The sequence below is a fragment of the Xyrauchen texanus genome, chromosome 30 (assembly GCF_025860055.1).
Source record: "Xyrauchen texanus isolate HMW12.3.18 chromosome 30, RBS_HiC_50CHRs, whole genome shotgun sequence".
NCBI lineage: Eukaryota > Metazoa > Chordata > Actinopteri > Cypriniformes > Catostomidae > Xyrauchen > Xyrauchen texanus.
The window spans coordinates 26,981,020-27,102,915 of record NC_068305.1 but is presented as its reverse complement, the minus strand read 5'-3'; the positions used below and the strand labels follow the sequence as shown (position 1 = coordinate 27,102,915).

The 121,896-nt window shown below is 41.8% G+C and overlaps 1 protein-coding gene across 3 annotated transcripts; it reads right to left on the bottom strand.

Annotated features, from left to right (window-relative positions):
• Window positions 1-221: 221 nt before the first annotated feature.
• On the bottom strand, window positions 222-101,199 carry LOC127624258 (myelin transcription factor 1-like protein). 3 transcript variants are annotated; one of them, XM_052098994.1, is made up of 23 exons: window positions 101,008-101,199; window positions 66,144-66,263; window positions 63,249-63,303; window positions 62,946-62,976; window positions 59,462-59,524; window positions 34,992-35,428; window positions 31,967-32,980; window positions 29,503-29,634; window positions 27,637-27,727; window positions 25,513-25,620; window positions 24,683-24,903; window positions 22,506-22,786; window positions 14,678-14,902; window positions 13,305-13,423; window positions 12,354-12,422; window positions 12,198-12,260; window positions 11,977-12,060; window positions 10,997-11,218; window positions 6,679-6,770; window positions 6,404-6,507; window positions 6,184-6,327; window positions 3,876-3,938; window positions 222-3,074 (listed from the first exon to the last, which is right to left on the bottom strand). In XM_052098994.1, the coding sequence occupies exons 3-23, from the start codon at window positions 63,301-63,303 to the stop codon at window positions 2,934-2,936; spliced, it is 3,759 nt and encodes a 1,252-aa protein (XP_051954954.1). In that variant the 5' UTR covers window positions 66,144-66,263; window positions 101,008-101,199; the 3' UTR covers window positions 222-2,933. The 3 variants fall into 3 exon arrangements, with proteins under 3 accessions (XP_051954954.1, XP_051954956.1, XP_051954957.1); XM_052098996.1 differs by having other exon boundaries at window positions 63,258-63,303; XM_052098997.1 differs by lacking the exon at window positions 3,876-3,938.
• Window positions 101,200-121,896: the final 20,697 nt, after the last annotated feature.

Below are 121,896 nucleotides of genomic sequence, written 5' to 3'. Positions count from 1 at the left end.
ATTCACATCATGTCAGTATAAATCCAGGCCGAAATGGCCAAGTCAGCCTATGCAACAAAATGAATAAATAAAAATGATATATATATAAAAAACAAGAGTAAGTGCACCTTTCATATGCACTAGACAGCTTTCTTGAAGTCAGCGTAAAACTGTGCAATGTTTATTCCCCTAATCTGAACAATACACAAATGTTCATGAATAAATGGCACATGTGATGCGGCAACACAGGTTTTTATTGAGGAAGAGATGTCAACACCAGCATGATTAAAAATTTTACAAAGTTCACAATTTAAAAATGAATATCACTGCAACTTGTGGTCTTAAACACTTAGAGCAAAAAAAAAAAAAAAAGAAACAAAAAAGTAGCATGCCAACGGAAATCATGCCATGTTGTTGAAAAACAAAATAGGAGAGAAAAAGATAGCTAAACAGCTTGATAGAGGAAGAGAGCAAGAGACAATAAGAAAGCTATGTTTCTTTATTTTTTATAGAAAAATCCTGGTTTAAAATGGTTAATTAAAATCCATTTGAAATGGAAACTTGTAACCTGATGATTTAACAATTATTAATAAGAAAAGTATTCTGCATTCAAGCATGTGACACCATAGATAGTTTTCTATTTAAATAGTCACAGATAACCTTTTGAAGTAGATAGTACAATATGTGCCAACTGAAAATGAGTTGCGGAATTGTGCTTAAAACCCCTTTTCCTGTCAAATCAATGATGATAATGGATGAGAGGATATTGTATTTTGCTGTCAGTGTATTAAAAGAATTGCTATCTTTGAAAGAAGCTGCATACACAATGCTTTGGGAGAGAGAAAGGATATTACTGAACTGAAGAGTGACTAGCACCATTTGCATGAGATCTCTGAAAACACAATGCTAGCCTTAATATTAGAAAAGAAAACATAAATTAGAAACAAACCCCCATGTAGAGCCAGCATCAACCAGAGTCAGCTCTCTCTCTCTCTCTCACACACACACACACTCACACAAATCACTGAAGTTTTGAACTTTAAAATCCACCACTAAAAATCAGCCCTGTGTGACTTTGCTTGATGCCCTCGCTCAAAAGAGCTTTAACTATATGGAGATGAATGTGGGGTTACCAGACTATGACTGTACATGTCCTTCAAATATTATGGAGTAAAATGAACTGGTCGTGTCAGTACACGACCTCCTAAGAGATGGAAATTGCCTACATATTTCTCTAATCTAGACCCGTACCATGTTGCGTTAATATGGTGTGTCCTCGAATAATTCTCAAAAAAAGATTCAGTAATATGGTACTTCAATTTCTGTGATTCTTAGAGCTTAAAGTGCTGCTGATATCTCATAAACGTGAAAAAAAGCAATGAAAGTTGATCGCAGATTACCACATATGGCAAGCCGACCTCTTTAAATACGGTATACAACTGATTGGAATTCACTGTTGTTGCTATTATTGTAATATGATGAGTTTGCTTTGTTGACATAGTTGTGTTTGTTGTGCACTCGTGACCAGATGAATCTCTACATGATTGTTTTGGACAAAATCTACAAGACGTGCTGCTTTACCATGATAGAATGATGTATGGATGGTGACATTAACCCTGTATATCCAGCAGACTGATAAACTAACATTCACACACAGATTTACTTTCTTCAAAAAACTTCCCACATTTCAAATGTCTGGGCACCTCCTTGGTCTCCTGCAACAAATAAAAACACCAAAACATGGAAACAAAGGTGTCCCTGTGCAAAATCGAACATGAGGAATGTGAACTCATAATGCATTCATACTTTTAGAGTTGATCACCCATGTTTAAACCCTAAAATATGACTGTATTAAAAGATTTATATAAAACGTAATACTTTACATTTAGTAAAAAGATTAATCAGCTTTCTACTATGGTAAGAATAAGAAATTGCATATACCCAAACTTTTGCATCCCATTTCTAAACAAATGATTGATTAGTTTTCATATATTGCTGATATTCTATCATACTACCACTAACATTTTACAATAATTTAATTCATGTTGGATTGTCTCCTTTAAATTTTCTGTAGTTATGAGCCACAACCAGCTGGGCATTACATTTAGAGAATGGACTTGTAAAATATTTGAAAAATTATGAAATATTTATCTCTCAGTCTTGGGATTTACACCAGTGAGTTTCCGTGTCATGATGTTTGCATTCACAATTTTTTTTCTGTTTTCTAATCTATTCCGGATTAAAAGGGGCAAAACAAATTTTTTAACAAAAAGAAGGGAGAAACCAACCAAAAAACCAAGTAAAAATGAACAGAAACAATATGCATACTGCATTAGAGTGCCCACACTGACCACTATATATATGATTTTGAAACCAAAAGACAACGTTTCTCAATATTGTTACAAAACGTAGCCAAAATCTTTAACCACAAAAATGTACCACTGTACATCCACTGAACTACCTCCACAGCACATAATTCCCATTAGTTCCATATAGAAAAGCTTAGTTCTAAGCTGATTGCCCTTACATTCCCTCAGTGTAACCCCTCTACACCTTTTTTAGATTTAAAATAATGGATGGTGTTTGTTTACAATTAATAAATACATATACACTAAAATGTGCATACATTAGCAGCTATAAACAGTACATCACATTATGTCAGGTCATATGAAAAATGTACAAAACATGAATGTTCCTCAAAACATTTGCCATTGGTAATCGTCATCGTAAAGCAAGGCAACAAATAAGTTATGTAATTTTTTTCAAAAGCATAACAGAATAATAAATAATGCCAAATAAATACAATAAATTACAGCAGCAAAAGAATCATACAAGTTATCCATACTTTTACATCATGGGTTTCTTTTGTTTCTTATCAATTATGTTTTCGCTTTTCAGCACTGATCACATGACACCATTACTTGGCCAATAGCTGAGCTCTAGTTTCTGGCAAGCTACACTTGGATGCCTTGAACTGCTTGCTTTATGTTCTCCAAGAGGGCCTTATTCTCTGGACTCTGGTACTGGTCTTGGTGAGTATACATATCTGTCAAAGTGCTCACATAAGTGTCGAAGTTTTGCTCATTCATCGGCTCCTGTGGAATAGATTGGAATCATTGGTGGTCAAAAATAAAATAAAAGTATAACTAATCAAGTATATATGCAAAGTGAACATCAATTTGAACAGACAAATAAGACTTAAGACAGAAAGGAAAGGGTAAAGAGGATATTTTTAGGGAAGAACAAACCCACAAAGCATACTTTATAGTTTGCCAGCTAAATTTTCTGAAAGTTAATCTAGGGTTAGGTTGAAAGCATACTTCTGAAACTGCAGGGCAAATTCCACAGTTTGTAAAGAATTTTACTTGACCAATCATATTAAAATAGTCACTATGTGTTCAGTAAATCAAACAAAAGACTACACTATTTATTTCTAATAATATACAGTATATCAGATGGATAACAAAAAAAGTAATGCACATACATAATGTATGCATGCATTGGTGTGAGTTTCATGCTCATGAGTATGTAAGTATTACTGGCATTCACGAGTGATATAGAACAGATTTTCATGAATAGCAGACAGATATTGATGCACACGCTCAACGAGCATCACTGTGTCTGGTAAATAATATGTTTTACGATAATAACATGAGATTACTACCAAAATAAATATGGCTCATATTGCAACCCCAGCTTTCTTAATGCTATTCCCCGAAGTGGACTATGTCAATGTGTGACTGGTACACTTTGGAAATTAATTTACTGATTATATGTATGGACTTTTGTGATGCACACACATCATACTGTGTGTTACAAAAAGGGGGGAGGACTAGGGGAGGAAAATGATAGTGAGGAGAAGGATAAAGTTAGACTATGGAAAATGAATCTCTTACTCTGTAGGGCATCTGTAAACAGCAGTAATTTTTAACAGGGGCCTCTTTCAGTGGCATCGGTTTCTATAGAAGGGAGAGGTGTAGAGAAAAGACTATTAGCCTGGCAAAATGCCAGAAGTCAATGGTCTCAATGATAGGCCTCTACACACATTACAAAATCGAACATACAGTGGCCCCAAAAAGTATTTGGACACTTTAGTCACAGTTAAAAATGCACAAATGTCTTTGCATTTAAATAATAGTTCACCCAAAACTGAAATTCTCTCATCATTTACTCACCCTCATGCCAACCCAGATGTGTCTGACTTTCTTTTTTCTGCAGAACACAAACAAATATTTTTTTGAAGAATATCTCAGATCTGTAGGTCCATACAATGCAAGTGATTGGAGACCAAAACTTTGAAACTCCAAAAGCACATAAAGGCAGCATAAAAGAACTCCATATGACTCTAGTGGTTTAATCAATGTCTTCTTAAGTGATCCAATTGGTTTTGGGTGAGAACAGACCATAATGTTAGCATTGCCTTTAAATTATTTAACTTTGGTCAAACGTTTTGGGTAGCCTTCCACAAGCTTCTCACAAGAAGTTGTGGGAATTTTGGCCCATTCCTCCTTACAGAACTGGTGTAACTGAGTCAGATTTGTAGGTCTCCATGTTTGCTCACACTTTTTCAGCTCTGACCACAAATTTTCTAATTTTCTATTGTATTAAAACATTATTTGTATCATACACAAAGTAGATGTCCTAAACTACTTGCAAAAACTATAGTTTGCTAATATTAAATCTGTGGAGTGGTTAAAACATTTGTTTAAATGACTTCAACTGACTAACTGTATGTAAACTTCTGAATTCAACTGTACATTTTGGTCTGTTCTCACCCAATACCAATTGTATCACTATGGATTAAAACACTGGAGTCTTATGGATTACTTTTATGTTGCCTATATATCCTTTATGGATCTTCAAAGTATTGGTCACCATTCACTTGCATTGTGCGGACCAACCGAGCTGAGATATTCTTATTTAAATCTTTGTTTGAGTTCTGCAGAAGAAAGAAAGTCATACACATCTGGGATGGCATGAGTGTGACTAAATGATAAGATCATTTTAATTTCTGGGTGAACAATTTTATATAAATAGCAAAATATTAAAACACAATCACACTTGTATTCATGCAAAACAATAAAAAGAAAAATAGATAGGCTAGTTCTAAATTAAGAGAAAAGTATTTGGACAATTTCTGGTTGTCAAACTCAAGAGGAACATGTGACAAACAACACCTGTGTTTTCTCTGAAAGGATGTGAAGTGTGAATTGAGGGGAACCGACTTCATAAATCTACTTAAAATGACTTTGGGACAAGTTAGTTAAAAGTGCAAAAACATCTCAGAAATAGCATTATTTATTTGCACTTGATGCTTGGTTTAATATTTTGTTATCTGATGCAATGCCATTCATACATTTTAAGTGTGACTTAAGTCTCAAAGTGTCCAAATACTTTTTGGGGCCACTGTAGCAGACTTTACAACGTTAAGAAGTACACCAAGTTTGAGCAAGTTTGGATTGAACACTCTATAGTGAACGATAAAGCATTGAAAGGACACATGAATAGGCAACAGTCATCTGATGTTAGTGCAGTTTAAGGCCCCTCTTGTGAGCACTCTAATAGCATCCTTCAGAGGTGGGGGTGAAGAACTCAGGAGCCATATTCAACAAGACATGTTTCAGTTGTTTACTAACATGGCTGCCACAATTGAACAGGGCTTATCCAATCATCCCCTGTGTCATTGTGTATGAAGACACTGTGATTAGATAATGTTTGAGCATTGATCCACAGCAGCCATGTTTTTACTCAACTGAAGAGCAGTCGCAGGAGTGGAGGTTGTTTTTCTAGAATGGTCAGTAAAAGGGGAGTGACCTCAGTACAGAAGCATATGGAACTGCGAGGAACTCAACAACAGACATAAAGAAGCAGATGGGAGAAACAATAGAAGAATTTCATCCCTACTGATAGTATGTGATATGCAGACTCGGTCTAAAGCTGTGCAAACGGCCCATATAAAAGTCTACATGCTCTAAACAGTATTACTTGTAGGTAAACATTAAGTCTAGGTGAATTCTTCAACTTTAGAAGCTCTTTAAAATGCATTAAAATTTCTGTGCCTGCATAAAGTTATTCCGGAAAAACTTTGTCGAACATTCGATTCCTGACTTTTTTAAACAAAGAACATTCCCATGCTCACTGATCTTTTCTTACCCCAGGTGAGGCAGGTACTAACCAAGTGCAAGCTCCAAAACTGGCACTTACCATGTGAGGGAGCTGTATGTTGGCCAGACTGTTGATGAGAGACTGGCTGAGGTTGGCGAGTTCATGCAGCAGTGAGTCATTCTGCTGCTCTATGGCCTTGTTTTCCTCCTCAATGGATTTCAGGTTGGTCTCCATGGTGGTGATCTGGCAGGAGAGAGAGAATGGCACGTCTATGATTGAACACATGGCCAAATGCCAGTGTGATAAGAACTGTTCTTACTTGAGTCCTCAATTTTATCATATCTGACTCCACTTGACTGTTTGATTCATTTAGGTCTTTGATTTCCTCATCCAGTTGTTTAATCTCCTCATCATTTTCTATGCCTGGGAGGGAAAAAAAACAGTGAAATCGGCTTTGAAAAATACTGAAAAAAACTTTTATGCCATTTATAAATTTTTTATAGACAATTAAATTTCTATGTTCACCAATGATGTTGCATAAATTACTATCATTTAATAACTTATTAAAGAAAAATAATTTGGGAAAATGTATACCTTTGCTTGCTCGCTGCTTGATTGTGAGCATTTCAACTCCTGACATTCTAGCCTTTTTCATAGCAGATGTGGCACGGGGACAGCCAGACAGACTACAGGTGTACAAATATAAAAAACAAATCATAATGCTTGATTCTCCCATTGAAAAAGACTGCTATAAAGACACAAAAAGGGGAGTGACTATTGCGGACACTATTGTGGAATGTTTCACTTTTTGTTTTTGTTTTGGCAAACAAAGCAATTTTAATGAGGTTTGTTCTACTTTGTATACAATATCACATATTAGCTTGTAAACCTGCTTGGATACACCATTTAACGATAGTGCCTGTTGTTTTCAAAAATACTAGGTATAGTTCCCCCCAAAACGAAAAATCTGTCATCATTAACACTCTACCCTCATGTAGTTTCAAACCCTTATTACTTTCTTTCATCCACGGAACGTTAAGGAGATGTAAGGCAGAACGTTAGCCTCAGTCACTATTCACTTTCATTGCTTTTTCTTGTATACAATGAAAGTGAATGGTGACTGAGGCTAACATTCTGCCTAACATATCCTTATGCGTTCCACAGAAGAAAGTGGTTTGGAACAGTAAACGATGTGATGAGAGAATTGTTACAAATTGTTAAAATCATGTTACATAATGGCCTTGATGAGAAATGCTCACACATTTAATAATACCTCCGTTGGGAGTCACCTAATCCCATGCGAGGATCGGACGTGTGAACGGCGAGCTCTGTGCACTTTGCTAGTTTTGATACCTTTTAATGACATAAACCGGTGAGATTCGATACACTCTGTTCCATAACTGTTCAAGGAGGACATTATGTCAAAGAATTCAAAATCCTCGTGCTCTGGAGAAATTAAAAGACACTTACGTGCTCAGGCTGACACCCCTGAGCAGCAGGCCGCGTGCCTGGAACCCTAATTGGTTGGAGATTTCCGGGAAATTCTGCGAGAGATGCTGAACATGACGGTAATGGACAGAATATGGTGGAATTCCGGGACGGGCTCTTTCCGTGTCTGCTCAACATAAAAGGCCATAAGCTGGAAATTGAGCTAGCTCACAGGGACATGCCCTGATCAATTCTGGCCAAATTTCTGAGATCATCCGATAAAAATCTTGTTCTGCGTGAGCTGCGTAAGTTGTCACGGGGGAACACGTAGGCGAACATGCACTGTTTGAGTTTGGAGGGATGGACGGCAGTTGACGCTGTCATGCGCGGGGTCAATGCGCACGTTTTTTTTTTTCCTGTTTGTTTGGTTCTGGGGAATGTTTGGGGTTGTGACAGGGTGGAGGGCGGGGCCGGGTCGTGATTATACACACCTGGTCACTTATCAGGCTAATTAAGCCTCAGAGAGGGATAAAGGCTGACTGCGGATGGTGGTGCGAGAGAGAGAGAGAGAGATTGTTTATGGGCAGCTGACAGTTATGTGTGTGTTTGTATCTTTTGTTTAAGTTTTTCATTAAAATATTATTTATATTGTCAAGCCGGTTCTCGCCGCCTCCTTCCAATTGTAATCCCTTTACAGGGGTTTACTGTTGCAATAATGTTGGAATGTTGTCTTTATAATCCTGTTTTTGACACACAATGCATTTTTTATACATGTCAAAATGCCAAATGTTAGTATAAGTGGATTGTCTCTCTCCACATGGAATGTGAATGGGTTGGAGCACCTCATAAAAAGAAGGAAGGTTATTTACCTTAAGCATAAGAAATATGATACAGTGTTTCATCAAGAAACACACCTCTACCCGCAGGAAGATTTTTTAAAGATATGGAGTGGGCATTTTGTTTTGTTTTTGTATTGTTTTTATAGTGCTGGCTCAAGTAAGTGCAGGCGAGTCATTACACTGATAAGTAAACCTCTACAATTCAAATGTCTCGAACAGAGTAAATATAAATAAGGTCAGTATTAGATATATAGAGTATAATAAATATAGATTCAGTATTGTTTTAGCTGAAATTCAGGGACAAAGTCTTATTTTGGCGAATGTTAATGCACCTAAAGCTGATGATAAGTTTTTTTTTTATAGATCTTGAAGGGATGTTACAAGACACTGCCACCCCTCATGATATAATATTGGAAGGAGATTTTTAATCTTTTGATGGATTCAGTCCTTGATCATAGTGAAGCAAAAGTGTGTAAGCCCCCTTGAGCAACAGTGACACTTCACAGGATGTGTAAAAATCTTGGTCTTACAGATATTTGAAGACTTTTGAACCCATCTGGTGGGGACTATACATTTGTTTCTTCAGTCCATAAGATTTACTCTAGAATAACTTTTAATAATTTTTTTTATTTTATATCTAAGTCCTCATTTAATCTGTTGTTGATTGCTCAATTGGAAACCATTTATTCTCAGATCACTCCCTGGTGTTTTTAGAGGTGTTGCCACATACAGAGGAAAATAAATCATGTAGTTGGCACTTTAATGTATCCCTTTTGCAAAATCCTGAATTACAACAAATGCTAAAGGCTGAAATCAATGTCTATATGGAGACCAACTTGTCTTCAGTATCCTCTGTGGGCATGGCTTGGGAGGAACTTAAGGCAGTTCTCAGGGGCCGGATCATACAGTATGCCTCATTCACCAAAAAATCCAAAGCACAAGAACTTGTGGAATTGGAAGGGAATATTAAAAGTGCAGAGGCGGTGCTGAAGCGCCGAAGCGAAGTGCTGAAGTGCCGAATGTCATCTAATGGCCTCTAATGGAGAATTGACCCCATTTAAATACAGATATAATACTATTTTGTCACAGAAGGTGGAGTTTTGCCTATTCAGGGCAAGACAGTCAAACTTTGAGTCGGGGGACAAAGCAGGGAAGCTTTTTGCTAGACATATAAAACAGAGGTATTCTTTTTCTACCATTCCCTCAGTGTGATCTGCAGGTGGTGAAATATTTACCTCTGCCATTGATATTAATAAGGCTTTTAAAGAATTATATAGTTCCATGTCTTCATCTACTGTTGCAGATATTAGAAACTTTGTGGAACCATTAGAAATTCCTAAACTGAAAGAGATTATTATTTAAAGAGAAAAATTATCTTGATTCTGAGATAACCTTGGAGGAGCTTGGCAAGGTAATTAAGGCCTTGCCTACAGGCAAGGCTCTGGGGCCAGACGGCTTTGCCGCTGAATTTTTTAGATCTTATTCTACAGAACTGCCTCCACTTTTGCTCCACATTAAAGAATGGAAAGCTTCTGCCAACCATGACACAAGCCTAGATCCGTCTGATTCTTAAAAAGGACAAAGATCCAAATGAGTGTATAAGTTACCATTCAATTTCCCTGATCAAGCTACATGTTCAAATATTTTCAAACATTTTGGCTAATCAATTTGAGTAAAACTATGACATCTCTTAAATGTATCTAGATCAGGTGATGTTTATTCAGGGCTGTAACTCTTCTTATAATATTAGGCATTTCATTATTGTCATGTGGGCAGTAGCAGACGATCAAACTCCAGTCGCTGCCATCTCACTTGATGCCAAAAAGGCATTTGATATGGTAGAATGGGATTATCTTTTTAAGATTTTGGAAATGTACAGATTCGGGAATACTTTATTGGGTGGATTAAGTTACTTTAACGAATGTTTTTTTTTTTTTAAACGTTTAAATGTTACTTACGTTTTGACCACAGGGATATTTGTTGAGGGTCAGGGGAGGGGGTAAAGGGAATAATGGGGGTTATAGTTGATTCTATGAATATACAGTACTGTGCAAAAGGCACATGAGATGTTTCACAAAAACATTTATCTGAAGATAGTTATGTATATCTTTATCTTTAGTGTTTTATTAGGAAATATACATTTTAATCTCCCAAAAATTACTTTTGTAAATAGAATAGATTAGAATAGATGAACAGGGAGCCCTACAACAGATTGCATGTACCCCACAGACCCCCTACTGACAATGAGTCAGTCTGGGATTAAATGAAGAGATAGAAGCAATTGAGACACCCTAAACAGATAGAAGAACTGTGGCAAAATCTCCAATGAGCTTGGAACATCCTATTTGACAACAACCAAGAAAAACGGTGTCCAGGAGTACCTAGGATAATTGGTGGTGTTTTGAAGGTGGTCGCATCAAATATTGATTTAGCTTTTTTTTATGTTTACTGGGCTTTGCATGACATTAATTGATAAATGAAAACTGTTTATGACATTATTTTTAAAGATATTCTTACTATGCAAAATTTTTCACCAATGCCTAAATCTTTTCCACAGTACTGTATGCTTTGCTTTTCTGTTTCTTAATGTTTCAAATGTGTGAATCAATGAAAAGTGTTAATCAAAAGTGAAAAAAAAAACATACCTCCGGTGGGTTAGAAAGCTACCACTGACGTGGCCTGAGCCATCACAGCCTGGGGTGGGGCAGGTCATGCCGTCTGTTTTACCAGCCTTCCAGGAGAAGGGCGCTCCATTCACATAACCATCCTTCTGACGCTTGGCAGCCAGCGGGCAGCCGGATGCACTGCGGTGGGATGCATATTTCCCTGTCACATGACCCTGGCCATCACAGCCTGGCACAGGACACCTGAAGACATTGAGCACAGCGGGAATGAGATCTCACACCTAAGCCTGCGTGAGCAGCCATGCACATTCACACACAGGGGTGAATTCACTAAACAGTTGTGCCACTTTTGCGTCTAGCATTTCAGCGCAAAGCCCTGCTTCATTTTCACTAACCACCCGCAATCTGGATTTAGCAGGCGCAATCAGCGCTGAAATATAAGCAGGCGGTAAAATGTATTTTATTTAAGAGATATTTGTGTAAATTTTCTTTCGATCATCTTAGCAATAATTAACAAAAGAATGATCAAATGACGATGAAAATATTTAATAACCTGGCATATACTGTATGCAGATGCAAGTGCAGTCAAGCGTACTTTTGGCATGTTAAAGAGAAGATTCAGATGTCTTCATCACAGTATTCAGTGATGCTGTTTAGTATTGCCAAAGTGTGTTGTTTAACAGTGGTCTGCTTCATCCTCCACAAGATCGGAATTGCGCATGCAAATTGCGTTTAGCACAGATTTTGTGGCAGAGTTTTTTGCTGTTGCCTAATCTTCACACTTGCTTTAGTGAATCGGGTGCTTAACAAGCACAGACTGCACGTGCAAATGACTAGTGCTTTTATAACTTGGTCAACTGGTTGTGGAAGTAAGAAAGGCATACAGGTTTGGAACAACATTAGAGTGAGTAAATGTTGACGGAATTTTCATTTTTGGGCGAGCAGGCTGAATGGTGTTGTTGCCTTTGAAAATGTATTCAAGGAATTAAAGGAAAATGCACCTGATTGGCTCCTGTTCATCCTTGTCCTCCTTACTGTGCATCATTTTAATGCCACTCTTCTTTGCCCGAGGACAACCTGACAGACTTCAGAGCAAGAAACACATTTACCAAAAAATGCCAAGGCTTCAAAGCACTTATTTCTACATTACTTTGAATCCAATGGTGGTTAAAATGGTATGCAAATATTAAGATTTTTAATATGTCAGTATATTGGTCTTAACCTTCTGTGTGAGGCATAGTTGCCTGTTATATGCCCAGAGCCATCACAGCCAGGAGTGGGACACCTGAAAGTAGGAAAAAACATGGAAAAAGATCAGTGTAACCTCATTTCGATGGTCAACTGAGGTGTGTGTAAACACAAGAGTGTGAGTGCTTACTTCAGATCCTGGGAGTTAGGTGTCATCATACCACGCATGCCTTTGTCAGCCAGTTGGCAGCTTGATAACCTTAAGAGAGCATTTAAGTGTAATAAGGCATGGTATACTAGTATCATGTTGTTATTAAAGGCACATTTGTATTTTACTTTAAAGTTACACTAAGTAATTTTTCCCCTCATTAAAAAGTTTTACTGATAAACAAGTGCATGGTATTTTTGAAAAATATGTTTAAAATCCTGTACACTCACATTTCAGTACCCAAGCAGTTTTATTTCACAGGTTGAGATCACATGACCAGCCAAATGCTACTCACTTTACCTTACACTAGCCCTTTAATCAGACACTTTAACTCACAGAATAAACAATCCATGGCTAACTGTCATCATTAAATAGCAAATCTCTACATTGGCGCACTTTTACATTTATGTGATGCTGCGTCCACGCCACTAGGTGTCAGTATAAGTCTAAGACGATTGCAAATTCGGCACGCGCAACATAAATATAAATAAATAAATTAATTAATTAATTAATTACTGAGTGCACTTTTAACATTTAACTTCAAGCCATTTTAACTCCTAAACTGTAATGAAATAAAATGAATGTTAAACGTTAAAATTAACAGGAGAGTACACAGAAGAAATCTTCTAAAGTTAAATCTACTTTTGGATCTGATAATATCTCGATTACAACAGAAGCTCATGTTAGGGTGTGTACAATATAAAATGTTCTATGACATGCATTGCAATAACCAGTCTCTGTAATACATCATGCATATATAATGCAAAATTGTCATTTTTAAACGCCAAGAAATACTCCTTGTTTACATTTACATTTTACATTTACATTTATGCATTTGGCAGACGCTTTTATCCAAAGTGACTTACAGTGAACTTATTACAGGGACAATCATATATATCCTTCTTCTATGTATGTGCTTATGCATGTGCTTACGTGAGGAGCTCCTTCTTGCTCTCCTTGCAAGGTGCAAATTTGTGTTTGGGGCTGGGGAGGGTCACATCTCCAGAATACTGCTGTTCTTCCAATAGATCATGAAAGGGGTCCAGGTCATCCTGGGTGTGACGACAGTGAGAGAAAATATAGAGATTTCAATATATATTATGATGCAGATGAATATTACAATGGTTTGCTGTAATAGTTTAATATTCAGTGCACTTCACACCAGCTTATATATTAAAACACTGGGTACAAAATTTGCATTTATAAATTTTCCCAGCAATGTAGTTGAAACATCAGTTATTCCATTTTGAAATATTAATAACAACTATATACATCTTGGCGTAAATTAATTACAGACGAAAAATCTTTTTTGAAATGATTATCTCCAATATAGTAAAGCCATGCAATACCAGCAAAGTAATCTAGATGGCCTTTCAGTACTTCAAATGGAACAGTCCACCTCCCTCAAATCTCTACTAAAGGGGTAAAATCCAGGTTCCCCAACCTTTTACTCTTGAAGGAGTACACAGGGGTGTAGCAACCCATATAACTTTAAGACCTCCACTCACTTTGAGAAACTACTAAATTTGTCCTCTCTCCTTTTAGGATGATAAATATTATATTAAAAAAGAGGTTTACTTTTGAGTAACAAAAATTTAAATTTTAAAAACAGCTTTAAACCAAGCAGAAGCCAACAGTCAGCTAACTGTTTGCTTCACAGTGGGAATAAATGTCCAATTGAATGGTAATCCCACTGTGGCTAGCACTCACATACCAATGTCCACCAGATCTATAAGAGCAAATGTAACAGAACATAATTAATATTCATTACTCAAGAAATCCCTGGCAAAGTTTGAGCGCTGAACCTCTGACAAAAGGTAAACTAAAGAGAGAACTCTCAGGATAAAAGATTGGCACAAAAGAAGAAATATATATATATATTTTAAGTAATCTTTGAAAAATATGCACTTTTGTAATCGTTATCGCAAAAATGTTTTGTGCCTAATTATGAAAACCTCATGAAAAATATGTTCGAGAAACTGGCGTTTCTGTAAAGTTTCGTTTTTTCAAATGGTATCGTGTATCTGTGGCAACTAGGCATTTTATTGTGTATTTAGAGAGGCTGATGTGATTTATAATCCCCTCTTTTTACCATTCTTATGCCCCTGGGTTTATATTGTTTTTAACAATAGACCATCGTAATTGGTACTCAGAAACTCATAGATACAGTTGTGTACTTTTCCAATGCGACAAAGACAATGTGCCAAAAAAGGTGGTAACAGCCATCTAAATTCACTTTAAATCAAGTGACACAACTGCTGCAGTCAGTCTCCAAGCAGACGCAGAAGGTTTTGGTAGGGCGGTACCTCCTTGTGTTCCTCGTCCAGGCGTTTGATCTTGGTGTAGTCCACCGGCAAGTCCCAGCACTCTGCCGTGCTCATCTGGTAGCAGTGGCTGTTGAGCAGGGCCTGCCGATGGGGGGACATGGGCTGCAGGGGGGTCAGCACTGTGCCTCCACTACCCTCCCCCAACCCTCCAGCCCGACTCAGATCCAGGGTTCCATTCTCATCCCCATCTCTATCATCAGGGCTCTGCCATAGGAAAGAGCAGAGGGAGAAGGATAAGGATTAATATGAGAATAAAGAATGAGGGAATAATCAAGAGGTTAAAGGATAAAAAAAGAAACTGAGATGCACATAATAAATTAAGACAAGCTCAGTGAAAAGATAAAACAAAGTGGGCGAAAAAAGCAAGACAAATGTAGATTACATGTAATTCATTCAAAACTGTAAACGATTCATAAACAACCGTTCAACCTGATTAAAATGAACTCTGTTACCCAGTAGGTTAATGTGAATCTATTTAAATTAAACTGACAATATTCCACAATATTTCCATCTCTATTCATGTGGCACATACAGTTTTGATTTATGTAGAGCATTCCAAATCAGCCACTTATGAGGTTCCATCTCTGTTGGGATACTCTCTATGTCAGTAAGCAGTGAAACAGCTCACTAGACTTTGGATCAAACTGAGAGAGAGAGAGGGGGTGGGGGGTTGGGTTGTGGTACTGTTAGGTATACCTTGTCTTGTCTCACTGTTGCCCTTTGTTTGTCTTTTTTGTCACTTTTGTAGTTCCTTAGTTTGCACTTTTGTCACCCTTGTAGCTCCATAGTTCCCTTGTTAACTTTCGTGTTCTCTGTTCATTGTGTTCACCTGCCCTCATTAGTTTGCCATTGGTTTCTGTTTATTGCCCTGTTATCTTGTTTGAGTTCTGTTTGTTCATTGGCCCCCGTTTTCCCATGTCCGTGTATTTTAACCCGGTTGTTTTCACTCCCCTCTGTCAATCGTTGAATGTTGTTAAGCCTGGTATGTGTTCCCTGCCCGAGTTCTCAGTTTTGTTTCATCGTGTTTAAGTTTCCTGTTTTCCCATTGTGGGTTTTTCCTTTGTGTTTATTTGTTTGTTTGTTTAATAAAGTTAAGCTGCATTTAGATCCACTCTCCTCGTCTGCCTTCGCTGCCACCATTCATAACAGAACGATTGACCAACACACATGGATCTAGCAGCCCAGTCAGCGAATTACTGGCTCCTTTGCCTCAAGCAGGGGGACCACCCTTTGGAGGACCACGTCCGGGATTTTCTGGAGCTGGCACACATCTCTGACTTCCCCAACCACGCCCTGGTGGTATTCTTCCGGGGTAACTTGAACGAGTCTCTGAGGGAGCGGTTGCCCCGGCGAGTCGTTGCGGGACGCTCCTCGGTTTTGTGGAAGAGACCCTGCGGGTCAGCGGATCGCCGCTCGCTGTGGGCGTTCTGAAGGATGACGCTGCTCTCACGAAGATACTCCCCCTGTCCGCCACGATTCGTCTCTCCACGCCCGTCCTGACCTACATGCTGCCAACCTCGTCCGCTTCAGAGCCGGTGTGCCCCACATCCGCGATCCTCGAGCCAGCGTGCTCAACTTCGTCTGCCCGGAGGAGGAAGAGAAGACGGGCTTCCGCCTCCAGGCCCACGCCTGCCCCGGTCTGCGAGCCAGAGCCCTCGTCAGCCACGGTCAGCGAGCCTGAGCCCTCATCAGCCACGGTCAGCGAGCCTGAGCCCTCGTCAGCCACGGTCAACGAGCCTGAGCCCTCGTCAGCCCTGGTCAACCAGCCAGAGCCATTAGCCCCCGGTGTCAGTGAGCCAGCGCCTGTCACTCAGCCGTCAGTGAGCCAGCGCCTGTCGCCTCAGCCGTCAGTGAGCCAGCGCCTGTAGCCTCAGCCGTCAGTGAGCCAGCGCCTGTAGCCTCGACCGTCCCTGAGCCAGCACCAGTGGTCTCGACCGTCCCAGTGCTAGTAGCCATGACCGCCCAAGAGCCAGTGCCCGTAGCCATGACTGTCCAAGGGCCAGCGCCTGTAGCCTCGACCGTCCCTGAGCAAGCACCAGTGGTCTTGACCGTCCCAGTGCCAGTAGCCATGACCGTCCAAGAGCCAGTGCCAGTAGCCATGACCGCCCAAGAGCCAGTGCCTATAGCCATGACTGCCCAAGAGCCAGCGCCAGTGGTCGTGCCCGTCCAAGAGCCAGCGCCAGTGGTCGTGCCTGTCCAAGAGCCAGCGCCAGTGGTTGTGCCTGTCCAAGAGCCAACACCTCTCGAGTCTTCCAGGGCTCCTCCTCCCAAGCCTTCCAGAGCTCCGCCTTCCGAGCCTTCCAGAGCTCTGCCTTCCGAGCCTCCCCCTCAAGCCTCTCGAGCCTCCCAGGGCTCCGCCTCTCGAGCCTCCCAGGGCTCCGCCTCTCGAGCCTCTCGAGCCTCCCAGGGCTCCACCTCTCGAGCCTCCCAGGGCTCTGCCTCTCGAGCCTCCCAGGGCTCTGCCTCTCGAGCCTCCCAGGGCTCCGCCTCTCGAGCCTCCCAGGGCTCCGCCCCTCAAGTCTCGAGCCTCCCAGGGCTCTGCCCCTCAAGCCTCTCGAGCCTTCCAGGGCTCCGCCCCTGAAGTCTCTCGAGCCCTCTAGGGCTCCGCCCCTCAAGTCTCTCGACCCTCCCGGGGCTCCGCCTCGCAAGCCTCTCGAGCCTTCCTGGGCTTCGCCTCCCGAGCCTCCTACGGCTCCTCTCCCTGAGCCTCCTTTGGCTCCGCCTCCGGAGCCTCCTACGGTCCCACCTCCAGAGCCTCCTACGTCTCTACCTCCCGAGCCTCCTAGGGCTCTTCTCCCCGAGCCTCCTACGGCTCCGCTTCCAGAGCCTCCTACGGCTCCACCTCCCGAACCTCCTACGGCTCCACCTCCCAGAGACTCCAGAACCTTATACGGCTCCGCCTCCCGAGCCTCCTACGGCTCTGCCCCCCGAGACTCCCGAACCTTCCTCGGCTCCCCCTCCTGAGCCTTCCTCAGTTCCGTCTCATGAGCCTCCCTCGGCTCCACCTCCAGAGCCTTCCGGGCCTCCGCCTCTAGAGCCTCCTTCGGCGCCACCTCCATCGGCTCCGCCGCCAGAGCCTTCCAGGTCTCCGCCTCTAGAGCCTCCTACGGTGCTACCTCCCTGGGCTCCGTCTCCCGAGCCTCCTATGGCTCTTCTCCCCAAGCCTCCTACGGCTCCGCCTCCAGAGCCTCCCGAGCCTCCCTCGGCTCTGCCTCCTGAGACTTCCTCGGCTCCCCCTCCTGCGCCTTCCTCCGTTCTATCTCCTGAGCCTCCTTCGGCTCCACCTCCAGAGCCTTGCAGGCCTCTGCCACTAGAGCCTCCTACGGCGCCACCTCCATCGGCTCCGCCGCCAGAGCCTTCCAGGTCTCCGCCTCTAGAGCCTCCTGCGGCGCCACCTCCCTCGGCTCCGTCACCAGAGCCTTCCAGGTCTCCGCCTCTAGAGCCTTCTACGGCGCTACCTCCCATGGCTCCGCCTCTTGAGCCTCCCTCAGCTCTGCCTCTTGAGCCTCCAGAGCCTCCTTCAGCTCCGCCTCCTGGGCTTCCCGCAGCTCCGCCTCCTGAGCCTCCAGGGCTTCCCTCAGCTCCGCCTCCTATGGCTTCTCCGCCCCCCACGGCTCCAAGGCCTCCCCCGGCTACGCCTTCTATGGCTCCGCCCCCCGGACCGGTCCCTATCCTGCGGCCACCTCCCAGGTCCCCCAAGCCAATCCACTTCCCGTGGTCAACTTCCTGGCCCCCAGGACCGGCCCCTGTCCTTCGACTGCCTCCCAGGCCCCCAAACCTGTCCTTGCCCTGTGGCCAGCTCCCAGGCCTCCTGAACCGGTCCCTGTCCTGTGGCCACCTCCCAGGCCCCCTGACCCAGTCCCCTCTGTACCCCCCCTTGGACTGCCGGTCTGCCTTTGTGCCCCCTTGGACTTCCTGGCCCCCAGGACTGGTCCCTGTCCTTCGACTGCCTCCCAGGCCCCCCAAACCAGTCTTCGCCCAGTGGCCTTCTCCCAGACCTCCTGAACCGGCCCCTTTCCCTTGTCTGCCCCTCATTGCTCCCTGGACTGCCTGTCTGCCCCTCGTTGCCCCCCTTGGTCTGTCTGCCCACCACAATCCCCCCCCCCAGTCAATGGACATTTGTTCTTCTTGTTTTATGTGATGTTACTTTTGAGCGTCTGCAATCCGCTCCTTAAGGGGGGGGGCTCTGTTAGGTATACCTTGTCTTGTCTCACTGTTGCCCTTTGTTTGTCTTTTTTGTCACTTTTGTAGTTCCTTAGTTTGCACTTTTGTCACCCTTGTAGCTCCATAGTTCCCTTGTTAACTTTCGTGTTCTCTGTTCATTGTGTTCACCTGCCCTCGTTAGTTTGCCATTGGTTTCTGTTTATTGCCCTGTTATCTTGTTTGAGTTCTGTTTGTTCATTGGCCCCCGTTTTCCCATGTCCGTGTATTTTAACCCGGTTGTTTTCACTCCCCTCTGTCAATCGTTGAATGTTGTTAAGCCTGGTAGGTGTTCCCTGCCCAAGTTCTCAGTTTTGTTTCATCGTGTTTAAGTTTCCTGTTTTCCCATTGTGGGTTTTTCCTTTGTGTTTATTTGTTTGTGGGTTTTTCCTTTGTGTTTATTTGTTTGTTTGTTTAATAAAGTTAAGCTGCATTTAGATCCACTCCCCTCGTCTGCCTTCGCTGCCACCATTCATAACAGGTACATTGGAGCATATGGGAAATGATGGGAGAAGGATGGAGTGATAAAAGATAGAAATTAGAAAAGATAGAGGGAGTATCTTCTGTGCACTGCCCTACCTCTCCATGCACAGCTGCTTATTAGTGAAGATCCATACAGTTCCTAACCTTTGTCCCTCATTCTCTCTCTCTCTCTCACTCTCTCTCTCTCTCTCTCTCTCTCTCTCTCTCTCTCTCTCTCTCTCTCTCTCTCTATTTTTGCTCCCACTCCCAGCCTGCAGCCTCGCTGTCCTTAAAGAGAGGTCACTGTCTTTCCCATGTACCCAGAGGGATGTGGGGAGAAAAGACCAGGCCTGGTCCACAGCTGAAATCAACATTAATTCTGCCCATCTCAGTGAAAGAGAAAGTAGGGCACCACTACCACAGTGCAGGGTTATTATAGTTTTGAATTTTAGGTTTTAGGTTTTTAAAAAAAAAAAAAAAAAAAATCAATTTCAATTTAGTTCAGTCTGGAAGATTTCTGTCAAATGAATACTTTTACTTATAGGCAATTTGAAGCAATCTGTTGGTGTTGGCAGTATGGTTCTTTTCTGGACAAACTCCAAGCCCATGCGTGGACAGAGCAGGGAGAGCAAATAAAGAAAATCAAACCCCCCAGGGGTAACAGAACAGATCCAGCAGAACAATATTACAACATGGTACAATTTTTGCACATTTCCAGACATTGTACAATTGGTCATTTGCATAATATAGATTAAATGGACACTTTATAAAATGTCAAATATTTAACAAGTTCGTTAATTAAGAACATGAGTACATTAAAGATATGTAAAGTTAAAATTGTTTACAAGATAGGGTGACCACCTCCAGTCAGACAAAATGTGGGACAAGTAGCATGGTAAAGTGGGACAATGTGGGACAGACGTAATAACTTTAAACTTAAGATATATTGTCTATCTAATTTACCCAGAAACATTTTTTAAACCCACTTTAAACTAAAAGATTAAGACACTACCTGACCCAAAATATCACCCAAAGTTTCTACAGCTTAAGGCATAGGCCTATAAAAGACAAAACACTAATTTCCATCCATCTCTCTTTATTGGGACTATCAAATTAATCAACTGTTTCAAAAGGACCAGGCATTACGGAACTAAAAAAAATGCTCTCAGTGAATAAAATTCACCTTAAAATACAAGACAAAAAATATTAGGCCTAGCCTATTTAAGTTCAACAAAATATAAGGCCTAGTCAATACAGTGCAAAATATTTAGGGCTTGCCTATATAAAGTGTGTGCGTTCCACCCGCAAGCATAGGTGATGTCAGTTCTTGAATACATTTTTCCACTGAGACCGGAGCGAGGACATCTGTTACAATAGATGTTGCTTTGGTGCGGCCACACAACATTTTCTTCGCTATTTCAGAATCTGGAAAAATTACTGGGGCTAACTTATTGCTGCAGTCAGTAGAGCGATATGAATGTGTGTGATGTACGGCATGATAAATGCTCGTCACTTCTGCTGCCGAAACTTTGTCAGCCTGTGGGTCATTTGGTTTGTTGAAAAACGATTGCACTGATTTGCATGTTTCTTGATGATGTGCTTTTTTCTGTGGTACTCACTTGCACCATGTCGCTTCACATCGTACTCTCCACCATGTCCCACAGAAAAACTGCTTTTGCATAAAATACAAAAAGCTCTCTCTGCTTCACCATCTACGGGTCTTAACCAAGAGTATCTTGTGGTCCATTCGCTATTAAAAGTGCATCTTCTCTTTTTCGTGGCCGCAGCACTGGCCATGGCTGCTTAACCGACCGAACAGCGCGCCCTCCAATTTGAGATTGTTGACAATGTTGAGGAGGCGTTCGTGCACCAGTCAACAGTTTTATTGACACACGACGATAGCCTATCGACTGCCGCATTTATTGCTCTCCTCTGCAGTATTGGACATAAGTTAACAGTACGCCTATGGACGCACCCGTGTATTTAGGCAGGGTCCAATGAAAAAGCGGGACAGATGCTCAATTTGCGTGAGGCGGGACAAAGGGTAAAATTGCTGTACAGTACAACGTAAAGCGGGACAGGTGGTCACCCTATTACAAGATAGAACTAAAAGCAAAGAGCTGTCAGACAACAGGTGAAGCTGGGGATGGAGGAGGGTGTAAAGTGCAATTTGCATCCATGCAATAGACATGAAGCTTTGGAAAATTTGAAACTCTTTATCACTGATTATTTTTTCAGACTAATCTATCATGCCAAAACTACTGAAGAAATAACTGCATTAGGAATACTTGGCAGAATCAGTTGTAAGATTGTTAGTTTTAGTTCAGATAAAAAAAAATTTCAGTGTTTGCTAGCCTCAGTATAGTTAATTTTTATTTTAGTTTTAGTATTTTAGGGCTTCAAAAATGAATGCGTTAACTCATTTAATGTAACATGTTTAACACAGTTATACTTCTCATTGTCATCTTGTGTTATTGCTATCTAGTGGCATATTCATTTTTAATTGTCCGGTTGTAAAGGTTTATGTGATAATATGCTATGTATTAAAAAATAGATTTTATTTGTGGTCATTTTTATTGTAGTTAGAGTCCTGAAAATGTATTTATTTTTTAGCTGCATTCAACTAAAATGTTTTAATTTAGCTTTCGTTTTAGTTTTCATAACTAATAACACAGGGACAGCTTTCCTGCAGCTAGCAGCTTCCTATGGAATACTCCAATACTGTGTAGTCGTTATCAGTCGTTATATATTATCTCTGAAATCGATGTGTTATAAATGCAGTCAGGGCTTGCTCAGACCTTTAGGCTCATATGATGACCCTGAATCTAGCAGAGAACACATGCAGGAGCTCTCAGAGCCACCACTGTCATTCATTGTGTAGAATATGTGATATCACACCCAGTGCAAATGAGCTCAGTGTTAGGTTAACTGCATATAGAAAATGAAAAGAAGACCAGAGGTTTGCCTTGCATGACTCTAAAATGGCATGCCCTCTGTTTGTCACACTACCTTTAGAATCACAAAGCACAGCTGTACTGGGAAAGGTAAGGGCAGAGAAACTGATGAATATTGAAAGTGGTAGAAAGAAAGAGATAATATTAGCTTAAACAAGTAAGGAATTGGCAGAAATGTAGTTGACCCTCACCTGTTCCAGGAGCTCGGGCCCTTTCCCGGTCAGGCTCTGGGGCATCTCTCTGCAGCGTGTTGACAGGTTGAGGATGGCGGTGGCGGCCATGTGGGCGGCTTCCATGTCGTGCGTATAGTCGAAGCTGCTCTTGCTGCAGGTGCTGCTGGCACTGCTTCCTCCCCCCCCACTGCCGCCTCCTCCCACTCCTCCTCCTCCACAGCTGAGACTGCTGCTGCTGCTGGGAGCGTAGCTGCTCGTAGTGCTGCTGGCTGGGCTTGAGGTCTTACAGTAGCGCTTGGCTGCAGAAACAGACGTATATGCCATGGTCACATATGCATAGGCTGCATGCACTAACTAATGTGGTCACAATGGCTGACAGATTTAAAAAAAAGAGCAAAAATCCAGAGACAGACAAACAGAAAGATAGACAGAAAGACACCTACAAATCTGCCTTATTAGATGATATGATGTTCCATGATGAATGCTGTGAGGAATTGAGTGAGAGTAAGGAGAGAGAGAGTGGAGGAGAGCAGAAGAGGGGGGAGAAAATGGTGTGACAGCATATCTAGGATTCACGCTGAGGGCTACACATTGTTAACAGAAAATCTAAGACCTGTACTAAAAGCATTTATACAGAAATATTTTTTTTATAGCACAAAAAGGAAAATCCACTTTCACAGAAAAACCCTGTATTCAGACCAAATATCTGAAGTTAAAAAATCTGTTTATGTTTTTATACCCCTACATTGGATGGAGATGAATCCAAGTGATTTAACAGCTGCTAAAATAAAGTATATATATCTCACTTATTCCTGATTTATACCATTCTCCTATTTGATCTTATATTACATCTCATTTTACATTGAGACAAATAGCAATGCTGTCATTACAACTAAACTGACTGTAACTAAATGATGTTGCCAACTGAGTCTAAATGAAGTGCAGTTAATTCCTAACATTAATTAAATGTTTTTCTCATTCATTATTTTCATAGCTTAATTTTCTTAATTTCTTCATTGTCTCATTTATCAAAACTAAATTTCTTTGATAAACCATACAGCAAGGAACATCACTTGCAAAAATGCTCATTAATTTCAGAGATATGGTATGTGTTCTGATTTCAATAACATTGTCTATATTATCACTGCAGGGCATGCTGCAATGCTCCTTATGGGCAATCAAGACTGTCCTGATGTAATAACCATGAGTTATAATGAAAATGAGTTATTTTCAGCAGCGCTAATGAAACCATACCAAAATATCCCACCGAATTCTGTTGACAGGAAATCTCTACAATTTCTGGCATGGGCGTGAAATCAACTGCTACCATTTGGAACAAAATCATTCCAGTTAATTTAATTCCTTCACAAATGTAAGTGCACTCATTTATCAAGACCAAGAACAGAGTTGAGATCTACAATGCTGCACGTTGCCCAAAAGAAAAAGAAAAAATCTTCAAATATGAAGCTCGCACCAAATAAGAGACACACAAGGACATCTTTCACCCCAGTGTTATGCAATATTTAGCCTCCCATGAAATCCTGTTCCCCTAGGAGTTTTTCATGCCTGATCAGAAATCCAACAATATCACTTAATGATTTATGTAGTTTTAATGATGAAAATACATCAGTTATTGCTGTGTAAACTACTGTATATGACATACAACAAATGGTCAAATCAAACACCTAATGCATACACATTATTCTTTTTTAAAGTGATGACAGTGTCTTATTAAAAATAAGCATAATTGTCAGTCAGATTTTATGCTTTTTTTATGCTTTATGCATTTCAGAGATCTGCATTTGATTGTCAGAAACAATCATCCAACCATCATTAATTTAAAGGAGCTGCATGCAAATTACGTGTAACTTCATTGGGTCTGTGTACCTAGGTTATTAATAATTTCAGAACCCAATAAGTAGAGTAGCCTTTCCAATAAAGAAGGACTGAACTCTACGACTGGCTGTGAAAAAAAAAATCAAAATAACGCTTTTAATAAAAGATGGCCTTCAATTCAAAACAGAAAATAATTTCTTTTTTAATGGATTTTTTTTTAATAGACTGTGAGGATGTATGGTAGAACAAAACTAATTCTAATCTCATTTCCATTTGATCTACTAGAGAAAAAACAGTTTATCAACTCTGACGGTTGCCAACTTCTATAGCAGAGGAACAAATAATAAAGACAAGCTTACCATCAAATCCCTTGGGTGAGGTGTCTCGCCCATGGTTCTTGGGCATGAGGGACCTCTTGCCGTAGGCATGAGGCTGGTTCTCATAACTGTTGCCATAGTCAAAGCTGGTCTTGGAATACTTCTCCAGCTCCTTGGCCAGGTTGGATCGCGGAGTACTGGTGGGGACGTTATTTTTGTACCCATACTGTGGAATCTCCAACTGTTTCACAAAGCACATAGGCCTGGAATGCAAAATAAATAAATCAAATAATAATTACAAAACATTTTAAATAAATACAAATTGACAAATCAAATGAACCAACACTGGGTATCACTAGACTCAACATACTGTTAATTTGACTAAATACATAATTGCTTGCTTAAAACAATAGAAATGCCAATAAAGGGTGGTAAGGAAGAAACCAATCCTTTTTGAGCTACTTCAGAACAACTTGTTTTGTGAAAAGTGCTATACAGAGAAATTGTGTAATTTTTTCAGCGTTAAAATATTTTCAACTGCCCCAGCTACAATTATAGGCAAGCCATGCATTTGCTGATTCCCAAGAAAAGCATAAAAGCGATGGCTCTGTGGCACTATCAAAACATTGCTCTGTTTGTTTAAGCATCCCAACCATCCCGGTATTGGCTCAACTAATGCTGTTTGAGTTTGGGACAGGACAACCTGTTTTTTGACTGATGGCAGATGGGGTGAGTGTTTATGACACTCATTATTTTTACAATTCCATTCAGTGATGCTAGAGGTGCAGAAATGATACTCTTCTTCATTGAATTGAATTCATATAGTGTTCCAACACTAAATGTTGAAAAAAAGGTCAAGGGTGAAGCAATACCTCAAGACACGATCTGATGCCTGGTTGGACTTGGAGCTTTCACAGGAGTGATGTTTCTCCTGAACCTTTGCCATCTTATCTGCTGCAGCTATAGGACATCCCGAGAGACTGTAACAGCAGCAAAGCAATTTATGTAGTGTTAACATTACGTTTAATGCCACATGCAATGGTACGCATGCTCAAACACTGACGCATTACCTCGCAGAAAGCATAACTTGAAGAACAAAGAAAGATATGAGGGAATTCATAATAACAGCATATGGAGAAAAGTCTGTCAGAGAGCTTTTTATGACATTCTCTCAATACTGACTTCCAAAGTGTTTGTAAAATCCTAGTATACGAATGTGCCGTACATGGGGATATTTATGTATGAATTATGCATTCCATGCGGCCTAGTTCTATGGTATGAAGGCAAAGCTTTGCAGATATCTGCTGGGCATTTCTGGCTGGCTGGCTTCAGAAAGCTCCTCACAGTGAGATACCGCAGTCATTTCAGTGAGAAACACAAGAACAAACTGAGCTTCAGAGCATCCAGCTATGCTTCCTTGCTCTCCTCTTATTCCTCCTTTCTCTCTCTATCTCTTGCTGTCATTCTCCCTTTATTCCTTTCATTACTCTATCTCACTTTATGTTTGTTTATTCTTTCTTTTCCCTACATTCTGCCTAATTTCTTTCTCTCTGTGTTATCTATTGAATGGTTTGCCTTGGATCACCCTTCTGTTGTTATCGTATGTTCTTATAATTAATGAAAACTTAAAACAAAAACTAAATAAAAACAAATTGTTAACTGAAATTATAATACAACATTATTGGGAAAAACTGAAACTAAAATGCATTTTCATTACTCCAAAATGAACTCAAATGAGCTAAAAATGACTATGAATTAATTTTAGTTTTAGTTTTTGATGCATAGTATATTATAACATTTCAGATCTTTACAAACTGCCTTCATTAAACATGAAAATGCCATTAGATAATAACAAAACTAGACATCCCTGAGAAATTAAACTTCTTAAAGTGATTAAATGATGAACACATTAACCTTTGCCCAAAAATACTGAAACTAACATAAAAACTATATAAGAACAAAAATGAAACTACAATGAAAAAAATAAATAAAAACAAAACAAAGTCATAGAAGGAAACTAAATTGAAAAAAAAAAAAACAGAAATGAAAACGAAATAATTCAAAACTATAACAACCCTGCGTATAATTTGCAATTTTTTTATTGTCTTCAGGTAATGTACAAAATATTCAGTCATACTCAGAAAAAAATACAATAAAAAAATACAAAATCACATACGAACACACACAGAAAAAATACATTCTCAATGAAAACATCGTCATTTTAGAAGCACATGAAATGTACAAGCACGGGCACTTGTTCTTTTAGTGGAATGGGATGCGTGGTGAGAGAAGGACTGCTGTCGCTATGCTGTGTTGCCATGACAACCACAAGATGAGGAATGTGTAGATATACCATATATATATATATATATATATATATATATATATATATATATATACACTGTACAAGTGTGTTACATTGTCCTATTATACATTTTGTTTTCCTCAGCTCAACCCATCAAACAATGTGTATAAGTGTGTGTGCTCATCCCTTAGGAGCTGTTCCATATAACATGGCCTGCAGCAACTTCGGGTGGAGCCTGCATCTGTCTGAATGCACACCATATGCACATAGAGGTCACATCTTAACTGCATAACTGTGAATGTATATATATATATTTATATTCTAAAATGCATTGTCTTCCAAATTATGCTTTATTTTTAGTGTTTTTTATTCACCTAAGAAATTTTTTAATCTGAGATACAGGTATTAAAGAGCACAAAGCAGCTTGCTCCAGAGAATCGAGTGGAATTTCTGGACTGAATGCCAAAGTGGCAATGTGCAAGCAAAATATTTGAGCCTGGAGCTATGTTTCAAAGACCCAGCCAAACAACGTAACAAACAAATCAGTCCCTCTTGTCCTTCCTTAAGGCAAGGTTCCATCTAAATCCATGTATTCTTCATATTCCCTGTATAAAGTGTGTACAATGACTTGAACATCAGACACCACAGTGCCTCCAGTGGCCTTCTTTCCACAACCCTGCCAACCACTCACCTGCGGTGGGAGTTCCTGTTGCTATTTACATGGCCACGTCCCGAGCAGCCAGGTGTAGGGCACTTTAGAACATTCTCATACATTGCAAGAACTTGGACAAACAGAGAGGAGAGGACGAAAGAAGGTTAGAAGGATCCAGAGTGAGTATGAAAGCCTTGTGTTCCATTAAGCAGAATGGGCTAAGTGACAACAGCATGCACATGCTTCTTAAGAAACGTTCCAACTGAAATCAGTTAATCATAAAGTTAATCACGGCCAGACCATATGGTGAAAGAAGAATCTAGGCATGCAATGTGTTAATGGCATGCACGTTAAGTCTAGCCATTAGGTTGCCTATGACACATCCTGCAGAGCTATGTCTTGGGGCCTGCATTAAACTGACTCATCAGAACCTGTGACATGCTCCTCATCCAGTTAGAGCTGTGGCTGGATGTAGGGATGAAAAAGCTGCTTTAGGTCTGAGAGATCAGTGTAGCCACATGGGCTGTGTGCAAAAGCTGCACAAATGTAATGTTTGTATCACATCCTCCCCACTAAGATTTAAAGGAATACTCCAGGTTCAATACAAGTTAAGCTCAATCGACAGCATTTGTGACATAGTATTGATTACCACAAAAGTTTATTTGGACTTGCCCCTCCTTTTCTTTAAAAAAAAAAACAGTGAGGCAATGGAAGCCAATTTTTACATGTTAAAATACTCACTTTTTCAAAAGTATAGCCACAAGACATAAACAATGTGCATGTAAACATGATTTTAGTGTGAAAAAGTCAAATACTAACCTTTTCTGTGCAAAGTTACAGCTCAAATAATACATGTTTTAACAGAATAAGTAATGTGTGTTTATAAAATTCTAAGCTTCACATTTCTGCCTTTAAACCCTCCAAAAAAATTGGCCACATTCACTTACATTGTAAGTGCCTCCATGTAACCTCGATTTTTACATTTGTATTTTTTTTTTAAAGAAAAGGAGGGATGAGTCAAAATGATTTGTTGTGGTTATCAACATCATGCCACAAATGTTGTCAACTGAGCTTAACTTGTATTGAACTCCTTTAAGCTCTGATTGTTTTTGAAGGCTGTACAGATTTATAATTTGCTACCTTTTATGTCCTACATTGCTGTGCAAGTTTGAAATACAAATGGTGTTATCTCTAAAAGCTAGGGTAAACTTCGCTTTTCCACGTGCCATTCCATCTCATGCACGGATAAGCATTCACCCTTTCAAATCATACTCTTTGACTGTGAACTCACATGTATGCATTTGTCGAATGTGGACAATGACAACTTTGTGATACTCATTTAGTACAGTCAATGGCAAGCGTATGTGTCTAGAAAAACCTGGCTGCACCTGGACAGTCTGTGGATACTGAGCTAGTGATGAAATGTGCTGCGTGCAAGATATAGCAACATATGGAACCTAAAGTACACTGGCCTTAAAGCTCACTTGAATTTGTTTTATATAATTAGATATCACATTATGGTGCTTTGGAAGCCTGTCTAATCCCATTTTGCCAAGGAGGTGTCTTCATACTTTGTGATGTTTTTGATGAACTGGGCAGCAAGGCAAAAAGACAGCTGCCTTAACTTATTAGGCAGCCATTGTGAAAGAGGCTAATTTGACACATAAGCACCAATCAGCACATCCAGACAACCAAAGGTTGTTTGTACTAGAGAGAGCACCATAAAGAGGATGGAGGAGGAAATGCACTAAAACACATCCTAGAAATGACACTGATAGAAATGCAAGTTAGTTACTGGATATAGAAGAGGTAAATCATGCCCACAGCACAGGCAACACATTTAAACACACATATTGGGGTCAAACACATTTATCAGGTGCAAATGATTGTCCAAATTAGACTTACTTTCTGGTGGAACACGGTCTTTGTGGGGGCAGCCAGACAGGCTTCGATGGTGAGGATACAGCCCAGTGACATGGCCTGTGCCATCACAGCCCGGGGTGGGGCATTTGCTTTCTTTTTTCTCTCCCCTTGAGTCTGCAAGTGGAGATGTTTATTAGCATATCCTGTCACAGTAAGTGAATCCCATTAATCTGCTTGATTCTTTTAGATATAATTTATGCTCCAGTTACAACTATTTTCAAACACTGTCTGCTTGCTTTGAAATTAAACACAGGATAATCTATGAGACAATCTGCAGAATTCTTTTTTTTGATGCTATGCAGTTTAATATTTTAATCAAATGTTTGAAAGTTTAGAGAGAATGCATGTGTTTGTGTCAAAATTTGATATGATCCGTGTTGAATTCTTAAATCAATGAGGGATAAAAATTATATTCCGGGTTCAATACAGGTTAAGCTCAATCAATAGCATTAGTGGCATAATGTTGATTACAACAAAAATAAATTTAGACTTGTCCCTCATTTTCTTAAAACAAAGCAAAAATCTGTGTTACAGTGAGACACTTACAATGGAAGTGAATGGGACCAATCAGAAAATGTTTAAATGCTGTATCACATGTATAGCCACAAGATGTAAATATTATGCATATATATGCATGCAATAACATGATTTTAGTGTGATAAAGTCGCTTTGCTTTTCTGTGCCAACTTAAATCCAGTTTTACAACTTTGTTGCCATGACGACGTAGCACCACAAACCCTAAAACAATTGAAAAAACAACAATTTAAACAACTTTAAAGCACAAATAATACACAAATTGTATCCATGTAAGTGCTTTCAGAAAATGAACGCTTCACATTTCTTCATTTAAACCATTCAAAATTTGGCCCCAATCACTTCCACTGTAATTGCCTCACTGTAACATCGATTGTTGCTTTTTTAAAGAAAAGGAGGGACAAGTCAAAATTATTTTTGTGGTAATCAATATTGTGCCACAAATACTGTCAATTGAGCTTAATTTGCACTGAACCCAGAATATTCCTTAAAGGGTTAGCTCGCCCAACAAGATGACAATTCTAAATGAAAATGCACTCACCTTTGTGTCATTTAAAACCCATTTTACTCTTTTTCCTCTCTGGAGCACAAAAGGGGATGTTTTGCAGAATGTCTTTGTCACCATTCACTTTCATTGTATTGAAAAAAAGATGAAATGAAAGTAAATAGTGACTGAGACTAACATTCGGTCTACTTTTGTATTCCACGGAAGAAAGAAAGTCATACAGTTTGGAACAACATGAGAGTGAGTAAATGGTGACAGAATTTGCATTTTGGGGTGAACTAACCCTTTAAGGAAAACCTGGTATGCCACTACATTTAAGTTTATGCATTTGGCAGATGCAATTATCCAAAGTGACCTTCAATGCATTCAAACTATACAGTTTATCAGTACAAGCGTCTTCAGTAATATTCCTCCCTCCTTTATTAGCCAAAAACAACTGCTGTAAAATTCCAATAAAATGCAATAATAATGATGCTCCCTGTCAGTCAGAACATTGAGATTGCTCGACATGTTTAATAAAGACACTTCAATAATTATTGCTAAGAATATTTTCTAGAGACAAAATGTGAATTCATGGTGTAATTTTATTATTACTAGACCTTCTGAGAGTTCCAGGACTTGCTGTGGCCGTGCATTGAAAATAACATGAAGCTGCTCTACGATTGGCTGCACAGACACACTCTCTCAGATGGAAAACACAGTGCAAATGGAAATTATGGAGCAAATGGAAGGAAATGAAAAATACAATGCTGTCTGAGCAGCGAAAAATTATGACCCATTTAATGTACTAGCCAGAAAGATTGGTTAGGTTGTATAACTAGAGGTGATCTAAGGATCCTTAGCACCATAACCACTGTTTGTTAAATGCAAATCTGATATGATCTTGTAGCTCTGATGGGTAATAGCTGTGCAAATTAGAGATGATGGCTCACTCCCAAAGGTAGTGGGTGTGGATTGGAAAGGATTTGAAGAAATAAACCATGTATGGGATCCAAGGGATGAGATTTGCTTTCCTAAAGGGCCATACAGATTGCCATTACTCATGCCTGACAAGGTAAGTCTCTGATGTTATCCTGCCAGCCTGCTTTAGCGACATAAGCTGTTGTCACTATGGAAGTTTACCAGTGTGACCTGAGTGTTTAAAACAAGCCCTCAAAATGGTTCTCACCAAAGTGACCCATGGTCATCAATGTCACCAGTACAACTTGTTACCAATTATTTAAGGGGTCCATTACCCAAAACCCAGAAAATGTTCCTTTTGGGGTCAGCTATCCTTTAATCTAAATCTGCAATAGCTTTAAGTGTGTCGTGGTATGTTAAAAAATTACATTCACATTGCTAGAATCTATATTCAAGCAGTTATGTCCTTTAAACAACAAAGACGAATTACATGCATTTTATTTTTACCTTTAGGGTAATATGCTCTTTTTGAGCCATCATGATGGAATCGGGCCCTGCGCTCTTCTGCACCACTGCTCTGCCTTGGGCTATGCTCTCCATGAAGGCGCTGATTGTCCCTCCGAGCCACCATCTGTTCTGATGCCATTCTGTCTCGCATAACCTTGGCACGCTCCGATTCGAGAGCAATGGCCTTTTCCAGCAGGGACAGGTTGCCTTTAGTCATGTCGAAAGCTTCATCTGAACGTTCAGAGGCCACCGACATAGTATCCTCGTCCCCCTCCTGGGCGCAGCTAGAGGGATAGCCTCTGGAAGCTGGGCTGAGCTGCTCCTCAAGCTTCATCAGATTGACCATATCAGAATAATTCCTCTCAAGGGGTCTCTGCTGGTCCATGTGGCAGCTGTCATACCTGGGTATGTGATGCAATGGAGGCTGATGCTGATGATGATGATGCTGATGCTGATGTTGCTGTTGCTCGACATGGTGCTCCATTGTGTGTCGCTCAGACGGTTGGGTCTTGCTTAATTTCTGGGCCAGGTCGAAGCACTGGTTGCGTAGACACTCCAGGCTACTGAGGCACACCTCTTCCTCACTCTCCTCTGCCTGTCCACGGCCGTTAGCATGGCCAGCTCCACCAGCATCTCCAGACTCTGGGTATCCATCGTCGGGCAGCACTGCCCCATGACCCTGAGCCAGAAGCTTCAGGGAGTCCACTGTCTCCCGTACCACATCACTATCCAGGTCGACACTCAACTCTCCCTTCAGACCTCCATTTTCACTCCGTTCATCATCGTCCTCGTCATCATCCTCTCCTGCACTATTGGAGGAGTTGCTGTTCATCTCTGACTCAGTCATGGCCTGATAGGCTGCATCCTCTGCAATTTTACCCAGGTTCAGCAGGGACTTGGCCACCAGCTCATCATAATTCTCATACTCCTCATTGTTCATGTTGTTGTTATTGTTATTGTCCCTCTCAACCATTTGATTGGATTTTGATTGTCGACCACTAGAATAATTGTCCTCTGTAGAGAAAGGAGAAAAATTATGGAATACATTTCTAGCAAAAAATGACATGAGAAAATTAAAGAAGACATCTGCATTAAGGTTTATGGACATTTCCTTAACAAAACCAATACAGTGCAAGTTAAATTCCCATTATAATTTTTTTCCATAGGGGAATTGATTAATAATGATAACTTTTAACTTTACCATGTGTTACCAACAATTCTCATGTATTTATCATGACCTACCATGTGCTCTGAGGTTGTTAATCGATGGTACATGCTTACGTTGAAGCCATCAGTCCACATTATTTCAACTTCATTATTAAAAGCTTTTGTTAAATAGGGAAATCCCTAGTGAAGAACTACACAAATTTTGAAATCTGAAGAGAAAGACAGTTGCGGACAAGAAACGCTCCCTAAACTCTAACTATTTAAATTCAGTATATATAAAAATTTTTCCAATAAAAGCTAAATATATTTTTTCTATATTTCTAATCAATTACTTAAAATCAATAGTTTTTTATATTTCCATTGTTTTCATCATTCGCAATGCTTCATGGGATTGTAGTTCATTTCCTTATAAAAGATACAAAATACACCCAAAAAAAAGCCTTCGTCTTTTTGTCCAATTTACCAATACTTTGATTCAAGTCAAAACTTGTAATCTTGCGATTCACCCCAGAACTGCTTGGTTTGGTTCAAGACTTAGAACGCTTTAATAAAGTATTTTGTGAAATCCCTTTGGAAAAAAAAAAATGATGTGAAAAATATTTACATATCAACTACGACTGAAAAAGTTGATGGGCACTGTTGCGCTCTATAGCTTCAAAATATATCCTTGAATATGTGGTGCACTAGGGCCTTTCATTCCGTTTCTAAAGCAAGGGGCTTGTCTCCCAGTGCGCCATGATAAATTCACAAACTAAATGTCAGGCCTCTCTGTAATCTGAAGCGGCCTGAACACTATCATTATGAAAATGTAACATCTCATGAATGATAGCACTGATGCAGCAAATCTAAGACAAATGTCATGCCATGGTTTCACTTACAGCTTGATGACACAGGTAAAAAATGGATTCAAATAATCAAATGCAATTTGGTAAGACGGTAACAGCTACTATGTCACTGAAATATTCCTTGAGTACCCTGCAAGACAAACCAATGAATTTTAGAGAGACTGCAATATGGAAATATGGTAGGCGGCACATGAATCACCAAACAGCATTTTTACATTTTACAAGACATATTCATGTTCCTTAACATGTAAGCAGCACAGGCTTCTCTGAATGCCTCTCAATTGTGCTGAAAAGATTTAAGTGTTGCCAGTATTTGGGACAGAGGCGGATGAGACTGCAGGGATAAGCAGAGGCTGAGGTGCTCTGTTTCTGGTGCCAGAAATATCCTCAGGAGGAGCCCATTTACACCCATGAAGGGTTGGGGGGGGGGGGGTACTGAGTGTATTTGACACCTCCTGGAACATCAGTGGGCATGTGTGGAGGGGGGACAAAGTTAATAACTCAGAGAGCCTCTTCTCTCCATTACTCTGGAAGCACTGTCACAAGCGATTGAGGACACCAGAGAATGAGGATGAGATGCATACTAAGGAAGCAGTCACATCTGCTTTTCCTCAATTTCGAACGAGGAGGTGGAACGTTCCTGGCTGTAAAATCCACATTAATTAGAAGGGCTGACCATTCTCTGCAGGATTTATGCAGATTTAATTGAGATTCAGCAAATTACATATATGACTTGAAAGTAAAACGGGCAATTTGAGAAATAAAACAGATGTAATAAGAGACTTTAATGACTGCACATTTTATTTTTGAACTGTATTTCAATTATAATCTGAAATGTCTGTTGACCTACAATAAGCTGTCCTTGATTCATTTTTTATGAATAATACTACAGTATGTGTCAAAAGATCTCATTGTCTTTGTTCATAAAATTCTCCTGACCTCTCTCTTTGTAAATCGTAATTGTTTCACATTACGAGGGCAACTCAAGTGCCCAGACTGCTCCCATCTCTTACCTTGCTGATGACACTGATTTTCATAGTATTCCTCATCCTCGTGCTCATCTTCATCTTCCTCCTCATCTTGCTCTTCTTCCTCTTCCTGCTCTTCATCATCGCCATCCTCCTCCACTACTTCCTCATCTTCTTCTAACTCTTCCTCCATCTGCTCTTCCTCCTCTCTCTCCACCTCCCCACCTTCTTCATCTTCTTCCTCTCCAGCTTCCTCATTGTCATCCGAGCAGTCCTCTTCTTCATCATCTTCCTCTTCTTCCACTTCATCTATTTCTTCCTGTTCCCTCTCTTCTCCTTCCTCCATAGCCTCCGGCTCATAGCTTTCAAAAATGGAGGCCTCTCCATCAGTCATAGTTAGAAACGGACGCTGTTTGGAAGCTGGCTCCTGTGGAGGTTTCTCTTGGGTTTTCCTTTTCTTAGCCAAGGGGCATCCATAAACACTGCTCAAAAAAATTAATATATTTATCCATTACACTCAACATTTCTCAATGCATGTGTTTTAAAATTACCTTGAATGCCTGAGGAGTGTCTGTGCCAGAGCTCAGCCCTCAGAGATAAGAAGTATTCGAATTGTTTAAGACATAGCACGGCATTAATAACCACTGGCACATTTATTCATGTAAATGCGTGTGCTGCTTGAACTCTAGTCCCACAAGACAGTTCTATTCCTAAACCGCCCAGACTTGTTTATGAGACTTATCCTCCAAAATATAAACAAGGCAAAGCTTATTCTAGACCTAGCCCTCAATTACACAAATCCATTAATAATGATTTGCTTTTGAAAAATTCTATTTTAATTGCACCAAAACAGCATGTGCAAATTATATGTGGTTTGAATGTAGCATCCATTGAATCAATTATGAAATTTTCACATAAAAGACTGTAGCATCACAAAAATGTTGAAGGTTGTTAGAGTGGGGAGTTTTGAGCACTTTTGACCAATTCAATGACATGTTGACCTTTGAAATGTGAAATATGTGATAAAGAAGAAAAGTGCAGGAAATATTATGTTTTGATGATAATCTGGATCCTGGGGACAATAATTATTGAATTGCTGAAGCAAAAAATCTTTAATGCATAAAGCTGTCCATGTGCTTCATTTACAATGACTTCCAGAAACAGTTTAATACAATACTGTAAATGTTAGGTATTACAAGGATGAAAGAACATAGTTGGTTTACTTATGTGTATATTTCTGATGCCGGATTGGTTAATTATTTGATTCATTTAACCAAGCTTCCTTTACAGGTCATAACCTCAAACCTTCAGCTCAGTTTAGAGAAGAGATACACAGCACAGCAAAATAGGTTGCCTAGAATCTGGAAAAACAAGCCATAACACGCATTTTGAATTACAGGACAATAAAATCCTGGTGGAAAACACAAACGTGTGCTGTGTTTATAACCTGTTCTTACAGCTCTCATGCTTGGTCAGGGCTCAATGGACTGTAAAACATTCTAGATTCAGTTGCTCTATGTTGGTTGTTATCCTTGTCATGTTCATCCACGGATTCAGATTCAGGTGTTCACACCAAAAGCTTTCTTGCGTACATCTGCGCTGATTTTCCAATTGTTTTCCTACGAGAACGTGCGCTAGACTGATGTATTTGACTGTTACGGCGCGTCTCGCTGTTTTTTATCTCATTCATGAGCTCTGTGTTTTAAGATGCTGTGTCAAGTTTAAATAATTCAACCGTAAAGGCCTGAGTATACTTCGGTTGTCAGCATTGCTGATCGCTGTGCACTGATCAATGGCGGTTTGGAGTGATGCCCCATTTTAGAGCAATGCCCAAGCAATCAGCAAAAAATGCTCCAAATCACCAGCAAAGATGCAGGAAGCCCCTTACCTAACCCTTTCCCTAAGCCTAACCCTCTCAACTCTAAAAGCCCCCTTTTGGAGTTGGCGCAACCCTCTTTTGGAGTAATCATGCCCCTTCGGGATTCTGCCCCCACCTACTTGGATTTTCTCGACCCGCAGACGCGGCCCTCTTCTGTGCGCATCGTCGGCGCATGCACCGGCCACTAACTGTACTAAAAGAGTATCAAAATGCAGTCAGAAAATGATACTTTTTTTCCTCTTTGTCATGCAGTAACACATAGATACAGAGAATGATGTATGTCGTCATGAAATAAGAGACCCTGCCTTTGCTATCCCAACACACAGAGGTGCAAAAACCATATATGCAAGGTATGCAATGCAAAGGGGTAACATGTAAAAGGGGGCACCAGCAGCTCACTAAAGGGGGTGCAGTTGGCCTCCTCGATCCCTCCCCTCAATGCTTATAATGGATGACACTCCCCTCGCTTGACTGACACATGGGACACAAAATTTAGTTTTGCATACCTGCTCGGAAATGTGTAGTAACGCCCCTGCCAACATATGTCAAGTATGAATGAACGTAAGCAGCAACAACGTTTACTTCTCAACTGCATAAACACCCAAATTTCACACAAAGTATCATGGGACGTAGGAAAAAGTTGGAGAACTCACAATCAAAAAGAAAACTGCTTGACATTTCCTCTATACGTCCCTTTTCAACAGAACAATGTCCTTCATAAAGTGGTGTGGACAAAACAGGCCAGACACCCCCAATAAAAAAAATCTGTCAAAAAATTGTCAGAAAGATTCTGAAAGATTATGACACTTTTTGAATGAGATCTAATATTAATTTATTAATATGGTTTTACAGTACTAATAATAACTGTGGCCTTTGGCAAGAATGAAATGAAATGAAATCATTTTAAAACATTATAACCATAATGCATAAATAGGCCTATTGGTGTGAGATCCCCATTTTTCTTTTCTTTATTTGTCTGAACCAGGCGCTTTTTATAGAGGCTGTGCTTCTATGTGTTGGTGTGTTTTGCGGGCATGCAGCCAGCATCGTCTGTGTGGGTGAGAGTGTTCGCGAACGACTCGGAATGACCTCAGACACCTTTGCGTTTCCCACTGGCAGGCCATGCCAATTAAAATTCCACAGGTAATTAAACCACATTTGAATATGGGAGCAGTGGAGGCAGGCTTTGAGTGGGACTAAGGTAATTACGGCAGAGAGAGAGAGACAGAGAGATCTGCGAGCCTTTCAGAACTGCCAGGAGAAATAATGACTTCAGTCAGACAGCTCCTAGCGGACAAATCCTCTGATGAACTTAACTAATACCAGAAATGGCCAGAACATTAGCCTAGGTCGGCTCTGTTTGATCATTTCCAGAGCAACTATCATAATAATGGTGCAAATATTGCTCTCCTAGTGGCAAAATGATGAATGCGAATGGTTTTTACGTCTGTTTCTAAAATGTGAGACTATTTTAAATTAAAAGTCTTCAAATAGTCATTCTGTTACAATGAGAGACATCAGATTAGGTAACATAAATGTTTCCTCTTTGGTTTTAATTGGCCTGAATACCAAGGGCATGTTCAAGCTCTGCTCTATTGTTGTTCCTAGCTGCCACGGTGTCAGGTACATTCTTACAGAAGGTGACACTATAGGACTGTTGAGGCGAATTCAGAAGCTACAGCTGGCTGTTCATGTTTGAGTTGCCATAGGAGCACACGGTTCCTTTGCGCTCCTACACTGCAGCATCCACAGGCATGCATGGCAAGGCGCTGTCACCATGGTGATCTCCCCCACAGGAGTGGGATTTGCAATTTGAGCAGACAGACAGAGTGTGTGAGAGAAAGAGAGAGATCTGTGATTCTCAGCCTGACAGACATCTCCCCAATACCCTCCCTTCATTCCGTGCCCTCCCAAAAAGTAGAACAAAGGAGGTGCTGGTGTGGTGCATTCTGCAGGGCTCTTTCTGTCTCCACAGCTCAGTTCCCTTCTCTCTCACTGCGTTACCCGGTACCCCTCTGCCTCAAAACACAGCATACAATCACACTAGCACACGCACACACTGTGAGGTTGTTTGTGGTGATTATGTCCTTGGTGATTCAATTTACTGCAGAGACTCGTGAAGGTTGACCCTGGAATGGGGTTTTAAATCTCAGTAGAGTCTTTGAAGGCATACGATATGAGTGCCATTCACACAGGTTCAGATCTCCATGAGATATCAGATGGCTGAAGATGGGAAGCAGCAGAATGAAAGCTTTTTTTCTGGTTGTTGCTTTAGGCTGGATTTGTTGTTGCCAGACTACAGGAAAAACAGCTCTTTAATTATCCAGTGGTCATTCATATCAAAAAATGTTTCGCATATAGGGATGCACCAATATAGACATTTTTGGGCGCTATTGATTTTAACACAAGGGTCAATGATGTGACGCTAATTATTTTTTTGTCCGGATCTATTAAATTATACAAAAATATATTACAAATGTAATTCACATAAAACAATTACTTGAATACGTCTCTTCTATTGTAAACATGTTTTCAATCATTTAGTTAAATGTATTTTATATTTTTTTCTTAAAGTAAAAAATGTCATGCTGTGCAACTGTCCAGAGACAGGAAAAAAAAAATTAAAGATGCATTAAAAGCTGAACTTCTTGAAAAAGAAATTTTGGCATGAGTAGCACAGACTAATCTTTTATTATTATTTCTTTAAAAATTAAGCAATGAAATATGTTATTTTTAAAATCTGATTAATATTAACTCTGATTAATAATTAAACTCAAAGTCATGTAGTGTGACTACATCTATATAGCCATTTTGTAGTCATGTGTAAATAAATAAATAAAACAAAGAGGACCCTTTTAGACCCTCAAGACTGTTTGTGAAGTAAAAAACCAAATAAAAATTTATATCAGCAAATATCATTATTTTGACATTTTTAGGAAAAGGCATAGATATACTTGCTGACTTGATATACTTGACTTACTTATATATATATATATATATATATATATATATTTATTTATTTATTTATTTATTTTTAATAAAGGATTAATTTGTGTACACTCATTAATCCAAGGTGCAATGAAAGTATTTTAATACATTGATGGTTACACCTCAGAACATTTTTAAAGTCATTAAATAAAAGTTTTAGTAAAAACAAATATTAAAATATTATGTTTCTACAAACTTGACACATTTTACAATAAATTTGTAAAGGATTTCTAATTTTTATTACCTTAAACAACCTTATTTGTCAATGACTCATAAACCTAAAGGGCAATATTTTATCACTCCTTTTATTCAGTCATTTCCACCGAACAGTGAAAGTACAGCAAGACGTGAAGTAACAGCCAACGACATCTGTGTAACACGTACAAGACAATTATCAATAATCAGCCAATGTACAGTATATCAGTGGCTGATACACTGTTGCATTTCTAGTTGCATGGAAACAACCACATGGATACATACACTTAGAAACCTGTATAGGGTTTAATGCTTAGCACTTTCTGGCTACAGTTTATGAAAGAGGCATCTAGCACAGCCTCACAGTTACATTTACAGTTTAGGCAAATTACAAACCACCAAGATAACAAACAAGCCCTCAGCGTGTATAGCAAAGATCATTTAGAATGTCTTGATAAGCGATGAAGCCAACAGACTGCATCCCAAAGACCCACCAAAAAACAGAGAGAGCGAGAAGGGAAGACAGAGAAAAAAAAATGCATGCGTCGCCCACACAGTTCAGAGCCCATCTGTTTGCATGCTGCTGATGATTTACCGGCATACAAATATGATTTCTCCCTGTAAAATACATCGAAGGTGTAAATTATGCTCTAAAGCTATAAAGGAATGCAGCCTCGAAGCGTCCATCATGCTAAATTTCAGTACACTCTTCGAGATGGTATAAAGACAAATAATAGATTCCATCAGCTGCTTTGTCTCAACAACGGAATGTCTGTGGCAACAATTCCATTGACTTCAGACCAAAATACATTAATGCTGATGTATTTGCATTAAATACAATAATAAATAAATGCAATAATAAATAAGTGCAATAAGTATCAACAGCAATTCAGTGATATTAAAGTAACAAGCAGATCCTCGTTATAGATATTTCTGATATTTTATACCCTCAGAATAGTTTTGTTTACTGCATATTTTGAAAATGGAACTATTCTATGTGAAAAAAAAAAAAATAGTTTATGCTAGCATGTTCAGAGTAGCAGATGTTATCTGGACATTTGGGGTCTTTTGGTTTTTGGGAAGCTGTTGATGTTGAGGTCTCTTTAATTTTTTGACATTTAAACATCTTCTTACAAGGGTGAGTGAACTTATTTTTTATAAATGGCATTTTGAAGCGCAACCAAAGAGCTGTTTGATAGCATTACAATTACATTTTTTTGCAGTAAGAAAACTCTAATCATAATAGTGAACCGTTCAGGTTGTTTCTCAATAAAAATAATCTGTGCATGTTGTTTTAAAGAAATACACAATTAGGCTGTGCTCTGGCCAGTGTCCCAATGTAGATTTGTCAATTCCGGCCTCCATATCGAACCTTATTCTTTAATAGCTAAAAGACATTTATCCTTCTCCCCTCATTACTAACAAAAAATGAGCTCACTTGTTAAGCGCAATGGATTGGGCTAATTTTTTTAAAATATATGTGTAACGCAGTTCCATGGAAAGGAGGAGACGAGAACCGGCTTCATAATATTATTAATAGTTTAATGAGAAACTTAAACAAAAGACACAAACACACACGACGGACATCGTCTGTAAACGATCTCTCTCTCCCGCACCACCGTCCGCAATTGCCTTTATCCCTCTCGGAGGCTTAATTAACCTGATAAGGGACCGGGTGTGTATAATTATGACCCGGCCCCAACCTGCCACATTCCTCCCTCGTTCTCTCAGGGAGGGGAGCCACCGGCATGACGTACAACCCCCCCCCCCCTTCCCTGGGGAGGGGCGTGCCTTTTGCCCGTCTGCCGGCAGGTCATCCCTGTCTACCTAGATGAGGGAGGGGACAAGGGGAGGGAAACAGAAATAATAACAATGGAGGGGTACTTCCTGTAATAGTGTAGTACCCCCCCAAAAAAATGCGGAGCAGTAATGAGAGAGAGAGAGAGAGAGAGAGAGAGAGAGAGATGAAACAAAAACACTTACTCGCCAGTTCTCCAATACGCCGTAGATTGTTCCTCGGCCACTCCTCCACCCTCTAACGAACGACAGCCACGCCTCTCTGGGCGGATCGGAGACAGTCCTCCAGCCCCTGGCAGACGTAATGACCCGCCGCGTTCTCGGGGAATAGATGAGGTCTCCTCCGCCCCTGGCAGCTCCAGGCAGTCGGCAGCGAGCCTCTCACCGCTCGAGGTCGGCGGTCTCAGACCCAGCCGCGTTTCAGCGGCTGGTAGGGGACTCCTCCGCCCCTGGCAGCGGCCCTGGCAGTGGCCCATTCCTCCGCCTCCAGACGGCCGGGCTCCTCGTCCCCCGGCATATGGCCATGGCTGCTCCGTTGGGGTGGACGGTAGTGGCGAGAACTCTACTAGAGCATATCCCTCCTCCTTCCCGGATTTCAGCACCAGTGTAACGCAGTTCAATGGAAAGGAGGAGGCGAGAACCGGCTTGATAGTATAAATAATAGTTTAATGAAAAACTTGACGGACATGTCCTTAAACGATCTCTCTCTCCCGCACCACCGTCTGCAATCATCCGCAATCGGTCTTTATCCCTCTCGGAAGCTTAATTAGCCTGATAAGGAAAGGGTGTGTATAATCACGACCTGGCCCCGCCCTCCGCCCTGCCACAATATGCTTCCTTGCCTTAAGCTGATTTAGCTGGTCCTCCAGCCTGTTGAAACTGGTCTTAAGCTGGTCTTCCAACCTGGCCAAACTAGTCTTTAGCTGGTCTAGCTGGTTGTGAACAAGTTCGTTGAGCAGGTTTGAAATCAGCACTTTAATTTATTTAGTGAACATACGACGGTCACCACCGTAGAAATGTAAACATAAACCAAAACAATATCACACTCAGTCTGTGGAGCTCTCTGGTTCCACTTTCTCTCTCCCGCTCTCGACACGTCCCTTTTAAATGTCTCTCTCTGTATCACTACAACAAGACACAGGTGTTAGAGATAATTACAAACCAGGTAACAAGCCTTACCGCTCTCTCTGTCCCGCAGACCGACACACAACCACGCCCCCCATGCCACACTGGTCTCCTAGCCTGGCCAAATTGGTTTTAAGCTGGTCCAACTGGTCTTTCAACCTGGCCAAACTAGTCTTTAGCTGGTCTAGCTGGTCTTCAAGCATGGCCAAATTGGTCTTAAGCTGGTCCAACAGGACTTCCAGCCTGGCCAATCCAGTCTTAAGCGGGTCTTCCTACCTGGCCAAACTGGCATTAAGCTGGCCAAACTGGTTTAAAACTGGTCTAGCTGGTGTTCCAGCCTGGCAAAACTGGTGTTAGGGAAAGCTGTTGTTCAAATGCTCAGATCAGACAAGGGCCAAAAACTCCTCTAAAACCATAAAAATAGACCAGCTAACCACCATAGACTGGTTTAAGATATGTATTTTTCAGCAGAGGCATCATTCATTTGCATTTAGGAATTGGTGTAGATGTGAATTTGTATGTTGTCCACCACAAACTGTAGTAGAAAATGCATTTTCCTTCTTTAGCCATGTATTGGCCTTCTCACACTTCACATACTCTAATAAAACATTTAAATTTCAGCATCTAGAGTACATTGCTGGAAAAAATACGATGGCAGATGAAAGAACCTGGCATTAAAACCTGTGCACTTTGGCTATCACAAAGGAGAGGCTACACTTGTGCAGAGCAGAGAAATGAGGCAGGGTGCTATATTGAGAAAAAAAGGAAAGAGAGAAACAGAGAGCAATTAGGAGAGTGTATGCAACTATACCATTCGCTGGCCCCTGCCACCAGCTCTTGGCAGAGTTCCCATTCTTTTAGTGAGTGCTACCTGTCAAGCCCTGAATTATACAGCCCTGGGCTTCAGCCTATGTGAGTCATCCATCAGAGAGGGAGGGAAACAGGGAGGAGGAGAAGGGAGACTGGAAGGAAGAGAAGAACGGAATGAGAGAGGGATGGAAAGAGGGCTGCAGGAGGAGTAAGGGAAAGGTAGAGGAACAAAGAGACAGGTTGTGGGGAAGATAAAAAGGAGGAGGAGCAGTGAGAGGAATAGAAAATAGGAAAGTGGAACAAGAGAGAGAGAGTGAGAGAGAGACAGATGGAGAGGAGGAGGAGAGAAAGAAAGAGAGTGTGTGTGTGAGAGAGAGAGAGGGCACTAAACATGATCTGCACAAAGCAATTACTAAACCCTGTTAAAATCATAGCAGTCACACCTGTACTGACACATCCTCTTATTAAAAGCCTCAGCATTTGCTAAAAGGGCTACATTAAAATGGAGAATGAGCAGACAACATGTTTTCAGGAAGAGCATTCATCACAGAGGGTGTTGAGGTGGGTATTTTTAGATTAGAAGAAAATGGCACATTAAAGGAAACCTCACACATGTTTGTACTAACATTGTAAGGTACAGATGATGCACAGCTTGCATGAATGCAACACCATTAGACCATTGTGAGTGTATATCTGTTTTCATTTTTATTTAGAAGTGATGTAATTTATTCAACTTTAAAATACTTTCCTCTATCAAGGCGTAAATGTAAATAATTTAATAATTAACACATCCTCATGTTATTCCAAACCCATGTTACTTCCTTTCTTATGCAGAACATAAGAGAAGCTCATTTATAGTGGCTCATGTGTTCACACCACTGTGAACAAGCTTCTCTCATGTACTCATGTATGTGCAGCGGGCATCAATATTTCTGCTGAAGACTTGGAATATGACACATGAGTAGCATAGACTACTTTTATGAAATGTTGTGTTCTTTTTTAAAGGAATAGTTCATCCCAATAAGAAAGTTCTCTATTTATTTACTGACCATCATACCATCCCAGGTGTGTATGACTTCTAAGATTTCTAGAAGAATATTTCAGCTCTGAAGGTCCTCACAATGCAAGTACATTTTTGAAGCTCCAAATTTGAAGCTCCAAATGCACATAAAGGCAGCATAAAAGTAATCCATAAAACTCTTTTGGTTTAATCCATATCTTCAGAAGTGATATGATAAGTGTGGGTGAGAAACTGATCAATATTTAAGTCCTTTTTTTATTATCAATCTTCACATTCACTTTCCGATTCTTCTTCATTTGTTTCTGGTGATTCACATTCTTCATGCCTATAACATCCCCTACTGGGCATGGAGGAGAAATTAGGGTAAAAAAAGGACTTGTTTATTGATCTGTTTTTCACCCACACCTATAATATTGCTTTTGAAGACATAGATTTAACAACTGGAGTCTTATGGATTACATTTATGCTGTTTATATGCGCTTTTTTGATCTTCAAAATGTTGGTACCCATTAACTTGCATTGTAGGGACTTATGCAGCTGAAATATGCTTCTAAAAAGCTTTGTTTGTATTCAGTAGAAGAAAGAAAGTCATACACATCTGGGATGGCATGAGGGTGAGTAAAAGATGAGATCATTTTCATTTTTGGGTGAATTATCCATTTAAGCTTTAAAGTGAGTCATTATCAGCTGCCAATGTATTGAAGATATGGACTGGGATATTCATGAATAAATCTACTTATGTTTTCCGCTTAAGAAAAAAAGTAATATGGGTTCAAACAAGAAATAACTGTTCAAAGACAACTTTCAATAAAACAATTCTAGATTGGTTTTCCCAATAAATGTAAATACCATGGTTCTGTGGCGCTAACAAAACCTGTTTAAATACAATAATTATTTTTGCAATTCCATTTGGGGACGTTAATGGTGCAGAAATGACACACTTCACCTTTAAGCACAGCGAATTTAACATATTATATAACACAGCGAATATAACCTAGGTGTCTCTCTAGGTTATTTTTAAACTGACACAGAATCTAAAAAATGCAGCACTCCTGCGCAAGATGACAAACAAGTAGAAAGACCACTGCGGGCAAAGACTTGCATCTAGCGCAAGTTTACAAGGAAACAGGATTGAAGGACACAAAAAACATGTTCAGTGTGAATGGCCCCTTACAGTGTGTAGATAAGTCTTAATTAAACACTATAATCCCTCTGTTTACTAAAGAACTCAAAATGTGTCTTTGCTGCTCATTGTGAGGATAAACATACTATATGTATTCTTGGTCATTTGGAATGTTTTTATGGATCAGTAGAAAAACATCACATCATATAGTTGTTACACAGTAGTCAAAAAGTCAGTTCACTCTGTAATGTGAGGGCTCACCGGAGGGGACCAAGTGGCTGAAGACCTTGAGGACAGAACTTGACTCACCTGAGTGAAAAACTCTCATATACACAGTTTTCAGTAATGTGCTTGCCCTGAGAGCCCATTACAATAAATATATGACCCAGTGTATACGTTACATTAGTTCTCACACCCATCAGAATGGCTATACATTAGGGGTGTGAACCTTTGCCGTGATATTACCCAACGGATGCGGCAGGAGACAAGCTCTGTTATTGTTTTGTCATCATTGCTTTTTAATGGAGTGGTAAAGGGCGGCAGATGCTGCATAGCCTACACAGGTAACACAGTGTCCTCATTATAACCCTTCCATTCCCACAATGTTCCCACAATGCCCCCCAAACGTTAGTGTGCTCTGAAAGCAAAGTCGGAGCACTGTTCTCTCCCCACCCTCTCATTTGGGGGTAATTCTTCACTCTCTCGCCCTCTCTCTGCCTTTTCAGCGATAGGTCTGCTGGAGGTACCATTTGTCTGTAGCAGTAATTCAATTCTGGTTAGTGGTTCACAGGGCTTGGTTGATGGGGTGACACAGTAGACATATCCATCAATCTTTTGTGTTCTTCTTTTCTTGTTTTGTATCTTTCCTCTGAGGTACAGTAAACAGCATCAAGAGGAGAAACTGTTATACATGTTGTCAGAGTAACAGTCTGAGGGAGTGACTTTGAAAAATGTTGTCAAATCAGAGACTATTACCTTAATAGTGATCCAAAGAAATTTGTGTCAATGTAACCAAGATCTAAATATTTAAAACTTTCTAAAACAGATACAGATTGTAAATTCTGATTGGATGCCATGACTTCAAAGCTATTGTAAAATGACAACAAATGCATACATGTAAGCATATTATGCACATTCTATAATAAAGGAATATTCCGGGTTCAATACAAGTTAAACTTAATCTGCAGTATTTGAGGAATGATGTTGATTACCTCAAAACATTTATTTTGATTAGTCTCTCCTGTTCTTTAAAATAAGCAAAATTTTAGGTGAAAGTGAGGCACTTATAATGGAATAGAATGGGCCCTATTTTTGAAAGGTTTGAAGGCAGAAATGTGAAGCTTATAAATGAATAAAATCACTTACATTTAGTCTTCTGTTAAAACATGATCTACTTGAATGGGGGAACACCAAAACCTCAAAAATGGTTGGTCAAGACTACGATCAAAGAACATATTTCAAATCAGCAGTAAAATCTGGCTATGCTTGTATCATAAATTGTGCTTCTTTACCTCAGATTATACTAAAAAACTAAATGTTAATGCAGTAGCTAATGAGCATTCATGAGATGATTGACAGGCGATGTCTGTATCTAAAAGCTGATCGGCTCATTAACCTGTAAGGCAGGAATTCCTTTCTACATCTGTTGACTGTTGGGCGCTAGAGCTTCTTGGTTGAGCATTCCAGTTCCTCACATTCATTTGAATAGAAGTGCCCCTTCTCTGCTAAATAATCTCTGATAGAGCCTAAAATATTCCTTTAATGTGCAAAGTTGCTAGGTTGCTTGGTAACCACAAGCAGCCCAAGAATTGGCAGCTGGTGAATGAATTGTTTATTTTCAATAATTATTCATGAAATTAATTGAACATTTATGTCTTATATCATATCAGTGTATATACTATTACCACCGTTTTCTAAAATCACTCAAGTCTTTGTGGTACAGTCATTTTCCATGCTTTACAGTGTGCCTAATAATAACACTCCTTATTTAGTAAAATCACTGTAATGGACAGCAGAAAATAAGTCTCAACTTATATCAGTGTTTAAGTTTATCCATTATCTCATGTTGCTTTTAAGTCAAATGTTGCCATATGCATTCTTTTTCCAATTTGTCCTCAAAAAGGCTTTGTTGTCAAACAGGAAACAAATAACACTCTTGCTAAGGCGCTCGACAAGCTGATTATAATATTAATGATGCTGCAGCTATCCTCAGATAGCCTCCGCAACTTCCTGATGCATGCTAATTAGAGTTGGGTGTCCGAGCATAACAAATATTGCAGTGTTTACATCTGTTTTTTGTTTTTGTATTTTTCTCCCCTTTTCACCCCAATTTTGGCATGCTCAATTCCCAATATGCTCTAAGTCCTCGTAGTAGCGTAGCGACTCATCTCAATCTGGGTGGTGGAGGATGAATCTCAGTTGCCTCCACGTCTGAGACAGTCAGTCTGTGCATCTTATCATGTGGCTTGTTGAGCGCATTACCACGGAGACCTAGCGCATGTGGAGGCTCACGCTATACTCTCCAGCATCAACGAACAGCTCACCACACCCCACCGAGAGCGAGAACCACATTATAGCAACCACGAGGAGGTTAACCCAACGTGACTCTACCCAACCTAGCAACCGGGCCAATTGGTTGCTTAGGAAGCCTGACTGGAGTCACTCAGCACGCCCTGGATTCAAACTTGTGACTCCAGGTGTGGTAGTCAGCGTCTTTACATGCTGAGCTACCCAGGCCCCCCTACATCTGTTTTTAAGTCTACAACAGCTACTTTCAAAAGGGGTAAAGTTGGGTTGCAAGCTAACAAGCCACTTGGCTGGAGAACGTTTTTAGGGTAAAAATCATAAGATGCTAATGCTAAGGCAAAGGTTCCTGCTAATTACTCTAGGATAGCTGTTCTTTTAGTTTAAGTAAACTTTTTGAGCCTTATTTTTCTTCATTCTAACACTTAAAAAGGGTGCTGTCCTTTAATTGTACTATCCGGAATAAAGTACATGCATCATTTTAGTATATGTTTGCTCTGATTCATTGCAGTTTCACATCTTTTAGCTGCAGATTCATAACATTTTGCTGGTAAAGGGACGTACAAAGGAAGGAATTGAATTCAAATTCAATTTACTTCATTTTTGTACTACTCTTCAGCTTTTCTGTAAGCAGCTGAGAGTCTTCATTCCTGTACTCTGATAGTAGAGATTTGGCAAGACTATAGCCATAAAGGCACCCATAGGAAAGAAAATCACAAAAATGAGATCTGTTGAATATTTAATTGTTTCTTCTAGACAGCAACAAGATTAAAATTGAGGAAAGGAAATGTAGACTTTTGCTTATATTGCTTCTCAGATTATTCTCCTTTAAAATAAACCCTAGTAATGTTCCAACATCTACTTTAGAGTTGCAGAAGAGATCTCAACAGTGTCACAAACTGTGCTCAGATTTGCCAAGATGTAAAAGACTACAATCAAAAAGTCAGATTTCAGTTTGAACTCAACATTGACTAATTAATCTAAACATTGCTATCCATATAAATCTACTATTACTGTTTCAAAATTGGTCTAATTTGTGTCTATTTTTAATTCCCCTGAAGAATTTTTAGAGAAACATCTGATACTTATGTTGCATTCAGAAACTCATCAAGTGTGATTTCCATCTTCCGAGCAATGGAACACTTTTATGGTCGGAGAATCCATGTTTCTTCCTTTCATTCCATTTTCGTTTTGAAATCAAAAATACTTTCTTCATAAGTAAAAACGTCTCGGGTTACATGTGTAACCCTTGTTCCCTGAAAAAGGCGGAACGAGATGTTGCGCTGCTAAGTGCTATGGGGAGACACGTCTTAGTGTGACCAGCTGAATATGTATGCAACACGTCAATGAACATTGACTGGAATTTATAACCTCTGCCGATGTAATCATTGGACGCACCTGGCGCAGTGGCTATAAATAGATGCGTCACCGGTGCATCATCAGATATTTCGTCTGAAGAGCAGTCCTGGGACGTCCCAGTGCGGCAAAGCAGCGCAACATCTCGTTCCGCCTTTTTCAGGGAACAAGGGTTACACATGTAACCCGAGACGTTCCCTTTACAAAAGGCTTCACTACAATGTTGCACTGCTAAGCGATACGGGGAACGCAATACCCACGCCGCCGCACTTGGGGCTGTCCGGACCCCTACGGTTGTGGTGTGCTCACAAAAACACGAGAGGTCTCAGACATGAGCTTGAGATGTCGACTCAAGGGCGTAAGAGCCCGGAGTAGCATAAACATCTAAACCAAGAGAATTTGATTAATGTGTGCAGAGAGGACCAGCCTTCCGCATCACAGACTTGTTCAGTGTCAACTCAAGGGCGTAAGAACCTAGAGTGGCAAGAACATCCAGACCATAAAAGTTTAATGAATGTGCGCAGAGAGGACCAACCTGCCGCACCACAAACTTTCTGCAGAGGGAGACCTCTAGCAAAAGCTTTATAGGAGGAGAGCCCTCTGGTAGAGTGCGCCCTAAAACCTACTGGCGAAGCTTGACCATGCGCCTAGTAGGCCCGGGCAGTAAGGTCCCTCACCCAAAGTGACAACCCGGTCACGGCTTCAAAGTGAAGAACTGCTGCCCTGACTTTACGCCACTAGCAAGTGCGGTGGACATAATTCTGAAGGGCACAGACTGGACAAAGTCTGAGTAGTCTTTAGCTGCTCCGGCATTTACAAACGGCAGGGAGCAGAAGGCTTAGAGAATGACTGGCCAAGGGTCGAGAAAGGCACCTTGGGCAGGCAGTCAGGGTGAGGGTGCAAAGAATGCTCTTGGTCCTACCTGGGACAACTCAAAACAGGCCGGCAAAAGAGACAGAGCCTGTAGTTACCCAAGTCTCCTTAGAGACGTAATTGCTATATGAAAAACCATCTTGAGAGTCAGAAGTCTACCAAACGCTGACTCTAGAGGTTTTAAAAAAGGGGGGTCTTACCCTATGAAGAGGTCCTAGCAAGGATGCTTCTTAGAGGGCACCCCGCCCACCAAGGCGTGGCAAGCCGAAGTGGAGGCCACATAGAACCTGGCAGTGGCGAGGCAAGTGCCCGCTGACAGTTCTTTCCACAGAAAATCCAGAACTGAAGCAAACTGGCAGTTAGCTGGTTCTGTAATTTGAACTTATTAGAAGGAAACGCATGCAGGCGCATTTGTGCCATGTATGCGGCACCACGAACAGCACCCCCGAGGGGGGGGGACTGGGTGACTCGGGGAGAAGTAGAGGTGACATTGCGCTATCAACAGAGGCGAAGAGGTCCTCTTCTGCCCTGTAAAATCTACCCAGATAAGTTCCAAGGGAGGGAGCCCTAGCACTTGCAATGGTCTCGATAACTTCAGGAGAAAGCCCTGTGAACCTCAGTTGGTACCCTACAGGGGCCAAGCATGAAAGGTTTCACAATTCGGGCCGGGGATGAATATGCCCCCTGAGCCTGAGAAAGAAGGTCCTACCTGATCGGAAATCGCCAAAGGCGAACCGTCGAGGAGAGATATTAACTCCGAGAACCATATCCTGTTCAGCCAGCGCAGCGCCATTAATAGGAGGCAAGACCCTTGCTGGTGAACATTGCCAAGACTCCCGGGAGCAGAGAAACCGGGGAAAAAATGCATACAGACGCATTCTGGGTCATGTATGTGTTTTAACGTCCAGACCCAAGGGGGCTGGGTGATTTCAGGGAGAAGTCGAGGAGACATTGCGCTATTCATAGAGGCGAAGAGGTCCTCTTCTGCCCTAAGATCTCACCCACACTTGTTCCAAGTGGAAAAAGCCTGGCATTTAAAAAAGGTCTCGATAACCTCAGGAGAGAGCCCTGTGTCCCTCAGTTGGTACCCTTAGGGGCCAAACATGAAAGATTCCACAATTTGGGGCAGGGATGAAACATTGCCCTGTGCCTGAGACAGAAGATCCTTCCTGTTCGGCACCGCCAAAGGCGAGCCGTCGAGGGAAGAGATTAGCTCCGAGAACCAAGCCCTGTTCAGCCGGCGCGGTGCTATCAGTAAGAGGCAAAAACCCTTGCTGGTGAACTCTGGGTAACTACTACCTTAGGGTGGAGTTCTTAACTCCCCCGTTGGTATTTTCTGTCTGGACCGTAAATCTGCTCCCATATACGGGCATCCAGGGATATAACTGCCTGAGTGACAGGAGCTTGCCCTGGGCCCTAAGGAGAACCCAACATGTCAGAAATACAGCTGACAAGAACGTGGGAATCCTTGATGATTTATGTAAGAGGCTACCGCTGCATTGTCCACCCGCACCAAGACATGGCAGCCTCAGGAGGAGGTATTTCAGGGCCAGAAATACAGCCATCAACCCGAGACAGTGACTGTGACAACCGAGCTGACGACCCTCCTATCCCCTTAAGCTGGACAACCACTTAAGGTCGCTACCCCGCCCATCAGGGAGGCGTCTGTCATTAGCAGCCTGCGACAACAAGACGCACCTAGAGTGGGACCCAAGGCAGAAAACCGGGGTCTGAACCACATAGAAAGGGAACGAAGCCTGAGGCGCGTAACCCTATTTAGCCTAGGGGTCTTGGCCCTTGGAAGAAATCCCCTGGCTTTTGGCCACAACAAAAACGGTCTCATGAGCAGAAGGTCCAGAGGGATCACTGTGGACGCCTTCGCCCTGAGACCTGGAAATCATTGATACTGATAACAGTGCAACCTTGACCTAGCCTGACTTTGCTCAGGGTGATCTAAATGGACTCAATACTAGCGGGAGACAGTTGTGCCCGCATTGAGATTGAACTCCATGCGATGCCCCGATAGACAGTGTTCTGAGTGGGAGAGAGGACGCTCTTCTTGGCGTTGAGCCTCAACCCCAGAGAAACAGATGAGCTGAGACGATGTCCCTGTGCTGAACTGCCAGTTCCTGTAACTGCGCTAGGATCAGCCAGTCGTCTACATAATTCAGAATGCAGATGCCCCGGAGTCGCAAGGAGCCAGCGCTACATCATGCATTGTGAATGTGCGGGTAAAAAGGGCTAGGCTGAGAGAAAGAACCTGACCCTGGAAGACTTTGCCCCCGAAAGTGAACCTCAGGAACTTTCCATGTTGTGGCAGAACTTCTAAATGAAGTATAGAAGTGCGTCATAAGATCGATGGTGACCAGCCGAACGAGTTGTAGGGCTTGAGACACGACCGTCTTAACAGGCATCATCTTGGACTTGAACACCCACGGGTAGTTCAAGCTTTAAGATCTAAGACAGACGCCACCCCTCACCCTCCATGGGAAACGGGAAGTAAGTAGTGTAATAGCCTAACTCTCTCTCTGGAAGGGGAACACATACCGTGGCCCCTTTAACCAGGAGATTGATTTTTCTTTTTACATAAGAAGAAATCCGGTTCACAGTAGTGGGAACATACTGTTGAAGCACGGAAAAAACGGCGAGTGAATTAAATCCTGAAGCCCTTATAAGACCCACAGAAAAGAATACATCCCGCAGAAGTTTCCACGCTGCCGGGATCTATGAGGTGGGTATTATATTTGAACATTTCCTGTTGAGGGGTGTCAGGTGTTCCGCGTCCTGAAATAAGGCAGGAACAGCGGTACACCCAACTTTTAGTTAGAAACCTCTGCTTCCTAAAACGCCAAAGGCGGCGGGGAAGGAGAGGATTCGTGAGGGTACCGGGAGGGGCGTAGTGAATAGAACACGCGCCCTGTCCCAAGGGGAGCTACCCCCACTCGGTTAAGTGCAAGACACTCAGGGTTTTTTCCTCCTTGAGATAACTGCCCTGAGATCTTGCTTTGGAGGCTGTCGGGGGCGATGATCCTTTCCCCAGTCCTGGCGAGGGGGAGCACGGCCCGCCACGCTCTGTTTTTGAGCCTCTCTTCTAAGAGCACCGGGGTGGGACTTGGTGGCCGATGGCCCCGCCCCCTGAGTGCGGCGAGGGAAGAATTGCCCAAACGCTCCCTCATGGCTTTTTGCCTTCTGGAACCTGGAGATAACCGTTGTCATAGCGTCTCCGAAAAGCCCAGACGGCGAAATTGGGGCATCAAGGAGAAAAGTTTTATCTTTGTCCTTGATGCCTGATAGGTTGAGCCATAAATGTCTCTCCGTGCTGACCAATGCGGACATAGACCGGCCAATAGCACGGGCTGTCTGCTTGGTCGCACAAAGAGACAGGTCCGTAACTCGATGAAGCTCAGAAAATGCTTCCTCGTCGGGCGCGGAACCTGCACTCAGGTCCTTAAGCAGATCGGCCTGGTATGCCTGCAAGACCGCCATGGTGTGCAGGGCAGCACCAGCCTGACCCGCCGCTTGATATGCCTTCCCCACTAGCGTGGAGGTGGTCCTGCACGGCTTCGTGGGGAGTGAGGGTCTTTTCATTGATGACGCCGAGCCTGGTGAGAGATAGCCCGCAAGTGTCTCTTCAACCTGCGGCATCATCGAATACCCCCCGTGCCTCAGCACCCACGATAGTCGAATATATAGACGTCGAGGGCACGTGAACACGGGAAGTATAAGGTCTCTTCCATGAACGAGAAAGCTCGTCATGGAGATCATTAAAGAAGGGAAGGGACTGATGAGGCGTTCCCTTCCCCGGCCACCAGACAAAAATCTATCTGCCAATTTGGAATGTTTGGGGGTCTCTTGTTGTCGTGGCCAGTCTAATTTAAGCTTGGCCACAGCATGAGAAACCACGTCGAGCAATTCCTCTGCTGGTTTATCAAGCACGGAATGCCCGGCGGTGGGTAGCTCCGCTGAACCAAGTGAGTCGCGGTCTTCCTCATGAACTGAAGAGGCGTCGTAGCGCGCTTCAAGATCACGGGAAGGACCGGCTGGATCTGTGGAGAGAGCGGGTGAAAGGGAAAAACCCGTCTACCGCTCCTCCGCCAGATCCATGCGAGAGCCCCACGAGTGAAGTGTGGGCGCTGACTCCCGGAAGTGAGCGAGGCGAGCGCGAAGCACTCTGCCCGAAAGCAGATCACAATGCTCGCACCCGCCCTGCCACAACGCGAGAGCAGCATGCTCTTTCCCCAAACAAATTAAACAAAACTGATGGGTGTCCGTCTCGGGCAAAAAGCGGAGACAGGGAGACACGCATCGTTTGCCCTGATTCTCAGTCATTTCTCTCTTTTTTTTTTTTTTAAATGACCGATATATATATATATATATATATATATATATATATATATATATATATATATATATATATATATTTGTATTTTCTTTTCTTTTCAGAGGAAACAGAAAGGAGAAAAGGTATCAACTGCACACTGCCTAACGGAATCTAACTCCTCACAGAGGAAAGAAAGTTTGACAGATTTGTGAAAGCACACATAACAGAATGGCTCTGAAGACGAAATGTGTGATGATGCACCGGTGATGAAAGAAAACGTGCTTAGCAGCGCAACATTGTAGTGAAGCCTTCTGTAAAGGGAACAAACGTACACAAATTGATACATTTTTTAAAAAGTAGAATTTTTTAAACCAAAAAATTAAAAACGAAAAATGCGGTTTCTTCTTTATTGGTTTTAACACTGATAAATAGAATAAGCAGATACAAACAAATTTTCTGTTGATTATTTCATTTGCTATTTAAAAATTAATAAAGAGAAAGGGGAAAATGGCTTGATTTTCGTTTTCTTTCAATGTTTAAAAAATTTATTTACTTTCAATGTTTAAAAAAATTTGATATGCATATGTAAGCGGCACTGAACACCCCTTTATCTGATTACTCAACCCGCCCCGTCTTCTGTACTGCCTTAATCCTATCAGCCAGAATTAGAGTTGGGATTGCTTAGCAAATTTGTCAAAATTTTCATTAAACATTGAAATTTAGGCACATCATGGTGTGCCAAGCAGCAAGATTCTAATACATATGGCATGCATAGTTAACAGTTAGTGGTTGTTCGGGACAATATTTAATGAAAATTGAGACAAATTAACAGAGCAATCCGAACTCTAATTCTAGCTGAAGGCAGTAGGATATAGAAGACAGGGAAATTTGACAATTTTGACAATTTCACAATTTCACATGTGCATATCAAATTTTCAAGCCATAAAATATATTGTTAACACTGAAGGAAAACAAAACTTTTGTAGTCTCCCCCAATCTCTTAATTCCTTTTAAATAGAAAATGAAATAGTCAACAAAATATTAGTTTGTATCTGCTTATTCTATTCTTTAGTGTTAAAACCAATAAAGAAGAAACTGCATTTTTTATTTTTGGGTTTTAGAAGTAAAAATGTATGGACGCAAAAGTACACGGACCTAGAATTGTACCCTTTTTCTATTTTTTGTTTCTCATTCTCGCTTCTCAAAACAAAAATTTTATTGAAGACAAATGAAAATAAAAAACAAAACAAAAAAACCTCCTATTTGTGATTTACATAACTCTTCTCGTCAACACTTACACAAGCCACCAGCAGGGTGATAAAAAACCTAATATATATTTTACGTGGTGTAAGAGGATGTGACTATTTAGATGATAAATAGTAGTATTGTAAATATTGCCTTTTTTGGAAAAACTTTTGTTCCCCCTCTGTCGCTCTCTTCGACGTTGTGTCTGAGAAGTGACACTAGGGGTCTCTCTTGAGCACCGAATATACCTCTGACCTATGAAAAAAGGCCAATGAGAAGTTGGCAGCCAGTATTTGCATACGCCGCCCCAGACATATGGGTATAAAGGTGAGGAAATACTGAGTTCATTCAGAAAATTTCTTTGGAGCCGATGGTTGTGCATGCTGTTCGTGTGAAAACACACCTGTTCCTGTATTCCTCTGACGCTCTGCATGCTGTGGGACTGAGGGCGCATTACAGCTGTGATTTGTCTTTGCACGGCAGTGCATATTGCACCTGGGCGCTTCGACAGTGCAGAAAACCCAAACTCTAGAGAGTTATTTAAAAGAGTGATTTCTTCTAAAAGAGTGATTTTCTATAAAAGAGCAAAATACACAGTGGTGTTGAACATCCTTTTTAGGACGCATCTTTATAAAGATGCCCTTCCGCCCTTGTGTAGTTCCTGGATGCGGTAGAGTGCTCTCCGCTTCAGACGGTGTTGTTCCACAGGTGTTGTCTCGTGTGTCTTGGTATCGGTCACACTGAGGCTGTGTTTGTGGATGTTCATGCTCTCACTGCGAGGGCATTACCAAGACAATGTTGCGGTCGCGGCTCGCTTTCAACCGAAAGCAAGCCACTCCAGCCGCACCTCCCCCCCCCCCCCCCACATTGCACCTTCTTCCCACGGGATTGAGGACAGTGTGAGTGGCGCTGGAAGCGATCTGGGGATGGCAGCGGCTGCGGCTCCGTCGGGTACCCCCCCTCGGACCACCTGTCCCCCGGCACGCTTGTTGACTCCCGTCCATCGGAGAGCGCGGCGTCTGACGCGGATGACTCCCTTAGGCTGCCGCTTTCGGGCCAGCATGCCCAAGCTGAGGCTGAAGCTCAGATGTCCGACATGCTTTCCCCGGCTGCCGCCAGCATGGGCTTGGACTGGAACCCCCCTTCCTCCCCACAGCCATCGCGGCTGGATGACTGGTTCTTGGGGTCCGGGCGGCGCTCACGGCTCAACTGAGGTGCATGATGAGCTGACGTTGCACCTTTCACCACACGACATCACAAAGCCACGCGCTCATCCGCTCTCGCTACCCTCAACGGCGGAGCGGCCCACAGGTACAAGGCGATTCCCCCGGTAGATAGGGCTGTTGCGCTCCACTTATGCCCCGGAAACCCTACCACCTGGCGGGGCCGCCCTGTACTCCTTTCCAAGGCCTGTAGGACAACATCCTCGCTGACAGTGAAGGCCTACTGCGCCACCGGAAATGCCGCTTCCGCCCTGCACGCCATGGCCCTCCTGCAAGTCCACCAGACTAAGGCGCTTAAAGAATTGTACGCTGATCCCGACGTGCTGCAGGAACTGCGCTCAGCGACCAACCTCACCCTTAGAGACACGAAGGTCACAGCGCAATCACTCGGGCAGGTCAAGATGCGTGAGACCAACAAGGTTCGCTTTCTCGATGCCCCAGTCTCCCGGTTCGGCCTCTTCAGCGACACCGTCGAGGACTTTACCCAGCAGTTCTCCGCGGTGCATCCTCGTGGGCACTGGCCAGGGGTACCTCCCTGACAGACATTTGTAGAGCAGCGGGTTGGGCAACACCCAACACCTTTACGAGATATTACAATCTCAGGGTTGAGTCAGTTTCATCCTGTGTTTTCTCAGGTCCGAGCCAGTAGAACTCGGTAACACGCTGATGGGCTGGCCGGGTGAATCGCTTGCATATAGCGCCCTTTCCCTCAGTTGAGGTAAAATTGTGCGTCTTTTTTTCCCAGGAGATTCCACTTCTTGAATCACTGGTCGATTCCTCCCTAGCCCTCATGGGTCCGCAGTTCAGCGGAGGTACTTGCCGACCCAATCCACTGTGGGTGCTCAGTCTACCCTGTACTGGAATAGGTGCTCCACAGGGTGAGGACTCCTACTCAGACTCCCCCTGTGTGTATTCTCCGCGATACGGTCCCCTTACGAAGCAGACCCACAGTTCCGGCTGTAGCAACTCCCCCTTGCTGAGGCTGGATTTACCACCGCGCCACTCCCACGTGTCGCCTAAAAACACATGTGATGTATTCACTAGTTTACCTCCCAGGCTTGGCCCGTTCCCAGGTTGGCAAGCGTCGCCTTGTTCCCCTGTCTAGGGTAACCAGAAGGACTCCGATGACTTTTTTTGGGCATTGGGGAAGGGTACGTGCAGTCTGATACAGCTGGTCGGTTGGCACGTAAGAACACCTGCCCGCTCCTGTGTCAGCAGAACACGTATACGGCTCAGCGCGTGGCGTGATTTAAATTGGACCCCTAGTGTCGCTTCTCCGACACAACGTCGAAGAGAGCGACAGGTGGGGAACGTCTAGGTTACGGATGTAACCTCCGTTCCCTGATGGAGGGAATGAGACGTTGTGTCTTCCCGGCCACGTCGCTGAGCCGAACCGCTGTAGTGGCCAGAACCATTTCCGGCTCCTCAGAAAAGTCCTGAATGAACTCTAGTATTTCCTCGCCTTTATACCCGTATGTCCGGGGGTGGGGTATACAAATACTGGCTGCCAACTTCTCATTGGCCTTTTTTCATAGATCAGAGGTATATTAGGTGCTCAAGAGAGACCCCTAGTGTCGCTTCTCCGACACAACGTCTCGTTCCCTCCATCAGGGAATGGAGGTTACATCCGTAACCTAGACGTTATCATGGTGATTTTAAGGGATATACAGTAAAGGGGACTTTTAAGGGGGAAGGAAATCCCTATTCCGACGGAATGTATGATGATAGTACTGCAAATGTCTGTACATATACCATCGATTTGCATGATGGGACTTAAGTGATGCCTACAGAAATTATAGAGATGGGTGTGTCTTCAGCAAATAAAAATGTGACGTGCTTGTGTAGTTACTGTTCTCCCACATCTGACTTTGAATGGAACACAGCATAATTTAACGTATTATTTACAAATTTAACAAACAAGAAAACTCTATTAAGTCTCATGAGCTATGAAAGAGTAACCCCCTAAGCAATAAAATTTGGGGCACATTCACATGGGTGGGTACAGTTTCAAAGAGTATAAGTGAGACAGTTCTTACCTCCTGTGTCTAGCGTATTTGCCACTGACATGTCCACTACCATCACACCCTGATGTGGGACAGCTGCAGACAAGAGGAATAATTAATACAAGGCTGACGTCACACAGACGCATGCATGCAGACAGACACACACACGCACATAGACACACACATATACGCTCTTTCTTGCTGACTATGTTTGAACCTTGCCACATCAGCCTTCATTAGAGATTTAGAGAGCTCCCAATGTCCTCCAGGCTGATGACTCACCAAGCTCCATATTTCATATTTCATATTGCATATTGCTCTCTCTCTCTGTGTTTGCTCCATTTAGGTGTGCATCCAGTTAAAAGCCATGAGGGAACACTTCCAAGTTTAGAACTTATGCCCTCCATGAACACAGGGTCAGACCAGCAAACAAATTCTAATAATTAGGATGTAACTAATTTAACTACTAACTGGTGGTTATGTGCTAAAAGGATAGTTCGTCCAAAAATTTAAATTATGTCATAATTTACATAATTTTGTTGTTCCAAACATGTATGACTTTCTTCTGTGAAACAAAATGTGAATTTTAACAAGGTCTTTGTAAGGTTTTTTCCAGAAGACTTGGAATATAGTGCATGACTCGTATTGATTACTTTTACTGTGGTTTTATGGTGTATTTTTTTGTTTGCCCTTTATGTGCTTGTCATTAGAAGGCAAATAAACCCTGTAAGTCATACGGGTTTGGAGCAACATTAGGGTAACTAAATAATTACAGAATTAAAATTTTTGGTGAACTATCCATTTCACACAAACCTAACAAATTGTACTAACTAGTTGCATACTCACTAACTGCATAAAGTATTTCCTAAAGTAACAGTTCATCCCAAATTAAAATTCTGTCATTATTTACTCAATCTAATGTCATTTCCAAAGGAGAAATTCTCAGGACTGAGAATTTCTCAGGACTGCTGGTCATTCTTTCTATGCAATTACAATGTATGGGGACTGAAACTTTCAAGATTCAAATAGAATGCAAAAACATCATAATAGTCTGTAAATAACATCTTTTTAGGACTGTTCATCACACAAAGCTATTGTATGACTTCATAAGACATGAAATATTGCGCACTAGTAAAATAGACCACATTTATGATATTTTCTGATGCCTTTAGGAGCTTCAGGACTGGACAAACACAGTCCTCATTTAATTTCATTATATGAAAAAGAGGATATTCTTCACAATTCACCATTGGTGTCCCACAGAATATATAAAGTAATATGGGTTTGGAACAACATGAGATTGAGTAAATAATGACATAATTTTTATTTTTGGGGAAAACATTTTAAGCACTTGATTAACAGTCACATTCTACATCTTGAGATTGTAATAAATTGTGTTTTTAAAATAAAGCTATATTAAGGTCAAAATTGTATGCAATAGTACTATTGGTACAACAGTAATAGTATTAAAAGAGCAAGAAACTGAGTGGCAACATGACTAGCCTCGCTCAAAAATTGCATCTCCCCTAGTTGATTTTGGCTGGGGATCAGTGTCTTCAAGCTAGTGACCCATCAGTGAGTTTAACTGGTGTCAAAGATGCCTGCAGCTATAGGCCTGGACCTGCTGATGAAGCAGATTGCCCCGATGATTGGAAAGGAGAGAGAGAGAGAATCAAGAGAATCTGACATATCTACTTGGTCTGATACCATAATAAAGACAACATGGTAGAGAGTTGCCTCTGGAAAAGCTGGTCACACCACACTCCCACAGTCACACACCCCAGTGTCCTTGTCGCTGTCATTGTAATTGGACACATAGCCACACAATATAAAAAGAGCCTTTTTTTAATAGCAGCGTAGGTGTTAAACCATTCTTAATGAGGAAAATGCTGCCATTTATGATGCCTGTAAATTGTGCTTAAGGGAAAGATATGCTGGGGAAAAAGTGATGGGCAGAGATGGCTCACCACCCAAGAGGATAAACAGGCCATTCACTCTCATAATGATGCATGATTTCATTAAGAGCACAGGGATAATCACTAAAGCTAATTGATAGAATCTTATGTTCTTACTGAAGATTTTTTTTTTTTAAAGTTCTATTTATAGGCTCTGCCTGTAGTTGGATAAATCACATCAAATTATAGCAATTAGCAAAATTATACTTTGATGCCACCTGGAGTGAAAATTTGTATTGCGTCATACAGCTGTTTATGTCTTTAAAGGCAGAAATGGAAAGATGATATAGCATCTACGAGAAAACCACTTTAACCAAGTACAGTTTTTATTATTAGTTAATATTATTATCTCTTTTAGTTAACATGTGACTTGTTCTATAAAATACAAGATTTCAATCACAGTAAAAAAAATAAAATAAAAAAACAACAGTTCCCACTATGGCTGGTTATTGATTTAGATTTCCTGATTCTCTCAATTAAATGTATTCTGATTTGATTAGATTCTGATTAATCTGGGTATATTTCTGTGATAATTTTCATTTTGATTATGAATCTAATTCTCTCTGGTACATTATGGAAAGTTAATTTTACAAATGTTATTTTATTATTAGCTTTCCTTCATTTTGGTCACATTTTAGATTTTTAAATATGTACAAATTCGGTGCAATTTATCAATAAATATGCATTGAAATTGTTAAACTTAAAGTTAAACTTTAATCACAACATTTCGAGCAGAATTATCTGTTATTTTAGTGGATAACCTGTATTAAAGGAGCTTCAGATGTTCATGCTTCTTATAAGTGTCCCTGTATATTAATATATTGAGTTTTCATGCTTGTGTATATATCTGCTTTCGGATGGATATTTCCTTTTAAAGCCAATTGTAATCGGGAAAGTTTAAAGTCTTGTTTCAGTGCGGCGGTTGATTGACAGGTGAGGAGTAGTGCTTTGCTGCTGTCCAGGACACATTCAGTATGGATTAGCGTTTACGCCTCAAATGCAGTGTAGTCACATGCGTTTTTGATTTCCTTCAGTTGTGGAGTTTGTGATCCGATCACAAAACCTTTTAGACCCCGTTTAGAACTGAATTTAGCGCTGACCACATGTGATCGGATCACCCAAAACGCATCTTAATACCAGGTGTAAATGGGGCCAAGGAACGATTTAAACCAAACTTTAACTCTCAAAATGCAACGAAAGAATCTTGTTGCTGGACCTCTTCGCCAATACATTACTCAATCATTGTCGAGTGGAAACTGAAAATCTTACCAGCCAGTGGCTATTCACTGACATTTGACTTACAGAGCACACATTTTGGTCGCATATGCGAATGATTTACTCACATTGATCTCGGGATTCAAATAATAAAAATCGGGATCAAAGATTGCAATGCATCAGAAAATCTATATTTTTATCCACCCTAATCCTCACCCTACATTTCTACTGGTTATATATCCTGTTTCAGTTGGAAATATGACACATTGCAAAAGTAAAATGTGTTGCAATTGCAATTTAATTTTGACTTTAAAAGTGAATGATTCCTGCATTGCATGCAGACTGACCTGAACAGCTCCTGTGCAGCATCTACAGCAACTGAAAAGAATGAAAGAAAGAACAATGAGAGAAAATATCTCAACATCAACTTCATCACACAGTGGAATCATACTGTTATGAACAGATTAATGATCCGGGCTCATAGCTTCACCTATCCGATCAATAGTCAGTGATAATCACTACTCACATAAGGGATCATTCATGAAAGGCAATAAAATGTCTCAATTATAGGTTGAAAGTGGGAAAATGGATTTGACCATAGACTTTGGAGACCATAGAGATTGCAGCTAAAGTGTGTGAGTGGATTGTACCTTGCACACCTTTAGATCTAGTTCGATGACGCTTTTCAGTTGCATCCACCTCCATCTGGAGAAAAGAGTCAGGAATTAGTCTGACCTTCGGTCTACTATCTTTGCTACTGTAAAAGCCATGATATGGAAGGTGCTTCTTAAGCAAGTATAAAAGAGCAAGCATGAATGACTATTAAAAGTAAGTTAAATGCACAAGAAAAGGATCATAAACAATAAAGAATATGTTTATACTGCAAAATGCAGACTGAGAAAACATGGATAATACTACATATTGGTCATGTCATACATCATGGACATAATGCACCACTAGTTCATACTGTAAGATGAGCTAGAAGTCTAGAGCTAGAATGAGTTCAAATATATCTCATGGTCTTTTTTGTTCAGGAGACAAAGCAGCCCAAAACCTTTACTCAAATCCAAATGCAAATGCAAATAATAATAATTATTATTTTCTTAAAAGGATAGTGAACCCTGCGATGGACTGGCGACCTGTCCAGGGTGTCCCCCGCCTTTCGCCCAATGTTAGCTGGGATAGGCTCCAGCCCCCCGCGACCCTGTACACAGGATAAGCGGTTGACGATGGATGGATGGATGGATAGTGAACCCAAAAATAAAAATTCAGTCATTGTTTACTCATCCCTGTGTTGTTATTACCCAATATGACCCAATCTTTTTTCTTAAAACAAAGGGAACCATTTTGATGTCATACAATGGCAGTTTATGGTGACCACCTCTTCAAGCTTCAAAATTATAAATGATTCCATGAGACTCATGATTGTTCTGGAAGCATACGATAAGGTTTGGTGAGAAACATACCAAAGTCTATTGTATTATTTATTGAAACTGTTGACCGACCGTTACTCTCCTCTGTGTGTTCATAAGAGTGCACAAGACCAGTAGTTCAAGCAGCCTCCTCGCGACATGGGGCGTTCAAGCTAAAAAGTGTTTTCTATATCTAAAAACAGGTCTGCCACAGCAATATTAATAACAGAACACAGCTGCACACAAACCAGAGAACCGAACTTACAACACATATCTGAAGAGTTTGTAGTCCAAGAATAGATGCATTTATATGCCCAGCCTGATATTTTTAACCAGAATGTTCAATCAAGCAGATAGTTAGAGTAGTCTGGAAGGTCTGTCACCTGGTCTCCATTCTCAACCTCCGTCTGAAGAGAGCGATACCTCAGCGAAACACTCAGTAGTTGTGATATTCTTGGCCAAAATCAAGTACTCATGATATGCTGTCTTCAATATACTGTTATGAGAAAGTTTTTGGACCGGTGCCAGTTCACAGCGGGCAAGGTCACAACGCACAATGCCGAAAATAGAAGCCAAGCGAACGACAGATTGTACCGTCGCTCGTCACTGCTGGTTAGGACAAAAAATCTGAATAACATAGAAAAGAGACATTTTATTGCATGTTGTTTGCCTCAAGGTTAGTTAAAAGTACTGGCAGTACCGAGAACTGACTAAATTCCAACCCGCACGCTGTTTGTCTACAGCTAGAAGCTTTTTAAATGCTCACATGCATATGTGTTCATGCTCTCTATAGAGCTTTCAATAACAGGTCTGCTTTTCATTCAAACTTTGACTTTATTGAATCTTTATTAATTTACACTGTTTCTAATAATCACAAAGTAAATTGAAGTTGTTTTATTTTTCATTTAATCACTTTTTAAAATGTTTTATACCACAATTTTTTTATTATTAATTGCTGCTCTTCCTAAAAAATCTTAAAGCACTGTTGACTCTGTTCTCTATTTTATTAGTCTATTTTATTACTAGCTCTTGAATAATTACTTTAAAAACTTGAAGCAATGTTTAGGATAAACACTTGATGGCAACATTATTTTAATTTCATTTGTAATATTTAAATCAATATTAAACTTTTAAATAAATGAGTGTGTGGCAGGGCGGAGGGCGGGGCTGGGTCGTGATCCTACGTGAGATTGTTTACGGTCATGTGTGTTTGTGTCTTCGTTCAGGTATTCAATGGAAAGGAGGAGGTGAGAACCGGCTTTTCAATATAAATAATAGTTTAATAGTAAACTTAAAAGAAGACACAAACACACACATGACGGACATGTCCGTAAACCATCTCTCTCTCCCGCACGGTCCCCTGCAGTCAGCCTTTAACCCTCACGGAGGCATAATTTGCCTAATACGGGACCGGGTGCGTAGGATCACGACCCGGCCCCGCCCTCCGCCCTGCCACAGAGTGTTTTCAGTCTCATATTTGTTTAGTTATTTATTTTTTCAGTGGTTGGAGTGCCTTGGGGGAGAAAACACTATAAAGGGGTGCCGCAGTTTACAAAAGTTTGCGAACCACTGTCTTAGACTATAATCTAGCCTGTGAAAGATGTGTTTGGCTCTACCATGTGTGAAATCTGCAGCATCTACAAACTTACTAAAACCAGGTAAATCTGAAGCCATTTTGTTTGTGTAGTTCCTGTGTTTTGCCTTTTAGGGCAGATATTTTGTCTTGTTTTCCAGTAAAAATATTTAAATATCCTTAATACACCAATTATTTCTTGAAAAAGCTCATTTGTGTATGGCTTGTTTTTAGAGAATATTTCTTGAATTATGTTTATTTTTCTCACCCCATTGGCAAATTGTCTTTTCTTGTTTAGTTGCAAGAAAGATTTAGTTAGACTTATGCCAAAACAATAAAAAAAAATAAATGCTAATGGGGTAAGATAATAAACCTAATTCAAAAATTTTCCTTTGAAAACAAGTCTTAATATCTTACACAATTTTGCTCAAGTAAATGTCTCTTTGTTTTAAGGCTGGTGAGATTTTTTTTAAAATTTTTTTAATCAAAACGAAAGTACTAATAAAGAAAAAAGTTTTTTTAGTGTGTACAGAACAAATACATCATGTAAAGTGCATTACCTGAGATTTAATGGTTGATGGTGGGACAGATGTGTTTTCTGAGGAGTGCCTCCTGTGTTGTGCGATTTAGCAGAATCTTCTGAGGTGTGTCCCTCAAAACTGCTCCTCAAAACACATTTTCTGTTAAAATAAAATAAAAAATGCTGTTCACTGTCATTTTACATTAATTGCAGTTTTGTTAAACCTGCATACTGAAATACAACACACTTTTACAGATGTCTAAAACTATTTAACATCTCCAGTATCAAACTGAAAGCAGAGCAATGAAAAAAGAAACACCAAATATCTGTCAGTCTCCTTTTGTTTAATAATATAATAAGTGACAGGAGCAGCTTTCAAAGTTTAGATATATGTTCCATTTATAAGGAATAAAATCAGCTATTTCAACTCATTTTTGAGGGAAATATTAAGGTCTTAATGCCTTAGAGCAAACACTGTAAAAAAGGAAAATTTTTGGTTTGTGAATTAAGGAAGCCACTTAATCCTTTCCAAAGAGACACACACACACACGCACATGCACACACACACACACACACACACGCACGCACGCACGCACGCACGCACACACACACACGTGGTCTACCTATCATTATGAGGACTTTCCATAGACATAATGACTTTTATACTGTATAAACTATAGAGTCTATCCCCTAAACCTAACACAACCCCTAAACCTAACCCCTCACAAAAAACTTTCTGCATTTTTACATTTTCAATGAAACATCATTTAATATGTTTTTTTTTAAGCTATTTAAATTATGGGGACACTAGAAATGTCCTCATAAACCACATTTATAGCATAATACCCTTGTAATTACCAGTTTGTAACCTAAAAAAATGTCCTCGTAAACCACATAAACATGCCCACACACACACACACACACACACACACACACACACACACACACACACACACAGAGCGTGCTCAACTCCTCTATCTGTCAACAAGCTAATACTTCTATCTCATGTTCCTTGCAAATCCTGTTAATGTGTGTGCTGTTGGTGCACTAGTGTGTTTCTGTGTCTGTGTGTGTGTGTGTGTGTGTTTCTCTGTGTGTCTGAGAGAGAGAGAGAGAAGAGAGAGAGAGAGAGAGAGAGAGAGAGAGAGAGAGAGAGAGAGAGGGAAGAGATACAGATCCGTGTGAGTATGTGAGTATATGTAAGCACCAAGGCCAGCGACACAAAGGGTGCTCTCCAAATGCTGGAGATGTGTATTGAAAGGTTTCAGTGTCAGAAATGCAGACTTGAATGTATTTTCTTAGAAAGACAGCTCATTGTGCGTAACACCTTTTCATGTCCACATTCAAAACAATTCTGCACTCACTCTCACACTGTCCCTCTTTCTGTTGTTAGATCACTCTATCGTTTACACTGGAGCAATATGGGAAGCTCTCATCTGAACTTCACTTGGTCAAATCAAAGCATGTGAGCTCCAGCTGTCCCCCAGTGGTAGTGAGCTGGCCCAGCTTGTTTGTAATTGGGGAAAAACACTGATTAGTATTCATGCCCAATACCCTTCTGTCTCACATAAAGTGGGACATACAGCTTCAAAATCGAATTCTCTCTCTGTCTCAATCACTCTCTCCCTCTCTCTCTTGTGAGTGGAGAGGTACTGGCTCTTTTAGAGAGTGTCTGAAGTCTCAGTTTCCTCTTGTGAATTCTGAATACCTGTGGACTTATCACTCACAAGTTTCAGTTACAGCTGAAGACGGCAAGGTTCCAGATGTTTATTGACATATTTTTGTGATTTAATTTGGGTATGGTTTGGTGATATTGTCACAAACTGTTCTGTGTTTTCCCCTGTCTTCTAGAGACTCTTATTTTGAATTCACTTTCTGCACTACATTTCCCAAGAAGGCTAGTCATCATCCTCACCTGTCCTTCATCTTAACATGTGGCTTGTTGAGCATGTTACCGCGGAGAAATAGATGTGTGGAGGCTTCACGCTATTCTCCGTGTCATCCACGCACAACTCGCCCCGCGCCCCACCGAGAGCGAGAGCCACATTATAGCGACCTCAAGGAGGTTACCTCAAGTGACTGTACCCTCCCTAGCAACCGGGCCAATTTGGTTGCTTAGGAGACCTGGCTGGAGTCACTCAGCACGCCCTGGATACAAACACGTAACTCCAGGTGTGGCAGTCATCATCAATACTCGTTGGGCTACCCAGGCCACCCAAAAAATCATATCTTGATATTTTTTTTATAATTTTGATATTTCATTTTAATATTCAATATCTAACTTATTTCTGTATGTCATATTTATTTTTCAGTTTTGATCATCCACTACAGAAAAAACGTATTTAATATGATCAGTTAGAAAAGACATAGCAACCTTGTCAGAACAGGCGGAATGTCTGTGCCGAGTTTGGCAAATGCATCTTGAAAGTAGTAGAATGAGTTACAATCAGACATTTTGGTCTTTGTTTTGGGATTTAAAAAACAAAACAAAAAAAAAAACAAGTCTGTAGAATAACAGTATGCTGGCTTTTCTTGAACCCTTCCCCCATCTAACATTGGTCTGGCTAAATAGGTAGTTCCACCCCGAACTCACAGTTGAGCCAGTGTTGCTTTGTTAAGGGCTGTTCAGACAAAAAAGCTAGAAGCAGTGTGTGGAGCGGAGGGGGGCGGGGCCGGGTCGGAATATCGCGCGCCAGATCCCCAATCCCGCGAGGGATAAAGGCTGCCGGTGACGATTGTTCGAGAGAGAGAGAATTACGGGCATGTCTGCGTGTGTGTTTGTTTATGGTTTTGGTTTGAGTTTTCATTAAATTATTATTTATGTTGACAAGCCGGTTCTCGCCTCCTCCTTGCCCATCCTTCAACTGTTTTACATTGGTGCTGAAATCCGGGAAGGAGGAGGGATGCCCGTCGCAGAGTCCTCGACACTGCCGTCCACCCAGGGGAGCGCCGCTGCCATCTGCCGGGTGACGGAGTAGCCCGACCGCCTGGATGCGGGGTACGGCCGTCGTCCGCGGGGCAAGTGCGGACTGGATACCCAGACCGCCTGGAGCGAGGGAGCCGCTGCCGGGGGCGGAGGAGTGCCCTGCCGTCCCCAGAGACGCGGAGGGGTCGAGGGAAGACCGCCGTCCGCGAGGGGAGGAGGGAAGAAACTCTTTGACCGCCCGGAGCGGTAGAGCCGCTGCCAGGGGCGGAGGAGTGTCCCCATTTGCCGCCAGAAAAGCGGAGTCGCGTTCTACCCGCTGGGGGTCGACGGTTTCACTCCGGTTCGCCCGGGGGTGGAGCGGCTGTCGTCCGCCTGAGTGTGGAGGAGTGTTAGAGGACCACGCGACGGTACATCAGAGAACCGGTGAGTGAGCTTTTTCTCTCTCTCCTCTCTCTCTCCCTTTCGCACCGTGTTGGCCTTTTCCCTCGCCTATTTTGTTGTTGTTTGTCCCCTTCTGTCTCCTCCCAGGGCGAGGAAGGCGGGGATGACCACGCGAGATACACCCTGCCCCAGGGATGGGGGGGTGTAAGTCATGCCGGTGGCACCCCGGCCTGAGATAACGCCGGGAGGAATGTGGAGCGGAGGGGGGCGGGGCCGGGTCGGAATATCGCGCCCCCGGTCCCCAATCGGCGAGGGATAAAGGCGGCCGGTGACGATTGTTCGAGAGAGAGAGAATTACGGGCATGTCCGCGTGTGTGTTTTTTTATGGTTTTGGTTTGAGTTTTCATTAAATTATTATTTATGTTGACAAGCAGGTTCTCGCCTCCTCCTTGCCCATCCTTCAACTGTTTTACACAGTGCAACGAATATAACAGAATGCAGGTCTCTCAAGATACGTTTTTTAAAGGCTGACATTCTTTCTAACCTGACAAGGGGTCTATAAATCATAAGTTTCTGTACAAAACACTGAAAAAACAGTAAGATGCAGCACAATGGTCAAAGACGACCATCTAGTGCATGTTTACATAGAAAAACTATTGAAATACTGAGCAGACCATCACAAAAACAAATTCCGTGTGAACATTTTTTCATGTAATGTCAATTTCAAGATTACGGCCAGCCAGCGTACAAGAGTTTAAAAAACTGCAACAGGACAGTGTTCAAACAGCCGCATACAATAGAGTCTAGCTGAAGATACAGCATCTACACAATCCTCCATCAGGCCAGAATATCCCCCTTGGTGACTATCCCCCCTGCCAAAACCCTTTCACAGGCATTCGTTTGGCAGGGATGTTGTCACATCCCATTCATCTAAAATCTGCTCCAGCTGCACAGCACCACCGTGAGCCTCTCCGCCCCCATAAGAGTGTATGTATGTGTGTTTGTTTGAGAGTGAATCATGCCCAGTCATCAGGAACAGAGTGGCCCAGTCAGAGAGACATGACCCTACAACCCTCAAGGCTCCTCATGTAATCTCTCCAGCTAATTTCCCCTTAACCCTGCCCAACATCACCCTTCTGGACAGTCCAGAGAAAACGTTCAACATACCCATCAGAAATCATATTCATTGTCAATTCACGACACATGTTTGTCTATGTTACGTCAGTGCACTGGTGTCAGTGGCCCTGAGATTGGTCTGAATTTATGTGGTGTGACCAGTCAGATTTGTTTTGCTGGTTGTTGCCTGGCCTTAATTCAGATGGCATCATGTCTACAAGAGCCCTGAAACAATCACGTCAGGAGACATTATTCATTTCACATTCTCTCTTACATTAAAGGAATAGCTCATGAAAAAAATTTAAATTCTGCCATTTTTTAATCACCACCTTGTCATTCCAGACCTGTATGCTGTTATTTGCTCTATGGAACACAAAAGGAGAATTTTTTATAATCTTTCCTCAGCTTTCTTTCATGCTATAGCGGCATAGAAACATGTTACTATACCAAAGTTTTTGCTCAAATATTTTTATGTGGCTCATTGCACATATCGAAGCAGTTTCCTGGTGCGATGCGCTACAAGAATAATCACTTTTATTTCCTTTTACACAATTGGAAGGTAAAAGGGCAAATGATCAGTTCATAGACATTTACTTGTTTCAAGCACAATGCTATCTTATAACATCAAAACACTTTACCTTAGTACATGACTTGTACATGATTTACATTTTTGCATTACTTTATGAACTACATTTACAAGTTTGTTCGAGTGCGATTAGCATGATAGCTCAGCTGATAGAGTCCTGCAATTTCAATGACTGGGATAAGAGTCCTGAAGAGAATGCAACATGTTATGTGAGCTGAAAGTGTCATAGAAGCACGACAAAATGACGTGGTTGCTTAAGCAATTGTGTTTTTCATCTCACATTTGCTTTTAATGACACTATCTGCTAGGCTAATGTTTAAGGCTTAGGGTAGGGAGGTAGGTAGGTAGTTTATGTTGATTTTAAACCTCGATACAGCGTTAATCCTAAAAACCTAATCTGGTTGGGAGAAAATTAAACTTCATTTTTGTGCTTCTCAGTGGACATTTTACCTCGCAACTACTGAAATATGTGTAAGCACCAGGGGTGTAAAGTAATGAATTACAAATACTTAAGTTACTGTAATTAAGTAGTTTTTCCCAGGAATTGTACTTTTTAAGAATTTTTTATTTTTTATACATTTACTTTTACTTGAGTACATTTTAAGTACTGTAACTGTACTTTTACTGTGCTATTTTCTCGCCGTCTGTGTTTGCTATTTCCATATCCTGGTTTTGTTTTTATCTATCAACATGATTGGCTAGGGAGATTCTCGTGAATCCCATCCCATCCCATTCCAAATCACATGTAAAAAACTTGGAACGGCAGCTGCAGATCTTGCGCCAGCTGTGGAGGATGCCTCAAGCACATTTCAACACCTGAACATCACGGCCACATCTAAAAGGGCTTTTCGCTGTGAAAAAGGCCATTTGCATGATTGTGTCATGTGAGTTTATCTTACTCAAGCCAGATATCAGCATTAAACCTACCTCTAATTTGAAGAAACATATAGAGGTAAATTACATATTTCTGCTTACTAGATTCTGTGTCTATAACATAGCCTGTAATTTATCACTGATTTGGGCTGCTGTGAGAGATTAAAGCAATGTTATCAATAGGTCTGGGCAATAAAATGATGTCCTCAATCAAACATTTGAGTAATTTTCTATATTTAGCCTATGTTCTCCATCTAGAACAGGGGTGTTCATTACAATGATCACAATAGCAAAAGAACCACTGGTTGGTTGATCTAGATGAAATATAAAAGATTTACTTTTTATTTTCTGACATCTGTAGCTGCGTGCTGTTTGATTGACAGATGGCTAATGTGTGTACGCTAATGCGCCTAAACGGTCAAATACACGTTATAATTCCGGTAATACCGGTCTTGGTGAGGATTTAATGTAAACACAGTCGTTTATGTCTAAAGTGAACTTAAACAGTGGGACAAAAAGCGTATTTGCATCCAAATGTTGGATTTGAAGTGTACATGTAACCGAATTGAGCACTGTCTAGTAGGCTATGTCATATAAAGGCTTTTAATTAAACAACATTAACAAGGAAACAAGAAAACCACTCACTACTTTTGTCTGAATAATTGAGTAACTTTAAAAGTATTAATGCAATAGAACAAAACATTGAAATTTGTAATAATAATATATATTTATTTATTTTATTTATTTATTTTAATAATACTGACCCCTGATGTAGATAGAGAGTGTGATGTAGAGATGATAAAATAATTATAATTATTCTTAGCCTTTGTAAAGATCAACATTTGTAGAGCAATACTTCACAGAAAATCTTCACAAACTTCAGAAAATTGTGCATCCTGCATTAGAATGAGAATTATTTCTGGGCTTAAAAGATACAAGAACTAAATCAATGTTGAACATTGTATCTCAAAAGGAGTACAATGTGGTCCCCCATGTGCTACTTAAAGAAATAGTTCACTCAAAAATGAAAATTCTCTTATCATTTACTGTCATAGCAGATGTGAATGACTTTCTTTCTTCATAAGAATACAAATTTAGATATTTAGAAGAATATTTCAGCTCTGTAGGTCCATTCAATGTAAGTGAAGTCAAGTCAAGTCAAGTAAATTTTATTTGTATAGCGCCTTTCACAACACACATCGTGTCAAAGCAGCTTTACAGAAGATCATGCATTAACAGACGATAAAAATGTAATGTCTATAATGTCGATGACTCATCATTGTGTAATTAAATAAAATATGATTGTTAATCGTGTTTAAAAATAAGTAATTAAATAATAATTGTATTAATAACCTCTGTGAGCAAGCTGAAGGCAACTGTGGCAAGGAACACAAAACTCCATAAGATGTTGATTAATGGAGAAAATAACCTTGGGAGAAACCAGACTTACTGTGGGGGCCAGTTCCCCTCTGGCTAACATTATGAATATAATGCAAATATTACTTATGTGTAGTTAAAGTCATGGTTTAAAATTATTAAACTAAGTGTTAAGGGTCAGTGTTTAAACATCTATTTTGTTTGAACTGTAAGATTAATGACCAATGTCTTTGAAGTCCATCCTGGATTAACTGCAGAAGTTCACATAGATGCAATTGTCCTTGTTAATTGGCTGATGAAGGCTTTTGTTGGCAATTGATAGTCTATGCATTCCATTTCAAAATCATAGTCCATCAATAGACCGAGGTGATGCAGGCAGAGATCAGGGATGTGAAACGCAGTTCAACCTGGCCGGTAATTTCGGTGAGGTTCAGTGTGGTCCATCTTAAGTCCAAGGTTCAGACAATGGCACATGAAGTATCCCCTGTCTTATGGTTGGAGTTGGCATCAGTTAATCCTCTGAAGTCCATCATAATAGACTGAAGTGATGTTTGGCTGGCACCAGCTGCTTTAGTCATCATCATTCAGCGACACATAGCAGTGGAGTCCAACACGAAGTGAAGGGGTGCCAAAATTGTGATGCTCCAAAAAGCACATAAAAGCAGCATAAAAGTAAATCATACAACTCCAGTGGTTTAATCCATGACTTCAGCATTGATATGACAGGTGTGGGTAAGAAACAGATCAGTATTTCAATCCATTTTTGCTAGAAATTCTTCTTTCTGCCCAGTAGGTGTCAATATGCTTGAAGGATGTGAATCACCAAAAACACAAGAAGACAATATGAAATTTAAATTGGAGATTTACTGAGCAGGGAGGAGAATTAATAGCAAAAAGGGAATTCAATATTGATCTGTTTCTCACCACATCTATCATAGATGGCATGAGGGTGAGTAAATGATGTGAGAATTTTCATTTTTGGGTGAATTATTCCTTTTTAAGCATGATGTAGCCCCTGTACCAAACAACTTTTCCCATGCCTGCTCTACCTCCTCTATTGTGCAGGACATGACATGCCAAGTGATCCTGCTTATTTAACATTTTTTAGGCATTCCTTGCATTGTTTTGTACATGTTTATGCACAACAATAACGCTCCGTTGGCAATCGGCATTACGGGAAATTTAGACCCTACACATAAACTGATTTTAATGTAATTGTTTCAAACATTACGATTAAAAATGGTGATCAGTGTATTGAAAATAACTTTTTAATCTTTTAATTTCTGTTCTCATGTCTACCTTTTATTTTTTGGAATCAGATTCATGTAGTGTTTATCATAGATAAGTGATGCATTTTAAAAGTTGGCATACAGTGTTATATTATAACAGCATTATAATGGGGCATAGTTTTTGCCATAACCATACAGCTGCTATGGTATGGACTACTTTAATGATGTTTTTCATGCCCTCATGCTAGCTTGACAGAGTGGTCATTAAGTTCTGCCATTGTTTGTCAGGAATTAATACAAATTTCTCATTTTGTGAATTGAGAGGGGAAAAAACACAATACAGATTTTGAATGACATAAGGGTGAAGCTAAATAATGACAGAACATTTTTTTTTTTACTTTATCTTAATTAAAATGATGTAATAATGGCCACAGCCACAACAATACTCCTGTGTATTTAAGGTATCCAAGTTCCAATATACACTTGGTGGCAAAGTCCAGAGGTCAATGGTGGAGAATGTTTGCCCACCCAGTACTGTGATATATTCAGTAAAAAGCTTCTGCTCTGCCTTATCAGTTGGCATGACTCACTCAGCGTGATTGCTACAGTAATGCAAATTTATGTGTGCGCGAGTGTGTGTGTGCATGTAATGCAGATCCCTGCATAGAGTCTAGCCAGAATTCCAATCACCGCACTGAGCTGAGAGTGTGGGCTGCTTGCATTTTCCAGTCCTCATTTAAAATCTGAGCACACGCACACTAGAGCTCTTCATTATTAGCTACATGACTAGCCATGAAGCCATAGGTTATAAGCTGCATGCGAGCGAGAAAAACTGGATGAGTCTGAAATTACAGCTACATCAGTGGCTTGTAGTTGAGGGTATTTTGAGAATAACAGTTCCTTCAAAACAAACGTTGGCACATCTCCCATCTTTGAGATGGCACCAGAGCTCTGAGGACATTCCTTGTAAGTGTCCTCATTAAGTATTGGAAATGGTCTTGATCTGCCAGATGCTGCTATTCTAAAAATGGCTCTATGTTGAGGTCTTTCAGAGCTCTGGTCTGAAACCACATAGTGCATGGCATAGATGCAAACCATGAAGACATTTGAAACAAACCTCTCCACTCTGATGCACTCTATCACATCTTCATCATAGGTAAAGCTGGAGAACAATGCCTCACTCTCTAGCTCATCTCACTTGCTTTTTTCCTCTCTGACTCCTGACTCTCTCTCTCTCTCCTGGGGCCTCGTTCTTTTCCATCAGGCAGAGAGGAGATTTAATTGCCCCTGCCATCCTTGAGGCTTGCTTATGGAGAGAGAAACCCATGCCATCAGCTCTTAATGATGCCTGGCAACAGCGTGGGATCCAACCAACACGTCGTCAATGGCAACGGAGGTGCCAGAAGTCCTCGCTCCCAGTGACGGGAAAGGCGAAGGCTTCCTGAGACTTCTTTTCCTCAGAGAGAGAGAGAAGCAGTTCAGCGGAAAATAGCTTTTGGCCCCTCATTTGACAACCTAGGCTGATGCCTGGCCCGGAGGTAACATGGGCACCCAGACTGCCAGAATTGTTGTTACCGATGTTATTCATCGGATTATACCAGCCACGACTAGTTGACTAGCTATAAATGGCTTTTTTAGATATGTGTAATTAAATGTTTAATGTTTAATTTTTTTTATACTATTTTCTAGGATTCTGTCAAAAGACAGTCATTTGTCAAGCCAATTCTACAGACATGGTTTAGGGTTTTTCCAAAATCCCTAAATCAAGACCAAAATTATCAACTGCAACTCTTTCTAGAGCTTTCAAGCTACATCCATCCACAGACATTTAAGCCCCATACACATACACTATGCAGCGACTTTATACCTTGAAATCTGTACTTTAAAGTCATTAGTGGGTGTTGCTACTGCTGTTGCTCTAACATTATTGGTGGACTGCATGTCTGGCCATATTTTTTGAAAATCTAATCAAAGACTAGGTATTTTGCAAGTAAAACTAAGATATCATTCTAATTTGACAAGAAATAATTTTTCTTGACCCTAAAAATGCACATTCTTTTTTATATGAATTGCAGCAGTGCTCAAAGCATCATATCATTAATAAGATGAACAATCCATCAATGTATGAATCGAACACATTTAGACTGCTGACAAATACTTTTTCACACATCATTTTTATTATATCCAGATGTGTGGTTACAGACAAATCATATAGAAATCACTCACAGAAATGTCTCTGTCTTGGCTGCACTCGACTCCATTCTCTCAAACGAGACTCCACTGACACCCTCTTCACTCCTATTGGTAAATATTTTAGTGTGGACGTTGTCTTACACCCTGTCTACACTAAATATGAGTGGCGTGACACAACAAAAGCAAATCACTCCCATTATTCAATGACACTGTCACACTGATAGTCGCGTTGCGGCTTCAGTAAACGGCCCTTTTGCGCTGCACGTGCTGGCACTACTCTTACTAACAAGACAAATATATGGTATAGAATATTAATTTCAAAGTGTACAGTGTAAACAGCCTCAAGCCAGCCTAGACAGGGTGTTACTATATCTTGCAAAATATCTAACTATACGAACTATCTAACTACTAAATATTATGGTTATCGTACAACTGACAATTAAAAATCTGAAAAATTGAAAACTATTTGCGCTTCAAAATTTTAATGAAAATAAAACTCTATTTTTTATTATAGATTATATACCTATAATATATTGATCTGTCTGTCTGTCTGTTTATCTGTTTGTCTGTCTGATTATACATGTGACAGCGTGTTTGAAGATTCTGTCTGACTATCTTCCAAGCTGGTTATTTGTAATTTCTGTATAATAGTGAAATTTTAAAACCACGTTAAACTTTCAGACAAGGCTTTGTTAAACCAACATCAGAGTTTGTCTTGACACATTTTACCTTTCTAGTTACCTTTAAAGTCTTTTAAACACAACTCTCTTTGTATAATTTCACCTGAATTTCTGCTGCTTATAAAACACGTTTTTTATAATGAAACTAAAAAGAAGGGAATTCAAAACAAAACAACTTTAAAACCAAAAATAGCAGCTTAAGCATTTTTATAAATTAAACTTCACACAGAAACACACACATGCCTCCATTAAATACAGTCTAAATACCATCCCACGACACATTATGCAGGTGAAAATGTTATGATGAACTTTGCAGCACTTAGCTTGTTCACAATGCAGGGCACCTTGCAGCTTGATCTGTCCGCTTTCACACCATACCTGCTAATTACATCACCTCCTCTACACTACAGCAGCCTGCTGGGCTCACCACGCCTTACCTTTGCAGCTGGTGTGTTCTCGAGTGTGTTGGGATAGCTCACAGCTCATCCAGTTTTACACACAGACAGGTGTATTTCACACACAGACGTGTGTACTCATGCACAGAAAGCTTGGAAATTCATGTTTGCCAAAGAAACATTTCAAAAGACTGTTGATAAGCTGTTAAGGTTCGGCTCTTCCAGCCACTGACAGTTCCAGTGCTTTGAGTCTTCCCTGCTGAAAACAGTTTGAACCAGCCTAATCTGGGTTGTAGGTCTTAGATCTCCCAAGCTAATCTGTTGGCTGGTTTCAAGGGGTGTTTGTGCTCTCAGAGGTCAGAGGACGTGCTCATTGTAGAATCTCCCAATTGCCATCTCATAACTTCAATAATTCAGACACAATGTGAACGCAGAAAAAAAAACAGCATGACTAATTCAGTGACACTAATGAAAGTAATATTCATGGGTTAAATCAAGTATAAATAGATCTAGCCAAGCAGCTAAACTATCTCAGCAGCAGCATGACTAGGCTGGGAGAGCAGCTAGACCAGCTTGGCCAGGCTGGGCTAACCAAGTTAAACCAGCTAAAACCAGTTTAACCCAGCTATGACCAGTAAACCATGGCTGGTTTACAACCAACTGAACCACTTACAAGCTTGATCTACAACCAAATCCATACGGCTGTCCAAAACACTCAACTAATTGGCCTTGCCAGGCTTGGTTCAGTGCACAGTCCAATGTATACGATTATTAATACCCCTAACTTTACCAGCTTGCTGCAGTGCTGGAATGTGATTAGTTATATGTTGCACTGGGCTCCGTCTCAAGCTTTGTCACAAGCGAATTCTAATCAGTGAGGCAAATCAGTGTGGATTGAGCCAAGATGGAGAGGAAACATGTTTTTAATCAGCATGCATCACCCATGCTCCGGTCTGTCTCATTCACAACACATTCAGAGACGGAGAAACCATGGAGCAATCAGCTAGACCTCCGCTGCGTCCTATCGAGAAGGATGTGCTTTAATTACCACCAGCCAAGACTCTTTCTCTCTCTTTCCTTCTCTCTTTCTATTCCTCCCTCTCTCTTTTCCTCTTTCTTTCTCCTCTCTAAAATTAATAATCACAATAATTGCAATAACAAGCCATTTTCATCTGGCTCCACTTCACCAAAGGATGACAAAAATTACTCATCTTGTTAAAAACCCATATCTACTGCACTGTAAATGTGGGATAAGGGAATATGATGTTGTTCCAAATGCTCTGCGCAGGCTGTGTACTGTAGGCACATTTGGCCCTAATGAATAATTAGCAGTTTGTTTTAGCTGAGTCACTGTGCTGGAGGGCCTGCACTCTAATGGAGGTGTTGCCTCACGTCTTCCATCACAGGACTGTCCCCAGTGAGCCAATTGCATAGCAGCCTGTGTGAGGCACGGCGGAGTGTGTGCGAACACTCGTGTGTTAAAAATAACAGCTCTCCCACTTTATGACTCATTCTCTGAGAACAATGTCCGAGACTCCCAAACAGTGTCTGGAAAGACACCCGAGAGCCCACTCCTTAATTTACTGACTGGTCATTCCTTACTGTCTAAGTGTGTGTATTGAAGATTATATAAAAAAATCCCGGGATCTTATTGGTATGGGCAAGTTGTGATGCACTGTGGAATGTTCAAGCCAGCCCTGTTATATGATGTTGTTATGTAACTTTTCACAGTGCTGGTCGACAATGACAAGTGAAGGTGAGAACGACAGATGGAACACAGATGCCACCAGTGTGTACATTATTTAGTCAGACTAGAGAACGGACCAACTGTGGCAGACTAGCAATACTGTTAATATCCGTAAAAAAATATAAAAGATAAATAGAAACCGGTGTTATCAATCCTGCATGTCATTTACCATGTACACAATATGAAGCGTGACTGATTATATACACATTAAAAAGCAATTAGGACAAACCAAAAAAACTTCACACCAGCCATACCCTTCTGTCATCTTTTGGAAATTCAAGAGTTTGCTTCTTCTGATGCCAAAGTAGCTATAAGAACCTCTTCAACTCTTTAGAATGCTTTGTATTCTATAACACACTCCTGCAACAACAAACCCCCAGCAACCCTCATCTATGTCTACAGACACAAAATAGACCCTCATCTCCTTTTGAGCACTCTACTGAACTCCATCCAGCTTTCTTTTTGGAACAACACATGAAGTAAAAAGAGTATGCAGAAACCAGATGATCTCTTAAGAGCTGAACTAATGTAATCACCTGAGATTAGTTATTAAGAAAAATGCCCCTGCTGCACAAACACACACAAAGGAATCATTTTCACATTCAAATAGAAAGATGATGAGGCCCCACCATTTACTTCTCCCACTCTTCCCTGAGTCTGCAAATGCAACAGGAAATAGTTCTCCATATGTGGCCCCAACACATGTTGTGAGATGCTCTCAATGATTGGAGTGAATCATTGCCATTATCAGATAGCCATGTGTACATTTGCGTTTTCACCACACAGGCTCAATAGCTTGCCTGTGTCACTGTCACTGTGCATATATGGTCAAATCAGGTCAGTTCTGATTTAGAGAATTTACAGTCTATGGGTATTTGGGTTTATGTACCAATGGTCATCGTTTTTTATGGCTGTTAGCTACTATGTGTACTTATGCCAAGAGTCTTACAATTTCCTAATAAAGTGATTAGATTCACTTGCAGGATTGAATTCAGTGATTCATGGACTTGTGGGTATGGCTGAAGGAGATATGGCTGGGAATGACTGACTCTGTATTTATGAGGGGAACACTTCTGTAACCTCCCCTCTCTTTTATTTGTATTTTATATTTTTCAATTTTCATTTTGTTTAGTTTTCATCCACACTATAAGTATTATAGTGTATTTAGTTTTTATTTGAATTTGAGTATTTAGGGCTGCCAAAGGTAATACATTAACAATTATTATTTGAATATGCTTAGCGGTATTCAAGTTTTTATTATTATCGCAGATTTTTCATGTTTAATGAATATATATGTATATATATCACATTGTATTGTTTTTTTCTTCTGGATAATCAATAAAAATGGGATTATATATTGAATAACCATATATTGAGCCCTGTCTTTCTGATGAGAGGTTAAACCGAGGTCCTGACTCACTGTGGTCATTAAAAAGCCCAGGACACTTCTTGTAAAGTTTATGGGTGTAACCCCAGTGTCCTGGCCAAATTCTCCCCATTGGCCCTTCTCAATCATGGCCTCCTAATAATCCCCATCCATTAATTGGCTCTATAACTCTACTCTCTCCTCTCCACCAATAGCTGGTGTGTGGTGATCATACAGGGGCACAAAAGCTGCCGTCGCATCAACCAGGTGGATGCTGCACACTGGCGGTGGTTGAGGAGATTCCCCCTATACCAGGGGTTGGGAACCTTTTTTCACTGAGGAGCCAATTTTTAAATTTTGGATGATGCATTTTTTAAAAAGAGCCATAAGTCAAACTAATAATTTATTATTTTAGGTTTTTCAATAAAATAAAACGTTTATTATGCACATAGACTACTCAAAAACACAAAAAGAAAAAATATGCATCAATATGTAATACATAGGTAACATAGGTAAAATGTTGTAATATGTAATGGAGTACACGTGTTTGTGCAGGTCTCCATAAAATTAATTCATGAAAAAGTTAACTTCCATTTTGGGCTGGGTGATAGGTAAAAAAATATTTGAAAGATAATTACGTTAAAAAATATCACAATTTCTGATTATGTCATTAACCCCCCCTGCCAAGGGTCAGTAAATATTTTTGCTTTATTGATTTTGCTTTAACTATGTAATAATTTATTGAAACACGATAAACAAAATACATTTCTAAATTCAAATTGCACGTTAAAAGAATTGAAAAAGCAATTTAAATAACGAAGTGATCAAAACATCTTATATATAACCACCTCCCCAAATCCAGACATTTACCGGCCCCATTTGCCATCACGCAAGTATCACAATAGGTGAAAAATGACTAATAGCTTTTCAAATTATGAACTAAAGACAATTATAAATGTAAAGATAATAAAAATAATAATAACAATCATAATAAATAAGTCTAATAAATTCCCATGTGTTACCAAAACAAATGGTACCAAATGTGTGTTCTTATCGAATGTGTTTGTAATGTGTTTTGTAATAAAGTTTATACTGCCTAAAGAAAATAAATAGAACTCAATTTTAGGTTCAAGGTGTCATAACGTTCAACGTTATAGTCATCGTTCATAGTTATTATTTGTCATTTTACCGCGTCGTTCATAGTTATATCCTTTGTCATTTTACCACGTTTCAGATTCTTCCGCTTTTTCTCCCGTTTCATCTGCGTGTATTTTACCGGTTGCTGCTGACACCTAACTAGAGTCTGTGTTTGTAGCTTTTAATCCTTAAACATCTGCCATTTTTAAGCACGCATCAGGTCTTCCCGTATTATTCTCTTATCGGGATTCAACTGCGTGCATATTCCACCTGCATTCGCGTTCTATTTTTATAGCGATTAAACTGCGTGCATTTTTTTCAGCGCGCACCCGTTTTTTCTCCTCTGCGGTACACAGATTATTGCATCGATTTCAAAGCACCGCTTATCAAGAACAACCACCACCAACAACAAACAATTTTGTGAGGGATTCAAATCAACCTCAAAACCCTCACCGCTCAGGAACAACGAACATTTTGCGGTAAGTCATGGCATCGGCTCATGTTATTTGTTCATGCATTGCATGTCACATGTTTACAATAGCCTCCTCCGTCAGCAGTGAGGGATTCACTTGTGATAAATGTAAGGAATTAGTCAGGCTGACGGAGAAGGTTAATGAGTTAGAGACTCGCATCCGAACGCTAGTAGAGGTCAGTGAGAAAGAGAAGCCGGTAGATACTGTTTCGGATGCGGGCAGTACAGAGAGCAAGACACACACTTTGGTTCCGGCTATAGAGCCCCTGCAGCAGGGCATTTGGGTGACGTCTCGGCGGCATACTCGTTCAGCAAAGAGACACCACTCTCCCGTTCCTGTTAGGGTTTCCAATAAATTCTCCCCACTCAGTGATACACCCACTGAGAATCATATTGAAAGAGCCCTTGTTATCGGTGATTCTATTGTAAGGAACGTGGAAATAGAGACTCCAGCCACTATTGTTAATTGCATTTCGGGGCCAGAGCGTCTGACATCAAATCAAATTTACAAGTGCTGGCTAATGCTAAACGTAGATTTTCTAAAATTGTTATCCATGTCGGCACTAACGATGTCCGGCTTCGCCAGTCGGAGATCACTAAAGATAATGTTAAAGAGGTGTGCAAATTTGCAAAAACGATGTCAGACACTGTAATATGCTCTGGTCCCTCCCTGCTCGACGTGGTGACGAGGTTTATAGTAGATTAGTGTCACTGAATGGCTGGATGTCTGAGTGGTGTCTGCAGAATAAAATAGGATTTATAGACAATTGGAAAAGTTTTTGGGGTAGACCTGACCTGCTAAAGAGAGACGGACTCCATCCCTCCAGGGAAGGTGCCGCTCTCCTCTCTAGTAATTTGGCTCATAGACTTAATGATATTAATTGACTAACTGGGGCCCAGGTCAGGAAGCAGACAAACTGGTTAATCCGAACATCTGCTAGCTGCCATGAGACGTCACACAGGTCACATAAACTACAACACATAGAGACAGTATCACCTAGATATCTCATAGAGACTGTGTCTGTTCCCCGAACTACCAAACACAATACCCTCACTAAATCATTTAGAAAAAATTTGATTAAGGTCAAACTTGAACAAAACAAACAAATTAAAAATAAACATCATATAAAAATAGGGCTACTAAACATTAGATCTCTTGCTACCAAAGCACTAATTGTCAATGAAATGATTACAGATCATAGATTGGATGCGCTCTGTTTGACTGAAACCTGGCTTAAACCGGATGAATATATTAGTTTAAATGAATCTACTCCCCCAGGTTATTGTTATAAACATGAGCCTCGTCTGAAGGGCCGAGGAGGAGGTGTTGCTACAATTTACAGTGAAGTTTTTGGTGTTACTCAGAGGACAGGATATAAATGTAAGTCTTTTGAACTAATAATGCTTAATGTGACACCGTCAAATACAAATATAAATAAAAAATCTCTGTCGTCCTTTACCCTTGCTACAGTGTATAGATCACCCGGGCCTTATTCAGATTTCCTTAGTGAATTTTCAAATTTTCTATCAGATCTTGTAGTTACTGTAGATAGAGCCTTAATTGTTGGTGACTTCAACATTCACATAGATAATGAAAATGATACATTGGGATTAGCATTTATCGATATTCTCAACTCTCTCGGAGTCAGACAAAATGTAACAGGACCAACTCATCGCCATAATCATACGCTAGATTTAATTCTTTCATATGGAGTTGATGTTGATAATATAGAAATTCTGCAGCAGAGCGATGACATCTCGGATCATTGCCTCGTCTCTTGTATGCTGCGATCAGCTACTGTTACTCAATCTACACCACGCTATCGTTTAGGTAGAACTATTCTTTCGACCACTAAAGATAGCTTCACTAATACTCTTCCAGATCTATCTCATATACTCAATAAACCGCAAAGCCCAGAAGAACTTGATGAAATAACAAAAAATTTAAATGCAGTCTTCTCTAGCACCCTTGATGTTGTCGCCCCACTTCGATTAAAAAAAATAAAAAAATAAGCCCTGCACCATGGTACAATGATCACACTCATGCTCTCAAGAGAGCAGCTCGGAAAATGGAGCGCATGTGGAAAAATACAAAATTAGAAGTATTTCAGGGTGCATGGAAGGATAGTGTCTGTAGCTACAAACACGCACTAAAAGCTGCCAGGTCAGCATATTTTAGTAAACTCATAGAAAATAACCACAACAATCCTAGATGTTTATTCAGTACTGTGGCTAAATTGGTTAGGAATAAAGCCTCAACCGAACCAGATATTACGTCACACCTCAAGAGTAATGACTTCATGAATTTCTTTACAGATAAAATTGAAATAATCAGAAATAAAATTGGAATTATGCAATCATCTGTCATAGCACCTCAGAAATCAGAGTCGACTAATTTCCCTCATGTGCATCTTCAATCCTTCGCTATCATAGGTCATGAAGAGCTAACAAAACTTATCGAAACATCAAAAGCCACAACTTGTTTGTTAGATCCAATACCAACTAAGCTCTTAAAAGAGGTATCTCCTGTAATATCAGAACCTCTTCTTAATATCATTAACTCCTCGCTATGCTTAGGACATGTCCCAAGAAACTTTAAAATGGCAATTATCAAACCGCTAATTAAGAAGCCACAACTTGATTCTGGAGAACTTGCTAATTATAGACCGATTTCAAATCTCCCGTTTATGTCAAAAATACTAGAAAGGGTAGTATCCTCCCAAATATGTTCATTTCTACAGAAAAATAGTATATATGAAGAATTTCAAGCTGGATTTAGGCCTCATCACAGTACAGAGACTGCACTTATCAGAGTTACAAATGACTTGCTCTTATCATCTGATCGCGGCAGCATTTCTCTTCTAGTGCTTTTAGATCTTAGTGCTGCATTCGACACGATAGATCACGACATTCTCTTGAATAGGCTGGAGAATTATGTTGGAATTTGTGGAGTGGCATTAGCATGGTTTAGGTCATATTTAGCAGACCGTTACCACTTTGTCTATGTAAATGAGGAATTGTCAAACCAAACAAAAGTAAAATATGGAGTGCCACAGGGATCAGTTTTAGGGCCTCTGCTTTTCTCCATGTATATGCTTCCCCTGGGAGATATTATCAGGAATCGTGGAATAAGTTTCCACTGCTATGCTGACGATACACAACTTTATATTTCTTCAAAACCTGATGAGATTTCACAATTATCAAAATTAACAGAGTGTATCAATGAAATAAAAGATTGGATGGCCAGAAATTTCCTTCTACTCAATTCTGACAAAACAGAGGTTCTAATTATTGGACCAAAAAGCTCTAAAAATAAGCCACTAAAATATAATTTGACTCTAGATGGATGTACCGTTACATCATCTTCAACAGCAAAGAACTTAGGTGTTATATTTGATACAAATCTGTCCTTTGAAAATCAAATTACAAATGTTTGTAGAACAGCATTCTTCCACCTAAGAAATATTGCTAAATTAAGGCACATGCTCTCGGTTGCTGATGCCGAAAAACTAATTCATGCGTTCATGACCTCAAGACTAGATTATTGTAATGCATTACTGGGAGGATGTCCAGCAAGATCAATAAATAAACTTCAATTGGTTCAAAATGCAGCAGCCAGAGTGCTGACGAGAACCAAGAAATATGATCATATTAGCCCCATTTTATCATCGCTACATTGGCTACCTGTTAAATTTCGTATTGATTTTAAAATTCTGTTATCTACGTACAAAGCTTTGAATGGTCTAGCTCCGCAGTACTTAAGTGATCTTCTAACACGCTATATTCCAACACGTTCATTAAGATCGCAAAATTCTGGCCTATTAATAGTTCCTAGAATATCAAAATCCACAAAAGGAGGAAGATCCTTTTCATATTTGGCTCCTAAACTATGGAATAATCTCCCAAACACTGTTCGAGATGCAGACACACTCTCTCAGTTTAAGTCTAGACTAAAGACTCATCTATTTAGCCAGGCATACACCTAATTTATCCCACACTTAGGCTGCTTTAGTTGAGTCTGCCGGAACTAGAAACATTGAGCATGATCTCAAACTCTGCAATAAATTGAATGGCATCTACGCTTACATCTTTTTATTTGTTTCCCTGTCTCAACCTCGGGACTCCTATCCTGAGGTCACCAGAACCGGCTGGATCCAGCACCATTCCTGCTTCATGTTGGACTCCACTGCTACATGTCGCTGAATGATGATGACTAAATGCGGTCGATTGATGGACTACGATCGTGAAATGGAATGCATAGACTAACTATTGCCCACAAAAGCCTTCGTCGGCCAATTGACAGGGACACTTGCATCTATGTGAACCTCTACAATTAATCTAGATGGACTTCAAAGACTTTGGTCATTAATCTTACAGTTCAAACACAATCGATTTTTACTCACTGACACCTTAACACTTAGTTTAATGATTTTAAAACATGATTTTACCTATACATAATTAATATTTACATTACATTCATAATGTTAGCCAGAGGGAACTGGCCCCCACAGTGAGTCTGGTTTCTCCCAAGGTTATTTTTCTCCATTAATCTACATCTTATGGAGTTTTGTGTTCCTTGCCACAGTCGCCTACGGCTTGCTCACTGGGGTTATTAACTCTTTCCCGCCAGCGTTTTAAAAAAAAAAAAGTTGCCAGCCACCGCCAGGGTTTTTGACGATTTTCGCAAAACTTTAATGGCCCGCAGAATATTTAATTCCATGAATATATGAAGATGCTATATATCAAAATAAAGATCTGAGCCTCTGCTTTTAGGCAAATAAAAAACGATTTTATTTTATCTTCATTTGTTATTTTTAATGCCATTAAGGCATTAAAGGTAGGCTTTGTCAAAAACAACATTTCGGACAAAAAGCTGAGAAAAAGGCATTTCTATCTACATTTTGAGCTACATTCTCAAAACTCCACTTACGTTTAAGACGATCGCAGTCTGTTTCTTTGATCAAAGAGTTGCGTACTCTTTCAAAACATGCGTGCGGGTCTTTCTTATCAGTATTCCACCTAAAACACGGATACCAGGAAAATTCCGTGTTTGGCGGAAGCTTTTTCATAAAACCCGGAAAATTCCGTGTTTGGAAGGGAAAGAGTTAATATAATTATCATTTAATTATTTTTAAACCATTAAAATCAAATTTTGTCTAAATTACACAATGATGATTAATCGACTTTATGGACGTTGCAGTTTTTGTCGTCTGTTAATGCTGATGTTCTGTGAAGCTGCTTTGAAACGATGTGTGTTGTGAAAGGCGCTATACAAATAAAATTGAATTGAATTGAATTGAATATTATTTTATGATTTAATCACTACCACTATTTTAAGTTTTTCTATAAAATAAAATAAAATGTTATTATGCCCATAGGCTACTCCAAAAATAAATAACAGAGTTGCGTTCACAATGCTTAAGAGCGAACTGCTCCGTGGAAATAAAGCGAAACTCACAGCTCCTTCTGAGATGATCAGAGATAATTTGCAGCATTCTCACAGATTACATTATTCTTACAAAAAGTTTTTATATGATGAAACATAGAAAAAGGAGTGATAACTCTTTTGTGTTCCATGACACAGGGTCCCCCTGCACTCCTTAGAACAAACAGCGTATCAGTCACGAGTAATGACGGCTTTTCTTTTGTCTTTTGTTTATATAATAAAAATATGATAAAGTTTCTTCAAGCACATTGTACAGGTTGCCCTCCTGTTGCGGGTAGATGAGCAAAATTACTTGCGCATGAAATACCCGCATTTGGACAAAGGAGCTCGCAAACTGGATTGAGCCTAGTTGCATTTGGCAGGTGCTATTTCACACCCTGGGCACTCATAAAAATAACAAACATTCGTAAAATCGATCATAGAAAATGCTCTTAACAGCTAAGATCAATAGTTTTTGGGAAACAAGGCCCAGAACTTTATGAAGTTCATTGCACTAGTGAATAGCAGAGCTCACTGCGCACGCGTATCAAATCAGACGTGTATCGGCGGCTTTTCTTCATCTGTATCTTCAAAATGTTATCACACATGTTTAATCAAACACACGTCTTTGTGTCTAATTTCTTGTAATACAGTATATCACTCTGAGAAGTCTTACAGGTCACCCTCCACAGTGGCTGACACATCAGCAAAATTACCCACAACTGAGCATGAAAAGGTTTGCGTGATATGAGCGTGAAACGATCATCTGTGTTGCGCAACTGCTTTTGGGTCCTTGAATAACGTATAACGTGCGAGTAAGGGCAACCGGTGGACTTTCTGGTGCCCTCCTAGGATGAATTAACAAACATGCGTTACGTTCTTGCGTTCAAAACACTCGAAGGAGCGCCGAGACGTCGCATTCTAAAACCGGTTTTAGTATGGCCTTATCAATGATTAACTCTTCTGCTACAGGAATGTAAAGCATTTTAATTTTCTGAATATATATATATATATATATATATATATATATATATATATATATATATATATAATTTTAAAATGTTTAAAGATAACTATGTATAATTATATATGTGTGTGTGTATATGTAACAGGGTAAAAGGGAAAGGAGGGGGTGAGAACCAGCTTGACAATATAAATTAAAATGTTATGATTTCCTTAAAGCAAAAGTCATACAACACAAACGCATACAGGGCAGCTGCCTGTTGCTCTCTCTCTGCTGAAGTGCCGACTCCGGCCACCTTTATCACTCTCATAGTCTTGATTAGCCTGATTATGGGCCGGGCGTGCATCATCACGGCCCGGCCCCGCGCTCCTCCTTGCCACACTCCTACCTCCTTTGTTTCAGGCAGTGGAGCCCCCAGGGAGCCCACCGGCCCTTCCAGAACCGCCTGCCGGCAGGTATTCTCTGCCTTCTCAGATATGTGAGGGAGACAAGGGGAGGGGAAAAAAAAAAGAAAGGGAAAGGACAACACGGAGCGACAGCGTGAGAGAGAGAGAGGATAGAGAGAAAACAAACTTACTCGCAGGTTCTCTGATATGTGTGCTTTAGCCTGATCCTCAGTCACTCCTCCACCCTCTAGCGGACAACAGCTGCTCCTCCCCAGGCGGACCGGAGCCAGTCTGGCGGACTTCGCCATTTGGAGGCTCCTGCTACTCTTGACGATCCACCCACAACTTTCCATGCGCCCCATTGAGAGCAAGAACCACTAATCATGACAACGATGAGGTTAGCCCATGTGACTCTACCCTCCCTAGCAACCAAGCCAATTTGGTTGCTTAGGAGACCTGGCTGGAGTCACTCAGCACACCCTGGATTTGAACTTGCGGCTCCAAGGGTGATAGTCAGCGTCAATACTCGCTGAGCTACCCAGGCCCCTTCAATATGAAGTTATTAATAAAAGTATTTGTTAAAATTGTATATATAAATCAATTTATTATTAATACAATTCTGAATAAATAATTGCCCCACAAGTATTTTAGTTCATTTTCTAACTGTAGGCTGTTTGCAGTTGCTAGGTGGCATTGGAACGTGGCACATTAATACAGGTTGGTGTGTGTTTATATTCATTAATTCATCCAATCAGAATTCAGGGTCGGAACTATAACTTTTATAAAATGTATTTTAGCTTATTTTAGCTTCAGTGTTTTCAGTTCCCCTTCTGTCGCTCTCTCCACGTTGTGTCAGAGAAGCGACACTAGGGGTCTCTCTTGAGTGCCGATATTCACCTCTGGACTATGAAAAAAGGCCAATGAGAGTTGGCAACCAGTATTTGCATGTCCCGCCCCCGGACATACGGGTATTTAAGCGGCGCAAATACGGGAGTTCATTCAGAAAATTTCTTCGGAGCCGATGGTCGTGCATGAACTCTGCTGCGAGTTACACACCAAGTTCCTGGTTAATCCTCTGATGCTCTGCATGCTGTTGGATCTGACGGCGCATAACAGCGGCTTTCTCCTTCGTGCACGGCTGTGCATTCTTGCCCCTGGGCGCTTCGACAGCGCAGACAACTCGAAAGAGTTATTCTAAAAGAGTAATTTCACTCTAAAGAGCAAAACACAGTGGCGTTGAACGTCCTTCTCAGGACGCGTCTTTTTAAAGACGATATTTCCGCCCCTGTGTAGTTTCTGGATGTGGTTGATGTCTCCCCACCTCTGACGGTCATAAAAACGGCCTTGCATTCCTGGGTTGCGACCTGCCGCCACCTTCGGGTCTCCGCCCAGTCTGAGCCTGACGCAAGAAGGTCCGCTATGCTTCCCCGGGCTTAATTGGTTCCGCGGGCATATGCGCCGCTCACAGCCGCGCCCCCCCCCTGGATTCCTTCCCGGACGTGCATGACGAGCTGAGCAAGCCCAGCTTCCTCGCTCCTCTGCTCTCGCTACCCTCGGTGGTAGAACGGTCCCAGACCGCTCCCCCCTGCACGCCATGGCCCCCTCCTGCAAGTCCACCGGGCCAGGGCACTTCAAAATCTGCACTTGGGTAGTCCTGTTCTTGACGTGCTGCAGGAACTGCACTCGAACAGGCGATGGCCACTCCGTGGTCCAGAAACGCAACGATGGACAGGCAGTACGGGAGGCAGACAAAGCACGCTTTCTCAAACGCCCCCATCTCCCAGCTCCGTCCATTCGGCGACACCACTTGACGACTTCGCCCAGCAGTCCTCAGTGGTGAAGAAACAGACGAAGGCTATTTTCAAGCAAAATAAGCATCCTGCCCTGCCGCAAACCTGCCGCCAGGGGCCATGCCCTGTCTGCTAGCCGAGGGCGTCCTCCTGCGGCTTTCAAGAAAGAAAGAAAGTGGTGCTCTGCCTCAACTAACAAGTGAGTGGGCCCAGCTCTCAGCCCCAGCGTTGAGCCCCCCGCAGAAGTTGGATGCCCATAGTCTCACGGACCCCCTTGAGGACCCAGAAGGCTCCCAGGCGCTCCTGAGATGACAGACCCAGAGACCGAGACGTTAGCTCCGGAGTTGGTAAGACCAAAAAACTCGTCCCCTTGGTGCCCCTAGCACGGAGCTTAGAGGCGTGGCTTTCACTGCCCAACCCGTCACGCTGGCTGCACCGGACCATTCGACTCGGTTACGCAATTCAGTTTGCCAGGTCTCCGCCCCCCTTCGTGGGCGTACATTTTTATGCAGTACACGGCCAACATGCCCATTCCCTGCGCGAAGAAATCGCCTCCCTTCTATTAAAGGTCGCGATAGAGCCTGTCCCTCCAACCGAAACGAAGAAGGGTGTCTACAGCCCTTACTTTGTTGTACCCAAGAAAGGCGGCGGCTTACGACCTGCGAGTTTTCAATCGGACCTTGTCCAAACTCCCGTTCAAAATGCTCACCCAGAAACAAATTCTATCTGGCATCCGGCATCTAGATTGGTTCGCAGCGGTAGACCTGAAGGACGCGTACTTCCACGTCTCAATTTGCCCTCGACATCGACCCTTCCTACGGTTTGCGTTTGACGGCCAGGCGTATCAGTACATAGTCCTCCCCTTCAGCCTGTCTCTGTCCCCTCGCGTCTTCACGAAAGTCGCAGAGGCAGCTCTTGCCCCGCTCCGAGTAGCCGGCATATGCATACTCAATTACCTTGACGACTGGCTCATATTGGCTCACTCTCGAGAGTTACTATGCGCACACAGAGACCAGGTTCTCAGGCACCTCAGCCGTTTGGGGCTTCAGGTCAACCGGGAAAAGAGCAAGCTCTCCCCTGTCCAGAGCATCTCTTTTCTCGGTCTGGAGTTAGACTCTGTCTCAGTGACAGCACGTCTCTCCAACGAGCGTGCTCAGTCAGTGCTGAAATGCCTCGCTTCCTTCAAGCCAGGCGCCGTGGTCCCGCTAAAACGTTTCCAACAGCTCCTGGGGCATATGGCATCCTCTGCGGCGGCCGCGCTGCTGGGGTTGATGCATATGAGACCACTTCAGCACTGGCTCCGGACTCGAGTCCCGAGACGAGCATGGCGCCGCAGCACGCACAACGTAAAAGTTACTTCTGCCTGCCGCTAAACCTTCAAACCCTGGACAGACCTCTGCTTTCTAAGGGCAGGTGTACCCTTGCAGCAGGTGTCCCGACGCGTTCTGGTCACAACCGACGCTTCCAAATTGGGTTGGGGCGCCGTGTGCAATGGGCACGCAGCCGCAGGCCGGTGGAACCGAGGCCCGCTGCGCTGGCACATCAACTGCCTAGAGCTGCTGGCTGTTTGTCTGGCCCTGCAGAAGTTTCTCCCATTAACTCGGAACAAACACGTCCTAGTCAGGACAGACAGCACCACGGTCCTGGCCTACATAAACCGCCATGGCGGAGTACGCTCCCCCCACATGTCACAGATCGCCCGTCATCTCCTCCTTTAGAGTCAGCAGCGACTGGAGTCACTGCGCGCCACTCACATCCCCGGCAACCTCAATGTGATAGCGGACGTGCTGTCAAGACAAAGCTTGCCTGGCGGGGAGTGGAGGCTCCACCCCCAGTCGGTCCAGCTGATTTGGGACCGGTTCGGCAAGGCTCAGGTAGACCTGTTTGCCTCCCAAGAAACCTCCCACTGCCCGCTCTGGTATGCCCAGACTTGGGGTAGATGCGCTGGCACACAGCTGGCCCACGGGGCTGCGCAAGTACGCATTTCCCCCAGTGAGCCTTCTTGCACAGGTGCTATGCAAGGTCAGGGAGGACGAGGAGCAAGTCACTCTGGTAGCCCCCTACTAGGCCTACCCGGACTTGGTTTTCGGACCTCACACTCCTCACGACAGCCCCTCCCTGGTGAATTCCCCTGAGGAAGGACCTTCTTTCTCAGGGACGGGACACGCTCTGGAACCCGCACCCAGACCTCTGGAACCTCCACGTCTGGCCCCAGCCAAGCCAGAGCCCCCTCTACCAGGCATCTTTACGCCCTAAAGTGGCGTCTGTTCGCGGACTGGTGTTCTTCCCGAGCCGAAGACCCGCAGAAGTGCGCAGTTAGGTCAGTGCTCGTGTTTCTTCAGGAGAGGCTGGAGAGGAGGCTGTCCCCCTCCACCCTCAAGGTGTATGTCGCCGCTATCGCGGCCCACCATGACACGGTAGACAGAAAGTCTCTTGGTAAGCACGACTTAATCGTCAGGTTCCTAAAAGGTGCCCGGAGGATAGCTCCCTCCCGGCCTAACCTGTTCCCCTCCTGGGATCTCTCGGTCATCCTTACGGGACTCCAGAGACCCCCCTTCGAGCCGCTTGACTCAGTTGGACTCAGGGCCCTCTCTCTCGAGACCGCCCTGCTGATCACGCTCGCTTCCATCAAGAGGGTCGGGGACCTGCATGCATTCTCTGTTAGCGACGCTTGCCTGGAGTTCAGTCCGGCAGACACTTTCGTGATCCTAAGACCGCGACCGGGCTATGTGCCCAAGGTTCCTACCACACCCTTCAGGGATCAGGTAGTGAACCTGCAAGCGCTGCCCCGGGAGGAGGCAGATCCAGCCCTTTCACTGCTGTGTCCAGTACGTGCCTTACGTATCTACCTGGACCGCACACAGAGCACTAGACGCTCTGAGCAGCTCTTCGTCTGCTTTGGGGACAGCAGAAAGGGAATGCTGTCTCCAAGCAGAGACTACGCCCACTGGGTTGTCGACACCATTTCCCTGGCTTATCACACCCAGGCCGTGCCCCCCTTTGCGGGTCCGAGCCCACTCCACCAGGAGTGTTAGCGTCCTCATGGGCACTGGCTAGGGGCACTGCCCTAGCAGACATTTGTAGAGCAGCGGGCTGGGCAACACCTAACACTTTCGCGAGATTCTACAATCTCCGAGTTGGGTCAGTATCGTCCCGTGTTCTCTCAGGTACCGAGCCCGTAGAACTCGGTGGCACGCTCACGATCTGACCGGGTGAATCGCTTGCACCTAGCGCCCTTCCCCCTAACCAGGGGAAACAGTGCGCCTTCATTCCCAGGAGATCTCAGGTTTGGGACACTGGTTGATTCCTCCCTAGCCCTCGTGGGTTGCAGTTCAGTGGAGGAACTCGTTGACCCAAGCCACTGCGGGTACCGCAAGCTACCCTGCACTGGTGTAGGTGCTCCACAGGTAAGGCCTCCTTCGGACTCCCCCTGTGTGTAACGCCTCGGTTCTGTCCCCTCTGGCGAGTGGACTCCCGAGCTTCCCTTAGGCAGTCACAGCTGCCTCGGTTGCCGTGCTGTATATTCCCCCCTCTATAGGCCGGATCCACCACCGCACCGACTATTCCACATAGGCCCTAAGTCAGGCCTCTGATGGTTTTGCCACTTAAACTTGCCTCCCCTCTCGGGAAGGCGTGGCCTCCGCAGGGTCTTCTCCGCCCTGAATAAGGGCTAAGACCCCCTTCCCTCAATGCGTGTAAGGGCCCCGGCCTAAGTTGCTCTATGCGAGAAACATAGAGAGAAAAGAGGCCCGACCAGGCTTGGCCCGTTACGATAAGGAATCCTGATGGCTTAAATGGGGCATTGGGGAAGGGTACGTGCAGCCTGATACAGTTGGTCGTCCTGCACGTAAGAATACCTGCTCGCTCCTGTATCAGCAGTTCACGTACACGGCTCAGCGCGTGGCGCTTTTATAAGTGGACCCCTAGTGTCGCTTCTCTGACACAACGTGGAGAGAGCGACAGAAGGGGAACGTCTAGGTTACATATGTAACCTCCGTTCCCCGATGGAGGGAACGAGACGTTGTGTCTCCCCTGCCACGTCGCTGAGCCGAGCCACTGTTGTGGCCGGACCATTTCCGGCTCCTCAGAAAAATCCTGAATGAACTCCTGTATTTGCGCCGCTTAAATACCCGTATGTCCGGGGGCGGGACATGCAAATACTGGTTGCCAACTCTCATTGGCCTTTTTTCATAGTCCAGAGGTGAATATCGGCGCTCGAGAGACCCCTAGTGTCGCTTCTCTGACACAACGTCTCGTTCCCTCCATCGGGGAACGGAGGTTACATGCGTAACCTAGACGTTATGTTAGTTTTAATTTAAAATTCAGTAAATGAAATGTTTTCACATATATTTTTTTTGTATTAGTTTTGATTAACGATAACATCATATATTATAATGTGCCATTTAAAAGTGGTATGGTCCTAATTTAGCTTGCCACACTGCTGGGCTGCAGATGTTGACTTGGGGTGAGAGGTAAGGCTGGATTTGTTTACACTGCATGCCTGCTGATCCTGCATCCTGGGATCTAACCTGGGCTGCCCCTGAATGTTTTATTCACTCTCACACAAACCTCTCATATTCTGTCTCTTTTTCATGATTTCAGTCTTTCTTTCCTTCTTTTCTTTTTTCTCACTCTCCCCCTCTCTCTCTCCACTCAACTAGGTCACAGCAGATCTAATGTAGATCAGGGCTTCCCATGGAAATGGCAACAGTGTTGTCTAAGAGTTTGTTGCCTTTGTATGCAATGAGTTCCATTTGTGTAGAGTGACAGTTGTCCAGAGAACTGAGAAATCACTACACTCTCCCATGACCCACGTCTATAAAATATCTCACCTGTATGGGTCATGAAATTGCTAACTTAAATCTAGTCTCTCTGAATGCCTAAATTTATCCTAGTGTCTCTCCTTCAAGAAAATACATTTGGCATTGTTATAAAATATTAGCATTTTTCAGACAATTTACTAGTAAATATGTGGCTTTGATTTCTAATCACTGAGTAAAAGACATTTCTCAATGCAGAGGCACCATTAAAAATTATTGTTTTCAAGCAGTCAATAGAGTGACACATTGCCATTCACCGCAGCAGTCTGCCAAGGATACGGGGTGATGCAAAATCTTCTGTTTTCTGTTTTGTTTTTGTCTTTTGTCTCTGTGAATGTAGGTGCTAGAAAATATTCAAAACATTAAGCCCAGTGTGCTGTATGAACAAGATGTCATCATCAAGTTATGTCATAATTTTCACAAACAACACACTACAGAGTGGATACCTTTGCCATGCAGTATACCAACCACAAATTTCCTTGATTCAGCCAAAAAATTCCCAAATAAATATTCATATATTTGTGGAAAAAGGCTATTGAGTCATTGTTGTTTTTTCAGTCTTAATGAGCATGGTGTTATCATTCAATGACCCGCTGGGTGTGTATGTATGTGTGCGCATATGCTCATCAGCCAATAAAGGCCTGTCTCTCTACCTGACAACATTCCAGTAGCCCCACATGATTCAGCAAAATTCAGCTCCATTAATACCATCAGAGCTACTTACCATCCATGTAAACTTCTCAAGCAGTCATTTGAGACTGAGCAAACAGTAGATTGTGGTGGTGAAGTTGTCTGCCTCCAACTTATGCTAAATCATGAATCTATTAATGCTATATTAACGCTAGCTCCAAGAAGCCCAGTGTCTCACTCATGCTTGAGGAAACATCTGCTGGAAACAGAAGGGAATAGGGTGGGAAATTGTCAGATTTACATAAGTTTGATAGGTAGGTTGGAAGGGGAAAATCTCACTCACAACACTAGTTGTGTCTCAAATGATGTGATTTACACTATGTACTTACACAATTTACTATGTACTTACTATGTAAAATTATTCATTTTCATGAGATACGGTAAAATCAAATTCAATTAAATTCAATTTCAAATGCATCCTATTGTTTAGTGTTGCTGTTAGTATTAGCATGTTAGCAAACCTGAGTCAAAGTTCGAAAAAAGTGCCCAAAAAAGGTTCACATTTGTAATGTGCCGTTCTCTACAAAAGCTGTAGTTGCCAGTTTGCCACATCCGCTATCTTGACAGATTTTGGTCTTATAAACCTTCCCTTTTCGACTACATAGTGAAAGTTGTGACTGTTGGGTGAATAAAGTGTCCAACATTCAACACTTGTTCTCTTTTCAGTTGAACAAGTACATCATCCGGGTACTCAGAGTACACCAGGTCTCCTTCCATGTTTCAGTGTGAACACATTACTCACCCCTTTTTGTACTACAAATATATGTAGGAAAATGCAGAAGTTTGAAAATCTTAATGCTGTTAGTGGCCTGGTAAAATACAATAGTATAAAAATGTGTAATACATTCTAAGCAGGCGACAAACACAGACCGCTCACAGTCTGTTCACTGCATTTTGCACACAAAACAAGAAAGTTATTTTTCGATCTGGCAAGCTCTAATCTGATTGGCTGACTTTACAGACGAGGGCAGTAGCATCCAATAATGTAATAACTACCATTAATGTAATACATTCTCCATTCATAATGTAATAAAAGTCAATAATGTAATAACTTACCAATAATGCAATACATTTTCTGAACCAATAACGTAATAACTTTTTGCCCCAAAATGTAATAAGTTCTAAAATTATTGGCTGGCTATAACACTATTGGCTGGGTTAATAAAAAAAAAAATTTTTTTTTTTACATTATTGGCAGTTATCACAGTAGTTATTACATTATTTGGCTGCTGCAAGGGCTTTTATCAGTCTGCCTAAAAAAAGTTGTGCTTAAAAGGTACTGGGTAGATACAATAAGCTCTTTTAAGGAAGACATAGATGTAGGCTAGTGGCATCAAATCTTTGAAAGGTGTTGTTGGACACACTTAGTAGCAAGTAAATTATCCAGATATCCACAAGCAAAATGTACATCCTGATTTGTTTTCTGAGTTATGTTGGTAAAATACTCAGTATTTCTGAACAGGCAGAAAGAGTCTGTTTTCGGAGTGTTTTTTGTGCAACCATTCATAGAGAGACTCCTGTATCATTATTTGAATTATTTTGTTCATGATGGCCTATTATCATGGTACAATCTATTTCAGATTAACCCACCTCTAAATGTCATGCAAGTAAAACAAAAATCAAACAAACTGGTGGGTAGCTTTACATGTCGATCATACAGTCTTGTGTCTAAATGAGTGAGTTCTTGGTCAGAGTAAGCTGCAATACAGACCAGAAGTCATGCCGTTTTGTCTAAAGTCTGGCTGTGCAGGACCAGCATTGCTATGACATTATTTGCATTAGTATAACTAGAATGCCATTCCTGCATGGACATCTCTGCCAATTCTTTAGCACAACGAGCAGTACAATTAGTATTTAAATATCACTAGTATAACCTTTTTTTAAAATTTGCTTCTTAAAACATACCGTATATAAAAAGCTAGTGACATATGGATGAAACAATACAACAAGGCATAAATAAGTGACACCATTGTGTTGTACATGTACATTGAGTATAATCCACATAAATTAAATCTATCCAATTTAGATTTTTTCCCCCAAGCTGCCTTCACCATCGATGCTATTTTTATCTGAGCCATTGCCACACATCAGACAGAGTGGTGAGTGTTTGTGTGTGTTTGTGGTGTATGTGGGAATGGTAAGTGGTGTTGGGGGCTGGCGACTTATTAAACCAGTAAGATTGTGAAATGGGCAAGGTTTCACTCTCTTTCCCTCTCTTTTTCTCACCGTCTTTCTCTTCCTCAGCATGTTCTCATATAAATGGCTCACCGAGGCAACGAAACCCTCTGGGGTCATGGTGCTTCTAGCCAGACAAATCATATCTTCTCCTGTGGACCCATTCTCCCGCTCAAACCTAGGATTATACTCAGTTTGGTCAGGTTCTGATGCTAAAAGTGGTACTTAGCAGAAAATCACACAAGGCCTTTTCAAACAAGAATTTCTTAATTCTCATTTCATAACCCCTAAATTGAAGTTTAGTGTTCCAAAATCTAGAAGAGGTACAATAGAACCCTAAGGTTCTTTACTAAAAAAAAAAACAAACAAACAAAAAACCCTATGCTGAAAAGTGTCTTTATAAAAACAAAGAACATTAGTCCAAAAAGGTTGTTTAAAATGTAAATAATTAAATAATTAAATAATTTATATAAATAATACTTCAGGTTCTTAAAAATAATATGTTGTGGTCATTTCTTTTAGTGATTTCTATTGATATGGACCATTTAATTCACAAGAAATTTTTTGAAATAAAAACCGTTGCCAATTTGGTTCTTGGTACATGATGTCAAGATGGTCAAATCAGAGCTTTCATAGAATTCTGAGTTTACAATTTGTAGTTCTGCGAAGACTTTACCATATTTTACAAGTCGGAATCCCATAATTACAGTAATTCTGACATGATGTAATTGCACTAAAAGAACCCTTGAAGGTTATATATAGAATAATTTCTTCTAAGAAATGTTAGCCAGTTAGTTCCCAAACCAAACCAGCAAGGTAAAGGAAAGCCAATAAGAAGAGAAAGACAAAAGTCATAACCGCAAATCAACATGACAACATCGTCAACGTCACATAATTTATGTGGTTAAGCGAATGTTGCTATGGCAAGATTCAACTTAATTCAACATGCATTGTTACCCATAAGAGTAATGACATCATATGCAGGATTCATAAGTGTGAGTATGACAGCTCACTCTTGAACTCCTGCTGAGATGTTTCAGAGACACCTCACTGCTGATCCAGGGCCAGTACCCTCTGCCTAAATCCCTCCTGAGCTATTATTTTGAAGAGATGTGGCTGTTTTCAGATCAACAGCAAAGGGCAACATTAACAACTCCGTCAGTCAACAATATCACCCCTCATTGCATAAACATGTGTTCAGACAGTTGTACATATGAATAATGCACAAAATCTTCTCCAAAACTAAACTCCATCAGTGATGCAGACATGCACTGGCTTCTACCATTGTATGTGAGATTTGCACAGCAGATAATCCATGTGAGATGTTTTTTTATTTATTAATTTCAGAAATAAATTTTATTTCTTACAACTATAATAATAATTGTTATTATTATTCAAAAATATAGTTAAGAACTTTTTAAATCATAAAAATAATTCAATCTCCATGCTGAAGGTTCAATGCATACAATATCACATTGCTCTGTGACGTGTTACTGGTTGACATTATATAACACCTCTGTCTATTATTTTCACACCTATGGCTGCATTTTCAGTGGTGGTTTAATGAGCCTCTGTTGTACATGCAGCAACTCTTCTCTTTGTTCCACAGGTACAACTGCAAAAGCTCCATCTATAAAACCCAGCCGCAACTCTAATTCAACTTCAAATCGCTCAACTTTAAGTTACACAGTCATTTTCCTGGAGTGAAAATGATCTGTTAGAGCTGTTAGGTCTGTTCTTTTGCCCAAAATGCCCAAATGACCTTAAAAGAAGAACGTTCAAAATTGTGATTCGTTTTAAAGTCCTACCTAAGAATTTACTGTCAGGCTTTGGTGCAAAATCAATGTTATAGTCCCTAATTATAGAGTGTCATGCATATACAGTATGTAGTTGGGAATGACCACTAGTCTGTCAGATAGCTAGCATTGCGGTTGGAAAGCAAAGAAGAAGCAGAGCTCACTTTTGTCAGACAGATACTCTGCAGCCCTGTGTGTTGGAATGCAAAAGTGATGTATTCATGGAGGCAAAATAGTGCCCAAAACATCTTTCTCTCTTACACAGACACGCACAGGTAAGCATGCACACTCGCAGTTTGCAAATGAACATAGATTATGATGCCACATCATTCCAGCATGGCAAAACAAGAAGACCAAGAAGTAAACAAAGTGAAACCTACTGAAATGGCGACACTGTCTTTCTCTCTCCCACTCTCCACACACACCGTGGTCTGATAGTCTGCAGCCGTTTCTCTTTAAAACGCTTTTCTGTCTCTTAATGCACACTCTTTCACTTCTCTCCTCTGTTCTCTTGAGCTTTCTTTGTCTGAGCTCTTCGTATTCCGCCAGCAGTTGGAGAGATGGAGGGAGAGAGAGTGGAACTGCAGCTGCTCTGAAGAAGCAGTAGAAAGAGCGGCAGAGAGAGAGAGAACGAGAGAGAGAGAGAGAGGAAGGGAGGGAGAGACACAGACAGACAGGGAGGAGGGGAGTGAAAGAGATAGAGTGGAGTGAGGAGCTGTGAGCAGCATGTGTGAGGTGGTATGGAGAGAAGTGTGTGAGCCAGTCTCCAGAAGCGGCGCGACACTGCAGCAACAGCAAGTGTGGAGCATGCAGAGCCAGACTTACCCACCTCACTTCACCACTGACAGACAGCACGAACCCTCAGTTTAGAAGACAAGCAGGGTACTGGGCCAAAAAAAAAAGGTTGACAGAATTGCATGACAAAATAAACAGCTCAAAGCACATAACTATGCTTAGGTTTTCACTTTGCCTGAAGCTAGTGAACAAAGGGCAGTCTGGGAATATATAACCTTAATCAGACTCTCTCTCATTTTAATTCAGCGGTAGACAGTCTGTTTCTAGTCTTTCCCTGCTCTGCTCTCCCCATAGACTATAGAGTCTACAAAGCCATATGAGTGCTGTAGCATGTGCAGCAGCTGTGTGTGTGTGTGGGTGTCTGTATTTGATATAGAACATGAATTATGTGCCAGTAAAAGTGCCTCATTGAAAATTAAGCAAATACTGAGGTATAAAATGGCCATGGCTGCTTTAAATCCCTGCTGGCAATAGCTTGATTTCCAAATCTCAAGCACGATTTCAGTACAATAGTACAATGGCTTTAGCTATTTCCTGTTTTTAATCAAACACCAGACAGGGCAATTCAAAATAGCTCAAGCCCAAAAGCCTGTGCTAAACTAGACTTACTGTATATTGAAGTTGCAATTTACTAGTAAGCACCGATAAAAAATGTGTGCGCAAACACCTATATCCGATCATTTGAAGAACATCTGCCGATGCTGATTGCGGTGGTTCTGCTTTTTATTTTAACAGTATCTTGCTTCAATTTTAATTTAATATATGAATATATTATTCTTATTCTTCTTATTAATAGTATTATTACTGACTTCTACAATTTCAAAATACAAAAGTAATATATTTGAGTTGTGCACCTTTAACTTTAAAAACCTAGCACTTTTATTTTGACGATCCTAACAATCCAGGAAGTCCTGTAAGTATCTGTTTGTGGGCTACTTCACAGTAGTTTAATTCACTTCTTATTAAAATTCTGGTCAAATGCTTCTCTGGTGCTCATGTATATCTAAGATTTTGTTCGTGAGAAGCGCTCACATATGAAAATAGCCGTGACCGCCTCACCAGCCTGCACATTACGTTTGCGTGTCAACAGAGCAGCGGCATTCACTAACACTCTGCGCATGCATACTACCTGTGTAGGTTTACTTATTTAACACAGCCTTTTGCGATTCATAAAGCTATCACATGCTTCAAGTGGCTTTGAATAAAATGCACAAGTCATATACTACTTTAATGGTGCTTTGATTTTGACAGTTTTTAACAAACATGACTAACACACAGTATCAGATTTGGATCTGGCTCGTTGGACCGATGCCCGATACGTCTAAAAACGTCAGTATCCGAGACGATACCGATCCAACTATTGGATCAGTGCATCTCTATTTTTAACTAACATGAACTAAATTCTGAATGATGCAGCTTTAACTCAATTTAAGTTGAAGCAGTCTCTGTTTAAGCTTTAACTCATCAGATTCCTTTCTGTGTCAAGCTCTTAAGGCAATCAAATTAATTGTATTAAACGTTTTATGAGAGTTCAACCTCGTGAAATTCTAACAGTGCAACTCTGCTGTCATAGTAACCCAATTGAAAATAATTACAGAACAAAATACATTTCTTTCTCACACTGCACAAATTGTAGGCTAACTGTCCAACACATTTTTCTGCCCTCTTTTGCCAGAAAATAATCTGTTACGAATGGAGGCAGCGAAGGCAGACGAGGAGAGTGGATCTAAATGCAGCTTAACTTTATTAAATAAACCAACAAATAAACACAAAGGAAAAACCCACAATGGGAAAACAGGAAACTTAAACACGATGAAACAAAGCTGAGAACTCGGGCAGGGAACACATACCAGGCCTAACAACATTCAACGATTGACAGAGGGAAGTGAAAACAACTGGGTTAAAATACATGGACATGGGAAAACGGGAGCCAATGAACAAACAGAACTCAAACAAGATGACAGGGCAATAAACAGAAACCAATGGCAAACTAACGAGGGCAGGTGAAAACAATGAACAGAGAACACGAAAGCTAACAAGTAGACTATGGAGCTACAAGGGTGACAAAAATGACAAACAAAGGGCAACAGTGAGACAAGACAAGGTATACCTAACAGAGCCCCCCCTTAAAGGAGCGGATTCCAGATGCTCAAAAGTAATATCACATAAAACAAGAAGAACAAATGTCCATTGACTGGGGGGGAAGCTTGTGGTGGGCAGACAGACCAAGGGGGGCAACGAAGGGCAGACAGGCAGTCCGGGGGGCAACGAGGGGCAGACAAGGGAAAGGGGCCGGTTCAGGAGGTCTGGGAGAAGGCCACTGGGCGAAGACTGGTTTGGGGGGCCTGGGAGGCAGTCGAAGGACAGGGGCCAGTCCTGGGGGCCAGGAAGTTAACCACAGGATGTGGGTTGGCTTGGGGGACCTGGGAGGCGGCCGCAGGATAGGGAACGGTCCGGGGGGCGGAGCCGTAGCAGGCATAGCCGGGGGAGGCCTTGGAGTTGTGGGGGGGCGGAGAAGCCGTAGGAGGCGGAGCTGAGGGAAACTCTGGAGGCTCAAGAGGCGGAGCTGAGGGAGGCTCTGGAGGCTCAGGGGGCAGAGCCATGGGAGGCTCAGGAGGCAGAACAGAGGGAGGTGGCGCCGCAGGAGGCTCTAGAGGCGGAGACCCGGAAGGCTCTGGCGGCAGAGCCGATGGAGGTGGTGCCGTAGGAGGCTCTAGAGGCAGAGGCCTGGAAGGCTCTGGAGGTGGAGCCGAGGGAGGCTCAGGAGACGGAACTGAGGAAGGCTCAGGAGGGGGAGCCGAGGAAGGTTCGTGAGTCTCGGGGGGCAGAGCCGTAGGAGGCTCGGAAGCGGAGCCGTAGGAGGCTTGGGAGGCAGAGCCATAGGAGGCTCGGGAGGCGGATCTCTAGAAGGTTCTGGAGTCTCTGGGAGCAGAGCCGTAGGAGGTTCGGGAGGTGGAGCCGTAGGAGGCTCTGGAGGTGGAGCCGTAGGAGGCTCGGGGAGAAGAGCCCTAGGAGGCTCGGGAGGTGGAGCTGTAGGAGGCTCTGGAGGTGGGACCATAGGAGGCTCTGGAGGTGGGACCGTAGGAGGCTCTGGAGGCGGAGCCAAAGGAGGCTCGGGAGGCGGAGCCCCGGAAGGCTCGAGAGGCTTGCGAGGCGGAGCCCTGGGAGGCTCGAGAGACTTGAGAGGGGGAGCCCCGGAAGGCTCGAGAGGCTTGAGGGGCGGAGCCCTGGAAGGCTCGAGAGGCGGAGCTCTAGAAGGCTCAGGAGGCGGAGCTCTGGAAGGCTCGGGAAGCTCAGAAGGCAGAGTTCTAGGAAGCTCGGAAGGCGGGGCTCTGGAAAGCTCGGAAGGTGGGGCTCTGGAAAGCTCGGAAGGCAGAGCTCTGGAAAGCTCGGAAGGCGGAGCTCTGGAAAGCTCGGAAGGCGGAGCTCTGGAAAGCTCAGGAAGCTCGGAAGGCAGAGTTCTAGGAAGCTCGGAAGGCGGAGCTCTGGAAAGCTCGGGAGGAGGAGCCCTGGAAGACTCGAGGGACTTGAGAGACGGAGCCCTGGGAGGCTCGGGAGGAGGAGCCCGGGGAGGCTCGAGAGGCACTGACTCTTGGACGGTCATGGCTAATGGCACTGGCTCCTGGACTGTCATGGCTACTGGCGCTGGCTCTTGGACGGGCACGCCCACTGGCGCCGGCTCTTGGACGGTCATGCTACGGGCACTGACTCTTGGACGGTCATGGCTACTGGCACTGGCTCTTGGACGGTTATGGCTACTGGCACTGGCTCTTGGACGGTCGAGACCACTGGTGCTGGCTCAGGGACGGTCATGGCTACGGGCACTGGCTCTTGGACGGTCATGGCTACTGGCTCTTGGGTGGTCATGGCTACTGGCACTGGGACGGTCGAGACCACTGGTGCTGGCTCAGGGACGGTCGAGGCTACAGGCGCTGGCTCGGGGACGGTCGAGGCTACAGGCGCTGGCTCGGGGACGGTCGAGGCTACTGGCACTGGCTCTTGGACAGTTATGGCTACTGGCACTGGCTCTTGGACGGTCATGGCTACTGGCACTGGGACGGTCGAGACCACTGGTGCTGGCTCAGGGACGGTCATGGCTACTGGCACTGGCTCTTGGACGGTTATGGCTACTGGCACTGGCTCTTGGACGGTCATGGCTACTGGCACTGGGACGGTCGAGACCACTGGTGCTGGCTCAGGGACGGTCATGGCTACGGGCACTGGCTCTTGGACGGTCATGGCTACTGGCTCTTGGGTGGTCATGGCTACTGGCACTGGGACGGTCGAGACCACTGGTGCTGGCTCAGGGACGGTCGAGGCTACAGGCGCTGGCTCGGGGACGGTCGAGGCTACAGGCGCTGGCTCGGGGATGGTCGAGGCTACAGGCGCTGGCTCGGGGACGGTCGAGGCTACAGGCGCTGGCTCGGGAACGGTCGAGGCTACTGGCACTGGGACGGTCGAGACCACTGGTGCTGGCTCACTGACAGCTGAGGCGACAGGCGCTGACTCACTCACATCGGGGGCTACTGGCTCTGGCTGGTTGACCGGGGCTGACGAGGGCTCAGGCTCGTTGACCGTGGCTGACGCATGCGCAGGCTCGCTCACCGTGACAGGCGCGGGCGCTGGCTCGCAGACCGGGGCAGGCGCGGGCCGGGAGGTGGAAGCCCGTCTTCTCTTTCTCCTCCGGGCAGACGAAGTTGAGCACGCTGGCTCGAGGATCGCGGATGCGGGGCACACCAGCTCTGAAGCGGACGAGGTTGGCAGCGTGTAGGTGTCAGGACGGGCGTGGAGAGACGAATCATGGCGGAGAGGGGGAGTATCTTCGTGGGAGGAGCGTCATCCTCCAGAACGCCCACAGTGAGTGGCGATCCGCGTCCCGCAATGACTCGCCAGCGGCAACCGCTCCCTCAGAGACTCGTTCGAGTTACCCTGGAAGAATGCCACCAGGGCGTGGTCGGGGAAGTCAGAGATGTGTGCCAGCTCCAGAAAATCCTGGACGTGGTCCTCCAAGGGGCGGTCCCCCTGCTTGAGGCAAAGGAGCCAGTAATTCGCCGGATAGGCTGCTAGATCCATGTGTGATGGTCAATCGTTCTGTTACGAATGGAGGCAGTGAAGGCAGACGAGGAGAGTGGATCTAAATGCAGCTTAACTTTATTAAATAAACCAACAAATAAACACAAAGGAAAAACCCACAATGGGAAAACAGGAAACTTAAACACAATGCCTAACAACATTCAACGATTGACAGAGGGGAGTGAAAACAACCGGGTTAAAATACATGGACATGGGAAAACGGGAGCCAATGAACAAACAGAACTCAAACAAGATGACAGGGCAATAAACAGAAACCAATGGCAAACTAACGAGGGCAGGTGAAAACAATGAACAGAGAACACGAAAGCTAACAAGGAGACTATGGAGCTACAAGGGTGACAAAGGTGAAAACTAAGGAACTACAAAAGTGACAAAAATTACAAACAAAGGGCAACAGTGAGACAAGACAAGGTATACCTAACATAATCAACCCTGATCATCAGCTTTATAAAACAATTGTCTGATAGCCAATAGTACTGATAGATTGCTTTTATCTGCTGATTCTGATGTTTGGCTGATACATTGGTTCATTGCCAATTTTCCATTTTCGAAATGTTTCCAATGGTTTCAAATATTTGATAACATTTAATACCCTTAAAAAAAAATTATTAAAGGAATATTTCACCCAAATATAATTCTCTCATCATTTATTCACCTTTATGCCATCTCAAACTCATATGTCTATCTTCTGACTTTTTTTCTTCTGCTATTGAACTCAAGATATGTTGATGAAGATAAGTGGCGCTGATCTGTTTCTCAACCAATACCGATCGTTTCACTTCAGAAGAAGCTTGAAAGTGCTGAACCACACTGAATTGCATTGTATAGATATAAATACATAGAAAAACACATCCATCGGAAAATCTTAATTCATAAAAAGAATATCATGCCAGTTTATTATATTACTATTCATATTCTTTAACTTATTTTATTTATTTTGAATATGGAGCTCACGCTCTGTCGCTTTTTCAACTGCAAATTTTAAAATCAAGAGAGGAAATGCACAAGTGGACAGCTCCGGGTGCTGAGACATAACACTGGACAGATCCTGGTTCTGAAATGGGGAAAATGCTGGAGAGCTCCTGGTGCTGAACTGAGCTGTGTGGATGAAGGTTCCATAAGAGAGGGCCAGCCAAATACAGCAATTCAGAACAGACAAATATCTATGGATTTTGCTGCGTTCTCTGCATCTATGCAAGCAAACCACACAAAAACAAGGCAGCTTGGTTGCCTCTTCACGCGTGGAGCATATAATGGCAGCTGTCTTGGAAATGCCTCCCTAATCACATTAATAGGTTTAATCAGTGAATTAGCAGCAGGAAAATGTCAGAGTGGCCAACAGAAAATGGAGAAGCTAATTAATGAAAAGGGAGAGTGTCTAAAATGCTGGTGCTGGGGACAGGCGTGAAGGGTGCTGTACCTCACGGGATATTGCTCGAGTGGGGTCACTGTGAAACACAACCCTGTGGCAATTACGCATATGAGAGCAGACTCCCATTAGGGGAAATGCATATGTACTTGGCTAATAGCCCAGAACTGATGTCTGTGGGTACGTGCTTTCAGTATCCATGAGCAAGGCTAACCATTGTGAGAATCCAGCACTGAATGAATACATTTCACTGGCTTCATCTAAAGTGGGAAACATGCGACATATGTCATTGAGCGTGCACGTGCCATCTACAGCAGCTTTCTTTAAATGGCCTATGCCTTGTGTCTGCCTTGATAACAGACCGATCAATAGACTCCGAACACAGTCGTGAGCATACACACAAACTCTCTCACACGCACACACATTCGAATCACACCAATAACAAGGCTTTCTCACAGCCGCAGAATCAACGCATGGTGATTGAAGAAGCCTGCAAGCCTGTCTGGACTGTCTGATTAGATAGTTTACAAAAAAATACATGTCCTGCGGGAGATAAACAAACGCTATTTTGAGCAGTTCTGGGATCAGCCATCAGCCCAAAATCTTAATTTTAGAGGGAGAGTTTACCCATATATATATATATATATATATATATATATATATATATATATATATATATACAAACACACATGCACAATATTTTGGAATAATGTACAGATTTTGCTCTTATGGAAAGAAATTGGTACTTCTATTCACCAAAGTGACATTCAACTGATCACAATGTATTGTCAGGACATTAATAACGTGAAAAATTACTATTACGATTTGATTTTTTTTCTTCAGAACTTCTTAAACTACTTCAAAGTGTTCTCATCAAGAAAAACAACAAAAAAAACTCCATGTGCAACAATGACAGCAGTGCACATCCTTGGCATTCCAGCTTACGGTTTGTCCAGATACAGAGGTGACATTTCACCCCACGCTTTCTGTAGCACCTGCCATAGATGGGACTGTCTATTGGGCACTTTTCACATACCTCACAGTCTAGCTGATCCCACAAAATCTCAATGAGGTTAAAATCCATAACACTCTTTTCCGATTATCTGTTGTCCAATGTCTGTGTTTCTTTGCCCACTCTAACCTTTTCTTTTTGTTCTTCTGTTTCAAAATTGGCTTTTTCTTTGCAATTCTTCCCATAAGGCCTGCACCCCTGAGTCTTCTCTTTACTGTTGTACATGAAAATGGTGTTGAGAATTCAATGAAGCTGTTAGCTGAGGACATGTGAGGTATCTATTTCTCAAACTAGAGACTCTGATGTACTTATCCTCTAGTTTAGTTGTACATCTGGCCTTCCACATCTCTTTCTGTCCTTGTTAGACCCAGTTGTCCTTTGTCTTTGAAGACTGTAATGTACACCTTTGTATAAAATCTTCAGTTTTTTTTTTTTTTTTTGGCAATTTCAAACTTTCAGGTTTGATCGTCTTCTTGGCGTTCCACCAAGGCCCTCACGGAGCCCTGGTGGGGCCGATCCGAGGACCTCACTTATCCATCCAATCGGTAGTAGTAACGGCCGGTGTGTGCAAAGGGCAGGGACTTAATCAACGCAAGCTTATGACCCACGCTTACTGGGAATTCCTTGTTGATGGGAAATAGTAGCAATCACCAGTCCCATCAACTCCTTTGCATTCTATATGGGAAAAAAAGACATCTAGGTTAGGAACGACAAGAGGGTAAGTAAATAATAACAGAATTCCCATTTTGGGTAAATTATCCCTTTAAATAAAGTAAATGAAGAAAGAAAAACTGTTGTAGGACCAGTAAAATAGGTTTTGTGTTGATAATTGAGAAGACAGGCAGAGAGGAAGGAAGAATGAGAACAGCCTCTGCCACAGAGAGCAAGGGATTTGGGGGGGTAGTTCGGGTAGTCCGGTGTGGTGGGTGTAGGGAGGAAAGAGCGGTAATTAAAGAAGAAAGGCAGGGGAGGCTGGGAGGAGAGGAGACTGGAGGAGACATGTACATACACACACACACACACTTACACGCTAAAGGAAAGAGCTGAGGCAGCGAGGGATAGGAACAGAGGGGTGCAGACATGTCTTCCCTAGTGGCAAAGACAAATGCAGTGTGATAGGCTGGGAAGCCTCATAGGAGCTGATTTATTTCCACAGACGGTGTGTAGGGCTGTGACACACTCACGCACAGACACACACATACACATGCACTCATCACAACATTGGCCTTCTCACAGTAAACATATACATTAGAACATAAAAATATGAATATGGGTAGTTGACATATAATATAGCCATGAAGTTTTAATTTATTCATGATCAAGATTTTGCATTCAAATGTACATGTTAAAGTAAAAGTGTATTGTAGAACTGGTCCTACTTAATATTAGATGTCTTTAACTACTATGCACTAACATAAAAATACATGCAATGCAATATATTTTTTGTGTAACTACATGATGTTCTACCAAATTCTTACAAGATTCATATTTGATGCAACTGAGGTTGAGAAACGGGTAGATTAATGAATAGTACTAGGGTTAGGGTTTAGGTTAATTGTTGGGGTAGGGTTAGGTTTAGGGGTAAGGTTAACAGTGTACCTACAGATGCAATTTAATTTGGTACAATGCAACAATACAAATTTACACAATAAATACATTGTATCAAAAACTTAAGTACATAGTAGTTAAAGACACCTGATTTAAAGAGGGTCATTGTTACTGGTGAACAGTTTGTCCAAGTATTAAATCAATTTTTTTGTCCTTACTAGTTCAGTTTAAAGGGCCCTGCAGTATGACAAATTAATTTATCAGTACAAATATTTTTTAAGTGCAAATATTTCCTGTAGTCTCTTCATTAGTTTGAGGTCATAAAAACCGCATAAATAATAATTACACAAGAATCAGAAAATATTGTTTAACCCAGAGATGCAAGAATTGAAATAATGTATTTTCTTTTTTCCTCCTTGAAAGTGTATAGGAGAACACTGATTACAAAAATCTTGATTTTTAAGAATGTTTTGTTTTAGGGTGAATTTTGTGTGTCTTTAGTAAAAATGAGAGTCAAATGGGAACATTTAACATTTAAGCATACTTTATTGGGGTGAATTTTCTGTGAATTCAGCAAGCTTTGACATTCAATATGCAATTTATTTCCACCAAAACTGTTGTTGTGATACATTTCAGAGCGTGAGCTACTGTTATGTGTAGTTTTTACCATTTATATATATATATATATATATATATATATATTTGTTTTTTTTATTGTTAGATTAAACAAACTTTGCAATTCTGCTACGTTGGGTCTCTGAGGGACAGTTCTCTCAAAAATAAATATTCTGACATAATTTAGTAACCCCCATGTTGGTTTCTTTATTTCATAACTTTATTTCTTCTGTATAGCACAACGGAGTGTCTATTTGCACCCCACTGTAAATAGCATCTGCCACACAGTGCAGCTATATTTGAACCCAATAGTATGGTGGAACCACAGAAATATATGAAAAACTAAACAATATATGTCGCTGCAGTGGCATTGAGTGTAAAGATGGTGTGTGAATGTGAACTGTTGTCCTAGCAGCCACAGTTCGAATCTATGTTTTGTCCCACTCTTTTTCCTATCTCTTAATATTTCCTTTTATACTACTTAAATAGTAGATTAAAAAAAAGAAAGAAAGAAATAATAGATAAAATTAATACAAATGTTGATTTCATTGCAGTAATTTGGTCACGGTGAATGTCAAGGAGTGCAGAGAAGGGTTTGATCCAGAGGCAGGGTCTGTCGATTGCACTCGTTCCCACAGCTTGTGAACATGTTTTATTGGCAGAAACCATAGTTTTAATGCAATTAAACAAGGTGTTACTTCAGAAATAGGGTGGTAATATAGTAACCATGGTTAATTGTGTGGTTTTTGAAAATTACCATGGTGAAACCTTCTTCATAAGTTAGGGTTAAGGTTAGGTTTAGTGGTAGAGGTTAATGTATTGTGTCTGCAGGACTCTAAATAAACACAATAAACATGTTGTAGTGATGCGCATACTGTATGTTACTATTTAAATATGGGTGAAATTAGTATCTACCATTATCAGCACCAGGTTTGGGGTGAAAATAATATCTGCCACTATTGCACTGGGGTGTAAATAGCATCTGCCATAACACAAAATGTTGAATGACATCCTATATGATGACAGAATGTTAGCCTCAGTCACCATTCACTCATTGTGTTAGGAAAAAAGATTCAATAGAAGTTAATGGTAATTGACACTGTGATCCCCTAACATTCTGCCTAACATCATTTTTTGTGTTCCACAGAACACTGCTGAAACTGTTTAAAATTTCATGTCAACTACCCATATACAGAATATATGTATGTACAAATATAAATGAACTTGCATCACATTTGCTGTACGTATACAAAAGAACCACTGCGTAACAAAGATATAGATCTTCTATGGAGCCATTTTCAAAGTTCCTCCTTTTCCTCTCTTGGTGTCTCACTCATCATTAATCTCTGTATAGATCTTTGTCTCTCTTCCTCTCTCTCTCTCTCTCTCTTTCTCGCTGCCAAAATTTGCCGTTGCAGAAGCGACAGAACGCGACCTTCCGTTCAGGCTGCGCCAAACGAGGAGCTCTCATCAGCCATGCAAATGAGTGTGCATTCATTAGCACTGACAGATGGCTTGCTGGAGAGATGATGATGAAGGAGAGAGGAGGGAGCGTTTCTCACTCATTTGCTGCAGAGTGGTGAAGAGAAAAGGGTACGTCGTGTCAGAGGTGTAAGGGGCTGGCTGAGGCACGGTGCTTCTGATCCATTCACCCAACTGCCATCATCAGCTTTGGGTTTAGATAGCATTTGACAGGTTCTGGTCATAGCATTCCATTGTATGTTTATGTGTGTGTGGGTGTGTGAGTGTGAGTGTCTTTCAATGTCTGTTAGTTCACCATATTGCATTTTTATTATAATTATAACTTGTACTGGCTCAGGAGTCCTGTGAATGGTATTGGATAAAGCATATGTTTTGTAAAAAAGGAAGCAAATTTTAGAAGTGGCAAATGATTTTCTTCGAGTTGTGTTTGTTAAAATATAGTTTTCTCTTGGACTGTGTCAGTTTTGTTTTCTTTTTGCTGCACGGAATGAACAAAAAATTATGCACACCCACATACATCATATACAGAATATACACATACATTTATAATATACATATGTATACATACTGACAGAATGGAAGCATGTAGCAAATAAAGTTCTCTTGAGGATAACAGAGCAAATAGTAGGTGGCAAGTTTGATCCACACACACACACACACACACACACACACACACACACACACACACACACACACACACACACACACACACACACACACACACACACACACACACAAAAACCCTTTGGTATGGACCCTCCATAGATATAGATTATATCCCCTAACCCTACTCCTAAACCTAAACCTCACAGAAAACTGTGTCCTCATAAACCACATTTATAACATAATACCCTTGTAATTACCAGTTTGTAACCTAATAAAATGTCCTCGTAACCACCCCCCCCACACACACACACACACACGCACAGAAATCCTCTTCATAATAGTGTTCCTGCAGCCTTCCTGTAGTCAAATTAACCTCCTCTATTTGCAGATACCACATGCACACATACACACACACGCACACACACACTCATTCATGCACTATTGCCCTGCTTTTGTGCTTTTGAACTTTACACATCAGTCAGTGGTTTGGTGAGAATTCAGAACAAGGGAGCTGTAGAAGACAGTACCTCTGTGCGAGAGAGAATGTGCAGTGTGTGTGTTTATTTGTGTGTGTGTGTGTGTGTGTGTGTGTGCACATGCCTCTACAACCTCCCCGATCCAGGCGTGTTTGAAGGCTATGGCGGTGTGACCTACTTTAACTGCCTGGCTTGAATAATGTATCTCGCAGAGACAGAGAAAGAGAAAGAGAGAGAGATAGCGAAGAGTGGGCTAAAGATGCGAGAGAGAGAGAGAGAAAGAGATAGAGATAGAGAAAGAGGGAGAGAAAAAAAGAGAGAGTTGTCATTCCCATATCTCTGTCGATATGCCTCAGTGTCAACAAACAGTCTCCACCAGTGTGGGGTTAAAAGAAAAGCAGGAGAGAACGAGAACGAGAAAATGAAGCAGGGAGAGAAAGAAAGGGCATTAGAGCAGGGTTCAGATATGAGAAGAAAGCTGAGGTTTTAATTGGGGGGGAGATGGTATATGGTTTGCAAGCATCCACACAGATGTTGCTTTATCCAGCACCTGCTAGTCACCTTTGCGACCATTAGCCCCTTTTCAATTTGCCAGAGCATTAGCCTGGTGCACTCTGTAAGATTTGCCGTCTTAGAGAAATTTGGAAAATTGTTAATTGTGACATGCTCACCGATGGTTAAGCATGGGAATTTTAAGGATTTTAATGAATTCAGGTTCTTTAATGTTTTAATTGAGGATTCTTTTAGCACTTTTGATGAAGAAATATTTAGAAATAACAACTGCAATTTCCAAATGATGTATACGATAATTTCATATTTTTATTAATATTATGATACTTGCAAATTGTGCGTTTAAACAGACTTCAAACCCTACTGATTAATAATCTTAATGATTATTTACACTTGGTCACTTCATGTTTTTCACTGATTGGATAGCTATATGATCGTAAACAAATCAAGTGTAAATGCCTTTCAAGACGTATTCTTTAAGGATAGCAATCCGATCGCTAAAACCTCAGGAGGTGATTTAAGTTGCATTCATGATGCAAGTCTGAAAATGCGTCTGGTTGTTCAGGACACATCCGCATATGTTTACTCCTCCCAAATGGAACTATATTAGCATATGGACATTTTGTAACACAAAAGCTAAAAAAGAAAACACAGCACATAACTGTTGTTTGTTTTTATAACACAATCGTCTAAGTAATTTTAGCGGCCTCCTATTTTCAGTTTTTATGAACCACATCAAGTGCAGAAAAATGTAGCTGCCTGACATTAGCATCATCATGGAAGTTAACTTAAACTGTATTTGGATATTGTGCGGAAATAGTAGATAATTTTATATCTGATTTGCCAAGACACAATTATGTGGCCAAGTGTATTTAGAATAACCCAATTGGATAGCAATTTGATTCTGATTCTGAATCCGACGCATTAAGTAACCCTAGAGCCCTTAGCTTTTGACAGTGTCAGAGCCTGATAATTCAGACTGTTTTTCATATGTTGTTCATCTAACGAAGAACCAATAAGAACACAGAAATTAATTTGTGTGTATGTATGTTTGAGAATGTTCAAATGTTTCTGTGACAGGGCGGAGGGCAGAGCCGGGTCATGATTTTACACACACGGTCCCTTATCAGGCTAATTAAGCCTCCGAGAGGGATAAAGGCAGACTGCGGATGGTGGTGCGAGAGAGAGAGAGAGAGAGATCGTTTATGGGCAGCTGACCGCCATGTGTTGATGTTTGTGTCTTTTGTTTAAGTTTTTCATAAAAATATTATTTATATTGTCCTTTCCATTAATCCCTTTACAGTTTCCTAGCTTGTCTATATGATATGAAACAAATAAGTTAATTAGCATTTGTAAGAATTTCCTTCACATACAATCGTTCTATCAAAGTTACCTCAAATTGGCTCTGAACATAAGAACAGTCCACAAATTATTTTTACTTTTCCAGGCAAAAAGTTCCACCATTAGCGCAATGGCTTGCTTAGGTTTGTGCATTATCATTTCAATTTTCAGTGTCAATGATGATTCCAGAACATGAGATGATTGATCTCCAAATCAACACTATCAATTGCGACCAAAGTTGAGTTGATGATGCATATCTTAAAATTTTACATAAAAAACAAAAATTGTTGATGTCGCACATTCTGCCTTTTTTTAGGGTCATCTTACTAGGGTCATATTACACAACTGTGCAATGGTCGTAACAGTATAGGCTACTCCCAGTTTTAGACAGACAACATAGAAGAAGCAAGCCATCTTCATATCACTTGTGCTTGTTTGTGATATATTGCAAGAATAAAAATAAGAAAAATGGAAACCGTCACACAAAAAGCCTGGAGCATATATTCATTTAACCCTACATTTTTAGCCCCTCCCTGTGTCTCTCTACTATGTGTGAAGAAGGTTTAAGCAGCACCATGAAGGCTCATTCAACAGCCATATGTGCTCAAGAGGAGGATGGGCACACCAACCATTCATAAGTGTGTGTGTGTCTCTGTGTTTAGGTGCACAGTGACTAATACATACGGTGGCTAATTGGATAATTGCAGTAATGCTACTGAGTCAGTCTGTTGATTGTGTGTGAGGCTGTGTGAGATTTGGGCTCATGGTGTTGAGGGCTGCAAGGCTGAATAACTATAAATGGCCCATATCATCATCTAGAATCCATAGTGCTACAGGGTTCTGTAGATTTCTGGTGTGGATAATGATCATGATGATGGTTATTATGATATAGACATACGTTTCAAACATTGCATGTTATATAAATTAAAGGAGAAGTGCATAATTTTTATACTTATATTTTCTTCTTTCCCAGTTTAACATAACATTCATAGGTTGACTTCCTGAAGAGTGGAAGACCAAGGAAATCTGTACCTGAAGAAAGCTATCTGTTAGCATTATCTCAATGGCAGTTGCTTGGTTGGCCATGCAACCGGCAATCAACTGAGGGAAAAGTCCAGTTCATGCTTGTAACAGTTCAAGGATGGGCAAGGAGGAGGAAGGAAATGGCTGAACAGTCAATATAACATTTTAATGATATAAATTAACTTCAAAAACATAAAGCATAAGACAAACACAGACACACATGCAGTGCAGCTGCGTGAGTCTCTCTCTCACGCAAACTGGTGTCTCCGGCTCCCCTTTGTATCGCTCTCCCGCTGATCACCTGATTCGGCACCGGCCTTGCATCCTCACAGGCCGGCCACACCCTCCTCCTATGCCTGATTCAGGCAGAGGTGCCAATGGACTGACCTACTCCCCCATCTCTGGAGGGGAGAAGTGCCGTTCTGTCAGCCGGTGGTCCACCCCACCTCCTGGGAGCCTGGGGGAGAGACGAGGGGAGGCGTGGGGAGAGGGAAAGAGAGGACGAGAGACACAGAAAGGCGTGGGGAGAGGAAAACTTGCTCACCGGATCCCAGACATGCTGTCGCCCGGTCCTCAACCGCTCCTACCCCGGTGGATGGCAGCGAGTCCTCCGGTCCCATGCGGACAGAACCACTCCTTCCCTTCTTGGCGGATGGCAACGGTTCCTCCGGCTCTCGGTGGCCGGCAGCGACCCCTCCATCCCCAGGCAGACACCGCAGCTGCTCCACTGGCGGACAGCACATCCCTCCTCCCTCCTGGGTTTCAGCACCACTGTAACAGTTCAAGGACGGGCAAGGAGGAGGTGGGAACCGGCTGAATAGTCAACATAAAGGTTTAATGATATTAATGAACTTAAAACAACATAAAACACATAAGACAAACACATAAACAAATCTGATGGCGGGTCACTTAGGGGAGAAAAAAACAATAAACTGACTAATGGCCTGTTTTCTATTGGCTGGGCATTCATGGGGATGCTTGCAGGCGGTGTGTGGCATGGTGCGAATGTCAGCTGGTGAATCCACCGTACAGCCCAAGAGTGCCATTGCGCCCCCTTCCGTTAATCGTGGTCCCCTTCGAAAGAATTGCCATGGACCTTGTCGGGCCATTAGAGCGGAAAGCACGCGGTCATCGCTTTGTCCTTGTTCTGGTAATTTCACAGACCACATCTCAAAGACCGCAAGATAATGTAGATTTACACTCTACAATATCAGGAAGATAAGACCCTTTCTCTCTGAACATGCCGCACTACTGCTTGTTCAGTCACTTGTCATAACTAGACTGGACTACTGTAACTCTCTCATTGCAGGCCTCCCTGTATGTGCAATTAGACCTCCGCAGCACATCTGGTCTTTAATGAACCAAAGAGAGCACATTTTACACCACTCTTTGTCTCTCTCCACTGGCTGCCGGTTGATGTGCGTATAAAATTCAAGGCTCTGATGCTGGCATACAAAACCTAAAATCATTTCTGCAGAGATACATGCCACCAGAAGCCTGTGGTTGGCTAAGGAACGTCGCCTTGTTGTACCAACACAAAGAGGCACCAAAACACTTTCCAGGACTTTCAGTTTCATCATACCACATTGGTGGAATGACCTTCCCAACTCCATCCGTGAAGCTGACTCAATCTCAGTCTTCAAAAAATGACTTTAAACACATCTTTTCCATGAGCACTTAACAAGTCACTAAAAAAACTAAAAAATTCTTGTTGCACTTTAAATCTGTTTTCAATACTATTCTGATGCTAGTGAAACTTTGTAGTATGGCACTTTTCATACCACTGTCTCCTTAAGATGATTCGCTTTTGTTTTCCTCTTTTGTAAGTCGCTTTGGATAAAAGCGTCTTCCAAATGAATAAATGTAATGTAAATGTAACTTACTCTCATGTTGTTCCTAAACCATATGCCTTTTTTCCATGGAACACAAAAGGAGATGTCAGGTGTGTTCAATTGCTTGCACGCAGTGTGTCACTCAGTCTTCAAGTAGGCACAATGCTCTGGGCAGAGGCAGCATCTCTGAAAACCTCAGTGGAGGTCACCGTTCGCAACAAAGTTAGACCAGAGGACACGCTTAATCACACGACCGTAAAACTTCACTCCCTCCCCTGGCAGGAGTACTTGAGGAGGCTGAAGGGGAAGGTTGTTTTAAAGTGAAGAGGATTTTGGTGCATATGCATTATGCTGTATGTGAGACAAGAGTATGGCCTTTCCTAGCCAGCTTTAGATATAGACAGTGCCCTGCACTCTCACATCTGCTCTGCACTCCTTTGAGAAGAGAAGACAAGAGACTTGCCCTGACTAGCCTGGCTGTGTGTGTGTGTGTGTGTGTGTGCATTTTTCTTATGTATACATACAAATACAAATAGACACAAAACCTGCAACACAATGAATGTAACAAACGCATGTTGTTGCGCCACCATGGCTCCAATCCTTCATCATGAAGAAGATCACAGGGCTGAAGGTCTCGTCAGTCAACCTTCGATCAAAGCAAAGCCAGGCTCTCTACACGGCGCGCTCTCCCCTGAATCGATTTCCCTCTTTTTCATCTTGGCTGTGTGATGTTCGCACAAGATAGGGCTGAGGTTTGGGACAGTGACGCCTGCAGCAATGGATAACACTGCGCACTACTGAGGAAGAATTCAAGAATGCTTAATAAAAGTGATGTATCGAGTAATTGCTTTGTCTGTCCTCAAGGGGGCGGTAATGTTAGAATTCCTTTCTGTGAGATTTAAATCAACTGAGAGAAAGAGGCTTGAATATTTATATAGGCATGAAAACAGGCACACAATGCATGTGGAGGTTGAGAACAATGAGAACAGAAAGATAGGATATTTGGGAGCACAAAACAGAGAGAGAGAGAGAGAGAGAGAGAGAGAGAGAGAGAGAGAGAGAGAGCAGAACTGGTAGAGCGAGCTGATAAATGAGAAGCCAGGCTGAATGAGGGATGTGCATGGCTGGCTGGCTGCTACTGCTGCTGCTGTGTGAGACAGCCTACACCGGCAGAATGTAAAGCAGCAGCAAGCACACTAGGGTGCAGCGGCTGTCCCAGCCCCCTACAGGCATGAACAAAAACATACACATACACATTTTCCCTCACAGTCTCTGTCCTATTATCTTTCTCTCATTGGCACAGGCCTGGGACAAAATTATCAAACAATAGTGCCAGTTGAAATGCTGTGCTAAAATAATACACCATCCGTAGAATCCATATTCCTGTTCTCTGACACTGAATGATGGGAGCCCATTAAGGAGAGATTTGAGAAATAACAGATAACTCAGAAACCTCTTCCCTCGGCAGACTTCTCACATCTTGGACAGTCAGTTGAGCTGAGAACTGCTAGTTGAATGCGGTGGCATATAAACATTGGAAAACTGTTATCAGTGGTCCTAATGTGTCAATGAAAATAAACAAAACACAAGCAACATCACAGAGCTCAGCTAGTTCTGCTCTCATGTGCAATGTACTGGATTGTTTCCTGAAGAAAAATATGAAATAAATAGAACCGTAGAAAGAGCATTTAATTTAAGGCCAGTGAATTACATTTTGAAGAATATTTGGACAAAGACTTGTAAACAAATGTCAAGTAGTCATCACCAGAGTTAATCTAGGCCAACTTCAGCATGGGTGAAAATGCACACACACACACACACACACACACACACACACACACACACACACACACACACACACACACACACACACACACACACACACACACGTTGTGTTTCCATGTTTTATGGGGACTTTCCATAGACATAATGGTTTTTATACTGTACAAACTTTATATTCTATCCCTAAACCTAACCCTACCCCTAAACCTAACCCTCACAGAAAACTTTCTGCATTTTACATTTTCAAAAAACATAATTTAGTATGATTTATAAGCTGTTTTCCTCATGGGGACCGACAAAATGTCCCCACAAGGTCAAACATTTCGGGTTTTACTATCCTTATGGGGACATTTGGTCCCCACAAAGTGATAAATACACGCTCACACACACACACACACACACACACACACACACACACACACACACACACACACACACACACACACACATATGTTGTGTTTCCATGTTTTATGGGGACTTTCCATAGACATAATGGTTTTTATACTGTACAAACTTTATATTCTATCCCCTAAACCTAACCCTACCCCTAAACCTAACCCTCACAGAAAACTTTCTGCATTTTTACATTTTCAAAAAACATAATTTAGTATGATTTATAAGCTGTTTTCCTCATGGGGACCGACAAAATGTCCCCACAAGGTCAAACATTTCGGGTTTTACTATCCTTATGGGGACATTTGGTCCCCACAAAGTGATAAATACCCGCTCACACACACACACTTTTCTACCATGAAACATGTGTCTTTTTGTAAATGCCTTAAACAGTGTTCTTTTTTGGGATAATGGTTTTAAAAACAAAAATCGATCGACATATGTAGATTTTTGTCCATTACCCAAATTTGCATTCGTACCAGCTTTTCCTACGTGTCCAAGTGTTGTGCACATGACAGTTTCACTTTTGACATCAAAAATAGAGAATAATGTGATCATTTTAAGTCTCATGTTAATGCGTTGTCAGATGCCAAAACATTTTAAATGCATTTCAGCACCAATGGAAAACTATCACAATCCAAAAAAAAAAAACCCTAAACGTAATCTGTATTAGATTATATAAAAACACGAATTGACAGTTTCACGGTGATCAGGTGTAGTTTAAAAATGTTAACTTCACTGAAGTTGATGAAATTAAATAGTTTATCTTACAGTAACACTGCACATTACCCTGTTGCTGGACACTCACCGTGAACGCGATCTACGAAGCAGCCACTTGACGTTGTTGCACTAAGTGTAAATAGTGATAGATGCTACTTACACTACGAGTAAAAAGCAAAAAAATGCATCTGCTTTTTACTAAGTGTAAATAGCGTTTCATGCTTTAGGGAAAGCTGCCCCTCCAACCTCTCCTGCAAGAAGGAAAGCACCAACCTGACTGCACATCTCTCTGGGTCTTCACCTCGGGAAGAACACCAATTCGCGAGGGAGCTCTGGCCTGAGTGAAAGTGAGTACCACCTACTTAGGCCTTCCACATCCCGTCCAGGGGCCAGACATGGAGGTTCCAGAGGTCTACTGACTCCAAATCAGCTGAACCACCTGGGGGTGGAGACTCCAATCTCCTCTGAGCGTCACCTGTCACGACAGCGCATCCGCTGCGTGATTAAGTTCGCCTGGGATGTGAGTGGCCCGCAACAACTTCAGTCGCTGCTGACTCCAAAGGAGGAGATGACGGGAGAGTTGCGACAGGCAACATGAACGTAAATCAATCAGACTAACATGTGCTTGCCCTGGATCAATGGCCGAAACCGCCGCAGAGCCAGCAATACCG

Coding starts and splice junctions, on each gene's coding strand:
- LOC127624258 (XM_052098994.1), bottom strand. CDS start 63,303: ATGGAGGTGGATGCAACTGAAAAGCGTCATCGAACTAGATCTAAAGGT. Junction 35,429..59,461: donor AAATACGCTAGACACAGGAG/GTAAGAACTGTC, acceptor TTTTTTGAGCAG/TGTTTATGGATGCCCCTTGG. Junction 6,508..6,678: donor CAAGCAGCGAGCAAGCAAAG/GTATACATTTTC, acceptor TTTCCCTCCCAG/GCATAGAAAATGATGAGGAG.